At 29.6% G+C, this 144,179-nt stretch overlaps 4 protein-coding genes, 3 long non-coding RNA genes and 2 pseudogenes across 11 annotated transcripts; 3 read left to right on the forward strand and 6 right to left on the reverse strand.

The window, feature by feature from the left end:
* Positions 1 to 263: 263 nt before the first annotated feature.
* LOC107172174 (uncharacterized) lies at positions 264 to 8,120 on the reverse strand. The gene is made up of 4 exons (XM_089215956.1): positions 7,184 to 8,120; positions 4,116 to 4,295; positions 2,988 to 3,302; positions 264 to 1,057 (listed from the first exon to the last, which is right to left on the reverse strand). Exons 1-4 carry the CDS (start codon positions 7,649 to 7,651, stop codon positions 788 to 790), a joined length of 1,233 nt encoding a protein of 410 aa, XP_089072082.1. The 5' UTR covers positions 7,652 to 8,120; the 3' UTR covers positions 264 to 787.
* A 7,513-nt stretch (positions 8,121 to 15,633) lies between these two features.
* On the reverse strand, positions 15,634 to 28,012 carry LOC149061258 (uncharacterized). Its single transcript, XR_016189394.1, has 3 exons — positions 27,774 to 28,012; positions 27,507 to 27,712; positions 15,634 to 15,937 (listed from the first exon to the last, which is right to left on the reverse strand). It is a non-coding gene; the product is annotated as an uncharacterized LOC149061258 (long non-coding RNA).
* On the forward strand, positions 16,728 to 18,000 carry LOC149061259 (uncharacterized; annotated as a pseudogene).
* Positions 28,013 to 33,991: 5,979 nt separating the features above from the next.
* LOC107166636 (uncharacterized) lies at positions 33,992 to 52,928 on the forward strand. 2 transcript variants are annotated; one of them, XM_089217341.1, is made up of 6 exons: positions 33,992 to 34,428; positions 39,204 to 39,304; positions 39,390 to 39,493; positions 40,415 to 41,317; positions 51,471 to 51,705; positions 52,212 to 52,928. In XM_089217341.1, the coding sequence occupies exons 2-6, from the start codon at positions 39,245 to 39,247 to the stop codon at positions 52,296 to 52,298; spliced, it is 1,389 nt and encodes a 462-aa protein (XP_089073467.1). In that variant the 5' UTR covers positions 33,992 to 34,428; positions 39,204 to 39,244; the 3' UTR covers positions 52,299 to 52,928. The 2 variants fall into 2 exon arrangements, with proteins under 2 accessions (XP_089073467.1, XP_089073463.1); XM_089217337.1 differs by having other exon boundaries at positions 33,993 to 34,519.
* Positions 52,929 to 54,984: 2,056 nt separating this feature from the next.
* Rok (Rho associated coiled-coil containing protein kinase) lies at positions 54,985 to 75,013 on the reverse strand. Of its 4 annotated transcripts, none has more exons than XR_016189729.1 (29): positions 74,377 to 75,013; positions 73,794 to 73,903; positions 69,039 to 69,120; positions 68,220 to 68,320; positions 67,034 to 67,093; positions 66,804 to 66,939; positions 66,525 to 66,642; positions 66,374 to 66,458; positions 66,006 to 66,304; positions 65,851 to 65,942; positions 65,629 to 65,788; positions 65,496 to 65,541; positions 62,909 to 63,100; positions 62,598 to 62,756; positions 62,302 to 62,539; positions 61,191 to 61,427; positions 60,583 to 60,606; positions 60,347 to 60,507; positions 60,031 to 60,285; positions 59,694 to 59,963; positions 59,534 to 59,627; positions 59,230 to 59,435; positions 58,277 to 58,499; positions 58,037 to 58,196; positions 57,890 to 57,968; positions 56,651 to 56,876; positions 56,367 to 56,583; positions 56,139 to 56,277; positions 54,985 to 55,965 (listed from the first exon to the last, which is right to left on the reverse strand). XR_016189729.1 is itself a non-coding variant. In XM_089217315.1 (28 exons), exons 2-28 carry the CDS (start codon positions 73,899 to 73,901, stop codon positions 56,190 to 56,192), a joined length of 4,116 nt encoding a protein of 1,371 aa, XP_089073441.1. In that variant the 5' UTR covers positions 73,902 to 73,903; positions 74,377 to 75,012; the 3' UTR covers positions 55,981 to 56,189. The 4 variants fall into 4 exon arrangements, 1 of the variants encoding a protein (XP_089073441.1); XR_016189727.1 differs by having other exon boundaries at positions 56,132 to 56,277; positions 74,377 to 75,012; XR_016189730.1 differs by lacking the exon at positions 60,583 to 60,606 and having other exon boundaries at positions 56,132 to 56,277; positions 74,377 to 75,010.
* A 16,200-nt stretch (positions 75,014 to 91,213) lies between these two features.
* LOC149061260 (uncharacterized) lies at positions 91,214 to 92,165 on the forward strand. Its single transcript, XR_016189637.1, has 3 exons — positions 91,214 to 91,321; positions 91,557 to 91,647; positions 92,019 to 92,165. It is a non-coding gene; the product is annotated as an uncharacterized LOC149061260 (long non-coding RNA).
* Positions 92,166 to 94,623: 2,458 nt separating this feature from the next.
* LOC149061261 (uncharacterized) lies at positions 94,624 to 96,446 on the reverse strand. The gene is made up of 3 exons (XR_016189787.1): positions 96,017 to 96,446; positions 95,099 to 95,381; positions 94,624 to 95,033 (listed from the first exon to the last, which is right to left on the reverse strand). It is a non-coding gene; the product is annotated as an uncharacterized LOC149061261 (long non-coding RNA).
* Positions 96,447 to 105,546: 9,100 nt separating this feature from the next.
* On the reverse strand, positions 105,547 to 105,893 carry LOC149061262 (THAP domain-containing protein 1-like; annotated as a pseudogene).
* A 24,476-nt stretch (positions 105,894 to 130,369) lies between these two features.
* On the reverse strand, positions 130,370 to 132,836 carry LOC149061263 (uncharacterized). Its single transcript, XM_089230902.1, has 3 exons — positions 131,763 to 132,836; positions 131,128 to 131,199; positions 130,370 to 130,516 (listed from the first exon to the last, which is right to left on the reverse strand). The coding sequence occupies exons 1-3, from the start codon at positions 132,834 to 132,836 to the stop codon at positions 130,370 to 130,372; spliced, it is 1,293 nt and encodes a 430-aa protein (XP_089087028.1).
* Positions 132,837 to 144,179: the final 11,343 nt, after the last annotated feature.

The following is a 144,179-nucleotide window of genomic DNA, read 5'->3' on the forward strand; positions in this document are numbered from 1 at the left end:
TGGTAAGACATAAAGATAAATTCGAATTTCGAACATGGTTTTATTTAAAACCAGATGACCAAGCTATGATTATGGTACATAACTACATAATTAAAAGAGTATATTATAATATAATACATGTATTATGTATGTTTAAATTTCAATCCTTATTTTTAAATATGTCGTATTAGGTGCTTATAATAGGTTGAAAATTACCTAAGAAATTTAAATAAAATACACTTAAAAATTTAAAATGTCAAATTTTTTTTTTAATACATGTGAACTAGAAACACATCATTTGTAGACGGAAAGCATCGTGTTAAGCATTCCAAAATAAAGATACAATAATGCATTTAAACCTATGCCCTGATTCAGTTATCAATAAGCGTCGGTGTTAACAATAAAACTATGATATATCACCCAAAAATTGACACTTGTCATATATTTGGTGATATAATATTTTAAGATTATCGATAATACGGGTTGCTGGATCTATAGGTATTATACAGTCCATAAATAACAAAGTACCTATAATACATGGCATAGAAAATGACCCATGTCGGGAGGGGGATATCTCTTATAACTAAAAATGTCTTAGAAAATATCCTTTTATAATTTCACTCATTTAAACGGTTTAAAAGTTAAAAATTTAAATTTTATTTCAGTGTATATTATATACAGTATGCAATTTAAAAGAAAGAACTGAAACAAACATGTAACTAAATATACCTATATAATAACTTTTGTTCCAATTAATATATTAATATTAATTTTTTAGTTTATAAGAACAAAAGTTATTACATGGTTATTACATTTGTGAATTGTTTCCGTTACATTCTGTGTATGATTGATTTAAGTTCAATTCTACGTCATAATCGTATGTCTGTATGGACACTGTCTTGCAAGTAGAAAATTGTCTGACTGCGCCCTTGTTCAATAACCATTCAAAGTCGGTCGTGTCAAGAGACGTTGGTTGTCCTTCGGTGGTTACGTATTGATTTGCCTTATCCACGATCGTTCTAATTTCGTCAATCAATTTCTTGAAATAACTGCACTTCCACTCTCGCGATTCATTTTCCTAGACGAAACAGACTTAATAATATTGACAATGATAGATAATCGTATACATCCATAATATACTAAAAAATATGCAGCAGCGGTAACAGCAAACTGGTACAACTCAATAATGCTTCCCATAAAACGATAAAACGATTACCGAGTATATCAGTATATTGGTTATTTACATGCAGGTAATGACAAAGCTGACTCAATATAGCTAACGAACCTATAGGGCTATAGACGGGTACATTTAAAACCATGTATGCATTGACACCACTTTACCATGACATGATTTCAAAAATAAATGACAAAACCAGTGGAACAGTTGATAGCAAAAAATTATATTATGATATTCTTGGATTAATAAAAATAATAGTTTTATCTAATTGAAAATGATATACCCCAGTTATACCGTGAGTCGTGGTCTCAAAAAAAAAAAAAAAATAGATTTTTATAATAACATTATTGATAATGGGTTAATAACAATAAAAAATCAAAATATTTATGACGTCAATTTAGATTCTGACGACTTTATTTTTGGTGAATTTTAAGTTTAAATTATGACAAAATTGGATTTTAAAGCGTAAATAATAATGACTCTTGTTATAATGTTACGATTTAAAAAGTATAAATTTTTTTGTCTAATATTGATAAAATTCATCAAAATCGCGAATTAATTTTTAGATAATAATGTATACAATTTTTAATGTTAACAGCATAGCTTAAGAGGACGTGATACCCGCATGTGTTGTCTTCGTCTTACAAATGCGTAACATGGTACATTTTTCGCTCAGCAGAACACGTGTAGCTCCGTTAACTTAAAAATTAGAGTGAACTGACCTCTTATAAAATTTAAAGGTAAGATTATTATCTAGACAACCTCATATGATTTTTATTTTATATCAAATTTAAAGCGAGTTATGAGTATTTTAAAATTGTAAATTTTTCTGTGCATCTTAAAATACTCATAACTTCCTTTAAATTTAAATATAATAAAAAGCATATGAGATTGACTAGATAACAATCATACCTTTAAATTTTATAAGAGGTCAATTCACTCTAATTTTTAAGCAAACGGAGCTACATGTGTTCTGCTGAATGTAAAATTTACTATATAATGCACTTGTAAGACAGAGACAACACATGCGGGTATCACGTCCTCTTAAGCTTGAGAATTTAATATAAGGCGCATCGTACGTAATTCTTATCCAAGAATTTAAAAAATATTAAAAATACATAATATACCAATTGTAAATTATAATGTTTTCAATGTACCCTATAATCCAGGGGCAACTAAACAATCGTTCACGTTTGAAGGATCGTTATCTTGAGCGTTTTCAAAGTTTTAGTGGGCCTCATGAAGCTTTGCTAGAATTTATTATTATACAGTTCCATGCAAATTTTGGATTAACCTGTTTGTGTGAAATGGCGTTTATCAAATGAAAATTATAAAAGCTGAATACTAATTTACAGTTTATAATGAATATTTAAAACACCGTCTTCGATTAGTAATCAACATTCAGCAATTGTCTCCCAGGGTCAAGATTATAATCATTTGCCAATGACCAACCATATGCAATGACGTGATTCAACTCCAACTATAGTATGATATGAGTTTATTTCGAGATTAAATGTGAAACATTTCATTTTAATATAACTTTACATTTTAGTGTTGTTATATTTATACAAACATCTTGATTATTAATATTATAGTTTTATAGACTATTAAATAATAATTTTGTCATCGGGTTACTCATCAATGGAAAAATATATCTTAGTAAAACGTATAGGTTAGAATAAAAAAAAATTTTACAACCCCAGCAGTAAAACTAGTTAAGCTAAATTAATTGAAAACAATTTATGTATATAATATTAACGTATGTATGCCAATGGGCTTAGTTGCTGAAGCCTTAACTCCTAAAAAGAAAACCGATTACTAATACACTTACTGTTATGCAATGTTGTGTAATATCTTCTAATTGTTTTCTTTTTAGTTCAATGACGGATTCCATTTGATCCAACTCCTCAGGTGGTTCATGTTTTGAATTTTCTATCAGTGAGACGATTTTATTATTGCTATGTTCTTGATGAAGATGAACGCTTTCAGATGGTTTCTCCAGCACGACATTTTCTTTTTTCAACATTTTTTCCCTCATTTGCTCCATTTTCAATTTTTCAACTATTTTGGCTTGTTGTTTGTACAATTTGGCCAATTTTTGATCATTCCTTGGCGAGATGTATTTTTTTCTGTATTCGTCGAATTGCTGCGCAGGTATAACCGTGTTTTAGTTAACACAATTATGAGGAAAAAAACACGAAATCAAAACAAATATTATCTTTTTTTATTATCAGGACATCAGGTACCTAACTAAATATTAGGTAGTTTTTATGTTGCTTATATATTATATATACATATATTTAACGCAACACACTGAAATTGTCTATCGGCCGGTAAAGCGAATAATATCATCAGAAGTCAACGAAAAAATGTTTCAAATAAGCACAAGTGACAGGACTATAGACATGTAAAATATGTAACTATATGGCTCATTCTAAGTGTCTACAAACGATGGCAGTATGACACTGTTATAAACTATTTGAATGCGATGTTAAAATTCATTAATATGCGCGTAGGTACTAACGTTGAATAAACATCTATATAATTTAGTATAAATGTATTATATTATATATGATAGGTATACCGACAAAGTCTAAAATCCAGGTACCTAGTTATATTACTGGTTGAAAGTAGGATAAACTTACCGAACTCTGTTAAAAGTTTAAAATAATGTTGAATTTTGTTTTATTCGACTTTATTATGAGATTTTATTTGTGATTAAGTTTTACTATTATATTCATTAATAATTGTTAAATTTTTCTGACTGCATTATTCTTTTTCTGTTAAACTTTTACTGATGAGTATTACCTACGATTAGTAAATTTTAGCATCAACTACAATAAAACCTAAGACTTTACCTATAGTGATCGGGGTTTGTCAGTATATAGATCCAAATATTACTTAATGCGTATAATTTTATTATTTATAATTTCTAAAAGTATTGCATTCGAGTACATACCTCGACTAAGCTGTGGTATTCGTTTATGTTTTGTATCGTTTGCTGTTTGAGTTTATCAGATCTACCAATTAAAACTGTTTCGAAAAAGTTGCCAATATATCTCTCCAACTCTTCGGTGTATTTGTGCATCGAGCAAGCCAATATCTGCCTGTTGGCGTACATGCCTTCTTGTTGTTTTTGCTACAAAACCATCGTACAACATTATAGTTTATAATTATTATAAATATCACTATTTTAAATACACTATAGGTCACGGAGCGCAGAATTAAATATTAATTAGTGTAATATGTAGTGACAAACATTATTAGGTCCTTTGAAATAAAAAATTAGACCCATTCCTAAAAAAAAAATCTCTATTTACAATCATTAAGACGATGCTACCTGTAATGCGTTTATTTTCTCGGTCTTAAAAACGTAAGACATGGCAATTTTTCGTTCAATATTTTTAACAGTGCAGTGTTGTTTGTTTTGATATTATAGAGTAAATTAAGCTATTATTTAAGGACATTATCTGTGCTTAAACGTCGGTTTTTTGATTTCGAAGCAAGATACAGGCATTTTTAACTTTTGACATTTCATATACCACAAATCTTGTTTGAAAATGAAAATATCAAAATGTCGCATACACTTAAGCACATATAATATTCTTACCTAAAAGTTTGATAATAAGTCAATTCACCGTAATATAAAAAATAAAAGCACACAACTTAAACTACCTAGTGAAAGAATGTTGTACGTGTGTATAAGACGGAGACAACAAAGACAATAGTATAACGTCCTTTTAAAATATAAAATGTGGCTGTAGCCCATAAGCGCAAAATATGACCCAAACACAACCCCAAAAGCGCAAAAATAAATATCCCATGAGCGCAAAAAAAATTACCTTTTTAATAACCCATAAGCGCAAATTAATTTTATAAAAAAAAGTGTATTTTATTAAAATCATATAGTCAAAAACATATAATTAAAATCATACAGTTATTAATACTATGATATTCGTGATTATAAAATGTGTATTTAAAATTTAAATATAAAAATATATAAATAATTATAAAAATTGTATTTAATTTAATAGCAACAACTAATAGATGTTTTGTTTAAGATCAATGAAAAAATAAATAAATAGAAGTACCTTAATATTAAATTTGAAATTTGAAGCCCACTGTTTTTAAGTAATTCAATCTTGAAATATTTTTTATCGTAATTTGTTACGATGAAATTCGATAATACTAAATAAATTAAAATGAAATAATATTACAGCTATAATAATTTTAAAATGAAACCTCTAGTGTAACGGGTACAATATTGTATCAGGTAATACAATTTATTTTTGCGCTTTTATACCACTACTAAAGCACAGAAGTGCAAATTCGTTTTGCGCTTTTGGTTTATCGAAAAAAATTGATCTTTTGCGCTTTTGGGCTTCACCGTAAAATGTGTAAGTGACTTTTTGTGTAAAAAAAAAATTATTATTAACGAAAGATCCTAATATAATGTATAATAGTCGCTAGTTGTACTGGAGTTTCTATTTCGTCTATAATTTATAAGTCCTTCAGTACAAAAGTATATATCTATTATAATGCCATTTTTGAAAACGAGATTCTAAATTTATTAATATTGAGTGTTTTAAGAATAAGATCAAGAAGGCAATAATGGGCCTTTTACTGTCGTTAAAAAATTATGCAGGGTCGCCCTGTACGCACTCACACCAATGTAAAATTGAATTACAAATTTGATGATTTTTTTTATAGATATTATAAAAATTATTTATAAAAATAAAAAATAAAATATAAAGCGATTTATTCTAAGCATATTTACCCCCATTATTCCTAAAGTTGTGAATTTGTTGGATTTCTGATAAGTATTTGTACAACCAAATTTTGAAATACTTTGGTTTTACATAATTAATGGAGGACCATGGACGATATAAAAATTGTTTAACCACTTCTTTGTCCTGTAAATTATTAAACAGCTGATTGCTTAGAATATTTCAATCTTTTATACTTATTAGTCATTAGTTATTATACTTACACAGTTTTTTCAAATTATACCAAATTATTATAAAATTTGATAATAAGTTAATATTATTAATGCCAATAATTTCCAAATAATTATAATATCTTCTAAACCAGTTATCATGGACCTATAAATAATTAGTAAACAAAGTTAAATAACTAAAAATACTCGTTTGAATTTCCATTTACATAAATAGTTTTTTTTAAATTTGTCTGCTTAATAATTGACAGAAAAACGATTAGTTATTATTTAAAAAAGAAGAAAATTATAATTATTTCAAAATATGGACTTTAATTATACTTGAAAATGATAGAAATCATAATTTGAAAAATTCATTATTGAAAGAAAATGAGGACGAGTATGATCGGTGAATCATCTTTTTAGGTAAAGTATAACGACTCTTGGTAAATCGAAATATACATTTTTACAACAACGAAAATAACACTATTTTAGAAACGTGAATGTATTATATTAAGTAATAATTATATCAATATATTCAAAATTATAATTATAATTAAAACACAGGTCGATATTAGGGAAATAATACTGTTAAACGTTTATTCGACTGTCGTGAACCCACATAATGTGTTTTATCGACAGTGTATTATTCGTCGAAGCCATATTTTTCGATATTTTTTTAATTGATAGATATTTAAGTAATTAACAAATTATTTAAAACTTTAATTTGAATTATTAATTTTACACTTAAATACTATTATTATTATTATTTTTTTTTTGAACATTCTATGGCAACCAGCTAGTTATGTAATAATGCAACTTTTCACTGTTGAAAAATGTTTAATTTTATATATTTAAAAAAAAGCTCTGTTGAACTCTCTTCGGCGTTTTTAGTACGCTGCATGATTATATGATAATATTTTTGGGTGCGTAAAATACATGTGTGATATGAACGAAATTTTCAAAATATGAAATATAATGTCCGTCATTATTAATAGTATAGACTAATTATATAAGCGCCGAACCCGTCATTATTGCGATAGTTCTATAACTTATAAATCATATAAGTCGTCGAGTTGCGTACTGTCACCCACCTTGAGATTGCGAGCATTCTCCAACGCCCGAGTGATCTTGTCCAACATGTTGGTCTTGTTCTCTATCCTCTGTGTCGCGGTATCGAACCTGGTCCTGACGAAGTCCGCGTCCATCTTCAGTCGCGTCAACATCCGCTCGAACTGGTCCAGCCTGCTCTCGTACCGCGCGTCCACGACGGACCAGTGTCTGTTCACCTCGGCCGCCAGTCGCTGTTTCTCGGCCACCAGCCTGTCCATGGACTTCTGGCGTTCGGAGATCAGGCGGACGTTCTCGACGAGCACCATCTCGCGCCGTTCCCGGGTGCCGACGTAGTCAGCCTCGCATTCGTCCAGCGCATCCCTGGCCCGGCGGTGCTGGGTCCTGGCATCAGCCAACCGCCTGTTCAGTTGTACCAACTTGACGTCGTAATCTTCGCGGTATTCGACCGGCGCCTGCTCCGGCTTGGCCGCCCCCGGGGCCGATTTCATAATATTATCACTGTTGGATTGTAACGGGGGCGCGTGACACGAGAATTTAAGTTTTGTTTTTTTTCTTAGTTTTAAATTTTAGCTCGAAATATTTGATTGTTTACAGTTATCATAATAACATAATATGCGATGTTATATTTTGTACTAAACTTCGGTCTCCACGCAAAATCGCTGGTTCGCCTTTGGTTTGGGTCAGAATTGGACATATTTTTGTTCTGATGTTGTCAATCTCATATAGCTGCCTCCGTGTATAATATGTGGTAAAAGAGGTCACATTTTATAATTTTGTTTTTCGACTCTGAGCGGAGCGATGATAACAATATGTATTGATTTTACAACGATGGTGTGCGTGTGTTTTTGTTTTGTTTCTGGAAACAGTTTTTCTGGATGAAAAAATTCTTTGATTATCAAATTTGATAGAGGTCATCCCTGCAGGTGGCGAATCGGGTTTATACTTTAGTCAAAATTAAAAATTCTCAATAATTTTTGAAATAACCTGCGAGAATCAAAAAAACAACAAAATTTGTTGAAATGTTAAAATAAATGTTGGTAACATTGGTTACCAAAAATTTAGGCAATTTTCCCTTGGACCAATTTTAATTTTTATTGTATAAATGTCGATAAAAAAATTATCAAAATGTCAAAAATCTTAAAAATTTAATACAGAATTATTTCATAAGAAATTAAAATGTTCTTAAATAATTCGTCAAAATCATAAAAATTTATAAGATTTTTAATTTTTATATTGCTAGATCTTGAATATTTATTACAAGAGGTTCCTCATAAGTGGTTCATACTGAAATTTAAAAATCTAAAAATTATTATTTCCATGGTCGCTCATATCGTATACATGTATATAATGTATATACATATCAGACAAAGTAATATATGAAATCACATAAATTTAGACGAGAATTTTATAAATGCACAAGAAAGGTCTTATAAATAATGAATAATAAATGTTAAATACATCAAACTTTCTATAGAGGGACGTAACAATTTTATATTTTTGCAACAAACCACGCGTTTAATATTACAGATAAGACATCTCGCACACGTTCGTGGACATAACAATGATATGTAAATATTAGCACGAAACAACCAAATTGAAAAAAAAAACATCATAAACTGCGATCGTGTTTGGCAAGTAGCTCATTATAATCCTAACATAAAAAATAATTTAAAATACGGATGGTACTCTGTACCAACATCGAATCACTCACCAAGGCGCTGAGATGAATACGTATTATACTTTAATATTAGGCCATGTTATTATGTAAAATATGAAACGAATTTGATGGCTGTTATAGCCTGCTCTTTCACTAGTTTTTTTTATCATCGTTTTAAAACGTTTTTGTGAAAAAAAATTATATCGTGACTAACAGTTCCATAAAAATGTATTTATATAGTATGATAAAATTTGTAGTAAATAGATTTCGATAAATTACACTTACAATTTATCATGAATGTGATGAACCACCTCGTGTTTTAATAGTCTTGAAACCAAAAATGTTATCAAAAAAGCGATCTAAAAAACAAATATTAATAATATTGTCACGATTCATGAAACTACAAGTATACCCTACTTCGAATCCAATTTATATATATATTATATATATATATATAGTCAATAGTTAATATGATGTTCATTTTATCATAATAAACTGTTAATGTACTTAAGTAAAAAAAAAAATGTGGTTAGCTTATCAGGTAAGAAACATTACAATATTATAGAATTTTCAGAATAATGTACGAGTATAGGTTAAATACGATGGCGTTTAATCAAAACTGAAAATTAAATGTCATAATTTCACAACTAAAACTTCGAATCTCATTCGAAAATCTCGTCATTGAACTCTATTAATCATAATATTATAATATATTCGCATAATTTTAAAATGTATTATGTTAATAAAGTACCTTCATCACTACATCATACTACATAGATATTATGTCAGACAAGATAAAACATATGCTCTACTGCTCCAGTATAACAAACAGTTAAAATTATCATATTTTTAAATATTGTCTGGCGGAAAATATTATTAATGTATAATTTCGGAAAATAGAATTCGGCGGAGTTAAAATTCAGTTAAAACTAGGTTTTTGTACACACGCCTTTCTTAAAAATAAGATTTAAAGTCTTCAAACACGTCGTATATATATTACTGGGCCCCAGTGAGAAAACTTTTGAGTGATGGGCCGAGAAGTTCTTATTAGAAAATAGATTAAAATATAATAACAATAATAATTTATAATGGGATGATCTTCCCACTTATTTTGCCACTATTGGTACAGAGACATTGTGCCATCCATTTCTCCTCTGCCTTGGTTTGATAAATCTTAACTATCTCGCAAGAATATTTCCTCTTTCTCTCGCATCCGCTTCGGACACAACTTACTACCTTCGCACTCATTTAAGCTCGGCCAAAATGATTCCCCCCTTTGCACCCGCCATTTCACCCCCGCCACTTGCAATATCACTCACATCCTTTTTAACTGCCCATATATCTTCTTTCAACGCAAAAGCTTTCTCTCCTTAATTAATTTCCTAAATATTCTAGCTAATCCTCAATCTATCCTAATGGTTCTCACTAAGTTTCTTAAAAAAAATTTATAATTTAAGTCTTGGCTAAAATATTAATCAATTTACGTTTATGAAGTTGATTACTCAGATAGTAATAAGATATAACAAAAATACAATAATTCAAACAATAAGTAAGAAGAAAAAAAACATATAATTAATAAATATATACGATAACAGTAATAAAAGTATCAGAAAAAAGGAACTGAAAATATAGAAGTAAAGAAATAGAACCACAAATTGATATCTATAAAGTTTGTCGATTTATCATTATTCACTTTATCACTTTAGACTTCAATACTTTATATCATGCCGTTTAAGCCTATAACAACCAAAATGAAAACTTTTTTTGAATAATTAAAGTGAAAAATGCATAATACCAGTAGGTATTTTATTAATAAGGAAATGACATGTATCTAATTTAGAAATTTTTATGTAAAAAAAGTGAAACCTAAAATTAATAAAACAAGACGAAAATATAAGAGTTATTTTAGTTAAAATGTATTACTGTAAGTCAAATCATTTTTTAAACAGAAAAATTGTATTATTTAAATTTGAAGGCTAATAAAACAATAAGCTACAAAAATTTTAAAATTGACCTAGAATGTATAGGTACTAATTAGTATGCTCATAGGAAAGCCAGTATTACATGCAAGTACGTCTTCGGTCGATCGACAAATACATTCGTTTGATGTTTACCGATTTTTTTTGTCGATCGACGAAACGTGTCGACTGACCGATGTCCACCTAATGCTAATTAAAGGTCATCATCCGACTGAAATATTTCGCTTTGCTGTGAAACACTCTGCAGCAGTGACAAACTCGCACTGCTAAATATAATATTATACTTGGTAATAGTTATTAATCACGAGTATAAAAATAAAATTCAAAATCGTGCTATACAACGCCGGGCTGGGTGACTGAGTCATTAACGACGCTGCAACAGGTATCAAACATTCATGCCGGACTGCCGGAATTCCAAAGTGAAAGTAAATATTATTATTATAATTTATCATCGTATCGGACACCGCGGTTGGGATTTTCCTGTACTGCAAAATTGTTTAAAGGCCGACTGCAATATCGTTGCCAATAAATTATGAACACCATGAATTTACCAACACGTGTTGACGTCCGGTCAGCAATCATTTTACCTTCATAAAAAGATATTTTGCATAACAAAATAAATGTGTACGTACGCGTGGTGTCTAAAATCAGTAAAATCGGTCATCTCGATTTTTGGCGGGAGAGTGTTGTAAGCGAATCCATTTAAATCATAGCCATAGGCGTCAACCATAAAATTCGATTTGCATTAAATAATTAATTCACACAAATACCTAATATTTTAGTATTATTATATAATGATATACTGGTAAAACGAATTTTTTTTTCTTAGTAATCGATAAGAAATTAACAAGACTTATTTTAATATCGAACTCGCTATTAAAATGCTTTATATAAAGTATTTTAAAACAATATTATTAATAATAATAATTCCGCTCAGGATTTGTTGACTTTTATAAAAATGAATAACCTAATATTGAACTTTATCCATATGTAGACATAGCTCTAGGATGCTATTATGTACTCCATCTAGCAATTGTTCTGCAGAGAGATCATTTTCTGCTCTTAAAAGAGTCAAAAATTATCTACGGTCTACAATTGGAATAGAACGGTTAAACTTCTTAGCCATGCTCAATATAGAATCCAAGTTGACAAATGAGCTCCAATATGATGACATTATTGATGAATTTGCCAACCAACAGGCAAGAAAAAAATTGTAATTAAACTGTTTAATAAAATAAATAAAAATTGACTTATGTCGTTAAGTATTTGGTATGATTTTTTCATTGAATAAACCTTTTGAAACTGTATACTGTTAAATCCTATGGTAGGTCTGAGGTTGTAATGAGTAGCGACCAGAAGGGGGGGGGGCAATAAAATAATTTCGCCCCGGGGCGCTTATATTCTAAATGCGCCACATGATTATTATATGGATGCTTTTTATACAGAGAACGGTGATTGTATCACATGTGTTTAGAATAGTATCGAAAGGTATAAAAATATTCAACATTTTGTATTAACTAAAAATTATGTATTTCATTAAATAATGCAAAATAATGCTATTCACCTGAAACATTTTTGTCATGTATTTATTTTGTAAAAATAATAAAACAAATTTAACAAATTTAATTTAATTTAATTTTAGGAGTATAAATTTGATGTCTATACACCCGTGTAAAACAAAAAAAAGTTTTCAAAGATGTTAATTGACGGAATTTAATTAAAAATACCGGAAAATGAAAGTATGACCTTTGTGATAAAAAAAAAATGACTTAAAAAATGTAAAATATCAGTTTCATAAATGGATTTATTGTTAGTAGTTACATAATTCAAATCATGTAATTAAAACGCTACGTTTCACAATCACTAAAAAAATTTACTTTCTTAAAATTCACATCCCTGGTCCTTAGCAATAGTATAGGCCAGTAGACAGTAATAGATATGAATCTATCATATCAGTCTCAAATCCTAACACAACTATTACAATGACATATTCGACAACTATACGAACTGTATCTACAGCAGAACGGTAAGAGACGTACTCTTACTTGGCCGCCCAATATGAATTTTCAACTGGTTTGGTATTTTAAAACGTGATCAAGTATATAATTAAAAAATTCCAGAAATCAAAATTTTAAAAAAAAAAACAGGGCGGTTCATGATGAGTGAATTAATTGTGGGGGGGCTTAAAACCCCGCACAAAAACCGTTGCAACTCGTTTGCGCACATTTAAAATTTTTTACCAGAAAATCGAGAACTCGGTTCACATTCACACTCAAGTATATAGGTGTATTGCTACAGATTGTAATAAAAACTATTAAATATATCATTTCGGATTTTTCAAACCTAACTACCTTCAGTACAGTTTCAGTAGTTATGATTCAGTATAATATCGATAATTATAAATTTAAGTAAATGTCGTGTTTTAATGAGTAGATATTCAAATTTTAAATGTACTAATAAAAAACGTCCTGCGAGTGTTATTGTTAATAAATTAAACAAAATTATAAAAGTAACCGACACTCGTAATCATGAAGAAGTAGTAAGTAATATAAGATGAAAGTACAACAAATTTAGAACATAAATGATGTAAAATTGTTACGAAAATCAATGCATGAATCTAGAAAAAACATTATCAGCATTATCCTAAGTCTGTTAAAGTGAGAAGGAAAATGTATGTGTGCGCAAATGAGTTGTCGAGTTATGATACTAGGGATTTTCGTCACAGGTAGGTAGTCAAATTATACTATGTGCGCAATCGAGTTGTGTTTTTTTGCACAAATGAGTTGTAAAAAAGGCAAATGTGCGCAAACGGGTCGTAGCCCAAAAAAAATGTTGAAGTCACACCAAATATTTCCTAACTTAACTTCATGTGTATAATAATAGATTATATTAATACATATATCGAAACACGTGGATTTCAACCATTTTTTTTCTCTATGGTGGTTGCATGATTGGTGATAATAATATTCTATAAATATAGTTAATATCATATAAAACGCGCAGTGGCGAGCCGAGCTATTTAAACACAAGGAGCAAAGATTTTAGTCTATAGGTACCCACCCACCCACCCACCCAATATTTTATCAAACACACCAAAAATCAGATTATCTTGTTGCTTATTTATATTATAGGTAGTAGGACGTAGGTACATCATTACTACTAGTATATGCGTATATATGATCAATTGTAATACCCACCCGCCCAAAATTTGGAGGAGCAGCCGTTCCTTTAGACCCCCTTCACCACGCCACTGAAAATGCGTATGTCCAGTTATATAACACTTATCGTATACAATATGATGTTATATAATATAGCTCATTTGTTTAGCTGTTTTCGTACACGAACATTAATTTTTATGTCATGGGACATGGACATCCATAGGACATGTTAGAGGTGGGTACCTCCTATCATGATATCTAAATAACATCCATATTAGATCCCATTTGTTTTGTTGTGTGAGTGTGTCATTCATAATAAAATAATAATATTGTTCATGGCAAGTGCGTCATAGCTATAACAATAATAATATTATTATTATCGCATACACTCTACACAGTAGACTCACTAGACTACTCATTTGAACAGCGCCAGGAAAACTGTTCAAATAAAATATTAATATAATGAACATATTGCAGCTGCTGAGCACAAGCCCGCATTCATCTCGCTTGCGGACACTTAAAACGAACGCGTGTCTGCATTATTATTATTTATTATTTACTATTATAGTATTTGACCGGATAAAAAAAGAGCCTATTTAAAACGATTCGAAAACGGTTTCGTTTAGTAGGTACGACGACAATAATAGATACGCATAATATAGTATAATATTATTTTGTCATTGCGGTCATATAGGCTTGCTCAGGCTTAAATTTCAGATGCAACGTACAAAATAAAGCGGATAATTTTTTACAATTTAAAAATACAATAAACAATAAATAAATGATGAACAGTAGGTAGAACATATAATATATTTTATAATTTTGAGTATAGATACCTATTTGTTGTAAGTTATTTAATTTTAGTTATATTTTATCAATTATTATCTAATAAAAAAATGGTTCGGATCTAAAAAATTAATTGAACTGGACCACTAAATTTTTCCGGCCATGTGCCCAAAATATGTTGCAGATCCATGTACCTTTTGCAGCACTTATGACCAGTTTGTTGTATCCAGAACATTTTTCAGGGATGGTCTCAGTTTTTTCATTAGTCGTTCATTTCAGTATTATGAATTATATTTTTAAGTTATATTAGTTTGTTATTACAAATTACAATTAAGAAATTTCAAAAATAATTGCAAAACTAATTTTATTTAACGCGATTAGATAAGCACTATTAATAGGTAATCGTAAATATACTATTATACGTTTAATAATTATATTTTTTTGACAGTTCAACAGTTGTATTCGTCAGTGGGCCTAATAAAATTTGAGGGGGTGGTATAATTTGCGGTCCTGAAGTATACGCGCCTGGTCACTTGGATTCAGCACTGCCCGTGCACATACACGCCTATGATTTTGATCTAAACTGACAAATCAAAACATACGTTTTGATGCATAATATTGAGTGTGTTTAAGTATTCGCCACTAGGACACTCAGTTTTGGATTATAGGACTGTGGTCTGTGATAGATGGGGAGATTACTGAATAAGTCGAAATTGACATCAGGTTAATGATTTTCTAACCAGTCGTAACTCGTACAACATATGATTTGAACACGACCATTACTCAAGCGTAGAGTGATTCGTTCATCAGGTAGGTAATGTACAATAATATAAATTATCATTAAAAAAAAAAAAATTCAAGGATGAGCGAATAGCTAGTGTAATCCAGAATACATAAATAACATATAGAAATCTACGATTGTAGAATATTTTTGATTAATAAAAAAATAAATAATATTGTAATAGTTGCTGAAATTCATACATTAACCAATAACCGGCAGTAGTTGTCAGTTGGATAAACCTAGGACTTACCGGTAAATCCTAGGTGTCGCCGGTATTCGTACTTTTACCTTAACAACTGTATGAGAGTCTACTGCATGTCCTCTTACCTTCTCTTGTTGCCATCAATAATGTAATAAGGAACCTTTTCGCCTCCCTCCCATAACTTAAATGTCTATATGCATGTGCTGTAGTCCTAAAAAAAAAGCAGAGGGTATACTATATGAGTTATAATATTAAACATTTATATTATCATTAGGTATCATTTTGGTAGAGGGTAAAAAACACAACACACATACATTAATTGTACAAATTAAAATAAAAACTAAACATTTTTTTCTAAATAAATTTATTGAAAAATATTTCATAAATGTCGTCTGGATTCCGATTTTGTTAAATTATTTCTTTTCAATATTAATAATAATCTAATGGCTTTTATCTTTATATTATTTGGTAATTTCACTACAACAGAGAGTATACGACCTTAATCAGAAGGATGTCGCGTCAAAATGTCACGGTAAAAATGTCGTGGTAAAAATATCGCAGCAAAAACGTTGCGTTAAAAATGTCGCAGGTAGTAATATATATCGCCGTAGTCGCCGATGTGTGGCTCACAGTTCCGGGTTTCATTCGGTCGTAGGTATGATTAGATTAGATTAAAGTGCCATAGGTACAGTTCAGTATACATATTAGTGTGTAATTTGCAACCATAACAGAAACTCTATAATATAATATAATATAATATATATATTCTATACATTATGGCATTTGAGTATATAATAAACCAAAAAAATGGAAAATTACTCAAGTTTAATTCTTTTTTGTACAAAAAAGAAAGAGAAAACGAAAATAAAATTATTTGGAAGTGCGTTGAGTATAATACAAAGAAATTTCGCGGTCGATTACATTCATCTGGGCAAAGTGTAGTTCTTATTACTGAACATAGCCATGTTGCCGATATTAAAAAAGTTGAAGCTAAAGAAGCAATGGCAAGACTTAAAAATATTGCAAAAACTACTCAACTTAGTACCTATTCTGTTTTAGGAACACTGACATCACAGGTATATATAGTTAATAATAATACATAAAATAACATAAAATAAAATTTTCAAATAATTATTTTTAGTTTATTATTTTAGACCACTTCAAACATAGCTGGACAATTTCCGAGTACAACAGGATTAAAACGAACAATTCAACGAGTTAGAAAAATAGAAAGATCAGCTCCTCGTGATCCAAAATCAGTAACCGAACTCAAAATACCTGCAGATAATTACACAAAAACTTCAACCGGTGAGCTTTTTTTAAAATATGATAGCATTGATTACAAAATAACTTAGACCGGTTTTTAACTTTTACTACCGACAACAATTTACAATTGATGGAACAATGTGAAACATTGGTTATGTGATGGTACATTTTCTTGCGTACATTTTCCCACCAACTCTATACTATTCATGGAATAAATTATTCAAAAGTTGTACCAGCTGTTTATATACTTCTTCCTAATAAAAAAGAAGATACTTACAAACGTATGTTTTTAGCATTAAAATGTTTAAAACCACAGCTTAATCCAAAATCAATGATGTTCGATTTTGAAAAAGCTGCTATATGAACGCTTCAAAATATGTTTTTTCGTCAATTAACATTAAAGGGTGTTTTTTTTCCATTTAACTCAATCTATTTGGCGGCATGTACAATCAAACAGGCTACAAGTTAGGTATACAAACGATTCAAATTTTGCACTCGAATTAAGAAAACTAGCAGCCTTAGCTTATGTACCTGAAAATAATATAATTTCAGCATTTGAATCTCTGTTGGATTCCAAATTTTATAGAGTAAATGAAGAGAGTCTATCAGGTATAATCAACTATTTTGAAGACACATGGATTGGGAGACCCTGCCGGAGAGCGAGAAGAGCCCCTTTTATTTTCTATAAATGTATGGAATTGTTATGCATTATTAAAGTATGATATTCCACGAACTAACAATTCGGTTGAGGGTTGGCATAATTGTTTTAGTTCAATGTTAAGTTCTCGTCATCCTTCTATTTGGATTTTTATCGATTCACCAAAAAAAGAAGAAAGCTTAAACCGTCTAAAAGTTGAACAGTATATTGCTGGCATTAAACCTCCGAAAAAGAAAAAATACAAAGATTCTGCGATTCGACTTAAAGCCATATGTGATGATTATGAAAATCAATCAATTAATGACTACCTGCGCGGAATTTCGTATAACTTCCAATATCAATTAACATAAAAATACAGTTTATTATTTCATTTATTATAATATTTTTTATTATCGCATTATTTTTATTTATTAAGTATGACTGTATACTCTGTACATTATAAAATTGTTCGATGTATAGATATATTTATTTTTTGACACAATTTTATCGGCTGAAATACCAGATATCTTATCATTGTAACTAATTTTAAAATATTAATATAAAATATAAATGCTATAATGAACACTGCGAGTTGCGACTAGCAGTAATTATACTATGGTTCGTTGTGCGTGTTTGTAATCTGTGTTCGTTTTATGTATAATATGTGTAGTACTACTCTGTAGTCTATAAAATCAATAATTTATTGGCTTTTTTAATAATTCAATAATATTTTGAGTTTTTTACTATATGTATATTTATTTACATATTTTGGCAACATAAATACATAATATAAATCCGGGCCTTAATTATAATATATAGGTATTATATTTTTCATATTTTTGACATCGCGATATTTTTGTATTCGCGATATATTTTTATTAGCGACATTTTTGTGTTCATGACATTAACCGCGATATTTTTACAGCGACATTATGACGTGTATCCAATCAGAAGGTTAGGTTACTTAGGTAAATAACCAGAAAGTATACCGCCGTATACCCTCCAATATACAGCACTGCTGCCTCTATGGTTGAGTAGTCACGCATATGTACTCACGTAGTCACGTCCATAAAACACTTTAATTATGTTTAAAATTGTCCACATATAATTAATGCATAATAATATGCAGTTACAAATTGCAACAAATAAAGATCCTCCATTAAAACGTATACTCGATGAATTTGTAATCACCTAACTTCTGTACACTAATTTGTGCCATATTCGTGATATAAATGGAATAAATCACTGCAGATTTATGATGAGTGTAGGTTTTTGTAAATATTTTAAAAAAATAAATAAAGTTGTGTTTAATTTAAAACGAAGATTGGCTGAATAAATTATTATATAGTGTGATTATTTAATTTTCTGTTTACTATATATTATTGATATTTTGATATCGTATCATTGCTTATTTATTGTTTGGATATAAGAACTAATTTAGTACTGGATGATCAATCTGGATGTGCTTAATACTTTTTTATCCTTTAATAGTTATAATTTATTTAAATTCTGATTTTTTAAAATCCAAGGGACCTACTTGTAGGCCATAACTTCAGATATTTATACTTTTTATATAATTATAATAAAGAAATGATCCGTGTGCCACTGACGATACAAACTTCTTGTCATCAATTATCAATGTAGCTTGCAATGTATGTATTAAATTTAAATTCAACGATGAATCATTGTCTGATCATAAGATACTAATTATTTTGTTTAAAATGCTTAAAATAATGTAACAAATGTATTGTATTAAATGTATAATATTAACTGTAAATTGGACCCAAACCCGTGTTGTATTATAAATTATAAAATATAAAATATATTGTATGAGAAAGGTATTATTATATTGCTATTTAAGTAGACAATTTATATTACCATTAGTAATATACAGTGAGTTAAATTCATGCCGAAAACATTACATTTGAAAATGTTATTGTGTTTAAAGTTTCATGTACCCTGTACGAATAATATATTTATACTACAACATGCAGAATAACTAAAAACTAACCCCAAAAGTTAATAATTAAAGAATTTTTGTTGTTGTTAAGGACAACGATAGACACAAAAAAAAGTACATCGTTGTAAAATCAATTACACATTCATCGTTCGGTTCAGAATCTAAAATCATAATATTATATTATATTCAACGTTTTTCGGTAAAGTGATACAGAACCCGTAAAGTCTGAGTGCTAAATATAGTAGTTTCTTATTACTACGCCATACTAGATTATGTCACAGTAATAATGAAAGAAATAATTTAGAATTCAATGATAAATCATTGCGTATGACAAACGATTCTGAACGGAAACGGTGTGTCAGCTTCTATTTCTAATCATTTTTTATGGTATTTTTTTTTTTTTGTCTGAGTATTAGTAATTTATTTTTCTATTAGTAATACGTACCTAGTACCTACTTACTTATGTTGAACTACTTTTTGAAAGAAACATAGTAAATTTCATATCATATATTATTGTTATTAACTTATAATATGTCAATATAGACATTCGACATTAATACCATTGAATAGGTTGGTGATTGAAAATAATTTAAAAAAGCTGATTTATTTTGAAAGTTATTCCATGTGTGTTGTATGTAGCAAACGATATATAATAATATATAACGTATATTTTGTGAAATTGTCTACGGTTTTGCATTTTTATTTTGTATTACCAGTAAGAAAAAAAAAATATTTTTTCGACAATAACAGGTGTTACTGCGAAAATGTACCATACGGTAAAAACTAAAAGTCCACTAAATATTATTAGTTATTAGTTTATTACAATTAAAAATAATATGTTTGATCTAAGTATTTACTAAGTTATTCTTTCTCTTATATATAGATCATATATCAAGAAGTTTAAAATGTACCTAACACTACATATCAATTATCAATATTTTATATTAACTCAACTGAATAAATTAAAATCATAATTTGTAAATAAAGGCTATATAATAAAGCGTATTATATAATATTCATCTAGGTATATATTTTATCTTCGCCAAGGATATTTAGATGGTCAGTCTCACCGGAAAAATTTATCTTTGGTAAAATTTATCTGGGACCTGTGTAAAAATAAAATATATGGTTCTAGTCGGTGATTCTGAAATATTCCTGTTTTTTTTTTCCAATTATTTGAAAAGCACTCTTTGTCTTTGACTTTACTTTACACCCTCCAAGTATCAACTATCAACCACAGATCCTATTGGAAGTTTTAATGGTTAACTGCGTTAATTTTATTGTTATGTATTTTTACCATAGACATATTTATATGTCTATGATTTTTACTGCTCCGAAAGGTGACGAGAGGCGTAAATAACAAATGTATATACACACATAAAAACAGCACATTCATCATTCCGTGGCTTGAACATTAACATTGGCCGAGCTGTCAGCAGTGAATCATTCTGCGTATATTAATAAATTAGATATTCTATCACCAAATACAAATAATAGTTAAATACCTTTAAATTCGATTTTGTGAGGTTGGGGATGTGCATTTTTTTTTCGTTTTATTTTTCAAAATATTATTGCCTTAGCCCTTCATATAATTGGTAATATTGGTGTTGGTTCAAATTGGTTTCTGATCATAGACACGTTGTGTACCTAGTTTTTTATATTTATTTATTATTTATGTAATGTATTTGAGTAAATAAGTACCTAAGTTAAAATATTAAATATACTATTAAAATATCATGCTATAACTGAAAATATGTTTAAATATTGTGTATACTATAAAATTCAGACTTATAGTTGTCAACATAGTAAGTAATTATTAAAGTACTTACAATTTTGTTTTTCAGACATCGTCTAACGGTTCGTAATACAATTTTATCACCTAAGCCTAAGATCTTAATTTTTTAACTAGTTGGTTAGTTATTTTTTTAAACAACTTAAGAATGTTATTAATTATAGCTCATGGGTGGCCACTAACTTTAATTTTTGGAGCCGCAAATTTATGAAGCTATTTCAAAATGAGCCACATTGTTAAGATAGGTAAGTATATGTTTTTAAAATAAAAACACATTTTTAATGTTATAACAAATAAACTATAAAGGAATATTCATTTTTTACACTATAGGTACATAATATTATTGTTTAGGTATACATTAAGTAATTGGATTTTACTTTTGAGAAGGGCTTTTTATATTATTTGAATTAATTTTATTCTAAGCTTGGTGCAAGTGCCACACGAGATTCACTCGAGCCTCGTTGTCACCCCTGCGTTATAGTTCATGTAACTGCTGAAATAATGTAGCTTTTTGATTGATTTAAAAATAATTCATCGAATCAATATACATTTTTTTATTTTTTAGAATTTTAATGATTTTACAAATTAATATTACCTACTGAATTATATTTTACTATAACAATTATAGTCTTAATTTAGAATATAATTTAATTTTAAGTTTTAATTTGTATACGTGGTTTTAGTTAAAAAGAAATTAATACCTATACTATATTTTCATAATTTAAAATTGTTGTATATAGATAGGTGCAGAATACTTTTTCAAGTAAATCAGCACACTCATTTAAAATTTAAATATTTACTTAAACTTAGATAAGTTACATCTTAACTTTATAATTAGCAAGTTCAATAAATGTATAATTTATTAATAAATTATTAACTTGTAGCATAACGATTCTCTGTTCAATTAACATAACTTGGATCAATTTTCATTAACTTGCATCTTTGAGAGTAACATACCTGAACAGTACAAATTAACTAATAAAGTCTTGGCATAAAACTAAAATTTTCAAATTTAGTAATTTTATTATTTTGTGTGTATTATATTATTATCATTATCATTCTCTAATCGTACTGGATGAAAAAAAAATTCTAAAACGGCAAATGTCACAAGCTCCTTATAGCCTTTATATATTATAGTTATATAGTTACACAATTATTATTTGTTGTACCTATAAATATAGTTAGAGCATTTAATGATAACTAAATTATTTTAAGAGGCACAGTTATAGATAAAATTTACCCACTGCCACATATCATCATCACTTCTATAATTTATTAATTACATTAGGTCATAAAAGGTACATAGTAATAAAAATGTATAACCAATATAATATTTACTTTACGAATTAATACATACCTACCTATGCATATTGTGTTTAAAAAGTTATAAATAGGTACGATCAAACAAACAATAAAAAGCACTATATGGTCCAAACGCATTTTAAAATTAACCAAATTCAAATAGTGTTGATAACTGACCACCTACGAGTTCGAGATTAATCATAAATTCATAAATTCAATAATTTTAATTGCCTAACAAAGTTTAATGTGTTCAAATTCAAAAATATATGAAATAATTACATTGCAATAAAAAATTGTTAATAAACATCAGTTAAAAAAATACGTGCAATAAATACCCACTAAAATGTGAATTAATAAATATTATTATTAGATATAAATTAGATTATTTCTGAGATACTAGTAGGTATAGTATATATTAAAGTAATAATGTACGAAATGATATTCGTATCTCGTATGCGTATTGCAATGTACTATTATAATAGGATATAGGTTATAGGTATATAGTTGCACGAAAGAGAAGTAAAATAATTAATCAATTTAATATCGATAAAACTAAATATTAAATTATAGTATGAAACAATATTGCATCTATCTTGCTATGTGCATGTATACACTATTGTGTAAGAACTAAAATATTCTATTTCTACTTCCTAATCTTGAACATAGGTAGAACATACGGAGTGGATTTTTATGCTCTAATAAATCAAAATATATGTATGTACTTATATGTAATAGAAATATACATCAGTATAAATAAATAAATTAGGAATACATTAATTTAAGCTTTATTTTATTTATTAAAAATTTAAAAATTAAACTTTGTTATAAGGTTAACTATCACAGTTAGTTTATCTAAAAATAAGATTCATGTATATGTTAGAAAATGACTAAGGTATAAAATATTTTACGTAATATTAACTTAAAACAATAAATATGCACTAAAAAAATAATGACAAAAAGAGATCAATTAAGTAAAAATCAAACAAATATGAAAACTATATTCAAAATTGAATTGTTTACTTGAATTATTTAAGTAATGAAACTAATTTCTATGTTACGTATCTATACATATATTATAATATACCATTAAATATATATAAATATATACCAATATATCATTAAAAATTACTTTTGCTAATTTAAAAACGACTACTGGTGTGTTAAGTGTTTTTTGAAATTGTAGTGGTATGTTTATTATATGTCACCTTAATAATCTATTGGTTGTTCTTTGTTAGCTCTATATGATGTCGGACAATGATCGGACGACGGTCCCAAAGAGAAGGAAGAAAATGTAGGCAGGCACTAATATTTTTTAACTACTTGTTTATTAATTGATCTAAAATAGTTTGGACTTTTGATTTTCACGAGTTTCAATCAATGTATAAGCAGTATGCACCCATTGATCATATATAGTTTACACAGCTAAGAGCTAAATGTGCACAATTTTTCTGATTTCCTGATTTTCTATTGATTGACAGCAGTGGCGGCTCGTCAAGGGAGGCAAGTGAGGCTCAGCCTCACCAAAGTATTGTAAAAAAAAGGGGGGACATATTATATTATTATTGTTATTTCCAATCGAATTCAAGAATATTAAAATACTCAATAATATATCATACATTTTAAAATACAAAATCTTTTTGTTATTAATGTTATTATACATTATTATAATGACAAAAAAATATGTATTTTATCGTGTATAATATTATTATGATAATACGTCATACCTCGTCACTGTTATCAAAAATCACGTCGAAGATGTTCGTTGAACGATAGAACGATCTCGACGAAAACCGAAGAGTGCCGAGAGGCTAGTAATATTTTGCCTCAGACGAGTACGATTATAAAATATATCATGGTAGAGGGGGAAGTCGGAATTTTACTATGAAATGAGGCAGAATGATTCGGGCCTCAGAGTTTGTCAACATTATCCATTAGTCATTTGTCGAAGCGACGTAACTTCCACTCATAGAAATAGGAACTGGTAGGTTGTCGTAATGTTGTCTATATAGTGTAAATGACAAGTGTATACCTACCTATAATACTTTTATCACAAACTAAAGATATCGGTTCTTATCTGTATAGTGTCTAGTGTCTTGTAATTTGTACTACAATTTAGTAGATCTCTGAGAGTAATAAACTAATAAATAAAAAAATAATTGACAAATTTGCATTACTCAAAGACAGAAGAATAGATTTAATTTATAAAACATAATATAAAATGAAATTTTCATTGTTTTAGTAAATGAGATTTATGTAATAAGTATTATTTTTTTTTTTAAGTTGACTTTATTCTGATATTTCAGATAATATTAAGTATGGTTTATTATTTATATATTTTTAAAGGTTAATATTAAATATTAAATTTAATTATATTAAAAGTTAATTTAAAACTCATTTTTATATACCCCCCCTCCCCCCCAAAAAAAAATAATAATAATAATAATAATAATAAATATATTTAAAATTGTGTAGTAAATAGCTAAATAGAGATTTAATAATAATAATAAAAATATATATATATATATAAATATATAATATACAATAAAATTATCTATGTTTAGTGATATATTGACATTTGTTTTGATGCACTCTACCGATGAATTATTATAACAGAAGCTTTAAGATTTTAATTTTTTTGGTGGGAAATTATTTCCCATTGCCCTATGGTGTGTTTAGATTTTGAAAATATCTGCCTCACCCATCATACGGTTCACGAGCCACTGATAGGCAGACATTTTGAATCTCACTCCAATAGTTACCACATGCGTGGGTCTTGGGTTAAGTATAATAATAATAATAATTACAAACTGCAACTTTTATGTGCGACAAAATAGTATTCGATTACCTATAGCTTTTTTGAAAATGATTTGACATGTATTACTACTGTTCTATAAGAATCGTCGGTAAAGATACGATTTTGTCCTTCTTCGAAAACGACACAACACCCCATGAAAGGCTAGTCACTGAGTAGTATAGCGCCCGTCCCGAAATTAGGGAAAATAAAACGTCCGATGAACAATATGTTTGTATACAATAATACGTTTTATGGGCATACTTAACCAGACTCCACCAACTGTCGTATTACAGCTTTCCCCATTCCTAACTATTAAGACTATCCTGCATATTATTATATTATGAGTAAATCGGAGTGAAGTGAAACACATGTGCCCAACACCCAGTCACTGTTACCATCAGTCATCCCCAGTGTAAGGTACCTATTTTTTTTTTTTTTACACGTATTGTGCGTTGTTAGTGTTATATTGTATCTTTTTTTAATGCCACGGCTATCGTGTCTGGGTGGGCCAACTATATACAATAGTATAATATATTGTGTCCGATATGTTTAAGGTCGGTTTTTGTGCACATAAATCCCATCCCCGTAGACGCCACCGCTGTTTACAATACTTAATAAATATAATAATATAATACTAATATACGCTATACTTCACTAGATTTTAATATGTTATAATGATTTAAAATGCTCAGCTTCAGACAATGATTAATGTTTACATCATAAGAACATTTACAATGTAAAATGTTACATTATACGTATACGTATATACGTGTTTGCAAAAAAAAACATATTACACATGAACACACAGATTTTAAACGAATAAACGACAATAATTTTATCCTAAGGTTTTGTATTTTAAATACTGATAAAAATCGAGGGGTTGCATGGCTCGAACGTTTTAAAATTCTTTCAAAATAATAGTTATATATATTTTTTTTTTATAAACAATGTTCTCAGAAATAAATGAAATATACAATTTTCTCGGTAACTAGTTAATATTATATTTATCATTTTAAAATCTCATTTTCACGAACTGCTTGCGTGAATGACATCTGTCCGGACGTCCGGTATTTTATCAAAAGCAAATTATTAAAATGTTTTGTTCATACACTTGAATAGAATATTTAGGCTACCTAGGATAATTTTGAATATTAAAATTCACAACTAAAGCTCTGATGATGTTTATGAGACAGCATATTTTTTTCGCGCAACCAAAATTATACCCGAGCATGATATAAATTCGATCTATGAAGTCTGTAAATTACTAACTATTTTATGATAATTTTAAGTTAAAGTTCAGACGATGTTATACATATTAAACCAAGAATAACGATTTTAGATATTTTTTTGTAATTTAAAAATATTACTTGTGAGTACTTGAAACTTTTAAAGTATATTATATTATATTTTACACACACAAATACATTTATAAATGAATTTTTTTCGGCTATAATCAAATAAACTTAGTATTATTATAAGGCTAATAGACCATCGTTTTGTGCAGAATTGTTTTTCGTAAACATAAAAGATATCTTTATATTATTGAATTCAAATTTCAAACTAAACACATCTATTACAGTGCCTCTTTAGACAGCTAATCTTCAGCAGAGCGTTATGATAATATGAAAAAGAGAGCAACTAAAAAATGCCCTCTCGAAGGGGTATCAATAACCAATTCATGTTAAAACTATTAATATCTCACACAATTTAAGATATATAAATTTTAAAAATAATAAATTTCAGAATACTTAATATTTTTATTTTTGTTTATGGTTAAACTTCCAATGATTATTTTACAAATCAATTTTGTAAAATTAAAAATCAGAATTGTACATTAAAATTAAGCTATTGAAACTTAATCTCCTCTATTATTCAGAACTCCACATAAGTGTTAATAATAAATAAATACAAATGAATAATATAGGGGGAATATGTCTATTATACCTTAATATTTTATTAAATATTTTTAACTAATTTCAAAATATTAAAAAGAATGAAGTTAGATAAATAAATAAATATAAATATGTACCTCTTATTGATAGCATACACTGCGAAGATTCTGTAGACAATATCTTCATTAAATTCTCCGGTGAAAAAATTTTTCTCGACACTGCTATCCTCATTTAGGGAATATAATTCGATGTCAACTGTCAGTATTGGCTGCTTTTGGTACAATACAAAAAAAAACCCTTGTAATATTATGTTAGGCCATTCTATTCTATTTTCATTGTGAACCTAAAATCTGAGTAGTTTTAATATATTACATATTTAATATTCATCATACTATTTAACATACTTTAAGCTTGAAGATGATTAAGTTACTTTGTGATTAGTTACAGGTAATTTGAATAATTAATTACATAAAACGTTAAAAAATTCTTAACCCTGATCGCTCATTTCAGTTTTTGGACAGCCATGTCGACAAATTATTTCATTATAAATAAAATGAACTACATAAGTTGCTGTTTTTTATCAGACAATGTCTGATTTTCTTGCTCCATAGGCGCCGCCAGGAATTTTGTCAGGGGGTTGCATCGTGCATAGTATATACTTTGATTTCTAAATAATGTTTAAATTATTTTAGTTAAATACGTAGAAATATTTTTCAAATTATATAACCATACAAAGTTATTTTTGTTTTTTCGTCGGATACAAAGTTTTTAATAGATAATTATGCACAAAAATTTTTTTCAATACCATAAAATTTTTTTTTTTTAAGCCAAAGGGGGTGCGATTGCACCCCCTTGCACCCCCCTCACGACGCCCTTGTCTTGCTCAACTAAAAATCTTTAACAACAAATTTGTAACTTGAATAACTGTTTTCGCAAAAATTATATCGAAAATAAAAATGATATTTCATAGACAAAGATGTTTTTTTAAACTTTCGTTTCCTTCCCAGACAACAGCCCGAGTGGTTCAACTTGAAACTTCCAAAGTTCCAACCAAAGTCGATCGTAAAATTCGATAATGTTAACAAGACCATTTATTGTAATATTAACAAAAGCTACAATTTTGGAGAGAATCTAAAAATATGTTAATTAGTGACAATACTCGATTGGAGATACCATAAAAAAGTTATAAAATCCACTGTTTTAGAAGCGACCATTTGAATTTACAATAAGAATTTTGACACATTGGTTACACAATCTTCCAAATTCCGAATGCTACGATGACACAATTATATATTAATATTAAGAAATTTATATTACATTCAGTTAAGTATTGGAAAATGATACTGTCTAAAGAATTTAATATAACATTGGTTTTCAGTGTAAAGGTGCGTCCCTAGGTGTGAGTGGGTCTTAGCCGGGTCGCCTGGCAGCTTGGCTTTAGCCGCTCGGCCTACCCGTCCACACTATAATCGGATTTTTACCAGCAACAAAATATAATCAATATAAATCAGTATTAGTTTATTTAGTTTTGATTAAAATGTCGTGCGACGCATTATTGGCTGGCGCGGCGTTCATAGACATCATTGCGAATAAAATAATTTAAAAAAAAAGCGAAACCACGAAGATCCTGGGTACGGCCTAGTCTTCAAAGTCGTGAAATCTACACCACAACTCATCTTTTATCCGATTTAATATCAGATTATTCTGATATATTAAATATAGAATATATTAGATGCAATCCAAGTTTCAGAAACTTTTTTAGGATGTCACGTCTCAATTTAATGAATTACTAAACATGGTAATTCCTAGTATCACGAAAAATGACACTAATTTTAGAAAAGCAATACATTATACACTATAATATATATTATACCTTTCGCGAAATGTCCATTATTATTTCATAATTCATTATTGAGAAAAACATTTAGGTATGATTAATCATAAATTACAGTAACTCGTTTTGTATAATTTCAAGTTCCAACAAAAATAATCTAAAATATATATAAATACAATCATTTTAAAAATTTACGTATTTGTACCATATGCTTGTGATTGTAATAATAATTGTACTTTCCAGTTCATCCAGTCAGTCTAAGTACCTACGACTCGAAAAAAAAACCAGTAAGTGGGTATCGCTCTGCTGTACATTAGGGGGTGGGGTGGACCTCAGACTAGAGTAGGTTAAATTTGAATGCAATGATAGGTATCATTGTATACGAAAAACGATTCTGAACGGAGACGGTTTATCTGTCTAGGATATATTATAGATTATTAAAAATTTTCAAATCTTAGATTTAAAAACAACATTTTTTATGAATTACTAGGATAAAATAATTTACGAATTTTCGTGATTTTTACGTATGTTGTCAAAATTCAAACTTTGAATGCTTTAAAAAAAAATTATGCATATATATTTATTTTATTTTTCAACTGCTATTGTAAAAATATAATAGGAGCCTTGTATTAAATTTTCAAACCTTAAATCTAAAAAGAGAAACTTATGAATTTCCTATGACCTAACCTATGAATTTCTATCTAAGATAATTTGAACATTGCCGTAATTTTTACATATTAAGTCAATATTTGAACTTAAAATGCTAATAAAAAAAAAATGTACCTATGTATTCTTATAATTTTTTAATCACTATAAGGATAACTTATGAGAAACTTTGTATTAAATTTTCAAGTACTTTGATAGGGCCAAAAAAATTTATCGACATTTCCAAAAAAAATTTTCAGAAAAATTGAAAATTTCAGTTGTCTATAAATACCTCAAAAATAGTCAGAATATTTTGAAAATTAAATCATGTAAAGAAAATGTCAATCTAAATAACTGGTAAAATTTTCAAGCATCTACGACTTATACTTTTTGTTATCGTTAGGTACGCTATTTCGTAAAAATTTAAAATTCAAACGCACTTAAAATTTTCCTATAATGATGTTTCAAGTTTTCTCTATAGCTACTTGAAGGAAAACTAATGGAATACTTAGTGTTGTAATTTTAATCCTTAGTTATAAACAAAAAAAATTTTATGATTTTTCAACTTCAAAATTACTTGCAAATTTTTGCGTTTTCAACAGATTTCGTAAAAATTTGAACTATAAATGCTTATAAAAAAAAATTGTGCTATTCTTATAATTTTTTAATCACTATAAGGATAACTTATGAGAAACTTTGTATTAAATTTTCAAGTATTTTGATGGGGCCAAAAATATTTTATCGACACTTCAAAAAAAATTTTTCAGAAAAATCGAAAATTTCAGTGGTCTATAAATAACTCAAAAAAGTAAAAAATTTTTGAAAATTAAACTGTATACAGGTGAACATAAACATTTGGTAAAAATTTCAAGTATTTATAGTGATTAGTTTTTGAATTACAACCATATAAAAAAATCGATTTGGTCGAAAACTGGTTTTGCGTAAAAATTCCCGTTTTTCTATCATTTTTTTTTGTTTTTCTCTTTTTTTTTTTGAAAACTGTTGGAAAATGTTTACTTTTGACCTCTATAATGCACCAAGGATATTCACTTTTACATCGGAAACCACCCCCAAAGTTTGAAATTGAAGCATTATTTCGACTAGTTATGCTCTACACAGACACAAAAAAAAAAACACATCATTGTAAAAACAATACATTCATCACTTCGTACAGAATCTAAAACTATTTTTCAAACTATGTACATTGTATAAAACCAAAAATGTTAGTTTAAAAACATTGAAATATATGCAAAACACGTACCTACATAGATTTCCAAACAAATTATATTATTCTAATAATTATGTATATTTAAAAAAAATCAGTTTTTAATAATTAGGGAATATCATCTTAAGTGACTTAAATTAATTATAATAGCACTTTGCATAAAAATCATCATTTGGCCGATCGGCCAACGTCCCCACTAAATATGCCACGCGGCTTTCTTTGATGTTAACCGAAAACCATCGGGAACCTGCGGCTTCGGCCGATCAGCTACAAAAACCGCGCGCCAGTGGGGACGCACCTTAAAATAGTGTGAAATATTTCAAGTGAATTATAATTTATAATATATTAATATAATTTGTTATTATGATAAGTAAATCAATAGCAATAAAAGCAATAAAAATTAAAAATATTTTGTCATTATTTCTGCGTTCTACCACGAGTGTCTATCAAAAAACAAGTTGGGAGAAAATACATAGTTGATGCACTAGGTAGTTAATTCTGTGGAAAAACAAATTATTATTAGTTACATTAATTATTAAATTATCAAGTAGATGGGCTAAAAGTAGTAGTAATGCACACACCAATATTAATACATTATTTCTGAGTATTATCTAATATCTTATTAAGACTTGCGAGCGGTAATGAAATATTATATAACTAGAAATGATTGTAATCAATTAAACACCGATACCAGGAATTGTTAAAACCTAATATTGGTTTCCAAGTAATTTGACATATTTATACACACCACCCCGGATAAAAGCAAAAAATACAACACTATAGGATACATAAGGCGACCGAGTGACTAAAACTTTAATTTTAGATAGGTGAATATATGATACATGAATGCAACTTCACGCACTCCCAACAGAAAATCATTTTTTAGATTAAAGTTAATGTTTTTGATGTGTTAGGAACTATCATTGTTGACTGTAATTTTAGGTTTTTACATATATTTTTCTATGTATTTTGTATCCATTTATTGGTCTTAACTCTTGACACGATCTTAAATGACATATTAGGTATTCGCCGAGCACTTTTCACATCTAAAATAATTTCGTTTTCAATATCACATGTCCTAGTTAAATGTCACTGTAAATTTGTCGGGAATTTATGTTGTATGTTTCGTACCACGGATATTATCACTATTATCAACAGAATTTTTCAGTGACAACAACAACTGAATAACTGGATTAGGTATTCCATAACATTATATGTAATTGCACCTTATATCGTTGATTTTACTAAAACTGTCTATGAGGATTTTACCAAACATTATTCTTAAAATAGCCAACGGGTAAATATCAAACTTATACTTACATAATGTTCATACCTTTTTTATCTGCAATATAAATTGTATAATGATTAGAACATAGAATATAAACATAATAAATTTTATAAACATACATTTACGAGGTATAATAATAATAATAATAAAAATATTGCAAAAGCATCAATTTAACATGGTTCGATAATAAACAATATATATGCCAAAAGTTGCAACTCATAAGCAAATAAGCTTGAATGCGGATGAGTTGTGTTCTATTAAGGTATAACAAAAAGTGTAGTTAATAAGTTACAAATTAATTATTCCAATTATACAAAAACAATAATTCTAAGATAGAACACTAATTACATGATTTTTAGATTACCTGATATATTGGTTAAAATTAAAAAAAAATGTATATTATATATTCGTAATAATAAAACACCTTTAATAATAATGCTTTGATTTCTAAAATTAGTTTTATTCTGGGGAGCATTTAGGTTGTTATTATATTTGAGTCTTGTAGGTATAGTAAAAATGCAATGGTTGATGATTGATGATTCTTAATTAGGTTTTTAATTTTATATATATATTAAAATTTGATGCTCTATACTATGATATAAAAGGTTGAACATAAAGAATTGTATACCTATATTAAATTAGAATAAAAAATGATATATATTATATAAGTGACAAGGTGAAGACTTTCATGGCGAGTGTCAGCTGTAGGTATACGTCTAAACCAGTAGGTATGTTAATATGCATTTTAATTTTTTCGATATTAATCATATAACGTGAGTTGATAGTTAAAATAAATGCTATATTTAGTAATTTTTAGTAATTTTCTACGTACTTTCATAATTGCATGGATATATTATTATATTTTATATTTTTTTAAATTTTAGTTTATTTTCGACAATAAATATATATATATATATATATGTTCGGAATTTAAACAGTGCCTATATATTAAATACTATTTGATATTAATTAAGGTTAATTAGACTTTAATTAATGCTTTACATTAATTAAAGTCTAATAGGTTTTTAAAGGAGTTTTTACTAACCAAACCGTCGCGCAACGCTCAATAACATTTCATGGATAATTGACCAACACAAATACAGTTACATAATACCGACACGCGACAGAAATGTAAAAACAACAAATATCACAGAAAAATGAATCAGGCAACAATCGTTGTCGGGTGGTATTTCCCCTAATCGTCGTCGTCGGTCTTTTATTCTACTACATCCCTATTGTGCATAATTATTATCAATTTAATTAATTCATTTTTATGATTTTATTTCGATATATTAAAAATCTAATAGTATTTTATTCGGTCGTCAAAAAAACCTCGCTCCAATATTTTTAGCGTAAAAAAAAAAAAAATTAAATACCTCTATTTTGGCGGTGTAGTTACTCTCGTGGTAAATGATGGGAACACCGCCGATTATGGAATGTCCGGATGTTGCATATTGTAATACGATAGTATTGGACTGATATGGTTCGTATACAATAATATACTATTTATTATTTTTATTATCAATCCGCCGTCGTCGGTGACGCTTTGTCGCTAAGCGAATTCTTTTATCTCTGGGACCGACCGTGGGTCCTGACAATATATTATTATTATAATCGTCGACGGTCTGGTAACAGTAATCAATAGGTACCTATTATATAATTGCATCGGCTCCGTTTTACTTTAGTGCCTACAACACACGACAACGACAATACGATAATTTATATAATGTACGAGCCGATGATAAGCCGATAAACGGTTGTTACTGATTGGTTGTACGTCGACCGGCGTTGTATTTTATTCTCGTGTTTATTTTTCCTCTCGGCATTTCGGTCGCTATTAACCTACCTACGAGTTACAGCAGCGTCGATAATAATAATGTCGAAATCGAATATTCTTAGACCGATAGTGTTACGAACAAAAAAGTGTTTGCAAGCGTGAAGTGTGCGTCGTTGATCGCACAAACAGTTCTATATACATCTCGCATAAAACGAAATTGATTGAGAGTGGCGAAGAACACGCCGACGGTGAAATAAAATATCCACTCGCTACGTCGGTGTTGCAACGAGGTGAGTACGAAAACGACTGTCTCGTCCAACACGAAATGACGCCCAAACCGCACAATCAGATTTGTATTGTCGTTTTAGTCTGAATATTTGAGTGAGTTATCACACAGCATATTAATCTTAATAATCGTAAATATTGTCTAGATCGTTTCACGGGCTTTTATTGATATTTTCATTTATATGCATTCAAAGTTAAGACTCAATAAGTGAGTAGGTATAACCATAGGCGTGCGCAGACTTCAATGTCCGGTCGAGCCTGGAACAATGAGTGCCCCAATGCATGGACAGTACTCCTATTTTTTTTTTTAACACATCAGCATACATTCCAATTGTAAATTAATAAGTTTGTAATATTTATACGTATATAAGTGTATAATTATAATCAAGTTGCATGTGCACACAACATAAATGTGCAAATTTCTAGAAATATTATATTAAATAATATAAATAACAATTATATATAAAAAGAAGAAAAAACATTAGGTACCTACTCAAAATTAAAAAAAAAATAGTTCGCTTTAAAAAACAAAAATGGTATATACATATTATAATATAATGAAAATTGAATTGCAATATTCCCCAAAAAAAATTTAGTAATATGTTAATAACATCAGAAATATCATAACTAATATTCCTTCAATAAAATATCATAAATTAAATAATTGATATAAGTTCAGAATAACATCAGAAATGAAATAACGAAATGAAATCGAACAATTTTGAAAAAAAATAAATTGAAATACAAATGCAAAATAAAACTATCATTCAATTACATAAAAATATCATAAATGCCCATAACGCTCACCCGAATAAGGTGAGCGTCAAAAAATAGAAATGAAATAGAAATGCAAAATAAATCTAACATATTCCCTACCCCAGTCTCGACTACCATATACAATATTATTTTCGTACAATTTTGCTTTAGGATTTAAGAGCTATACAATTTTTTAAATATTTCATAGAGATTCTGTTTCTGCTGAGCTGTTGAACTAATGTCATAGATTTCAGAGTTGAGTTGTTGAGCTGTCGATTTCTGTTGAGCTGTTGAAAAAATGTTGAGTTGTTTGAAAGTGTTTGAGCTGTAGAAAATATGGCATATCAGAAATAAAACACAAAATGTTATTTAACATAAAAAGATCAGTAAAATAACTTTAAACACATATAGATCACAAAATAACTTTAAACACAAATAGTTCAATAAAATTAATTTAACACAAAAAAATCACAAAATAATTTTTATCAGAATAAGATCACAAAATCTAAATAGTATATTCAATAGCAATATTCTCCAAAATATTTTTCATAATACTAAATGCCATTAATAATATAAAATATTTTTCAAAACTATTTGCATTAATAATATAAAATTGAAATGATATAATAATTAAAATATTTTTCATAAAACTTATGTTATTAATAATTAAAAATTTAAATGCTATATTCCCCAAAACATTTTTTAATAGAACAATTTTTAAAAACAGAGATTTAAATTATGTGTGTTGAGGTGTTTCAAATGTTGAGTTGCTGAGCCAATGAAATAGATTTTGTGAGATGTCGTGAAAGTTGAGTTGCTGAGCCAATGGAAAAAATGTTGAGTTGTCGTGAATGTTGAGCTGTTGAACTAATGCCATAGATTTTATGTCGAGGTGTTTGAAAGTGTTTGAGTTGTAGAAACATAGATTTTACTATTTGATCTTAATATCTCAGAAGTTAGGATTGCTGGAAAACCTGAACATTGCTTGTAAAATATATTAGTGATCATTAACATGTTCCTATGCAAAATATATGTTATATTAGTTTTTTTCAAAATTTATCGATTTCATTTCGATATTTCATTTCTGATGTTATTCTGAACTTATATCAATTATTTAATTTATGATATTTTACTGAAGGAATATTAGTTATGATATTTCTGATGTTATTAACATATTACTAAATTTTTTTTGGGGAATATTGCAATTCAATTTTCAATTATTTATATCATAAGTTCTATGAAAAATATTTTAATTATTATTGTATTTCAATTTTAATTATTAATAAGTAGTATTATGAAAAATATTTTGCGATTGTATATTGCATTTCAATTGTCTGATCTTTTTGCACATTGTTTTCTTTGTGATCTTTTACTGATGGATTTAAGGAGTGTGCCAGGAATGGTACATCTATACTACCTACTAGCGGTGACCAATTTTCGGCTCGTATCATAATCGTATGCGCCTATGTGGTAAGCGTCTTATTAAAAAAAAAACCAATATTTCTTATTAATGATAAAATTATAAAAATTAACGATGTACCTAAATTATGTATAATAATTTAATAAGTCAGTTACTAGAATACTAGGTTATTTATTATTAGGTGTTAAGGTCTTAAATCATAGTACATATTTTGTACACAAATATACAATGTTTTTATTACACGAATAAAATTAATGTAGTGGTATTTTACTCTCACTACAAATAAAATTTTCAAACATACTCGTATTATTATTTATAGTAAATATATAAATACCTACATACATTTTACTATGCCCTTAAAAATATTCCGGTCGAGCCCGGGCTCGAATGGCTCGCCCCGTGCGCACGCCTATGGGTATAACGTGGGATGATATTGTCAAGTGTTGCGGTTAAATAAATTGTAACGTTTTGACCAAATAATGTCCATAATTCGTTAAGAAATTAAATTAAAATATCAATAAAAGCTGACGAGGGACTCTTTAGATATCTAATCTGATAATTGCTTACTGTTTCCTTATTAATATCCCTCCAAGTATGATAATATTACGTCAATTCGCATTCCGATCTTAAATTTTAGTTAATAACACACAATTTATCGATTGCACGTTAGTAAGACGACGATTTGTCTAAATATTGTCTCTGGGCAATTTAAACATCATTTGATTTTACAAATTTTATTTATTTTATTTTGAAAGCCGAGTATAAAGTCAAATAATAATAAAATATAAAAAACCGATGTGTCATACCATCAAAAATATCATCTTCTATATTTTTAATAATAGGTGATTTTATTCTAAGAATACTCAAAATTCATAAAACAACTGTTTTAGGTGAACACGTTTTATCCATACCGTGCGTGGGTTTAGGGAGAAAAAATATTGTGCTGACGCCTGACATACCCTTAAAAACAACGATATTCATTAATAATATTTTTCTTTCGATAAAATCATATAATTAATTATCCGTATAATACTTGAATGCCAATTACCTGAATCGCAATGGTCTTAGGTATATATGTATTGCTTGATTTGTTCCTGTTTACTATATTTGTATTGCACTTATTTTTTCACTTCAATCATCAAAATCGATGGAATCACTTATGTTGTCTGTTTGTTTTGAATTAGACTGGCTTCTGGTGTTTCCACAATCGTACAGATTTGTTTAATTTTCACTACCTATTACTATAATGTTATATACCTCCATCCACGCGATCTTCGGTGACGATCGTTAAATTAACGAATTTTTTTTGACGTTCATCGAATTGCTCTTATATTTCATTTACTTTTTTTTTTACAAATTCGTAAATGTTTAATTTTCGATATATATTTTATCACGTAGCGCCGTGGACGGCGAACTCATTTTGAACGACAATCGACAGACGAAGTCAGTCACATATATTTCCTAACAAGTACCTAACCTATAAGTAGGTTATACATTATAATACCTTAATTTCAACAATAAATTTAATGACAATAAGTGAAATAGGAATTAGTTTATCTATATTTTATTTACATATTGTTCAACATGAAAAAAAAATTATTCTGGCTTGCTCTCACATCTCAAGTCTTAATAGTTACCTATTACTAGGGATAGGATTTAGATGCATATACAATAGCCAATAGGAAAATTTACATTTCATTTTGTTGAAATATTCTAAATATTCTAAAACATACAGAAATTATGTAAATAAAATATAGGTATATATTGCTACGTTTATAGAAATAATATGGTAATACGCTTTTATTGTCTACAATTCTACATCTTACAAGCGAACGACATGGCAAATTGTTATTCACCATTTTCAAATTTCAATAGTCTGCTGTAATTTTTGTATATGTTTTGATATTAGAGTGAATTATTGACCAATTGTCTTACATTTAGTTAAGAAAACATTATTCTGCGTTTAAGTGTCAATTATTTTTGATATTTTAATTTTCAAGCAAGTTATGCAATAAAAAATTGTAGGTGGTATATTTTGGTTCTATACTGATGGATATTAAAATGCAGTTAATTACAAAAAATAAAAATAAAAAATACACTGGACAATTAATTAGGTATCAATATAACCATATATAGGTAGGTATACAAGTTTAAATAATAATGTTACTTAATTAATTTTTCTTCTTTCTGAATAACAAACAATGTCAAACAAATCTTATAAACATTTTTTAAATGACTGTTTAGGATAATGTGGCCATGACTTGAACAATCCAATTTGACCATTAGTGAAGGTTAAAAAATGAACGAAATGATTTTAAAAATTATCTTTAGACATTGAATTTTACATTTTAACCTTGGGGACCAAGCTTGCACAACATTTTATTCTAATTTCTCTCGGTCCATAGGAGTTAGTTAAGTTTTATTGTTACAACATTTGCAATAATGATTCATGAGAACATGGAAGACACGTAGAGTTGAATAAAACTCAAATTTCCGTAGACACATATTTTTATAAAATTGCATTGTTATATTATATATTTATTCTAAAAATGTTGTCATAAATTTGAAAAAAAATGTGTCTCATACGAAAATTATATTTTACAGTCGAGAACGTGTGATAATTTCAAACCAAAAACACGACTAAGATGTCAAAACAATTGTGTCACATTACATTTGGGCAATCCGACGCCAACTCAATTTGTGCTGTAAGACAACAAACCCGAAAAAATGAAAACTTTAATTCGTTTTTGTGTTTAGAAACATTTATATTTACCTGGGTTTTTTGTTTAGACGAACAACAAGAGGAAGAAGCTGAGGTTGTCGAAGGAGCTGTTAAGAGACATCGCGGAATTTAAGCGTATGCTCATCACACGGAAGGAAAATTACGAAATCAGGTAAAATTCATATAATATTGTTTGGTTTCTTTAAAATCATAAAATGGCATCAAGAGTAAGATATGTCGTCTTATAATACGTTCGTCTTCGACTATACGGTTATTTCTCTAGTTTAGGCATTAGGATTTTTACTAATTATCCACAACAACCTATATACAAAAATAAAACTTTTATTTAAAATAGTGTGCGGGCTGCGATTTGCTTTAAGTAAACCGGGGGTTGAACCACCCTGACCTATATGATGAAATTTAAAGGTAAGATCACATTGCCTGTGGCAATGTTACCTATCGTTAGTCTTAGTTTATAATTAATACATTAAAAAACATAATAACACTAATTCCATGTGACCTATTCATAGAAAACGTTATTTTTTCAAAGACTAGTATTTATTAATTTTTTTTTAAATATTTTAGGAATTACTTATCAAATTAGTACATTAATATAAATTAGGCATCAAACTGTTTTAATGGTTGGAAATAATTCTAAGGAAATTACGTAACATGTTACCCAACACTGCTAATCGAGTACGCCATAATATGATTCAATATTACTTAAAAATCTTATTATATAAGTATAATAAATTATTATTCAAATGAGTCAAATGTATATTTCATTACATAAAAGGTACCTGTAAGTAGGTAGTAAAAACAATATGTAAAAATCGGAAGGATTGAAATTCGAACATTACTTTTTTCTACCACATGACCGATATTCGACATATATAAGACATAAGTGTTTTACCCTGATTTACCCCCGTACTGAAAATGGCTAAACAATTTGGCTCAAACGGCTTATAGCTTATGGTAATAATTTTAGGATAAAAAAAAAAAGTTTCGCTCTATAGCAAACGGCCGACTCTTATTATGGGCACACACGATGACTTAATTATTAATAATCGAAGGGCTCTTCTGCGTTTTTCAGTTTTCTCGATCCCGTCAATGGCGAACAGCTGAAACTCATGTGCACCGACACCGTGTGCACCGGACGAGTATTGCACGCTGGAGTGCGGACGCTGCAGTCGGCCATCGTCCGGGAACGGTCGAACCGACGGGAATACGTGGACGGCCTGGTGCGTTACATGCGCGAGCTCCACAAGCTGGACGAGTCCAAGGAGGAGTTGCTGGAAGGCCTGGAGCGGATGCGGGCCGGCGTGGACGGCACCGTGGACGCTCTCCGGGTGGACGTGGAACGGGCCCACGGCGAGTACGAGGAACGCAAGAAACGGTTCTTCCGGTTTTCCGGCGCCGGCGTGGACGGATCCGAACCGCAAGAGCTGGCCGTCACAGCCGCCGACCACAATTTCCAGTCGCTGTGCTTGGACGTGACTGCCTTTACTGACTCGTCGTCACCCGACCGTGGCACCCGTTGGCCCGGTGACATCGACGACGACGACAATGACATCGAAGCCGACGATGACGCCAACGCCGCCATTACGATCTTCCGACGGCTCCGGCGAGACGCCGAGGCTCGCGATGGCGACGGCTGTCGGTCGAGAACTGACGAACTGCTGACGCTCTGGCGCGCCATCAGATCCGTGTCCGAGTACAACCGGACGCTCGAGACGGCCGCGCGCGAGCTCGACGAACAGACGAATTCGCTGCAGACCAGCTTGAGTTGCGCGACGGCCGTGTGCACGGCGCTAGACGCAGATCAGTCGGACAAAAAGTGCCGGGCTGCCGTGCTGGACGACTTCTGTGCGGTCACCGAACAGATCACGGCGCAGCAGATGAGGAACTTGGAATTCGGCCGCATGCTGGCCGTCGACGAAAGGCAGATCGACGAGGAACTGCACAAGATCGAACAGCTGAAGGCCAAGGTTGCCAGGTAGGCTGCAACACATACTGATTATAATATAATCCTCCACAGACCCAAACAATTTTGTTGTTGTTATATTGCATTTTTTGTGTGGCCCAAGACGAGTCAATTTTTGATATTCGTTTTTCTCATTCTGAGCTAAGAAATAAAAAAACACAGAAATCTGTATGTTAAACCTGAAAATTATTGTGCATGTAAATAAATACATGTCGTTTCAATCAGAAAAAATCGGAAAAAAATTTTATTCTTCCCACCATAAAGCACGTGGTGCTAATAACGTAACTTTGTCCTCAAGAATACTATGTACGGTAACTGCAATGATCCTATTCTGTAAAATCGACCCAATTTGATTATTTTTTTTTTTTGTATACATATATATTCATAAATAGAGTCCAATATTTTACTGTAGTATACTGTCCATAGCGAACTCGGTTTTTCAATATTTTATTCACCAACTTTATAATAGACCTATGGAAAAAGATAATTATTTTTTTAAAGAACTTTACATTATTCTTTGAAATAAAATAAAAAATCGGAGGTTAACGCGGGCTGTAGAAAGTATTCTTCCTGTCTGATAAAAATGGCTGATACCTTAGGTATCAAAATTCAACAATTCCGCGAGACCTGATAATTTTTTGTCAATAATATAATACCTATCGTGCTAACCCAAAATATTTTATACATCTGGGTACTGGATTCAATTCGTACACAATTTAAAATTGTAATTGTTTTTGGACACAATTCTGATGCAGGCTACATCTTTCAGTGCCATGAATATAATTTTGAATAAATGCTTGAAATAGTATGCTATTCATAACATTATCATAATATGATAATAAATATTACCTAACCTACCTAAGATTTTTAACGTCGAACTTTTGGATAATGTCATAGAATTGTATGCAATGACGAAAACTTTCCGAATAAAATGAATTTATTTATTTGTTTATAAGCTGTTCTCATTTTGACATTTTATAACATACGTTTATACGATATAGGTATTAATTTTTAAACAATAGTGCAAATGTACGATCATCAACATTTGACAAACTGATGAGGTGAGATTTTTCATTTATTGTATACTATTATTATTGCACCTTCGAAACAAAACGACTAAAAGAAACTCTGGATGCAGCTTTTACCTTAAATTAGGTATATATATGACTTACAAGTTAAAATACTTGTTTAAGAATTACTACTCTTTCAATTAAAATACTTTGATTGTTTCATATAATAAAATAGGTACTAATGTACTTATTTGTTTAATAAAACAACAAAATTAGATGAACATTTTTAAAAATCAACAACAAAAAGTGGGTAAGTGGATGTCGCTCTAATATATAGTAGTTTAAAAGTGGGTTACTGTAACGGGTGGTATCAAATTTGAATTCAATGATATAATATCATTGAAGAATGTAGGAAAAAACAGCCAAGAAAAAAAATCCAGGGAAAAAAAGCCACGGGAAAAATAATCCACAGAAAAAAAAGCCATGGGAATAATAAGCCACGGAAAAAAGCCAAATTACAATAATTAAATATATAACCATCAAAATGAAAGTATTAAATTAGGTATTATTTAAAAATTTTTTACACATTATTGGTCATATTGTATATATATATATAATTATTAATACCCAGGTTATATGTTATTATTTATTATTCATAGTATTATTTAAATATATTTTAGATTCTAAACAGCAATGAATGTATTATGGATGTAAATATATATAAATTACTTTATTTCAAGATAACATGTATTTTATACTGCAACACGTACATTTAAAAAAGAATCACCCTGTACAAAGTAAATACATTATACTTATACATATCTAGGGTGTAAGACATAAATCAATTGATTTCAAGATAATATCCACAAAATATTATATTATTTTTATTCAATGTTTATTGTAATATTAACAATTTTATTTTTATATATGAATGACAATAGGTACAGTATATGATCAACTGTGTTAAAAATTTTAAATTATTTAATATATAACCTGTGTATTAATAGTTTTATATATATGTATACAATATGACCGACTACGTTTAACAATTTTGAATAATACTTTAAATATTATTTTTTTGTATAATATGTAATTATAATTATTTTTTATATATTTGACCAATAATGTGTAAACAATTTTTAAATAATACCTAATTTAATACTTTATTTAATATAGGTATATTTCCCGTTCCCGGTTTTTTGAACGGAAAAAAAAAAGGTATATTTAATTATTGAAATTTGACTCTTTTCCTTGGATTTTTTTCCCTGGCTATTTTTTCTGACTACCATCATTGAATACGAAAAACGATTCTGAGCGGAGACGGTTTGTCAGTCTAGGATATTTTATAATTTATTAATTATACTGTTATTTTTTCATTAAAAAAATGTAGGTACCTATAGGTATTATAAAATAAATTCCAAATTAATCAAATCAAATTCATTATGTACCCGACTTTAAGTCATTAAAGAAATTAACTATTAAAATCAGAATATAAAATTTACTCTAGAAATGTTAAGTACCAACGAATAATATTTTTAAATCACAACAATATAACTATAAAAAAAAACTGTGTGTGTATAGTTTTTAGATATTTTTGTTACAAAATTAACTATTTACGGCGGAGAACCTTGTTTTAAATTTTCAAGATTTTTTACCCAATAAATAATTTAAAAATTGTTGAAATATTTAAAAAATTTTATCAAGTATAGAAATTAATAAAATAAACTTACCATGGTATAAATTTCAAGTTTCTATAGTAATTCGTTTTTAAATAAAAATAAAATAATAATATCGGTACAAGAGAAATTTAGTGAATATCCAATGTTGTAATTCAAATCCTCATAAAAATTTAATTTGACTTTCAAGTAGACATTTTTTATTTTATAAAAATAGACAAACTCATGAAGAATATTGTTTTGAATGTTCAAATCTTAGATTTTTACGTATTTTGTCAAAATTCAAGTTTTCAATCAGGTGCGGACAGGGAGGGTACCGACCTACTATTCTAGGAAAGCAGGCGGCCCACAATGTATTATTTCGGGAATTTTTAAATGTATTTGTTTCACAAAATTGATATTTGGTAGGATTTAAAGTGGTTAGAGGGAGGCGCTTTCTTATAACCTTTATATTCAACAACCATGATTAGTTATGGGATGTTATCCATAATCCATGTCCCATGATTACTATACAAAATACATTTTTCTTTTTACTATAAAGTATACGCTTTAAAATAATACACAAAGAATTAGTGGAGTTTAATAAAAATAGCATATTATTTTTTGTGAATTAATTTATTTTATTTCAAAATAATAATTAAAAATATCTTTTTTTAAAAGGTTTATAACAAATATTAAACGTACCTACATTAAATATTAAAAAATTATTGAAAATATACTAATAATTATTTATTGTATATTTAGTATAGTAATAATAAAAAAGAGATAATAATCATTTTATGTATACTTAAGATAATAATTTAGACATAATTGAGGATGAAGATTTTAAATATTCTATAATATCTTCCAATAATATTTGATCTAATATTTCTTTTTCAACTGACATAAGAATGAAAGCCTCTAAATTATCATTCGAATTATTATTTCAAACACTTGTTTGATAACATGGACTCTTTCCATAACTTATTTTTTTCTGATGTTCATCATATCCCTACTTACTACAAATTCTATGTTATTTTGGTTTATTGCTAATAAATATGCTTCGACAGCTAATGAGTGACCTTTACTATTTTCATGAGATCAATAGCAGAATATATATTTTTGAAATTAGTGCAACCACCGTTAAAATTACTAAGTACGGAGGATGTATTAAATGCTATGCATATAGTACAATATATATACAGCCTTCACCTCATTTTCATTTTTATTGATTTATATTTAATAACATTTTTTTAATTACTTTAATATTGGTGACAATTCGTTCAAAAATGAAATTGCTCTAAATCTTGAACATACTATATAAAAAATACTACATCAAATACTGGCTTGAAAATCTGGTGTGGTCAATAAAGTCTATAGTTACCAAATAGATTTACGAAAAAACAAATAAATATTAAATAAATTGTGTACAAATAGAAGTAGTCTGCCATCACTCCGACCAAAAAATGAATAAGAAAAATTATCCATGCAATATCTGTAACAAATCATTCAGCCAATGTAGCAACTTGACAGTACATCGACGTACACACACTGGAGATAAACCGTATTTGTGCGATGTGTGTGGCAAATCATTTAGCACATGTAGTGAATTGACAATACATCGCCGTGCACACACTGGCGAAAAACCGTATTTGTGCGATGTGTGTGGAAAATCATTCAGCCATTGTAGCAGCTTAGCAGTACATCGACACTGGCGAAAAACCGTATTTGTGCGATGTGTGTGGAAAATCATTCAGCCATTGTAGCAGCTTAGCAGTACATCGACACTGGCGAAAAACCGTATTTGTGCGATGTGTGTGGAAAATCATTCAGCCATTGTAGCAACTTAGTAGTACATCGACGTACACACACTGGCGAATAACACACTTGTATACTTTATATTTTATAATGAATATATTATTTAACATTTTGTTTATTTATTATTTGTTCTTTATTTAATTACATAAATATAATTCATACAAGTTATTCTTATATAATATATAACTTAATATCTTAATACATAATATTAATCTACATATCGAGCATAACTGTAAAGGTAACCCCGAGTATCGAATGTACTTATTATTGCTCATTTAAAAAATTATATGTATAATAAATGTTGTTCTGTGAATTTTTTTGATCACATAGAGTTATTAATTAACTCATTGATACTTCTATATGACAGTAATGTATCATTTGGTAATCATAATTTTTTTCTATTTTTAGATTCTGATCGGAGTTAGGAATGTATTGATTTTATGATTTTACCATGACGTGTGTGTGTGTGTGTGTGTTTTTTTTTATAATAATACCTAATATATAAGTAAAAGTTAATCTTAGCTTTTTTGTTTTAAAATATATTATTTTTATTGATTTTTAATGATGTAAATATTATAATAAAATATAACGAATTAACTTATATTTATTGCTTCGCTCAGAATCTAAAATAGTTATCAGTTTCATCACCTACGGGATTCAAAACACGATGCATTTGTATATTTTTAAGGTTATTCATAAGAATGAATCGTAACCTTGGAGTGAATGCATTGGTCTATTTCTAAAATATAACGTATATAATATATGTGTGTAATGTGTATGCATATAATACAGAGTTCTCTCTGTAGCTCTCTTAAACAGCTGATTATAACAATTTTAATTTTTCGTTTTGTGAGCACCTACAGCTGTTTAAATTATTTATTTATTATCATTAAATTGAAATATAAAGCGTGACATTTAATATCTATATATACATCAGATCCTATATAGGTAGATTCTATATTTGTGGTTTGAATATCGAAATATATGATCATTATGTATTTTATATTTTAAATGTATTGCTGTAAAAAGTAAAACGTATATACAATGATTACTCTCAACGATGCATTAAATAATAATATACCTGTCGACTGATAATGTTTGGTGCAATTTTTTACATAATTTAACGTATTTTTTAGATTAGTATCAAAGTATATTTTAGTAAATTCTGACTGATTTCACGAAATACGTGATTAAAAAGAAAACTATAAGTAATTAAAATTAATTAATACCTATCAGCTGATCCCGTGCACTTCGTTGCCTGTTAAATGTACTAAATTTATATTACTCAAACTTTGTTTAATTCGTTATTTAATAATAGGTGTATGGTGTTCAAAACTTATCTTAACTTTTCAGTTACCTGGAATAAAAATTCTTATATGCAGAAGTATCATATTATCAGGTATATGTGTTATACCATTATTGGATATAAAATTTATATAATTATAATATAAAATTTTATGGCGTTATGTAATTTGTCACGAATTTTTTATTAAAATTATTAAAACTTATCTTAACTTTACCGTTACCTGGAATTATTAGTATATATTAATATATAGCTGAATTACCCGGCGTTTTTTTTTTAAATTAATTTATTTTGGTTTATTGCTAATAAATATGCTTCGACAGCTAATGATGAGTGACCTTTTCTATTTTCATGAGATTCAATAGCAGAATTTATATATTTTTGAAATTAGTGCAACCATTGTTAAAATTACCAAGTAAAGAGGATGTATTAAATGCTATGCATATAGTACAATATACAGCCTTCGCCTCATTTTCATTTATACACTCAACTGTAATCCATTCACAAAAAGTTGATTCAGACTAGATTTCAGTACAATATAATTTATAATACCTATATATAGGATTTTCTATAATCGTGCATTGAGAACATTTAAAAATATAATTAGGTAGGTACCAAGGTGCTATAAACAGATAATCTGGTCACTACTCTGTAATCTCAGTAAAGATTTTTTTTTCATCGCCGCGGCCTACTGTGCTATAGCACAGTAGCACAGTGGGCCAGTCCGGCCCTGTTTTCAATGTTTATTTAAAAAAATTGTGACTATATATATTTAATATTTTATAACTACCATTGTGATAATATTATATACGGAGTCTTATATTACATTTTGAAGCTTTCCTACCTGCAAAGGAATAACATTTTATTGTCATTTATAAAAAAATAAACGAAAAAGATTAAAATTTTCAAATGTCTATCAATAACTTAAAAAGATTTAAAAGATTTTGAAAATTTTATCAAGTATAAAACATGCCAGTATAAAGATTTAATGAAAATGTCATGTGTCTACGGTAATTTGTTTTAGAGTTACACCAATATCTAAAATCGATTTTGAGTAAAAATTCCCGTTTTCCTTTAATTTTGTTTCATTTTTCCCGGTGCTTTTGAAAACTACTGAAAATTTCAAAATTTGACCACCCTGATGCATCAACTAGGTTCACTTTCTAACCGGAAAAACTACTGAAGTTGAACATTGAAGCATTATTTCGATATCTTATCGTATAAACAGACACACAAAAAAAAACTAAATAAAAAACAAACATCATTGTAAAATCATTACATTCATTGCTCCGCTCAGAATCTGATAATAGTACTTTTAGAATTAATTGTACATAAATTTAATGAAATAAAACGAACAAATATTTCTATGCATTTCAAATGAAAAAAAGAAAGTTGATACTTAAACTAAAGATAACGATTTAAGTAATTTTATTAATTTAAAATATTGTTTGTGTAAAACTAGGTATCTACTTGAAACCATTAAAGTATATTATGTATTATACACATAATGACATTTTAAAATGCAAAATTCTATACTTTCAGCTAAGTTTAACAATTTGTTCTGATCTATCTTGTTTTATGATAATTAGAGCCCGGAATTATCTATATTCTTTTGCATATTTTTTATGAGTCTAAGCAGTCAGACGGGGGTTCGAAATCTTTACGAATCATGAAACAGGTGTAATAATGGCAAACGTTTTTTTTGCATATTTGAGAATATTTCAAGATAAAAGAATGTTTCGTATAATAAAGAATATTAGAGAATATATCGATTAATTTGTATAGATGTTCGGTATTTTTGGTTGCAGTGACGTAAATAATATAAATTATAATATGTCCGATAATAGTGATAATTACATGATATTGAAAATATACTTATATATTTATATACCATCGTCCATCGTATATACGATTATTATACCCTACGTAGTAATGTGCTGCAATCCACTGTAGTATATAAGATATGTGACTTACTGACTTATCTAAGATAACAATGCCCGACAAAAAATGGAATTACTACACAAAAATAGCTAGCTCCAAGCAAAAAGCATGTTTTTGGCATTTTTAATAATGATTTTTAAAGAATATTGGAAGAATATTTTAACTTTTTAAAAGAATATTAGCATCTTATCTTGGCTATTTTTAAAGAATATAATTCCGGGCCTATGATAATACATTAACTGCAAATATTTCAAAATTAAATGTGGTATTAGGAATACCTAACATAACTATTCAATTTACAATATTGAGTCAACATTTATAGTGTTAACGTTTGTTTTTTGATAAGGACTTGAAATTAAAGATCAAATATATTATAGCATTTAAGAATGACGACCTATTAATGGGAACTATGTTATGTATTCTTTGAAGTTTAAAATATTGTAGTATTTCTCCAATACTTAGGAATATAAGACCCTAAGAATTATGTATAGTCTTAATTTAATAAATTTTTACGTGTATGGTATATTAATTTGAGGTTATACTAATAATATACTCATATTAAATTAACAATTAATTTAAATTTAAACTAATTGTTAAAGTTCACATATTTAATTAAGCTTTTTGAATAGGTTACATACATTTTTTTCTTAGTAGCGACCTGACCAACCTTGTCAAACCTAGGATGAAATCTTCTTAAATTAATATTATTAATTTTCAATATTTATCTTACGCTGTTCTCACTAGCGTACGCAGGGTATTTCAATGAGGGAAGGGGGCTTGAAAATAAATAATTACAGACTGTCAACACCCGTTAAATTTATAACCGATGGGGGCTGGAGCCTGGGGTGGAAGTAATGTGAAAACAGTTCCCGCTCCGGTCCTCGATTCCATGGAAAAAAAAAAGGTTTAATAGGTTTAACTCGGGCATTGGTATAACGATGCTAGGAGCTAGGATAGACGGATAGTGTTGCTACATCAGTTCAATTGTTATCATAGATTATAGATTTATATGGATTGTGGCAGTGGCATCATGACTACTGACTATGAAATGTATAAAAATATTATCTATGAACCTTAGGAGTTTAGTCAGTTTAGGACAATAAGGTTTGCATTGTTTGCAATAAATAGGTAAACATATGATGGGCATGTACCGTTTCCGCCAAAATTTGAAATGACCGATTCCGCCATCGCCCGTTTCCGCCAATTTACCTGCTATGGTAAAATTATTGTAATATATTCCATATTTTTGGTAAAAATATGTTTTAATTAATTTGAATTGACTGAAACTACGTTCATATGATACAGTACAAGGCAATGTTAGATACAAACGATCGATCCCCGATAAAATTATTATAATATATTCCGTATTCATTGGAGTATTATTCCTATTATTTTAAGGTGTATTTAAGTTTTAACTAGAAATGATTGTAGGTACATGGTTTATAATATGATAATTGATAACATTAAATATTGAAAAATATATAAATAACTAATAAATCAAATAATAAATACATAATATTTTGTCATAGTTTTGATAAATATAATAAAGTAAAAATCACTTATTCATAATTAATATACATAATATTTTGTCATAGTTTTAATAAATATAATAATAAAGTAAAAATCACTTATTCATAATTAATATACACAATATTTTGTCATAGTTTTAATAAATATAATAATAATAAAAAGTGATATTTTCATAAATACATATAATATTTTGATATTTTGTCAAACCTAATTTTAAAAAATACAGTAATTGAAATAATTAAAAAGTCATAATATTTCGTTAATTTATTTAATATAATTAAATGCAACACTCTTTACATACGAATAACGCGATATTAGTTTATTTTTAAAATCAGTTATAGCCTAATTAGTCCTATCACATTTTAACAAAGTGGATTTATTTTTTGGAGTATTCGGGATATTTAAATTTGCGCTGTTTATTTTAATGTAAGTGTCCGTCTGGACAAATATTGTGTATATTAATTATGAATAAGTGATTTTTACTTTATTATTATATTTATTAAAACTATGACAAAATGTTGTGTATATTATTAATTATGAATAAGTGAATAGCAGGTAAATTGGCGGAAACGGGAATCGAACCTTTTTTTAAATTGGCGGAAACGGGCGATGGCGGAATCGGTCATTTCAAATTTTGGCGGAAACGGGTAATTCCCCACATGATTTCTTAAATCTAACTATATTAAATCGGGGTAAATATAAAAACAAAAAACAATAATACAGGCAATGGGGGAGGGGGGGCCTCAGCCCGTTAGCACCTCCCTCCACCTTGAGGACGCCACTGGCTGTTTCCAATATCATATTTTAAGATCTATACTAAAATATATGACCCAAATATCTTATACCAGCTCAAATAGTTTATAATATAGGATTACATAATAATTGTTATTGTTTGACCATTTTTATAGGAAAAAGGAGAAAAAGCAAAAGCTTCTTGAGCAAACAGACAGTGTGAAAAGTCAACTAGAAGTATACAAAATTCGTTACGAAGACTTGAAGAGGAAAAGAGCTCTTCTTGAAGACAATCTAAACATGACAAAATGTTCACCTAGTAAATTGGTGAATCAAACAGAGCAACAAGGTTTTGGACAGAGAGTGAAACATTTGGAACAACTCAAAAACCAATACAACAAACTGGCTAATGTAAATTCGTTATATATTTGATACAATTTTTAGGTTTATAATTCTATTTAATAAACAATGACAAGCATTGTTTTTTTTCTATGTTAAGACATAGGTAATGTAGACGAATGGTGACAAACGCACCATTAATTGTAACGTTTTACACATTTGTAATTTATTTAATTGAACCTAACCTGTTGAAATACTTTATACAGCCTACCTTTAAATTTAATTATTGCGCAACAGTGTCAATACTCATAAGTTAATATTTATACAAGATTTTTATAATTTGTCACCACAACAGTTAACTAAATATTTTGAGAAATTATATTTAACTAATTATCCTATCAATTACAGTATATTTATATTGAAACACTTATTTCCTCGTATTTAAAATCATGTCAAAATCAACAACTTTTCATCCGCCCATCTATAAAATGAATATTGTTATTATTAATTTGTTATAATGTAATCATCACGGTAACATTAATGTAATAAATTACTAATGAGCTGACATGATTTTTCAGAAAAGAGATGCGTTAAAACTGAAAATTCAGAGTCAACAACAGGTGGTCAAGACACCTCGTCGAATAAATACATTTTGCAATACTTAGCTACACTATTTGCATAGTTTGCTACAATAATGTATAGATTTCACAAATATTCTTGTATATTTATAAGTCTTAAAAGCTTTCTTTTCTACTGAAATCAAGCTCAAAATTTAATTAGAATTTTAAGCATTAACATAATATAATTTGCTTTATTTTTTATTTATATCATAACATTCTATTTAATTTACTGTCCAAAGAAATTATTTTACTTTTTCCAAAATTAAAAAACTTTAGATTATTATTATTATATGAGCATAATGGTTAACAAAAAAACTTATACATTGAAGCAAAAAATGTTTATTTTAAGTTTATTTTGATAATAATACTAATACATAAACATATATGTTTGCTTTTTGTTCCATTGTCCATAAACTTTTGTTATTATCATGATTATTTTATAATATTATTATTAATGTATGCTCAAGCACATAACATATGCTAAATATACTTATAATTATTACAAATTGTATAATAGTTTAAATTTATATTATAATTAATGTCTAATATATGTAGTTAACATATTATGTAAACACAACAAATGAAGATCTTAAAATACTTAAAATTATTATTAAAAGCGCATCAAGTGCATTATACGCAAATAACAATATTGTATAAAATAATGTTTAGTTAAAATTTTGTTTCAATTATTACAAAACAGTATAAGTCTTCTACTTAAAATGCTACAGTTTAAATACTAAGAAAAAAAATAAATATATATATATATAATACAATTTAGACTAAAAAAAAATTGTGTAAAACGTTTAATAATACAATCACAGAGTAAACAATGTATTCCATAGCCATTGGTATATTATTTTAATAGGGATACTCAAAAATTATCGTAAGAATACCTCCATTTGTTATAGTATATAATATATCAATGTTATTTTTGCTAAATACATTTCAGGTTTAACAATTGCAATGCTAATAATATAACTAATATATAAATCAATTGTTGGTATAATAAATACATATTTTATTTGTCAAATTTAAATATAAATTAATTGATGTTGTACACATATAATAAAGTTATTTTGTTACTGTTTTAATGTAAGCAACAAATCTCAAAGTTATATGTATATTAATTTAAAACAAATCAACCAATTGTTAAAATTATTTCAAACTATTTCACATGCACCAAAAATTAAAAAGAAATAAACTTTCAAATTCATTTTTTTTTCATTTTACACAAAGGGCACATTAATTGCATTTACTTTTAACATTTTTAATAATAATAAACGTAAATGCTTATATAGTACAATAATAATTAATAACAATTTGTATTTTTTTAAATCTAATTTTTTCAAGCTAATGATTATATATTTATTGAGCTTATTAAAATAACAGCTAATAATATAAACCACTTGATTTTAGAGAAATAACTTTAGTTTTTCTATTTTATTAAAATTATAGCAATGCAAAATACACTATTAGGACATTTACTCCCAGTATCAGTTGTTTTAACCTTATTTTGTATTTATTTGTACTTAGTTAGAATATATATGAATATATATATTTACTTATAATTATTTGAATTGAATACTTAAGGTAAGTTAGTATTTAAGTTAATGATAATCGCTGAATCTCAAAATTAAAATACATTCATAATTATTAATATATTAATTTAAATTAAATGTTATGTGTGGTTGGCTGATAAGTGGGTAGGAAGAAGTGAAATGTATTATTGTGGGTTATTGGATGAGAGCAAAAAGTCCTAAATTCAGATTTTTTTTTTGTAAAATATGATAAAATTGGTATGATAAGAAATTTAATATTTAAAAATAAAGCTTAAAGATTTTGTGTGTTTTGTACTATGTATAGAATAGTTTAGGAACAGTGTGAAATATATTAGCTATTAGGATTTACTTGATAAATGGAAATAACATAATATATTGTTTTCACTTGTTGGAAGAAAATATTAGTTTTACTTGTAACTGATTTTTATAACCAAATATTTTTTCATATCACAACATTAAAATATTTGGTCAAATATAGCATACATCATACAAACGGTTTTGCAAAAACTAAAAAAAAGAAACAGTAGAAAAGTTTTCTAGCGTATTTTACGATTACCACCCAAGGAGTTTATCACAACTATAGTAAAATATAATTTCAAATCGTATAAATAATTTAGTGTAGTATTTGATTGAGCAATTAATTTACCATTTCGTTGTTTAATATAAATACAAAAAAAAAACTATATACTCAAATATAAAACATATTATGATACATTACAAAAATGTATTGCTTTAATTTACTCATATTTCTAATATGAAAGAAAAGCCAACACACAATTTTAGAAAAAAATAAAACAATAAAATATTAAGTGTTAAAATATTAATTTGGAATATCAACTGGATGATTTTAGCATTACAATATTTTCAACACAATTATTTTTAAACTAGACGTGTAAATAATTTTGCAAACCTTTCATCAATCAATTACATTCAAAATACTTAAATAATAAATTAAACTGATAAAATTAATACATTCAACACTCATAAACATTATTTTTTTATAACCAATTGTTTGAGAGTTACCTAATTGCAAAGATTAGGTATGGAGGTATATAGCAAGAGAATCTGTGATATTTATCAGTTTCCATATTACAGCTAACACGGTAAATCAGCATGGCCCACAATTATGTATAACATAATATTTTGTTGGACTTCAGTTGATCTTTATGGTATTTTATTTTTGTAATTTCAGTATAAATATAATATATTAAAATACAAAATCATTAAAAATATAATGACAACAAAATAAATATTGTTAAATATTATGCCAATAAAATAAATTACATAATACACATTATATATAATAATACTTAAGATACTTCACGCAATGGGTAACATATGATATAATGGTGACAAACAACTAAAAGTTTAAGAAAAAAAAGGAATTCCTAAATAAAAACTTTGGCAATCACATACAAACAATGATTTGATTCTGAGAAAATCGATTGTTTGAAATGTTAAAAATTTAAAAAAAAACATTTAGCAGTCTGTCATGCGTCTTTATATTTAAAAAATGAACGCTTACTTCTACATGATACATATAAAACGTTTACTTTACGTTATTTTAATGGTTATATTTTTAGATTTAAACTTTAACAAATACACCATTAAAAAATAATAATTATTGAACAACGAGCCCAATGATCGTTAATATAAAAACTAATATACAGAAAGCCATTAAAAAATGTAGAAATTAAATTTTATCAATAAAAAAAAAAAATTCAAATTCAAATTCAAAATTCATGAGTATGCGATAATTATGTATATGTGTTATTACATAATACAAATTCTGATTCTTAAATATAACTAAACAACAAATTTTCTCAGCTATCAAAATTATTAAATGTAAAATACAGAGGTTTTTATATATACATAATCATTAATCAGTCATTGCGAGTAACATATTGAAAATAATAATACACTTACAACCTACAAAAATCAATAAAAAACAGTTGATGGAAACCCACATTTAAAAAATGGTTCTCAAACTGTGAACTAATTGGTGTTCAATAAACCTAACTGTGATTATGTGAAACATTTTCGTTGTAATTATTTATGTTCATATGTTTATAATATTATATATATATATATAATACCTTGTAATCCATCAATCTCTTTTTCATATGTACATGGTGCTTGATAGGAGATTGAACCTTAATAAGACAATTTAAATTTAATTCATTTGTAAATATGTATAGATAATTTTAAGAAGAAATAACATTTAAAAAAATAAAAATGGAAATAAAACACATTTCGTCAAATTAAATTTTTTCTGTTGCTGTTTGAATAACAGTTGACTTAAAAATATTAAACACTCACTACTAACTGTTGCATAGACAATTTAACATCTGTAGTTATTATTTTTAGATTGGTACATTTATTTGGAAATGTTTGATGGTAGCGTTGCAGATCTTTGATGTACAGAACTCCCAGAATAAAGTTTTAATGTAGATCGAGTTGATTCCCTGTAAAGTAATTAAATATGCTTATTTTACAATAACTTTATTCGCGATACCAAATGACCTAATATGAATAAATAAACAATTTAATAAACCTTGGCGATATTTTGGAACCATCTAGATTAGTATTAGCTTTGTATCCACATTTTTGGATTTTTTTACTCAGTCTCTGCACCCACAATTTTTGATCATCTCGACTAGGTGCTAGTATTAAAAGCTCCTTAGCTGATGTCGGATCATTATGCAGTTTACATGGTGCAATTGCGTCTTCTTTGCGCTCAAGATGTTCTTTGTGAACTTTAATTCTGCAGCCTATCGTAAAGTAAAATGTATTAAGTCACAATGTTGTAGCTGATATATTTTAAGTGGTTCAACATACTTCTACACTCTAGCGCTGGTGGAGGTCTAAAAACATTTGACAATGGTTTAGGACATACTTCGCAATTAGTTGGCATGTGAAACGATATTTGAACAAATTCATGCCCTTTTAGTGTGATTGTACCAGGCTTCTCATCCACAGTGCTTGTAACACTTGTACTCCTTGATAGATGTTCAGGACCAGATTCATTAGGTCTTCTAGCCTCACCTTCGCCTGCATACAAAAGCTAAAAACAAAATAAAAAATACAACTTAAACATTAAAACAGTTATAAATGGAACAGTGGAAACTGGAAACAAAGGTTATATTGTATGTATAATGAAATAATATACTGTTACCACAGTTATAGAGCATTACATGGATAATTATCTTTATTAAAATCTTTTAAAAACAGTCAGTATCAATTGATCAGATGATTATAACAATACATATTAGTGTCTAATAAGTTTGTGGCGGTAAATAACTGAATTAATAACAAAAATATTTTCACTAAATTTGTCTGTTGCCTAACAAAACAGTCTATTAGATCTAGATCCTAGAATTGAATCATTGGTTTCTAATTCCTAGAATTGGAAGGAATCATTGGTGTCTAATTTCCCGAGTACTGTGTGAAGGTTACTGTTAAGCCCGTATTTCAACACCTCAACATTTACTTTCAATTATACTGGTCATAATTAAAAATTAAAATTAACCAAACCCTTAACCACTCCTAATTCAACTGACTAAGGACTGCCCATTATATGTTATCAATCAACTGTTTATTACTCTACCAATGTTCCTTAAAATACAATCATATCCCTAAGTAATATCACATTCCTATATCTCCAATGACGAAATATATGTAAGTATGATTATAATTGTTCCCTTTACTTGCTGGCCTGCTTATTGGAAACTAATTTTATTATTATTATCATTAAAATTATTACACTAAAAATTAATACCACTTATACATATAGGTATAAATATTGTTTCATATTTACAATTTCACTAGTTATATTTAAAATGATTCAAGTATTGTTCTACATAGAAACTCTGCAATCATTTGTAAGCTAAGGAATGAAATTTATATAATATTTCTAAGTAACAATCAATCTTACACATTTTAATAAACTTAATTTAATGTAAAGCAACATAATATACCAGTATTAGTTTTTTTATAATGATAATTTTCCAATGTAAATAGAAGGATAGAGTAAAAACAGTTTTAATTAAATATATACTATTATTCAATTATACATACTTGGAATATTCTAGGGATGTCTTTAGCATCTGCTCGAATAACATCACCTTGAGTTACGGACCGCACGTGAAACACTTTACTAGAATATAAAATTTGATAAACAATAGAATATATTTTAAAACAAGTTCATAAAATAGGAGAACTTACTTTAAATTTATAATTAATATGGGATCAGTGTTTTGTTTATCACTTTCAGAATTATAGAAAAATATTTTCTTTGATGATACTACAACATATTGCTTCTTCCAACCATGTCGTCTTATGTTTTGTTTGTTTGGAACTGATAACCAGCCTTCTAATCTGGATTCTACAAAATAAGTCATTAATTCAAGATCAAGCAATTTTAGTTTTAAATGAAAAGTTAATAAAATCATCTGTAATACAAACCTTGAGTATATATGTCAGTGTCATCATTGTCAGCACTACTAAGTGAAGCAGTCTCGCTACCTAAGTTGGTTAATTTTCCTTGAAGTTGTTCGATTTCTGAATCTTTTGAATCAAGTTCCATTTGAAGTCTTAATTTGCTAGCATTCTCGTCTACTACTTGTGATTGAAGTTCTTGTAGTTCTTTCTGCCACTTTGTAACTTCTTGATTATATTTCTCTCGTTCCTGATTAATACAATTAATCTTATTAATACATATATACTTATATAATTATAATTAGTAATTATGTTTCTAGCACCAATAAATATCAATTGATAATTGAATGAAAAGAATAAAATAGAATTCAATTAATTCAAAAGATGTGATTAATTCATAAAGGTACTTATGAAATGTGAGAACATTTGATTAAATGGCACAAAAAGTCAACATTGGAATTCGGTAAACTTTATATAAATTATTAGGTTGCATTTGAATTCTTAAGATTCAATGGTTAATAATTTCATTATCTATTACAGTTACCATTTGTTAGATACACCAATATATTATACACAATAATGGAGTCTTTCCAGTTTTATTAGGAGATACAAGTGTGTTTCAAATTCAAATCGTATTTGCCGAGGGAAAAACATCAAACACATAAACATATAGATTGTGAAATTTCTAGTAGTAACTGGAATATGTATAATGCTTAATTTATATTATCAGTACATTAGAAAATTGAATATATAGGGTTTAATTATTGAGAAATATTAGTAGTAGTTAACAAGATATTTTTACATTAAAATAACTACTATATTTGTATAAATTTAATACTTTTTGTAACTTGTTAGTGCTGAATTATATTAACATCAAAATTCTTTATAGTATTTACACCAATAATTTAGATTAATTCATTTGCGTAATAATCAATAACTATGTAAAATATAAGATATTAATAGATTATGCTTGTTAATACCTGTGTCAATTCTTGTTGTAATTTTCGACATTCTTTCTCTTTTCTACGTAAATCAGCAGATGAAACTTTACTCTTTCCTTTGGTTGTATTATCTTTACGATTCATGATTTCAGCTAGTTTATTAACAGCTTGAGCTTTCAATAATTGCTCTTGTTTAAGTTGTTTTCGAAGCTTCTCAAGTTCTTCAATAAAATTCTTTTTACTTTCTACAAATTATAATGTATGTTTATGGTTTAATATTATATAAAACAATGTATGTTAATATAAACATAATAATATATCAATATTTAACAATATATCTTACCTTCTTGAATTATAGTTAACTGGTTTTTCAACTCTTCATTATCTTTAATCAATTGCTCCATTTTTTTCTTCAATTCATTTTCTACTTCTCTCAACTATACAATAAAAAGTAAATTAATTTAAATAGTAAAATTTTATAAGTTATATTTTTTACAACACACATTATTAAGAGCAAATTCTTTTGATTCCAAGTCATTGCGATGCCGATTTTGACTGTCCCTAAGTTCTAGTTCTCTCATTGTCTTTTCCTTATCAAGATCTATGATAGTTTCCTCAGCTATAGATCTAGCAAGTGCTTCACTATCAGCTCTAGCTAATGCGATTTGTAATTGATGAGCAAGTGAACCACGTTCTTCTTCCAACTCAGCAGCCCCTTTTCCTCTATCCTCCACTTCTTCACGAAGTTCAGCGGCCTGAGTCTTGTACAATGTCTGTGAAATATTAACAAGTATTGATGTTAGTCACTTTTTATTTTACACTCAACATATACAATATTACTGAAAAGTATTGTTCTGCTTCTAATTGATCTTGTAATTCTTTCATCTGTAAATCAGTAACTGAGTGTTCTGTTTTTAACTTATGCAGTTCTTCTTCAATAGCTCGTTTATTTTCTCTCAATAAAGTGACTTCTCGCAATAATTGTGCTTCTCTAGCACGTAATTGTGTCGCTTCTGATATATGTACACCCAATTCAGATTGCAAAGCAGATTTCTTTGATAATTCTTGTTCGATTTGAGCATGTAATGTTTTGCTCTAAAATGACCAACAAATTATATAAAAACAATAAAAATGAAATTTTCATTCATTAGCATACTTTTTCCACTTCTTGCCGATGTTCACCTTCAAGTTTTTGAAGTCGCTGTTGTATTTGGCGATAATCAACAGATAGCATTGATATCTGCCGTTCCTTTTCTTGAGTAAGAGAGTCAGCTTTTTGTCTGGCACTTTTTTCTTCACTTAGTTTAGTTTGAAGTGCTGAAACAATAAATAATTTTTATATAAATTAAAAAAAAAATTACCTGTCAATATATTTACATGCATAAATTTTACCTTTGAATATATAATCCATTTTAACTATAGCATGAAAATAAAATAAATAGATTTGGCTAATATTAATATTTTTTCAACAAAATTCTATATTACACAATCTGTTATAATTATTGAACAATTTACTTAAGAGATAAAAAAGAACAAAACAGACAAAAGAAACAGAGTAAAGAGGCCTAGCATTGAAGGTACATCAACAAATATTAATAACAACTTTACATTTATTTATAGGTATTCCCGTTTAAATATATACCCATATAGTTTAAGTGATACAAAATAAACATAATATTATTTTCAATAAGCAAACAAATTAATTAACAGATAATAAAATATTTTTATAGTTTTTAATTATTCTCAAATTTATTATTAAGTACTAATATAACAATAAATTGATAAATAAATTTTATAAAAATTTAATATTGATTTATCTTGGACAATCTATTCAATTTTAAACAGAATTCAAATAAAAATACAAAATAGTATTTAAGTAACTTTTTGTTCAATAGATATACATCACTGTATAAAATATGATTATCTAGTATATTTTCAAACAAAATACTAAGTTTTAAATGAATTTAATTTAATTAAAAAAAAAAAAAAACCACACATACCTTTTACTATTTCAAGATTAGCCTGTTCATTATTTACTAATCGGCTTTTTTCTGTTTCTTCGTGAGCCCTCACTTCTTGTTGATATCTATTTTGAGCAGTTTTTAATTCCAACACTAAAGATGCACATTCCTTTTCCAATAATGATGTCCTTTCTCCAAGTTGCCTATTGTCTTCACTTAACTTTTGTTCTCTCAATTTTGAGCGCACAAGATCAGCTTGACAGGCTTGCAAACGACCTAAAAAAAAAACCTGTTAGATAATCAAAACCAAAACCCATATACATAATTAAATAATTCATACAGATACATCAAGTACTATACTAGGGAATTTGAGATAAAGTTATTCAATGCAAATGTGTAGCAATTTTAATTTAAATTAAATACTTATGTGAAGGAACACATTTTTTGCTAATTCATAACATAGATAGAAGAAGTGATTACTTAAAATATAAGTATTTAATTAACATTTATCATCAGAAGTTAAGAGATATACAGATTTTATTACCACAATATTAAAAATTAACTGGGTAAAATTTGTAGACCTTTTTATAAATAAAGATTATGCCACCCCCATCCACTCCATTTATAAAAACCACTGGATAAATCATATAACTTACTACATGATTCTAAACAAATTCACGATATAACTTAAGTCCTCCTACTACCAACCATAAATTAAGAATTGGACACTTCTTCATACATAAATATAAAAATGTATAGTTAAGAAATTAATGTATTTTCATATTTATTCACACTATGGAATATATTATATTTTAACAGAAATGCTAATTGAAAATAGAAATAAAAACTTATTAGAAAGTCTATAAGCAATAATTGGCATAGATATATAATCAACAAGCAAGAAGTTGAGGTACTTCTTAAAAAAATCTAAAGTATTAAATTAATTAATTATTACTTATAAATAATAATAATATACAATCTTGTTTATTATATATACTACAGATATCAATGCTACTATAGTTTTGAACAATACTCAAATGTAAATAAATATAATTGTAACATAAACTACATTTTTTTCTTTTGATTACATTAAAAAAACATCAATTTTACATAACTTTATATCATCATTAGATTATCTTAAATATTTCACCTTCTAGTTCTAATTGTAAATCTCGCAGAGAGCTTTTTTCTTGGGACAATTGTCCTTGTAATGTTGCTAATTCTTCATGCAATGTATCCCGGTTTAGTTGCAAAGTAGTAAGCATTGTTTGCAGTTCAACAGCCATGCGCTCATTAGCTGCTTTGGCAACACCCAACTCTGCCGCTTGCTTACGAAGTTTAGTACAAGTATCTGTTTCCACTTTTAGTTTTTCATGCAACTCAGTCATCTAAAAATATAAATAATTATCAACTAAAAATATATACAATTAATGATGATGAATTTACCTGCTTTTCAAGCGAATTTATTTTATCGTTATGCTGCTGATTATTGTTCATCTCTTTTGTTCTTTTATTTTGTTCCTCATCAAGTTTTCTTTTCAATTCTTGTAATAAAGCTTCAGTCTTTCTGCGCATTTCACATTCATTATCAGCTTTTCTCTGTGCCTAAAAATATTATCAAAAATTATTAAAATAATAAATAAATTTTATGTATTTAAAAAAATAAGTTAATAATAGTTTAAAAAAAAAATGTATTTTAAGTAATAGAGTTATCTTCTTATAAACTCATAATTGTCGATAAATTTAAATTTAATTACATCTTTTAAGTCCTTGTGGAGATTTGCAATAGAAGTATTTAAGGCTAATGATTTTTGTTTGAGGAGTGATTCTCGATCAGCTCCATCTTGTAACTGCACCAATAGTTTACTATTCTGGTCACGTACAACTAATAATTCTTTTCGTTCATTATCCAATTCTCTTTTAAGAACAATAATATTGGAAGTTTCTTTCTATAAAAATAAAATAAATACAATACATTGTAAGTTCAAATAATAAATTTATAGTATAGTTTTAAAAATCAAATTCATAAGTTTGATACTTATTCATTTTGACAAAGCAGTATTTAAATTTAAAATATTATAAAATAGTTTTGTAAAGCTGAACTTAAATTTAAAAAAAATTATGATCCAAAATAGAATAGAATTAATTAAATTAATCAAAGCATAACTGTTATAATTAAAATTAAAATTTACTTACGCAATCCACCTTTTTATAGCACCGCACATGAAAAATAATAAAATAGATATCTTAATATTAAAGTCAAGCATTTACAAAAATTACTATAGTAAGGTAAGGTATTTAGTTGTGCATTAGTGATGGGCAAAAGTGACTAATTACTACCGACTTAGTCGGTAGTACCATATGACTAATTTAGTTACTCGAACATTTTTAATATTCGACTAATTATTATTATTCGACTTATTTTTATTATTCGACTAATTATTATTATTCGACTTATTTTTATTATTCGACTAATTATTATTATTCGACTTATTTTTATTATTCGACTAATTATTATTATTCGACTTATTTTTATTACTCGACTAATTATTATTATTTGATTAATTTTTATTATTTAACTTATTATCATTATTTAATTCGACTTATTTTTATTATTCAACTGATTTTTATTGGACTGATTGCAAACTAGCATGAAATATGAATTACTTTAATTCAACAATATAACAAAAATAATAATAATATAACAAAAAACATAAACCTTACAAGAAAAATAAATACAAATTTACAACTGTTTTAAATTTTTGTTTAAAAATATTAACATATCTAAATTTTTTGGATGTGTTCTATTTCTTTTTGCTGACATGATTTCACCTGCTTTTGAAAAAATTCTCTCTGAAGGTACTGAGGTAGCAGGGATCACTAAATACTTCAATGCTAAGTTGAATATTTTTAGTGAAATAGCACCACACGTTTGATGAATTTTTTTTACTCAACATTTATAGGAGTTTATGTATAACAGTTTAAACTTAATAGCTGAAGAGAAGACGTTACAGCCTATAGTCTATCTCTATAGTCTATACCGCGTATGACTGTCGAATGATAACTAACTACTAAGGTACTTTGGGTATTAAAAATATTTATCTAAATAAAATCAATGCAGAACAATAGACCTTACAATTTCTTAGAATTACCCATTTGTAAAAACCTAGCGGCTAACACAATATTATGGTCTCCTATGTAAACCTTTGTAGTGTGTGCGACGTGCGCCGTGCGTGTCATTATCGGTATTTTTGTTTTGACTAGTTTTAAATAGAATTACGACTAAAATTTAAATTTCTTAGAATTACCGATTTATCAGTTATTTTAATCGAATAATTAGTCGACTAATTTCATTTATTCATATTAGTTGGTTGGTAAAAAGTAGTCGAATAATTAGTCGACTAATTTCATTTATTCATATTAGTTGGTTGAAAAAAAGTAGTCGACTAATTATTCGACTAATTTCTATGATTTGTATACAGCTGGTCGTGCAAATTATTAGTCGAATAATAGTCGGTAGTACGTGATGAAAACCGACTAATAGTCGGTAGTATCAAATAGTCGTTTCTGCCCATCACTATTGTGCATGGTATGGCATTTTAATATAAATTTATAACATATTTATCTACATTACAAGTTGACAACAATTAGTAGTTAAAGCAGAGAAAAGTGGTTTTTATTTAATTGATGGTTAAAATAATGTAAGTATTTTATAATTTGTTAAAAGAAACACACTAAAATTGTATGCTAAAACTATTGAAGTGGGATAAATAAGTATAATATTTGTTATTAGTTGTAACATCATTCCATTTCTATCCCACCACCACTACTGGGATATATTACATTTTAGCTTCAACAAAATGTATTACAAAATCACCACTGCATAGATAAATAATACTCTTGTTAAATAATAATACAAAAAAAAAAAAAAATGAATTGTAAAAACAATAACTTTGTATATTTAAATATTATTTCTGCAAAAACTACAGACGTCTCAGAAGGGATTTGTTATAAAAAAATCTGCATCCTAACAGTAATTTGTCACAAACATCAAATGTGTAACATTAGAATCGGGAGGTTAAACCAGATTATTTATAACATACTTAGCGGTATTTGCTATTTTAAAATAATTAAGAGTAATGCAAATTTGACTGTCAACAATTTTACGCTAAATAAGTTCATACAAGATAAATAAAATTATTTAATAGTATATTTTAATTTTTTTTAAATGAAAAGAATTTAAAAATGTATTAGCAGATATTGTATCAATTATTATTAATTCATAAAGAAAACTCTTAGAATTGGATTCAATATTATAAGTAAATTTGTTTGACTTAAACTTACAGTATCAGGTATACATTCTCCATTTGTTATATTGTTTCCCAATAATCTGAAAATAAATAAAGTAAACATTATAATTCAATCAAAATTACTAAAATAGTTTAGAATAAATTTTATTAGAATAAAATTAACTGACTGATAATCTCTAGAATAAGTGAATCCGACAAATGGTAAATGATTTCCAGCAAATGCTTTAGGAACTGGGAAATTTTCCTCGGGACCATCATCTTTTTCAACATCGTCAAAATTACTTGTGTCGTCATCGCCATTTAGCTCTGGGACAACAGGAGGAACGCCTAAATTTTTAACTTATGTTATAGACTTAATAACAGGCACATTGATTTTATTAATTTCTTACAATCCCTTAAATTATCAAAAGTCCACTGATCGTTTTGAAAAAAAGGATGATCTTTGATTTCACCGATTCCATTTCTTCCAAGACGTTTTTTTCTGAAAAATATATGATGGTAAAAAAATAATTATCACACTAACTTTAAGTGTTATAAAATTTACCTATTGGTGAGGAATGCATAAATCAAAGATTTAGCATTTTGGGATATTTCAATATCAGAAGGAAAATTTAGAGAATTTTTATGGTCCATTATTTTGCTGTAGGTTCCAACAAGTGAATCTGCATAGAATGGTGTGTCTCCAATGAGCATTTCATATACAAAAACACCAACAGACCACCAATCGCACTCTCTACCATAAACACCATGATCTCCTGTCCCTGTTCCTCCTTGAGATTCTAATACTTCTGGTGAAATATAATCAGGTGTTCCAACAGCAGTGTCAGATCTAACCATCCCATCCTTAATATTTACAAAAGAATTATAAATAACAGAATAAACAAATAAATATATTTATTGTATATTAATTACCGATCCCATTCTCATACATGTTCCAAAATCAGCTAATTTTAAATGACCATATTTATCTAACAGCATATTATCAGGCTTGACATCCCTGAAAAAAAAAATTGGTTATTTGATTTATTTTGTTCATAATTAAAACATTTAAAACATTAAGTACCTATGCACAAATCCCATTGAGTGAATTGCATCCAACGCTAACACTACTTCAGCACAATAAAACTTTGCCCATTTTTCAGGAACATCATAATTAGACATTAAATTAACAAGATCACCACCTATAAATAAATATTAGTTTAAAAAAGTGATGTTGGACTCTGAAAACTAGGTTATATCTAAAAATATGACTTAATTTTGTGTGTTAATAAAACATATTTCTGTATGATAATTGTAATTTAATCAGTTACCAAAAATAAAATAAAATATAATAATTGTATACCTGGCATATAATCCATAACCATATATAAATATTTATGATCTTGAAAAGCAAAGTGAAGTTGAACAATCCATTCTGAATTTGCATGTGCCATGATATCACGTTCTTCCCAGAAGAATGCCGAGTCTGATCGCTTTATCTTTATTATTAATGGATAAAAAAATTATATTAATGTGAAATAAGTATTATATAATAAATAATTATTTAAAGACTTTAGAAAAATAAAAACATACCATTTCAAATTTACTTAACAGTTTCATGGCGTACACTTTGTTATTTGATTTATGACGTACCTATAAAATAAAAATTTAATCACATTTAATTTTACGAGTATGGAATACATAACATTTATTAATAATAAATGGTAACAATTTAAATTATAACTATGATAGTATGTTGTTTATTTATTTGTGAATAACTTTAATATGATTATTAATAGTGTATTACAAACTTACATCAAAGATTAAATATATAGTTAATCTATGCTTATTAAGTAATAAAAATATGATAAAAAAAATAAGTGAAAGAATAAAATTATTGAACAGTTTATTCAAATAGAATATTTTTTAAGAGGAAAATCAAGGGAATAGATTAAAAACCAATTTATTTATGAGAAATGTATCGCATATTTTTAAATTGAAAAAATTGTGTACACCTCAGTTGTTTTACCTTTGTTTTACATACACGGAACATAACAAATTTAGGTATCTAATTTTACTACTGTCTACTAGACCAAATTTATTTATAAACAAATTATTAGAAGAGAGTATAAATAAGCTCAAGCGGTGTGTTATTACTTTTTAACTAAAATACATAAATAGGCGCAACTTTGAACGGGTTGTTATGGCACACTCTTGTTTAGAAAATATAAAATGAATAATTGAGTGAAGTATATTTTCCTCATACTAAAACAAATGTTATGATAATTATTAATTGATATTAAATGTAGAACTATAATATGCACATTGTACATCAAATTTTTTTTTTTAAATTACCTACTACCAGTACTACCTAAATAATTAAAATAGTATACTCACAAGTTATAATACTGTAAAAATATGTCAAGGTTTAAGGAACAATGACATGTGGTGAAACTAGAATAGAATTTCTGGAACTGGAAAAAGTTGTTTTGGATTTGATGGCTATAATGAAGGAATATTCAGAGGTATATTGAGTTCAGCAATGACTTGAATTTTAAAATAGTATATTATAGTCTGTAATAGGAAAGAGAGTTCAATTGTATGTTATTCAACCTGAGGATATTTTAAATACAATTTTTTGAAGAAAAAGTCTGAGAAAATGGCACTTTCATTGAGTAATTTTTTAATTAGCTATTATGTTGTGCAGTACCTATATTATGCAATATCTACATCAATTGTCATAAGAATCAACAACTAAATAACTCATCATGATACTTACTAATTGAACTTCACCAAAAGCTCCTCTTCCAATAACTTTAATAAGATTGAAATCATCTGGTTTCATACGCAATTGACAAATTTCAGTCGCAAATTTATCATCTATAAAATATCAGGTAATAATTTTATTAAAGATTATAAATACCCCCCCAAAAAAAACAATCAATATATTTATAAATTAAGAATATTTTATATAACTATCAGAAGTGATAAAACATCTAACTCAAAACAATATCTTCTGATTAGTTATTAAAGCAGTTTTTTTGGTAATTAGATATTATATAGGTGAACAAAAGTTTAAATACTAAAAAATATGTGCAAGACAAAGTAATCTCTAATAATATACTTACTATAATAATGCATTATTCTAATTAGTAATCATTTATATAAAAATATAATATAGAAAGTTAAATAGGCAAGGTAATAGGTTTGATAGATTATATTATCAATACAATTATTAAATATTAAATTTTGGTCATAAAATAAAATTGATGTGCATTTTCTACATGGTATGTATGTATACTAATTTTTATTAACAAGAAAATAACTTCATTTTAAAAATACCTGTTAATATAACATAAGATTATATTAATTAGGAATTTCCAAAACAAAAATTAGGTATCACAATATTCACATAATACAAAACTATTTTTTGAGCCCTCAAAGATAATATGTAGGTGTATATTTTCTATTCATCTAAAAATATAGAAAATTAATGGAAAAATGTTCATTAAAAATTTTTGACAGGTTTTCAATTCATCTTTCATTTTGTACCAGTGATTCTATACAATGCACCTAGGTATCTAATTTTATTACTTACATCTATGCATAAATGCTTCGACATTTTTCATTCGTTTAACTGCAGGGTTTTCACAATCAGCTACTAATGCTTGTACAGTGTCCTGTAAATAATATAAAAAATTACAAATTATAAAATGAGCGATTCTTATAACATTTTAAATTTTAACTGTTAATATAGGTGTATTTTAATGTTTATTAGTTTTAAAATTATTAGGATGTACATATTATACTATTAATTATTATACTTATTCAAAAAAAAAAAAAAATAATATACAATAACTATTAATTACACACTATAGAGAGTCTTCAACCAACAGACTTAACCTTTAAATAATGGATATTTTTTTTAAGAATAATCTACAAACTTTTTAAAAAACTGAAGACTCATAGAAGTTAAACGTATTAGTTTATACACTCTGATGGGTGACCAGCATATAATGGCATCGCTCAATATGGTTATACGCATAATACAGTTAACCACAGTGAAAATTTTGTTGATCCACTTACACAAGAGCACACACAACAATCGAAAGTTTAGGTATACCATTACGCTTAAAAGTAGTTAAAAATATGTGTGGTACAAGTCCTGACCTCCTTCCAAGGTAAAATTATTATAATTAGTTAAGTACAGTACATTTAAGATTTAACATAATACATAATATGATAGAATGATACATATTGCAGGTATATCATGGAAACATGGCGGGGGGGGGAATAAATAAATCGGATTTATTTAATGCGTTTTTGAGAGATATGGCAGAAGTTTTTGTAATTTGAATATAAAACAACACAATATTTGTAATTCTTGACAAAAATTGTTTTTGAAAAACAAATTTTTTAATCATTAACTTTTTTTAAATTACTTAAAATAATGCAAAATATTTATCATTCTTGACAACAATTATTATACTATAATATAATGGTATAATTTTTAGTTTATTTATTTGCCTACCGAATACTATATATACGAAAATCGGCGGTAGACCGCATACTTTATAACAGCCTAAAATAATTTTATAGAGCTTTATAAAGACATAAAATTGTATACGCATAACACACTAAAATATGAAAACAAACATGAAATAGGTATTCTAAAAAATAATGCATAAATATGCAACACTTGAAAAAAAACTTTAAGTATAAAAGTTAGGTAATCAAAATATTTTTTTTTATTAATTATATATAGGTATAGTATTGAGAAGATAGTTGGTAAATAATTAAATATCCAAGTGAAAATACACACATTTTATAATTTAAGTATGAAGAGTTTTTCCAAAGATCATAATAGTTCTTTTTACTGTGAAAATACCTTTAAGTAAAGTTGAACATATTATACTGTCTCAAAATTTCAAAATTTCTTAATTTTAAATAACAAATGGAAAATATATGTTAAATTTAGTTTAAAGTTTTAAGTGAAATTCATTCTAAGTACCTAGCTATTTTGATTCTTTAACTGTTGAACAGTTATTCTTTATGGCAACTATGCATATTAGAATAATCAATATAATGCACAATGATTGAAAACATTTTTAACAATATCTTTTTGATTCTAAGCTCTTTAAAAATCAAAAAAATAGGTATAAGATTATCTCCCAAGATATTTCTACATATACTAGCTATTTATTTTATATCATTCTATAAAATTATACCTAGGTATAATTTATATTTTATTGCATCATAACACTTAATTTTAATCTTTGTAAATTCCATTAATGTCATAGGTGAGAAGATATCAATATAATATAAAATTGTGTGATGAATGACTGTCTAAAAGGCATTATGTTTAGTGACTTAATTCTAATCCAAGAACTGATATATTATAAGGTCAATGTTACACAATTAAATACACAGATTTGTGTAAAAGTATAAAGTAAATATCTATCTATGCATTACAGTGATTGCAGATGTATGAATATAAATCACTTTATATTATAGTAATCACTAATATGAATAAATATTTTATTTCTAATTTAATTATATTATCTAATTTAAAATGCTACCCAAATGTATATTTTATTGGTTTATTCACACAAAATGATTATTTATGAGAATTTTATAAAATGGTGATTGCTTTTAAGCAAAATTTTTATATATATAGTTTACTATAAAAAATATATTGCCAATCTAGATGATTAAACAATAATATATATACAAATAAATAATTGTTCTTTGTTAGGTAATTACAATGTTAGAATAAAATAAATAGATAGGTAGAATTTTAAAAATTAGAAATATTTCTTGATAAAAATTAATTTTGATTAAATATTGTTTAGAACTTAAAATAGTTGTTTGCTAAATGAAAATGTTTGAAATTGATACATAATAAAATAATATACTTGGTAATATAACTAATATTTAATAAAACTAATAAAATAAAAAATTAGGGAATTTTTATGTTGAAAAATGTAGGTATCAATCAAATATAAATCTTGATAACAATATAAAAAACCACCAACATTTAATTGTTGAGAAGTGCATAGAATTTTCTTTTATCTAAAAATTGTTGTTGTTATCTCTTATCACATTTCATACAATTTTATTTTGAATAGATAGGTATTATTAGTTTGTTCTATTAATATTATAAAAAAACTCCTTCATATTAATTTTTTTATTTTTATTAATCGTTTTTATTATAGATTTTATAGTTTCAGCAGATACTAAAGTATATTTTTGTTCAGTGCAGTTATAAATAATTTTATGGATTTTTTTTAAATGTTGAGCACTTGCTCTAAAAATTGTTTAATTTTTATCTTCAATACATTTTGTTTGGTACGTGGAGAGGGGTAGGAAAGTCAAATTTACAAATCCCCATTACATTCCTTAAAAATTAGGAAACAAAAACAATCATTGAATAATGAAAATTTATATTTTATACACAATATCTACAATTTCTAATAAAGAAATTTAATTTCTTTTAATGCAATTCAAAAATGTTAACCGTAGAAGATTGAAACATTTTGCTGTTATTTAAAAATCATTTTATATTTTTTATGTTTTTAAAATATTTAGACAAATTTTAAGGTAATAATAAGTAAGTTATAAGCATTTACACTTTTTTAAATATTATAATCAACTTTTTATGATCAGTCTAAAAGCTTAAAAATATACTACAAGATTCCCCATAAGTTACTCAGATAACAATTTTCTTTCATGAGCGTATGGAATTAAATTTTTTTCATTATCTCTCAAATTAACAAAATATTTTTGGTTAAGAAATTTAAAAAGATAAATTATGATAGCCAAGGCTTAAAAATTGAATACACAGTTCTAGGTAAAATTAACACTATTTCTCAGACATTTGAAATTTAAATTTTGAAAAAAAAACATCTAAAGATGTAGTTTTTTTATTAGAATTTAAAAATATCTGTGGGATTTGAGATGCACATTATTATATTGAACTATAGGTATGTAATGATGTTTACAAAATATTCAGATTCGTTTTAAACTAATGCCTTTTTATATTAGTGTTGGGAAAATCCAGATTTACCGAAGTTTGGAAATCCAGATTTCAGAATTCAAATTCGGATTTTGAAACATTGAATTAATATTTTTTTATGGATTCCTTATAGGTATTAAAGCCTTGATAAATACACATTTTTTTTTTTGTATTGAATTAATATAGTTACAGGAAATCTTTTAAGGCAAAAATATACCAACAACTGTACATATCAGATATTTTATTTTCATTTTTTTATTTTCTATAATATAACAGTCGAACCAAATTTACAAATGTATAATGTATACTGGGTAGTGAATATTTACTATTTAGTATTATTCATTTCAATTGTACTTAGCCTACAAAAAATCTAAGCTAGGGCTGTAAAACAGATAATAACATCATTGAACGATTTTTAAAAGTTAAAAAAAGAAACTTAGTAGGTATTATTGCTATATTTTTTAGATAAACAGTTCATTTTTGTTATTGTGAAACAAACAATTAAAAAAAAAAATGATTTAAATATTAGGTAAATACATATTATGTTAATCAAAATGTTATATAGATTTAAAATACAACTAAGTAAATTCTTGAGCCTCAATAATTTGCCTCCCCCTTGGTGAGTGATAAAACCCACCTCTGACATATCAAGTATATAATAAAACATGATAAATAACAATAACATTATCATTTTACTGTGAAATTTAACAGCATAATTTTTCAATAACTAAAATGCATAAAATAGAAAACTACCTAGGTATAGAAATATATTTAAAATAATAGTAAGTATCCAAATCTTAATCTTATAAATAGACCTATATAAATTTAAAAAAGATTACATCACAAAAAGTCATTTGATATAATGTCCAAGAAATAGTTATCAAATTTTAATTTTTTTTATTTATTCTCAAATTATTTCTTTTAATATCTAGCATAGATATTATTTATTTTGACAGATACAGAAATTAAATACTTTAGATGGGTCGTGGAAGTATATATTATTAGCTTTAAATTAACTTGAAGGTATCTACAATTCAATTATTAATTAAAAAATATAGGTAATTGGCTGTTTACAAAGATTATATTTTCACACACCACTATGGATATTAAATTACTTATAATTTTGTGAAGGTAATAAAAATGTTATCCTTATTGTCAAAACTTATTTGGCACTAAATTCTAATTTAATAAATATCTAAATAGTATATATTGAACATATTATAATATAGTATCATCCTTTTTATTAAAATAAATATAAATCTTCATAAATATTTTTAACATTGGAACCTACGAAAAATTATTTTCAATGTAAAATAAAAACGTTATGGGCATTCTTACCAACAAAGAATCAACATTTGAAACATTTCTTGGGTCACGTATCTTCTTCTCAAGGATTTGCAATCTCCGTAACCTATCTTCTTCCTTTATGGTCTCCATTTCTTTCATACCTAAATGAATTTAAAGAAATTAATAAAAATGAAATAAAATGGATAATATACTAATAAAATAAAAAATGCTTTTATCAATGGATAATAGAAATAAAATGTTTAGTTCAATCACAATAAATTAGTGTATTGACAGGTGTTTGTTTTGACAGGTGTTTGTTTTGACAGGTGTGTATTTAGTGTGTCTAAGATATTTTAAGTATAAAAATTACTTTTGAGAACTTAATAAAAATAATGTAATAAGGTATATTTAAAAAAATCAAAAACACAATGCATGCTATGTGCTTGGGTTCAAAACGTAAAACAAATAAGTGCTTAAAGGTGGGTTTAGAGCTAGGTATTTGAGTTTGGCACAATCAGATCAAAGTGACTTGTCCGTACAAAACACAGTGTAAATATGCATAGATACACCACACACAAATAAGTGATAGACATATGGGGTGCCACAAGAGACAAAGCAAACAAATGTACAAAACCTGCGGTGTGGCCGTCTTCGGAGCTGATAGACTCTGGACACAGGCTCGAGCAATGTCGATACAATCGGTCGCCGTTGGACACGACAATATCAAAAGCCGAAGTCAGCTGTGCGGCACGTACGCTTTGTGGAACGCATCATAGTGTTGCCTTTTCAGACGCAATCGAGATTTTACGAGCACCATATATGGCATCTCACTGGGTCGGGTCCGCGGCAGAAGAAAACAGTCCGCGTTGCCGAGCACTACTGCGCGTGAAGTCGGACATTGGAATTTCGCGGCACGGACCAGAAGACGGTAAACGGACTACCTACTCGGTGGACGGCGGACGGTACACGGACGATGACGAATACGAGCGTGTTTGGTGTATATGTATATCGACGAGGGAGACGGTATGGTAATTGTATTAAAAATAACTGCGATTGTCGTCGGCTCAAAATCGCAATACGCGGCGGCGGCGGCAGCGGTGGCAACGACGACGATATTTTGCACAGACGCGCGTTCGTAATCGCCCAAAGGGACAACTGCGAGCCGTATTGAACTGACGAAAAGTCGAAAGCGGCGTGATAAGGACCGATGCCGTGATAAGGACCGTGCGGGCAAATACGCGTTTACCACCTCCGGTGGTTGGGATTTGTCCGGCGAACGTTCGGGAAAGAATCAAAGAATGCACGCACGCACGCACACACTCACTATTAACACGCACCGATGCACCACGATCACAACGGCACAACACGGGAGCGCGCGCACGCGCACCCGCTTGAACAAGGACGCCGATACACCGCACCGGCACCGCATCGTCGTCGTCAGAATATGTTGGTGCCCGCGACGGCGCGGCGTCGGTGGTGTCTGACTTCTTTGACGACCGGGCGGCGGCTATTCCGGCAAACGGTAGCATTATTAGGTATTTAATAGTATTTATCTAATGGTAAAGCGGTTGTTTATTGCAGTCTGACCGACATGTATAGATCCGTGGTTCGATATTTTGACGTCAGTTGTGTTTGTATCGATCGTTAGGTGTCTCATCCATCTATATATTCTACAACGCTCTGTTAACATGATTTAATGTAGCCCGGTAACTCTAAACAGCTGTTTAAGTCGAAATTATATAATTATTTTAATTTATAAAGCCCAACGTAGGTGAAGGTGTACATTGGCCATGATGGTAGTGATTAGATTTTTGAAGATCACAACTATAATAAATATTTATTATTTTGTAAATTGTAATATTACAAAAAAAAAAAAAACACCAAAATATTGTCACGAATTAGCAGGTTAATAAAATGGGTAATTAACACTTGTTAATTATTTAATTTATTATATTAATTATAGTCGTCAAGAATAATTTTCAAATAATTTCGTGATTTCGTGATTACTGTGTTATCGTCCTTTTCAACTTTATAATTAATAATATGGCAATCTTTCAATTAGTTCTGTACTTGAAAGGTCGATTCTTTTGTTCACTAAAAATACTATTTTTATTTGTTTTGTATTTTGTATAGCTACTAAGTATTGTTAGGGTTTCCTTTATGATAGATAAAAAAAAATTAAATAGTTTGTTTAAGATAGTATATAATATAGTTATTTTTATTTGGTAGCTGGTGCCTATATTACAAAAACTAATAGGGAATTAACAATATAAACATGAGTATTTTTCTCTGTAAAGTCGATAGTCTATCCAAAAGCCCAAAGGTCTAGTTGCGCCAATCAGACAAAAAAAGATTCATATTTCTCGTTTATTTGTTAATATCTACTCAAATATTTATTGTACAGTATGTAAATATTATATGAAAAAGTGAATGATGCATACAATATTGCGGACAATTTATCTATGCAGTTTGTATACATTTTTTTTAAAACTGATAATTTGGTTTACATTTTATATGAGTAGATTACAAAATATGTTTATTTTGTCTCAGGTTTTTTTTTAAACTCTTGACCATTTTTATAATATTATCTATAATAAAAGTCACTCCGAGTGCTCCAAGTCCAAACTAATAATTATGTATAATATAATAGTCCGGACCTTAGAGTAATAAAACTATACCTCTACCAATGTCTGAACTATATCTAGACTCCAGAGTGTATAGGTAGTTGGAAAATGGAAAGATTAAAATAGCATACAGGATATACAGCATTCGGCCTATCCTACTTAGGCTACTTATATTACGCGAATAACGGAATAATTAACTTTTAACGTAATGGTCGTAATGTACAATTTAACTGCAAGTGTATTTTAATAGGTATACGCATTTACTAGAGCAATTAGCATTTGATAACGTAATTGTCGTAACTATTGGGCTGGACCGTTAAACAATACGCAAGATGTATTATGATTATGATAATGAGTTGATGACGATTACCATCGACATTTTACACATAAATTACATACTATAATTAATATTCATTATATTGTCTATTACGATCACCATCAATATCAATAGGTACCTACTAATAGGAAATTCGGAACAAATTGGTTCAGACTATAATTTATTTATTTTTGCGTTTTGCGTTTTACACTTTAACTAATTACTCAAAATATTGTCTAAGCGTTTGAAATCGTATAACTCCAGACTTTCAGAGTTTAAGATTCATGAAACAACGCATCACGAAGTAAATTTTTTTTGATCGATGCTGGTATAATTAAGAGATAGGTACGTATAGTTACGTGCGTATACGATAGGTATGCGTATAGTTACAAGTTTATTAGTTTATAGCTTATAATTCTTACACTTATCATCACAGAAATAATTGTCGCTATTAATGTTATATTATCCATTTTATTTTATTATTTTTTACCATTTTTTGTTCTTACTTTTGAGTAATTTAGACTTTTGTAATACAAACATTAGTTTATAGGTACTGTAAACAATATCTAAATATCTAATGTCAATATTTTCTTACCATTTTTACAGTGAATTTGTTATCAGCGTATACCTTTTTTTATATTATGATATTACCTATCTATATTGTATGAATCTAGTCGAATACAAAATACGACGGAACTCTGAATACTTTATAAAAATCATGTTAGTAGGTACCTCTATTTTAATTTTAATATTATATTTAAGAGACCGACAGCAGAAATATGACTACTGTAAAAAATGTTTTTGTATTTCTAATAGTAGATTAGAAGGTATAGTAACTTATTACTATGTAGGCCTCACTGGTTGTAGAAACATTGTTTTGGTACTAAAATAAACATCAACATTTTTGAAATGTATTATTTTATTTATTTTCAAACTGATTTTATTTGCATTTAAAGTTTGTAAAAAAATTTCCGTTTTTTTATTTATAAAATTCGATATACCTAATTCCTGTCATTTTTAATTGGCGATGCAATTAGCTCGGTACCCGAAAGGGATGAAACGACTACGTCAATGACTCCGTCAGAGTGTTGGAGAAGAGTTACTCTATATTCGCAACTATTATGGCCTCCATATATAGCGCCTAGCTGGAGTACAGAGTATCTAGGTCAACTACAGGAACGTCTCATTCTAGGGGATCTAATTTAAAGGTAGGTTCTGTGGTGTTAATATGAGACACAAATTTGACTCCTTTGCAGTGGCGTCTCTGTTGAGTCCTCCAAATCCATGCGGGAAGTGACGGGATAAGTCGGTCAGCGTCCATAAAAACAAACTTTGAGGAAATTACCTTGCCCGTCTCATTTTTGACCACTACCATACGACGTCAATTAAGGTTAAAAAACAAAGAAAAAAGTTTTTTTTATATGTTTGTTTATTTGATAACACTAATAATTATATATATATATATATATATTTAAATTATTACAGTATCAGCCTGTTGTTATCGATTGATTTATTATTATATTTTGTTTATTCTTTTCTTACAAATTATTTGCCATATATAGGTATTATATTCTATTATCGATTTGTATTATTATTATTCAATTTGTTGAAATATTATTTATATTTCAAGGTGGGTGGCTATGTTGCGTACGCGAGATAATTTTTACCTATTTAATTAGGAAAAATTGAAAAATGATCTGTATATTGTATACAGGGTGATTGATTTATCAAACAACAGTCATTATTAAAAAAAGTATTGACTTTTTCTAAAAAATTTTTTACATGGTTTCAAGTTGTTAAAAAACCAACGATTTTATTAAAAAAATATATTTTTAAACATTTTTTATCCTTATAATTTTTTAAGTTTTTACTTTTTTGAATGACAACATAGAGTTTTAATTTCAAATTCCAAAGCATAAAATATTTTGGAAAAAGTCGATACTTTTTTAGGTTCAGTAGCAGTAAAATCGTGTCTAAGTAACGTGTGTAGCGTCGTAGCCGTTTGATAGGTGAAATAAAATAGCGAATGAAAGTAAAAATAATATTAATTAAGTCTCAAAGTCTCATTATTTTATTATAATTCAAAGCCTGAGCTACCGTTTATAGTATTTAAAGTGCACATTTATTTAAAAGCATACATTTTAGATATTGTAATACTATTACATATAAGTATATAATTATTAAATTATTAAATATGCGCCTATTTTTCAATAAATCATGAAATATAATAATATAAATATAAAACAATTAGATGATTTGACAGCGTTTAGGTATAATATTGTTTAATTAAATCATGTAATAATATTAGGTATTACTATATTCTATAATTATAATAAATAGGACATACAGTGGTCGCCGCTTATAGTGATCACATTTGTTTAAGAGTACTTTGATTACTTTAACAAGAAATCTGTAATCACTATAAACGGCGACTCGAAAAACAGGTAGAAAATAACGTAAAAATATTTAAATAATGAAATTATATTTATGCAGTATTATTATTTTTATACTATACATCCAGTATACTAACGATAGACGAAAACAAACTGCGTACAAAGTGTAAAATATAGGTGCTTGTGAGAACAAAAACGGTTTCAAAGTTCAAACATGTACGAATGTACGATATTATGATGTATCGCTCATTACGTGGGTTACATTAGATAAGATTAGCTCGATTAAACTTCACGATTAAGATAATTGTCATTCGTAATCGTTTTCCCTGTACATAAAAGGAGGTGATATTATTTGTAAATTATATTTTATATTTCTGATCGCAAATAACAATAACCGTAAACCTGAACACTGTATGCGACGAAAAATGCAACGGCTGCTTGTTTCGTTCATGGTATTTTTAATCACTATAAGCAGTTGATTCTTATAACCAGTGAACATCACTATAAGCGGCGACCACTGTAGTTAGGTACATAATAATAATACACATTACGATTTATGGTCTAGGTATCGACTTATAACTTATACAGGGTGATTCGTCAAGCATGTTCGCCTCCTTTTATTATTTAATAAAGAAATTATTCAAAATCCGGCTTTTGGAATTTTTAAACATAGGTACTCAAAGACCATATTTTCAGACTCTTGAGATTTTTTGTACTTCTTACGAAGTATCCTATATTCCTATGGTGATACAAAATTTTGTTTTTCAAATGAGAACCCTCTTTTTACTGTTAACTATATAGTGGATCATTTTTTTGCGAATTTTTATGTCTCGAAATCAAAATTCGAACGAGTAGCTTTCTCATTATTAAAAGGTTTGTAGTTTGTACTAACTACTAAGGATAATAATCATTAAAAATTGTTTTACTTAAGTATAGGTAATACTTATACGTATTCTTGGAACTAATATTTATGGTACATGTTCGTTTTTACAAATTATTTATGTTGATAGATTAATAATATTAATGACTAATATTTTCAAATCCACCATAGACCACATATCTTATAAATCTAAACCATAGACTTTTTATCCATAGAACACAAAGTTAAATAACTCAAAAACTACTCATTAGAATTTGGATTTCAATAGGTACATCAAAATTCTCAAAAAAATTATCTGCTAAATAATTTACAGTAAAAATTGGGATTCTCATTTGAAAAACCAAAGTTTGTATCGCCACAGGTCACTCCCTAAGTGGTACTAAAAATCTCAAGAATTTGAAAATTTAGTCTTTGAGTATATTTAAAGATTCCAAAAATCAGATTTTGAATAACTTAATTATTAAATAATAAAGGGGGATGGGATTGCTTGGTTAATTACTCTGTATATAAATTCAGTCGCACCCTGCAGGCAGGTTAGCAAGTAATATAACTGCATGTGTTCTTAAAGGGTGTATAGGTATTAGTGCAGGTGTCATATAAATTTATAACATAAACTATAGTCAATAATAATTAATTTCTTTGAACTACAGTGATCAATAAGTAAAATAATTTTTTATAAATAAGAGTGGGTGACTAACTTTTTTTAACTGCATGTGCTCTTAAAATACTTTTGCACGCCACTGTATAAGTTATAGAACTTAGAAGTTAAAAACAATATTATATAAGATTATACTAATTAGTAATGAAAAACATTTAAATTATATTAATTATGATCTAAATATTGCATTGATATATAATTTTTATATTTTAAAAATAAGTCTCACCTTACTATACAAATTAATAATTACTGTGACAATAAATAATGATAATAATGATAACTCAGATAAGTATAGTAGGTACATATTGTGGTATTGTTTATACTTTAATTAGTTTTATCTTCAGCATTTTCTGATTTATACTTTTATTATTTGTATAAGTATATAATATAATACAAATATTCATCATATATTATAATATAATATGTAACGTTTATTTCATATTATATCGATTTTGTTTAATTGATTTATACGATTAGTCGATTAGACGCACATCAAAATACGACTGTATTATATTATATTACAACAAGTGAAAAATATTGAGAAGTGTGCAAATAATTAAGAGCACGTTACACCCGAAAATTTATCTCCATCTTACTTACACATAATATGAAAAATTGAACTTAAAGACGGCACATGCGAATATTATACTTAACGTTATCTTAAGAGCATGTCAGCGCACTTATTATTTTATCTCTCTGACACACGCTCATCTTTTACAAAACGCATTCATAAAAAATCATTTTTGAGTTATCTTAGAGTAAAATCACCAATCGCAAGAATTATAAAGAACAATATTTATGAGGTTGTGACACACCAAATTGTGTCAACTTTGATTTTAAAATTTAATATCCATTTAAATTTAAAATATTTACTTTTAAATTCGAATATAATGTCAAACAAAAATAAAATATAAAACCGATATGTCAAACCCTCGAAAATATTAATATATTTTTATAGTTTTTGTAATAGGTGATTAGTAGGTAATTTTACTCAAAGATTATTCAAAAATCTTAAAAAACGGTTTTACATGAATTCGTTTTATTTATGTTGCACATAGATTAGAGAGAGAAAACAGTTATTGCTTAGATATTCTCAAGGTATTTGACTGAAGTACAATTATTTAAATTAGTAAAACATTTGTTAGTATTTTAAGGAGGGATTCAGGCTCATTGAATGTCTTGGCTATGATGTGCTTATATAACAATAAATCAAAAAATAACAAAATTTGGATCTGCCAATGGTATAATGTACTATGTAGCTACAGCACTAATATATGATTAATAAAATAACATAATATAACATAGCACAATATAATTCACTAAAAGTAAAATATATTATGTTAATAAAAATCCTTACACTTCAAGTTTATTTTTAAAATCATAGTTTAAACCTATATACAAAATATTGGCATTTAGATATTTTAATTTGGCATCCCTATACAGTTAAGTACCTAGCAACTATATCAAGATAAATTTATGTATTATTTCAAACAGAAAACCGAGACTCACGAGTATGATAATATAAGACAAGTGACGACTAATTGAATATAGATTAAGTTATCTAGAAAAGTCTGCTGTTTTTATTTTAATGTTTATAAACATTATTAAATTGCGTAAAGCAAATTCACAATAATATATAAAAAAAAAAATACAGTTATTATTGGTATTTGTCTAAGATAAAGATTACATTTCTTTGTGAACCAGATGTAAATTATCTACTATAGAATACCTGCAGGCTGCAGTATCTATCTATTGATTCTGGGTTCATAAATATCATACTGGACTCTTGGATTCATTGGTTTATGTTGGATTATCGTATTCCATGTAAATCATTCTTTGATTATAGAAAATTATAGAAAACATTAGATTTGTCCAATGCTTTTATAAATATGATGAATAATAGTGAAGATTTATAGCGCGTGGGTGTGATAAAATAAATACCAATAGATAATACGGTTGTTATCAATATAGGCATTAGAGATTAGAATATGAACAATGAACATGATTAATACCTATTGTTATTTTAAATATTTTTATTAATACCCATATCTACTTTGTAGAATTTAGATTAAATAAGTAAACACTTAAAACTTTAAAAGATGCCAAATTACTGTTTGTATATTTTAAGTGTACTGCGTACATTGTTATTGAGTAGATCATTGTAATGGATGAGTTAAGATTTTAAATTCAATGATAAATAATTGCAAAAAAAAAATGATTCTAACCATGGTGTGACACTTTTATTTCTAAGGATATTTTATAATTTATTTATATTACTATTGCTTGTTAGTATTTTGTTATTATTTAAATAAAGATTTTTTTTGGGGGTGAGGGGGGGGGGGTGGGTGGGAAGAAGCTTATGTTATATATTTTCATATTTATATTATCTAACCTAAAAATAAGATAACACAATTTGATTGAGCATCAAGTGAAAATGTAATTTATATTTACGTTAGGTTAGGATAGGTTAGGTTATCAAATATGTCAAAAACCTTCGAGCGCGCTGCTCATCTGGAGGTTGTGGCTGTGCAGTTAGCAGTGCCATAAAGGAGATGTTGGAAGCGGTCAGCGCCCTTCAGAAGGGTCGGGAGAGCGTAAACAAGGCGTTCAAAAACGTTCTTCTCTAAGTCTTACTCAGCCCTCTCGGCTCATAGGTCGACAAGGCCTGCGTGGGCTGCCAGACGGACCTTCCCACTCCACCAGTGGAGCCACGCGTGGTCTTAAAAGACGCGTCCACGGATACTCCACAATAATCACTGGGCACTGCTGAGTCAGGCCGGAGAAAGAAGAGGAAAAAGAAAAAGAAGAAAGGGCTGCAACAGCAGCAGCAGCAGCAGGGATCTTCATGGAGTGAGGTGGTCAGGAGAAATAGAGCACCTCCCACAACCTCTCCTTCCCTTTCTAAGAAACGGAACCCGGTCGAAGGAAAGATAACTCTGTTGCGGCGATGAGTACCCAAGACCTCGGCGCGGCGGTCACGATTGACCGCCCAGCCGAAGTTGGGTCGCTTATGGCCGTAATGCAGAAGGTGTCCGGGGCCATCAACCTCGATGCCCTCGGAATCAAGGTTGTCACCACGAGGCACACTAAGACAGGAGGTATCCTCCTGGAAGTGGAAGGTGAGGACAAGTCTAAAATCCTGGAACACAAGATCCAGGATGTTGTGGGAACCGCTGCCAGGATCCGCAGGCCCGCGGCCACATCGGCGGTCTTACGGCCACATCGGCGGTCGCTCTTTCTAGGCTCATGCCCAACATCAACGGGCCCGGGCAGTGGACGAGAAGACTCCTGGGTTCTGTCGTTGAGAGCCAGCTGCTCTACGCCACGCCAGTGTGGGCAGCGCCGGTCTGTGGCACAGCCAAATCCATCCGCAATCTCAGGAGACCACAGAGGGTGGCTGCCTTGAGGGCTATCAGGGCCTACAGAACGGTCTCCAACGAAGCCGCCTTCCTGTTGGCTGACATGCCACCAGCTGATCTTATCGCTCGGGAAAGGGCGACGATTAAAGATAGGTTCAACGAAGAACCGATCCCAGAAGATCCACCTATCTCCAGAAACAAGATCAAAAGGCAGGAGAGGAAGGTGACCATTGCAGAGTGGCAGATGAGGTGGTCCAGTTCAAGCAAGGCTGCCTGGACTTGCCGCCTCATCCCCGATCTAGTCAGGTGGTATAACAGGACGACTCCAATAGTCCCCTGGACATACCACATGACTCAGGTGCTCACTCAGGCGGTCCTCTATTCGAAGATCTTCCGGCAGATGGCCATCAAAGGGCGATTGTACTCTGCAACGCCGAAGAGACCCTTAGACTCTTCTGCATGATGGTAGAAAACATTCTTACCGTCAAGGAAGAAAAGGAGAGGGCTCGACAGGCCACATAAGCGGATCGATAATACAACAGTACGGGATTCTAATGCGGTTGGCTCAGTCCGGCTTGAGAAAATGTTAACAGAACGAAATGTCCTGGGTGGCGGACTTGGTCGGCCCGAGAAGACTATGATGAAAGAACAAATATATTATAATTGTATATAAATTGCTTTGAAATACAGCGGGTCCAACCCCGCTTATCCTTATCCATAGATATATAACTTTGTAAAGTCATAACAGGATAGGGGTATTCGCATATACACCTGAGGAAGGGGTATCTCTAAACTGTTATGACTAATTAGATGTGTAAATATTTATCTTTTATAAATAAACGATGCTGCATGGGGGCTAAGCAATGTGAAAACAGTTCGGCCTCCATGTAGTGATTTAACATGGGGAAAAAAAGGATCCACAGACCCCCGTCCTCCTGATGGACGTCCTGAAACGGAGGATGTGGTGAGCGGTCTCAGCCAGGCAGGGGTCGCCGTCGGCGTCACAGATGGAAACATTTCCATCAAGAAAGGCGGTGGTTAAAAGCCCAGGGCCTGCTACAATTGCGGTGCCTCAGACCACCTCGCCTGGGACTGTAGAGGCGGTAGTTCATCAACTCCGAAGAAGGATGGAGCGGCAAAGAGGATGGAGGTGCCAAAGATGCAACCGAGGACGGAGGGACCACCGCGAAGCCGTTCCACCTCTCCAGCGGCGTCAACGTCCGGTTCTTCGCTATGACAAACCTTAACCACTGCCGGGCAGCTCAGGACCTTCTAAGGGAGTACATAAGGACGGAGGACATCGCGGTGACGCTGGTCAGCAAATTTAATCATTACCAGTGCTTACTAAGGCGAATACCTTGTAATTGGTACTCTTCATAATTTTTATTTTTGAGTACTTATAGATATTATTAAAATTCTAAATGGAAAAATTTCATTTTTAGAAATTTCACTAGAATTTATCATGTAGCCTAAGAATGATAGCAAACACCAATTTTTATTTTGGCTACTACAGCTATCTAACCAAATTGTAATAGTATTCGCGTCACGATGATGAGTAAAAAAATTGAAAAAAGTGCTAATTAAATCTTCTTTCTTACGACCACTTATTCCTTCATGCCACACACAAGACACAAGTAAATGGCTAAATGACAGTAGATTTCTTTTTTTTCCTAGAGGTACAAAACTTTCGTGGTATACTACAAGTCACTTAATAAACAAAACTTTTTTAAATGTGTCTAACCTTGGTAGCATTATTGTTTTTTGCAAATCAACTGAAAAATAAATCGATTTATCTTCGTTGTTACTAATATTTTTGGTGTGTTCTTGATATAATGATCTGGCAGCATCAGCTTTTTTATGTGTATTACAGGTTGCACACACAATACAATCAGGTATCAATCGATCTTTAGAATGCTAGTGAATTTTGAGGCTCTCACAAACCTCACATTCTTCGTGTCCAAGCTGAGTAAATGAGATATATTTTTTTAACTTGATCTCTATATTACATAAACGAAACAAAAAATTTTAGCTCTGTGTATTTTTCAAAAAATCCTGATGCATGAAAGTTATTGTAACATCGCTCGGCAAGTAGCGTACATTAGGCGTGTGTTCACGGTGGTAATGGGAAATTATTGTATTGAACGATTCAATATGATTTGTTACTAAATCTAAATTTTTATATTTATTTATAGACAATTGTCTTCCACGAGCATCGATATTAGACTTAATTAGGTGTAAAACTAAGAACGTCTAACACCATATGTCCATATCATTGGTTTTTTTTAATCCTAATGTACGCGTAAAAAGGGGTTGTTCTATTTTCCTCCAAAAACGAGATACCGTTTTCCTCCACTGACCATTTTCCTCCACAAAAAAAAGGTTAGTTTCCATTTTCCTCCACACTATTTTTGACTAAATTTATGTCTATTTTCCTCCAATATTTTAGCAAATATTTTTGTTGTACTATTATGTTCCGTTTTATAAAAATAGAGTAAAGCTAGGATCACATTTTGCGCTTACCGGGCTATCTATATCAGCTATCGATTAGCTTTTAAAAAATATAATAATATATTCAATTCATTTTTATTTTTATTAACTATTTTATTATTTTTATTATTATTTTATTTATATTGAACATAATGACCTGACAAAAATTATTTATATAAACTATTTTATTTTGTATTAAACATAATACCTGATAATAATATAATAACCGGACAATTTTTTTTTTGTTATGCATAAATTATTTAAGTTACCTAATTTATTATTTATCGGAGGAAACTGGAAAGTGGAGGAGTAAAGACAGGGGCGTCATTTCAGGTTTTTTTTTCGGGTGTGCGAAGTTTCAAGCAGGCCATTTTGAAATTTCACCAGGCCATATAAAAATAGATATACATACGTATATGTATATTATCCTGCATTCAATTATTTCCATACATTATAGACCGGTTATTACAATTTGATTTTAATCATATAACTAATTGTGTATTCGTGGGTCGTGGCTCGTGCATTATTTTAGGCTTCAGCAAGGCGCAGGCCAATTGTAACATTCTAAAAGTAAGGGGTGCAACCGCACACCCTGCCACCCCACCAAATGACGCCCCCGAGTAAAAAGAATGGCATACACATGCACGGGTAACGACTGATATGCGCACCTCACTATCGGAGACCGGGCCGATCAAAACATAGATAATAAAGAATGGATAGGCCATAATCCCTTATCATATGTTCTCAAACAATTTATTAGAGTAGGTGCTTTTTTTCTAATCAATGAAATTTTGTATTTATTTCTAAAATATTTTTGAATATTTTATTTAAATTATAAAATATTTAAGAGTGAATAGTGCCCGAGTGCCATAGTGGATATAAAGTCCAATTCTCCAATTTAATTTATATAGTTTTCAGGTATTTGTTTATGTATATAAGTATAATATTATAGACAATATAAATTTGCATATATAAATATATTATAAAAGTAAGTGAAATTATAATAAAAATTAAAATAAACAAAAATAAAATAAATAAATAATAAATTATTCATGGTGAAAAAGAATCATTTTTATTAATTTTGCTTTCAAACGGCCAAATTTAATGTTTTGATCATTAATTTTCCTGATTTCATGAAATAAACGGATATCTAGATATTTTAAGGCAATCAATTTAATTAATTGATCCTGGTGTGAATCCAAAAATGATTCTTGTTCAGGGCACTGGGAAAACAAATTTGTATAACGCTTATACAAATTCACTTTAACTTTTGTAAATAAATAAAATAAGTAGCGGGTTAAAATATTAGATTTTTAATAAGTGATAACACAAGTCGAGATAACAGTCACCTTTGTGAGACAGAAGATATCTGCTCTCTCGGAACGCGGCAACCTAATGTTATAAGCATAGCCGTGGCCTATCCATTCTTTATTATCTATGGATCAAAATCCAACCAATTAATAGTTATGGGACTAAATGCGGAAGACAAGGCGTCATTTTTTGATACCTAACCATGATAGAGGCGTGCACGTCCCCACCTGGCGGTAAATCAACGGGCGACGAAACATCAAAATGCGGGTCGTCCAATGCCGAATTCTAATATCGATCTTTTATATCGAAAGATAGCGATTGTTTGGGCAGATGACCTGTTATAAAAGGTCATATTCAGGCGTGTAAAGATAAGACGGACTCGGACGAAAATCGCGGTTGTACAATGCAATCATCGCGACCAAGAACGTTAGATAAATGATCTTCAGATAAGCTACTGATCGGGGCGGTCCATTTCGAGTGCTTGAGACCGAGGCGTTTGACACATATGTCAGTAATCGCGCTAATTTGCGATGCGCAATTAACTAAAGAGCGCAGCGTATGCCATGAACCGGGGCGATCGTAAACATGTACCAGCGCGGTACCTAATAATAGAGACGGCTCAGGTGACCGTCGAACAGCAGCACTGACCTGCTCAGAAAAAGTGCCGTAACTCGAAAAAAAATGAATTAGTCACAGCATCTGATAAGTTAATCAGTTTCACACTATAAATGTTGATAAAATAGCCCTGAAATTACATTGAATAGGCATTAAAATCAATTATTTAGATTTAAAAACGCCGTAGATAACAAAAATAATTAGAAGTATTAATTAAGAACGCCGCATCTTACACTTACTCAGCATACACGCCGTAAATATGTTTATATATACGGCGTTTTCGCATAACATTTCCATGTTCTACCCGAGTTACGGCGTTATTATCTAATAATAATTTATAATATAACATTTTGACTTTTTTTTCTGAAATAACCGCAATATATTATATATAAATAGTTCCCGAATTGTTATCTTCATTATTATTTGGAAAATGTATGATTTTATTGTGGTTGCTTTATTTTATTAATATATTAAGAGGACGTGATATCCGCATCCGCATGTGCTGTCTCCGTCTTACAAGTGCAATATATGGTGAATTTTACGTTCAGCAGAACACGTGTAGCTCCGTTTGCTTAAAAATTAGAGTGAATTGACCTCTTATAAAATTTAAAGGTATGATTGTTATCTAGACAACCTCATATGCTTTTTATTATTTTTAAATTTTAAAGCAAGTTATGCGTATTTTAAGATGCACAAAAAATTTACAATTTTAAAATACTCATAACTCGCTTTAAATTTGATATATAATAAAAAGCACATGAGGTTGTCTAGATAATAATGATATCTTTAAATTTTATAAGAGGTCAGTTCACTCTAATTTTTAAGCAAACGGAGCTACACGTGTTCTGCTGAGCGAAGAATTTACTATATAATGCACTTGTAAGACGGAGACAACACATGCGGGTATCACGTCCTCTAAAATGAATTAATAATAGTAATGCGACTTATTATCTGATTATTATTTGCAGTTAGTAGGTATTATATGCGTATTTTTATTTTAAACAATTTAAAAATTAAAGTAATAACGGATTCACAAGTAGAGTTTATTTACGACCAGGAACGGAATGTGATTCCTTCCGGCTTCCACGCCTGTAAGAAAAAAATTTAAGGTGGTATTTGTGCAACGTCACCACTGTCTCGACGTACGTCGCGACGGGGGTCGTCGGTGTCGACCATTCACGAAATAAACTCCCACCCTCTCCCACCCCCTCTTACTATCCGTGATCTCGCTTGTGGCGCGCTTAGCGCTTCCACAGTGCGGGCTGTTGCAGTCAACCGACAACCGCGTCGTCAACCAGTTCTCGACACACCACGCACTTCTGTTCTTTACCGGTCGAGACTGCTGCGTACCCGCACTAACTTTTTTTGTCGTCGTTCCAGCGTCCGACCAGGTTTTTCCTATACGCCGTTTTAAAATACCGCTTTTGGTGCATTGTGCATTCCTAGTGCTCGGCCATTGTGAACCCGTGTGTGAGTCGTTTCGTTATCGTTATCGTTGTCGACTTCGAAATCACATTCACCGCTGTGCGTGTTTTGCGGTCACCTTGTACCGAACCGATCCACTGTTGACGGTCCGTGTCGTTCCATTGCTGAACGCGTCTGTGTGTTTTATAATATTTTCCTTTTACTGCGTTGTTGAGTGTGTACCCGTCTGCCAATTCTCCGCAGTTGTTGCTCATCGATTTCAAGCATCCACGTGGTTTCCCAACGTGGCTCTGCTGCTGTACGTGGGTGTGCCGTGAGTGACGCTTCAACCAGGGGTACCAATTTCGTTCCTGACGGTGCGCAGGCTGGTATTACATTCTATGCCCGTGGCTGTCAGTTAGCACCTGTCCTGCCCCATTCGCCGTCGTGTACAGAAATCTGTGACACCGCTATCACCGCCGACCAGATAAGGTTTTTTTGTTGTTGTTGTTGTTTACCGTTTTGCAGTAGTTGTATTTTTTTGTAAATCGCCATTCCCCGTAAATAATAGGTCGATGTCAAGATATGATCGCCCTATTCATAATATCACTGTTTTCATTGTGATGTCTGTACAATAATAAGTTTACTCCGTGCCCAAATAAAACACCTTTTACACTGTGTTATATTATTGTTCGCCTTATAATGCTTAAATACCTATTCCTATCACACACATAGGTCATTTCAGTGTAGAGACACACGTCGTGAGTATCGCGTGACCAGCTAGTGACATAAATTCAATAGCTTCGTGGCGGTGCGCAAACGGGGGGGGGAAATGAGATTTTAGTTAATTTACAAGGGGACGTAGAATGAAAAAGGTTGGCAATCACTGTTATAAAGTTTGTACAATAATGCAATAATCCATCGGCATAAAACAGAGGCATAAACGTACATTATTATTATTATTATTCATTGATGACATTTACAAAATAAAGACAAAATTTGAATGCAAATAGCTTTTTTAATTACTGACCGATAATTATGAATGGTACGTCAAAATTCTTTAAAAAATATATCCTATATGAATCATATTTCAAAAATATATGTTGCTATTTGAATTTTAAAAGTTACCTCTAAAATCTCTCTTTTTTTAATTGATAAAAAAAAAATGTATTATTATCAAATTAGTTTAGATTATATGATTTAAAGAGGTTTTCACATAGGTCATTTTTTCCTAATTTAAGTTGATCATGCTGAAATCTGGTGTCATATGAAATTTGGAACACCCAGTATATGTATTAGAATAAATGTATGCAACTGTAGAATATTAAAGCATTATTAACTGATATGTGTGTGTGATTTCTTCATACGACTGGTCTAAGAAATTTTCTGAATCAATCCTTTTGTACAGATGACCAGTTCATATGTGATAACGCACAAACACAGTAGGCAGTCTTTGGGTAGAGCTAAAAAAAACGTTAGCGTGCAAAAGGGTAACATCAGCGTTTCCAGTTAGTGATGAGCACTATCAAATAGTTAGTACTATCAAATACTCTTCAATTTAAACTCACTTTGGCCTTATAATAATATTTTAAAAATTACAATTATCCTTGTGGTTTAAGTGCACCATTTAACTAATTGTTTCTTTCCCGAGGCATACACCTAGTTTAACTGTAATTTTTAAGTTATTTTCAAGTGTTCTAATTATTTATCAGCTTATAATATTTTAAATATATATGTATAGCTATAAATGTTTAATTTTGATTTTAGGAACAATTTCTCTATCAGAAAACCACATAAAACGGCAGAGCAGTGATGAATGACAGTGCGTTTGCTGATTTTGGATTTTCTGAAACCGATTGTGAGTATTAAAAATATTTAGTTAATAATCTTACGCCAACGATACATATAAATAATATTTATAATCTGATAATAACTGATCGATATTTAATTTAATTATTAATTTTCAAGTGTATAAAAAATAAAATGCTTATAAAAAGAATTGTGACTATGTATTTTTAGTATTTTTCGACTGCTATTTTAACTATATGTCGGAAGCCTTGTATTAGATTTTCAAGATTTTCTACCCAACAAATAAATTTTTATCGATATTAATTTAAATAAAATCCAAATTTACAACCTGTTTGTCAGACGTTCTTGCCTTTTGAATTTGCTTCTTCATTTGTTAATCATACTTACTACATACACAATTTTTTATTTATATTTATTCAGAAGTTACTCTGTAGACCACAAGTCTCCATTACACACAGAAGATTTACAGACAATAACTGTAATTATATTTACTTAAGCTAGATTTAATTGTATATCATTATATCAATCATGACTTATAACGTTTATTGCGGCCAGCCCATTTATAATTGTAAATCTTATTTTGATGTAATTAAAAATAAATTAGGTTTAAACAGTAATGTAGAACGATGTAATTTTGATAAGTTATGCACATTTTGCCGCAAAAAAAAACATCAATTATGTCACAATTACCATTTAAATGAACATCAAAATAATTTATTTTTATCTTTAAAGTATTATTTTAAAAATGTCCCCGATCATATTATTTATTATATGCAATTTTACGGTTCCCCGCAGGTAGAGCGTGACATGCGTACATATTATGAACATTTGTACATCAAAAATATTGACGAAGGTCACAATTTTTTTAAAAATCATGTACTGGAAGACTCAAAACTTATAATTGAGTCTCAGAATGATGTAGCATTGTCAGGCCACAATTACTGGCGGCGGATATTGTATATGGTCATAATAAACAAATACACAAATATTGATGATTCATATAATGACTTAGACTATTTAAATTTAGCATCCATTAAATATAACATCGTGTATCACAATAATTCATCAATCTCGATGATTTAAAGTTAAATTGTATTAATTTAGATTTTAAAATATTTGTTCTTCTAACTGAGGCTCTTAAAAATGTACAACTTCTCGTATTGTTCCGATGGTATTTCTTACAGTTTGAAGCTTTGATGAATCATTTAAATTATGTCTCCATTACACATAGAAGATTTACAGACAATAACTGTGGTTATATTTACTTAAGCTAGATTTAATCGTATATCATTATATCAATCATGACTTATAACGTTTATTGCGGCCAGCCCATTTATAATTGTAAATCTTATTTTGATGTAATTAAAAATAAATTAGGTTTAAACAGTAATGTAGAACGATGTAATTTTGATAAGTTATGCAAATGTTGCTTCAAAAAAAAACATCAATTATGTCACAATTACCATTTAAATGGACATCAAAATAATTTATTTTTATCTTTAAAGTATTATTTTAAAAATGTCCCCGATCGTATTATTTATTATATACAATTTTACGGTTCCCCGTATATTGTCATAATAAACAAATACACAAATATTGATGATTCATATAATAACTTAGACTATTTAAGTTTAGCATCCATTAAATATAACAATCGGTATAGTGATCTGTACAATATGAACAATCGTAGAATCGGTATTAGAAAATATGATCGTAGGGACATTTTTGTTAACTACAGTAATTTTAATATTCATTTAGAAAATAATCATAATATTAGAACTTTTTTTATAGAATATATTATATTGTATGTTAGCCCTAAGTTTATAGAATTTAATAAAAAAGTAGAAAAATATGATTTAGATATACAGATAAGTGTTGACTTGTTGTACTTTTATTATGTGATTAACGCATTTTCAATAATTTTTAAGCTGTATAAAGTTCCTTTACTATATTTATTTTGTACTAATGAAAATGCTGTTGTATCTTTTTATCATGAAGATGAATCGAATGATAAATTTATATGTAATTTATATAGAGATGGCGATGGCGAAGATATTTTTGACTGTGATATGTGTATACCCAGTTTACATTTAAAAAAAAAGGAATGTTTTAATTAAAAGAGTTGAGTATTTAGATTTAGCGGCTGATGTCAGTGTAATTAGTGATAAGTGATAACTTTGAATTTAATTCATGGGATTATATTATGTATTAATAAATTTGTAATTATTAACTTTTGTAAATCGCCATATTTATAAATAATATTGTAAGTTATTAATAATAAGTTCATGTACAATGTAATAAATGTAATTTTACATAATTTTTTAGTTTTGTATTCATTTAAAATTTATAATTATAATATTGTTGTACTTGGAACGACAGTTGAATAAAAATAAAAATAGAATATTATACGCCTATTTCCTGGTAAATGAAAATTTATAAGCATTTAAAAAAATAAGCAAAAAAGTGATATGTTAACATATTGTAGCCCACACAGTACCTAGATTAATATTTTCAATATGTTTTAAAAATATTTTGTTCTAAATAATATACATCCTAAACATTTCTTTAGATCATGGAATTATATTTAACCTATGCCATAAAAATATTTTTTGGCCACCTTATAAGTCTTATAAAATAATTATAGGTTATTTTTAAAATATCTTGGTATATTTTCAATATATTTTAAATACATATATTAAAATATCTTATTTTATTATGACTTATTATAATAATAATATTATATTGTTAATATATTTTTAACATTATAAAGCTTATAAAATTAATATTTAACAGTTAAGATAATTTACCTTTATCAAGCTTTTTACCATGAAATTTGATATTATTTACATTAGTTTCTGAAATACAAAGAACCGTTAAGATATAATTTATCAATGTTTAACACACGTTACAACTTAAAAAATAATAATATACCAATATAATATTATAGTACCTACATTATACATATATCATAATTATATTAAATCAGCATATACATTCTACATTTCAACATATTATTTACCTTGGTTATTTTTATTAATTTGTGTAGTTTCTTTTTTGTCTGATTTTGAAAAGTTGTTTTTTGTACTTTAATAGTCATTATCATTGTACATATTATTATCTCCTACGACAAATTTTAATAATTGGATGCATTTTAAATAATTAATAAACTAATTTCAAATGAATGGATATTACCGAGGATATTACTTTTTTTTATATACATTATATTTAGGTGGAGAGTTGAGGGTTGATTGGTTCTTATCTATTTTAAGTGCAGATTTGCGATTTACTCCTCTTCTTTTTACAAGCTTTGTACTAGTAATTTGTTTATCACATTTCAATCTTCTAATATGTTTTTTTTACTGGTACTTTCTACATTTAACAGCTCAGAAGTTTCTTCTGTCTGTTTTTGTTTTTTATATGCTTCATTTAAATTAGCTAAAATATATTTTCAAATAAATAGTACATAATACAAATTGTATTGAATTCATAAAGATGCTTACTTATATCCCTTGCTAATGTCCGTGCATCATTATAATCAAACTCGATTGTATTAGGTGCTAAACGGCGCTCTACTGTTAATTGAGGTTTTATTTTGCAATCTTTATTTGGCCTCACATATCGTGAATTTTTCAACAAAAAATTAGTACACATTCAATGGTATTTTCATTGGTAAAACAAACTTTTGACCACGTGATTGAAATAACTAAAATCAATTTTTTTTTTTATGCTATACAAGCCATTAAGGCCATTTGCACGCTTCAACCAAACTTCTCCATATATATACTAAAATCAAATAAACAAATTTAATTTTAACACATTGATTATTCAAAAATACTAGAATATACATCACAGAGATAATATTATAATTATTAATAAAGTGTTTAATACCAGTCCAAATAATGTAACCTATATCACCAAAATTATATTATATTTTCATATTTATCATATGAATATTACATACAATTTTTCATAGTTCTAATGATATAAATATTATTATTATAAAAACATATTTTTACAGTACCTAGATATACTATACTTATAATATTTAGGTAAGAATAAGTTAAGTTATAAATAAACTACTATTATACTCATAGGCGCAACTAGGATTAAGATTCTGGGGGGTGGGGGGCCTACAGTTTTAACAAAACTATGAATATAAAACATACCATAAGGCCCATACGGGGCATCCCACCGCCTCTCTACATACAATCACAACACATTTTAGGTCCTGAACCAAGAGAAAAACATTTGGATATACAACAATTTGCTTTTTATGTATATGACACTATCATGAGTAATGTAAGTCAATCATAAAAATGGTATACTCCACTCAACATTTTATACACCAACTAATAGTATCTTACTAATCTTATAAAAATGTATTAATATTATAATATATAACTAATTTGTAGTATTACCTGTAATATAAGAGTAAGAAAAAAAAAACATGTCAACTTTATAGTCAATAGGTAACATTTTAATAAATTAATGGTATTTTACTATCATCAGCATTTGCAAAATTGTTTAAAAATTTTTCTGTATCAATATTGTTTGATATGTCTCTCTCAATATGAATTATGGATAAATTTGTAAAACGTTCTTGTATCATAGTTGAGCGTAGCCATGTTTTTACTCTCCTCATCGCAGAAAATGATCTTTTACAAGTTGCACTACTTATTGGCAAAGTATATGCGACACCAAGAAGCTTGTATACATTTAGAAAAGTAACCTCATTTATGATAGTTGCCATTTTCTCCAGATCACCTAATACCTGATTTTGATAAGTGACTTGAAAAGCATTTTTTGCAACAGTCATTTCTGCCATCAATGTTTCACTATCAATTTGAAACAGATCCTATAATATAGTAGTAAAAAAACATAAATCAAAGCACATAATCAATACCTATATTCATTGTAATTGAAAGATGATGTATTCTTACTTATAATGATTAATGAATAACTTGCTTTCTTTAAAATCAAGCAAAAAAAAATTGTCAACAGAATGAGCAAGTTTTAAACTTTGAATAGAAAAACGACGAATGAGATTTTCGATTACATAATCAAGCACAACAAAATATTTGATTCGCCAAAATGCTTCACTTGTTACTTGAGTGTTTTCTTGTTCAGTACTAGTTGAAGGTTAGTTAGAAGTTACATAAAAATTTGATAAACGAGTACTTTCAACTCTTTTTCTTTTCGATCCAAGACCTAGAAATTAGAATAAATATAATATATTACTAATCATAACATTGAAATTTTTACTATTGGGAAGTAATATGATAACCTATGAATATGATTGAAATTATTTATTATTTTCAATTTAAAATAACTTAATTTAACCTTTAGCTTGGGCCACATCTCTGTCATTATTATCTTCAATTTCTTCAGTAAGAACTTCAATTAAAGCAGGATAATTTTCCTTAACTATTTTACAATTATGAAAACGACAAGACCTCCGTGTATCACTAATTCGAGTTATACTTTTGTTCTTAATTTTAAGTTTCTTTTTAATTTCTAAAAATTTATGGTTGGTAGTAGGCATAGCAAAATGTACATATACTGCATCTAAAGTATTGAATAGACTTTTAGCTTCCTAGAAACAGATTAAAAATTAATTATAAACACTGTAAAATTGTAAACATAACAGAAATGTATTTACATTTCATATTTACATTAACTGATTTGCACATATCTATTACAACTAAATTTGTCCTGTGTGCCATACAACGAGTGTAGATAGCAAATGGATACTTTTCTTGAATTTTTTTTGAACACCACCATGTACTCCGGACATTACACTTGCTCCATCGTATGATTGAGCAATTAAGGGAACATTATGTAAGTTATATTTTTTGAGATAACAAACAATTGCTGATGTCAACGATTGTGCATTTTGATTTTCAGAAACATTGATGAAGCCCAAAAAACGTTCAAAGACTTGAAAATGATTGGTGTATCAAACGCATAATGCCATTTGTTCTTTTTTAAAACTTCTAAAAAGATTTATTTTATTAAATTATAAAAAATATGAACTAATATCATTAGGTAGTTAGTTAACTTAGGTATGGTCTATTACCTGGCTTCATCACACATTAAAGAGAAAAAACCACATTTCTTTATATATCAGTGCTTATGGTTGAAATTACATCATCTGCACAAAGTTGAACAATTTCATTTTGAATTGCCCAACTTGTATAATTAATAGGTGATTCATATCTTTTGAAAAAGTCTGTGTTGTGTTTAGAAATTAATTTACATGTTTCTAAAAAATTACCTGAAAATTACAAAATACAATTACCTATATTTTAGCAATATTATAATTGTTTAATTTGGTTAAATAATAATTCATAATAATTGTAATGCATATGTTTTTTAAATCTTTTATATATTTTTATTTATGTATACAGTGGCGTATATAGGAATTATTTTCACTATGGGCCAATTTATCACCAGCATGATATAATACATAGCTACAACTGGGACATTTTTTAGGTGGCCAAGTGGTTTTAATTATTACATAAATGATACAAATAGAGATATTTTAATTTATAAATACATATTTATTAATATTCACAGTCTTACAGATTTATTCAATAAAATTCATTTTTCTATTTTTTTTTATAAACATATTTACTATTTCTTCTACATTGATTGGAATGTTACGATGAATTGTCATCAATGCAAGGCCTTACAATCTAACGTTTCCTTGTTGATTCCTCAAAAACATTTTAAGTCGACCTAGTGTTGAAAAACTCCTTTCAACCGATGCAGTTGTAACAGGTATAGTGCATAATATTTTTAACAGAACATGCATTGTGGGAAATTCATTTCTGTTACTTTTTTTTAATGCTTCGATTTTCGATAGCATTTTTTGGAATGCTGTTCGATGAATCTAAAGAAAATAATTTCTATTTAATTTTCCATAGTCTCCATTCACCTTCAATAATTGATGAATTAAAGTTATCTTCAAAATCAGTTTGATAAAAGTTATCTTCAAAATCAGTTTGATAAAAGTTAATGGCATGTAATACATTAGTATAACTTGAATTAATCGTATAAAATGGTACAATATGTTGAAGACTTAAAAGAACTTCTTTATGTTTGGTAAATCTATTAAATAATGACATAGATATCTCATCAAGATATGGAATAAACAAACTAATTCTAAAATACACTTCTGGAGAATCAGTAGAATGATTTTGTTTATGTTTTTGTGTACCAACAATTCTTGGTATCAATTTTGTAACATTGAGGTTATTAGCTACATTAAGAGCAGATTTAAATACTTCATTAAATTCACTCTCGGCATTTGATCTCATCTCACTGATGACTGATTGAACATTTTCTACACTTTCAACAGCTGTACATAAATCAGTATTAGACTTTTGAAAATTAACAGATACTTGATATGTTAAAGCTAACAATTTGTTAACAGTAAATAGAGTAATAATAAACTCAAAATCACAGATTTTTTTGTGGAAAGAGCGACCCATTGAACCATCATCTTTATTGTCAGACATTATTTGTTCTAATGTTGCTATAATAGGCAAAATATTATCTTTGAACAATGCGATAGCTTCATGTCTCTCAACCCATCGTGTATCACAATAATTCATCAATCTCGATGATTTAAAGTTAAATTGTATTAATTTAGATTTTAAAATATTTGTTCTTCTAACTAAGGCTCTTAAAAATGTACTAACTTCTCGTATTGTTCCGATGGTATTTCTTACAGTTTGAAGCTTTGATGAATCATTTAACACAAGATTAAGAGAATGTGACAAACAATGTGTATAAATAGCTGATGGATACTCTTTTGATATTAATGCCTGGACTCCATTAAATGCACCACTCATAGCCGCAGATCCATCATAACCTTGTCCTCTTAGGTTCTTCAAATTAAGTCCAAAAGACAGGAGCTCTTTTTTTATTGTATCAGCTAAACCCTTTCCAGATACATCAGTTACAGGTACAAATTTTATAAAGTCTTCCATAATTTCATTTTGTTCATCATCCACATACTGGAGACATAGAGAAAACTGTTCAATACCTTGTACATCGGAGGTTTCGTCAGCAAGAACAGTAAAAAAAATATATTTTTTAACACTATCAATTATATAATTTTGAATAGTTGATCCAATTAATGCTATCATTTCATTTTGAATTAAGGGGCTATTGTACATTTGTTTACCTCCTGATTTTAAGATATGAGACTTGAGAATATCATCTCCACATCGTGCTCTAAAACGTAACAATGCTCTGAAGTTTCCATCATTATGTTCAGGTTCATTTAAATTTAAACGTCCATAATCTTTATGACCTCTATATGAAAGTTCTTGTCTACCACAAAATATTATTGTTTCAACAATTGCACACGATTTTTGTTTATTTTCAATGTTTTTTTTTTTTCATCTGTTTGTGTACTTGAAAATCAATGGTGTCTTTTTTACCATCAAATATTAAAAAAAAATTACTAGATTTGATCATTGCAAGCTTATGATATTGCAGATTACTATGAGTTAAGAAAACATTTTTAGCTAATTTCCAATTTTGAAACGGTAAGATAATAAGTTGCCCAACTTTAAGATTTGATCCTTTATCAATAGTACTTACTGGACCAAATACAACACAGTTCTTACAAAAAGCTCCATTCAAATATTTTGAATAAGCTATCCACTTAAACTCATCCAACCAAGATTTTTGAAAATGCCGTTTTTTATTTTTTGTTATCTGCACGTATAAGCTTTTCTTTGAGAACATCATCCATTTTAAAAGTCTGATTTTTTTTTTTGTCAAATACACTCCAATATCATAACTATTGTCTAAAATACTTTCATCAGTACACAGTATATTTTCACAAGTAGATTCCTAATAAAATAAAAAAGTATTAAAACAAACTAACTTACTAACTACTCAAGCTAATAAATATATTTACTTGATTCATATTATCATCAATTATACTATCTGTGTTACAAATCTGACCAACTAGACTTTTCTACGTTAAAGCCAATAATAGACTGTCACACAATATGGTTGAACAAGAAGATATCTAGTGAATAAATAATTTAATTAATTACTTATTCAAACAATACAACGAATATTTTCAATTTCTGTTAACAAAATATTTACTTGGTTTATATTGTCATCAATTATACTATCTGTGTTACAAATCTGACCAATAGACTTTTCTACGTTAAAACCAATATTAGACTGTCCACTGTCACATAATATGGTTGAACAAAAAGATATCTAGTGAATAAATAATTTAATTAATTAATAATTCAAACAAAAATATAATAAACAAAAAGAATATTAATAAACTATAAAATACATAAAATTATAATCAATGACAGTTCTAACGTGGCAGGGTGGATAGCTGACTGTACTAAAATGTTTGGTGTTGCTTATTATTGAAAAATTAAATTTGTATTCAAAAATAAAATTATAATAAATTAAATAAACAAATTATAAATGTACTATTGCCTGTACAAAAATTTTAGCCCAGAACCGCACCTGATTATAATGCATTATAATTATAAACTTATGTACCTAATGTCAATTAAAAATATCTATTAAGTAATAAATAACACTTGCTCACACTTGCAACAAATAGGTAACTATTAGCAAATAATAATATTTTCTATAATAATAAAATAGCTATAAATCAAAAAGTAACTTATAGGAAAGTACTTACTTCACTTGATTGACGGGGCACAAACAAAAACGTTTTTAATTTTTCTTTGAAATTCATGTTTTTAACAATTTTTATGAATATTAACAACAGTTTGCGCGTACAACGATCCGTTAGATTAGAAAGTGCTCAACGATCGACGAAACTCACGAAACAATTTCTAGTAATGCATGATAAATCGATAACATTTTGTAATAATACAACAGTAAAATGGAAAGCCATTTCTAAAAATAGAATGCACTATCGACGTCCATATAAACATAAACACGGGTTCATAGTAAGTTGTTGTAAGTTACATGATAGTGTGTGGTGATACGGTGCTATCACCAGCATAGCGCGCCCGTCGCGCGTTGACCGCGGTCACGGTTCTACCGTACTGTTTGTAGTTATATTGTACTTATTGTATTTATTGTAAACGTGTACCATTTATACCGTACCCATTTTTATTGTATCATGTTTTCACCCGTGCAATTATTTCACCCGTACCGCGCACCACCGCTCGCTGGCGTTTCGACAGTCGTGGACAAACCATAGAGTAATATAGAGAGGCCGTTGCATTTTATCATGAAGCGCAAGTAAACTTTGGGCAGGCCAGCCACTTTTAGAAGAAAAATATATTGTACTCATTTATTATTATTTATTGTACCTAATTAAGAACAATAATCTCTTTTCTCTACTAGAATCTACTAACCCATTTGGTACTTAAATTATTTATTTAATTTGGTGTTTCTATTAAAATACATGAATTAATATAAATAACAAATATTTTAAAAATCAATTTATTCCAATGAATATTATACATACAAATTATAAATTTATAAGTAGTATACAATAAACGCATTACATAATAATATAACCAAATAAACATATTTTAATATTTATATAGGTATAAGTAAATACTAAATAGTAATATACATAATAACAAATTATAATATTGTGCCTCAACTGTCAATATTGGACAGTTATTTTTATACGTGTCTAGATAGTAGATAATTAACAAAATAATATAATATGAAGTCATGATTCTTGTTTATATAAATAAAAATTCAAAATTACTGGTTCATGATAGAAGAATCTTCTTATAAATTATACATTACATTATTAGGTATTAAATTATTATAATTTAGCGAATATATTTGTTTTATAATGATGTATATGAATATAGGTATTTAACAAATTGAGTTATATCTTCTGTTTTAATTTTCTTGTATTATGTTCTAAAAAAACTATAATTATTTTTATTGAATAGGTAATTAAATTGTATATGTTTATAATGTTTTAAATAAATTTAATTAGTTATTATAGCAAAAGAAAAAAGCAATAAGAAGCTTAAGTTATCTATTAATTTATCACTGTCCTTTAAATAATGTTAATTTATTATACCACATGCGAAGGGAGGTTGTTTCATTGTGGGATTTAATGGAATATTTTATTTTCAAGCTCATATATGTTGATGATATTGATTTAATTAAATGTGTTAAATGGTCAGATAATGAACTATTGCTGTCTATACTATGGTTATTTAAAGAACTGAATATTGAATTATTATTCATGAAATGAGAAAGAACTTTTGTTTGAATAAATAATTTATTGATTGTTTTATTTTGGTAATCATAAGATTTTAAAATTGTTTCAGTTTGCAAGCATATTAAGATTACATCGTCGCTTGGATAAGTAAGACCCCCTTTATTACCTCCACGGGTTTTTAATGTAATAAGTGAATTGAGAAAATCCTGTTTATTGTAGGAAAATAGTGATGATACACATATTTCACATTTAATAATAGAGCTTAATTTATGTACAACAAAACCAGAAATATAAATAATAACTTCTTAAGAAAATTCGCTGAATTCATATGTGTTTTGGCCAACAATATAACTGTTATCATGAATAAAAGAATCAACGTCAGCTACATCTAGATCTGTGTTATTATCATACTCCGTACTGCAATTAATTACTTTAACAGGATCAGAACTACTGTAATGTAGAATATCAATATGTTCAAGAGGTATGCAATTGCCAGTATTGAAACTCTGTACATCGTTAGTCCTAATAACTGTTTTTCGGTATGCTGCGAGAAATTGTTTTGCAGTGGGGTTATTATTATGCCCCCCATGAGACCGAATAGTTCCAAAAAAGAATTCAAGGTGGTCCTGACTTAGTCTATATGTCCGAATGAACTTTAAATTATCTATGTACCGGTTATACAAATTTAATATAGAATTCAAAGTTATGATAAAGCCTATAAACCCTGTCTTTCTCTTTGACTGTAGAACAGGAATAAACGTATTATCATTAACATTGTCTTTTACTTTTAAGTCTTTAACATAATTAATAAATTTGTTAGTAAAATCTTTAACATAATTAAAATTGTGCTTACTAAGAGCCTTTTTATTTCCTATCGCATTAGAAGACCTAGAATTACAAATATCAAACGCTGTGTTAAATAGTTCTATAAATCTTATTGTAGCATCAGAATTTAAAAATGTTTTTAATTTAAGATTATTTTTACAAAATTTAAGTGCATCAGCAACAGACTGGCTTAAAAGCTGAGCTGCTAATTTAACTTTCATTTTTTGTTTGAAAAAAAATATATGTTGTTTTCTTGTTTTATTTCCTAAATGACAACCTTCTTTTTCTTGTAAAATAAAAAGCTTTTCTATGTAATCAAAATAAACTATTTTATTTTTAAAATCTAAAAATTGTTTTTTTTCCCCAAAAGCATTCCTAACTAACTTGAGCATATGTGCTATGTGCAGCATCTAATATAATTACTATGGGCATATTAATGTCCTTATTATTATACATAAATGTAGTTACTAAGTTTTCTGAATTTAAATTGCATCCTAAAAGCTTAGTTGCAGTTACATTGGTAGAGCAGCCATCAAATGTCAAACTCACTATCTTTACTCCAGTTTCATGTAGTAGAGATAGTGCATGAGTAATAAGTTCTGATTTTTGTGAACTATTTAAGCTAGCCGTTAAGAAATAAGCAATAGGTAACTTCCAATGTTCATTAATAGCAACAACTAAAAATACAAATGCTTCTTTAGCCATTTCCAAGCTGTCGCCATCTAATCCATTACCCAGATCAACACGGCCATAATATTTTCCATCGGAACTGTCAAATTCAATATTTTGCCGAATAGCCATTTCATCCATTATAAGTGAACAATAAATAGGAATTGTTGAATTTTTAACTTTTAAGGATAGTGATTTTAATGCTTCTTCTGTAAATCCTGGATCAGCATTAACATGGGAGTACCACTTACTTAAAGTTCTAGGGTGTGGTAATATAGTATTGAACTGTTTTCTTACATAAGTATACGTAAGCCTTAGCCGAAAAGAAATGTAGCGAAAGAGCAAATTGACGAACCTCTGGACTATACTTTTTAGGTACTTTTTGTCCCAAATTTTTTTTAGCCCAATTAGTTATGAGATGTTTATGCTTACCAAAATTATTTAGCAAAATTTCAGAAGCATCATCATTTAGTAAATTTTGGTTTTTCAGCTTATCAATGATGGCAGACATAGATAAAATTATTTTTTCCTGCCGTCTGACTCGTTGTTGAAGAACTTTCAATTTTTTATTTTTAGCAGCAAGTTCATATGATAATTGTTGGATACCATTTTTTAGGAAAATACGATTTGGTGTATCAGAGTCAGCACGAACACTTAATGCTTGATAGTTTGTTTTGTACTTTTTCTGAATAAAAATATATACTTTTTTTAGTTACCTAATCATACTAATCTATATATAAAGAAAATAGTATAATTTTTAATTGATACCTTAACTGCTGGATGGTTTATATTAAATTCATCAGATTTTAAAGGAGTTACATAGGACTTTTTTTTCTACCTTGTCATACTCAACATTACTTCTTAACAACTAAAAAAAAAAAAAAAAATACATAAATACATAACTTTAAGCGTTTTTTTTTCAAACTAGGTATGTACTTCAGCTGAAGGTGAATAAGATTTCAGAGATACAGAAGTACAAGTATCAAGAGTGTCGTTTAGCTTTTCTATACCTTCTAATGAAATATCACTATATAAATAATATCATAATAAATATGTGTAAAATGTTTAATTTATTTCCAATATCATTATTAATTAAGTACCTTAACGGATGATGAAGAGCAACTTAAATCAGCAGAGAAGCAAGGTTTTATCATTTCTGGGTAATCTATTTTTGCCTAAAATTGAGAGTTATAGTTAACTATATCAAAAAACTTATAGTTAGTTATAAAAAAATTATTAAATAGTTACATTTTTAACTATAGATATAATTAGACATGGAACTGCATTATGATTTAGTAATCTTCTGGATTTATAGCTAATAAAATTTGAAGAATCAAAATGGCAAGAACAAATTATACTATTTTTAGTCAAACTATTTGAACTAAGATTGTTTGCCACTAAAATCATTCCATTTCCCCATCAACTCAGGATTAGATAGAGGAAATCTGGAAAAATATCAAAAAAATGATACTTAAAATTTAAAATGTATTTAATATTTAAATCTTGTCTTACTTGTGAAAGGAAATATCATGAGACTTGCTCTTAGGGTTTTTTGATCTGCCACATATAAAACAACTCGGCATTATGATCACACTTTTTAAGGATTTGAAAACAATTAATAATTTTAAATATGTTAACTAATATATAACCAATTGTCCTAACTAGAATCCAGAGAAATCAAAAAGGACGACAATAAGAGTCAAGAGATCACAATTCACATTTTTTTCTTTGATTTATATAGATAGATATTAATATAACCTTAGATCATATACTACTGTATACTCGTATGATCTAAGAATATAACATTATTATTGTACTATGCGATCTAGTGGACAAGGAGAGCGCAGTTGGACTCTCGATAAGGGTCAACGACCGAACATTTGGCTTCACTACTAGAACACGGGGAATATATGCAACGGCCTCTCTATATTACTCTATGGGACAAACGCTCTGGTTCGTCTCGCGACAATCGCTCTCGACACAGTCTCCTACGGTTTACGCGCACGCTCACCGATCGCTACGCCGAACCTACTCACGCGACGCCGTACATTTAACCATCCGTTTGTTTGTTTATCTTATTATAAATATATCGGCGACACAACGCCTTTAAACAAATCTCGTGTCTGTTGTTGTTTATTTATTTTATATTTTCTTGTTCCTTCTGATAACAGCCGTAAAAGTTGGTCGTTAGTGCGAGACGGTTTTACCTTCACTAACGCGACATTGGTGACCTCGCAACAAACGACGCACGTGTCGAAACCGCCACCGAGTACAAACGCCTTGTGCCCCATCGTTTTTTGGCTCTCACCCGCGTTTCAACGTCGTGTCACGTGTTTCGTCCTCGCGAGTCTCACGCGCCATTCCGCATATTGGTGATCTCGCTACTCAACACGCGACAGCCGAACACGTGGTTCACGTCGGATTAATTATCCACGCGCATCCAGCAACCGTGCTTCGTAACCGACGCCATGAGCGCAAAAGATGACAACGCCGGTACAACCACCCCGTCGGTACCCGCAAACGCACCTTCCGCGACCGCCCCGAACGAGATGGCCGCAGTCGCACATGTTTGGCTCCCGGAATTCTGGAAGCATTCCCCCAAACAGTGGTTCATCCACGCCGACACTGTGTTCCGTGTGCTGTGTGGCCGACTCGTCGACCTCAATCAAAAAACGTCCATCCAAGCAGTCTCCGTCATCGACATCGCAGACACCACCGTATGTACAATTGCGCGAACATCCCAATGGACGTCGCTACTGCTGGACTACCCCGAGGTCACGCAAGAATCGCCGGTCCCGACCAAGTGTTGCAATGGCTACAAGGTCTGAGACCACACATATATTGTTTAGAAAGTATTCACAGGATGTACGTGTTGTACATGTACAAATGTATCACGTAATGAACACAAGGAAAAGTTAGTTTCTAAAAGTATATCGAAAAGCCCACTGCGAATACTCAAGTGGGACCTTGTAGAAAGACAATGCATTCTGACTGTTGTCTTTCCTATATAAAGACGCTCGTAGGGCGATCTCAACACACTATTTCTGCGTGACGACTAGTTGACAGTATTCATGCTAGAGATATTTGTCTTAAGTTGTACATTACTCTGAGTGTTTAGAATAAACTTGTTAAAAATACTAATCTGTCAATAAATCTATAATAATATTTAAATTGACTACTGTGTTAAATTCATTTGATTCGACCCTTGTCAACCGAGCTCCATAACTGGTTCGCAACAGAAAAAATTTGGTGCCGAAACCAGGGATCTTTACAAACATCGTATCAACACGACGAAGATTTCTACCCGAATCATTCAAGGGAAATCTGATCAACTTCTCAAGAATAAATTCAAAACATCTGCCGTGGACCAGCGAGTTCTAGAAGTGTCGACATCAATTCAATGAAAAATTCAGTAATGTACAATAGTTGGTAAGCGTAACTCATATGTCAGATAGTCCGAAAAAACGTAGTAGTTTAAATATAACGTTAGACGATAGTCCTACGAAAGTAGAATTATCCAAAGCACAGGTTTTTGAGATTGTGGTGGGTACTCCGACAAGTGAAAAAATGTTAGGAGACAATAGTAACGCTGGGACAACACTGTCCACAGACACCACACTATCAGCTTGCTCTATAGGGCTCGATAAAACCGTGGAGCATGTAACGCGTATGGTACCCGAATTTAGTGGGGGTATCGATGAAAAATTAATATTTTTTATAAATGCATGCGAGTTAGTATCGGAAATAACTCCGGTAGCTAATAAGGACATAATGTTGAGAACTATCTTAACTAGAATAAAAGGGCAAGCTTACGAGGTGATAAGATATGAGGAAATCACCAGCTGGGGAATGCTAAAAACTTTGTTAAAAAACACGTATGATAAACCTATAAACGCGGCATACTTACAGATAGAATTATTTAGCGCGAAACAACGTTATAAGGAATCGTTAATAGAGTATGCCACTAGAATACGTAATCTGGTACAAGCGGTATCAGAAGGTAGCACCCAGGGAAAGAGCACGAGTGATGCTCTCGCCGTTAAAACCAATATAAGGGAACAGGCGTTATTAGTATTTTTGGAAGGGATTAATGATAAAATAAAAGTAATGGTAAAAAGTAAAAATCCCTCCACATTAGAGCAGGCAATACAAATTGCAATAATTGAAGATAAAAATATAACCCCAAGCGAATTAAAAAATAATTTTAATAATAAGGCTAAAGGGGAAGCGCAAAAATACAATAAAGGTAATTGTCATGTATGCGGAAAATACGGGCATTATGCTAGAGATTGTAGGTTTAAAAAGGGAAGTCCTAAAAATGAGGGTGGTAAATTTAGTACAAATAAACCTACAGCAAATACATATTTAATATGCACATATTGCTCAAAAAAGGGGCACACTATAGATAAATGTTATAAAAAGAAAAATAAAGATAAACGTGATAAAGGAGAAAATTCCAATTCGGGAAACGAAACCCGACCGCAGGAATAGAAAGTCCCTCTGTGGTTGAGGATTTAAGGGAAATATATGATATAAAACAAATAACGGTAGCAATGGAAAATCAACATATTAAAAGTAGGTCCAAACATTTTATGAATAATCCGATAGAATTTTTAGTAGATACAGGTAGTAGCGTAAATATAATTCGATTATCCGAGTTAACATCGGACACAAAGTTAATACCAGGTGAAACAATTTCCTTAAGAGGTATAAGTAGTACGCTAGAAACTACCATAGGTATAGTCGAGATACCGATTGAAATAGGAACCGAAACTTTTAAGAAAGTAAAATTTTATATAGTAAAAAATGATATGCCACTTATTAAAGCAGGTATATTAGGTAGACCGTTCTTTCAATTGCAAAATACCACAATACATATGCCATACGGCTGTGGTACGCACACGTTAACACTAGGAAATCACATAAGAATACCTCCGCGGGTAGAATACATAATGGCGGTAGGTGTTGACGCCGGCACGGTTAAAGATAATGAAGTAATAACTATTCATCAGGAGGAGCTGCAAGAGCAAGTGTTCTTGGGCAACGTAATAAATACAGTGAAGAACGGGCTCGTGCTAGTAAACGTCATAAACATATCTGATGAGGAAAAAATAATACAACCGGTGTCGCTAAGTCAAATAAAATATGAAATTTATAGAGAGGAGTCAGTCATGTATATAAACACTAATAAAAACGAAAACTTGTCAAACTATTCAGAAAGGGTACAAAAATTAAAAAATGAATTACGTACTGAACATTTAAATTCAGAAGAGGCCCGTAGTGTTGAACAAGTGTGTATAGACTTTATGGACATATTTCATTTAGAAGGGGATAAGTTAACTTATACAACGTCCATAGAGCATGAGATAAGAACTCCGGGGGGAGAACCTCCCATATATCAGAGACAGTATAGGTTACCACATAGCCAAAGGGACGAAATAACAAAACAAATAAAACAAATGGAAAGCGACGGTATAATAGAACCAAGCAGTAGTCCATGGAAAAGTCCTATACTTTTAGTTCCGAAAAAAATAGACGTATCAGGAAAACCTAAATTTCGTTTAGTAGTGGATTTTCGAAAATTAAATAATATTACAGTAGGTGACAAAATGCCATTACCACAAATACAAGACGTATTAGATCGACTAGGTAGGTCTAAATACTTTTCTATACTCGACCTTGCTCAAGGTTTTCATCAAATTTCGTTAAATAAAGAGTCACGGGTTAAAACAGCCTTTAGTAGTGACATAGGGCATTGGCAATATACTAAGTTACCCATGGGATTAAAAAACAGTCCTCCCACATTTCAACGATTAATGAATAATGTACTTTGTAATTTAATCGGTTTAAAATGTTTAGTATATTTGGATGACATTATAATTTTTTCCGCTGATTTACGTGAGCATGACAAACGAATTAGAGAGGTGTTTTCTCGATTACGTACACATAATTTAAAATTACAACCTATAAAATGTGAATTTTTAAGAAAGGAAGTAATCTATTTGGGACATAAATTAACAGAAAAAGGTGTACAACCCGACGAACGAAAAATTAAAAGTGTTAAAACATTCCCTACACCCACAACGGTAAAAGAAATAAAATCGTTTCTCGGATTAACAGGTTACTATAGAAACTTTGTACCTGACTATGGAAAAATCGCTAAACCAATAACAAATCTATTAAGAAAGGGAATAGAATTTATATGGACACCGGAGTGTCAAGAGGCTTTTGAAAAATTAAAAAGTATACTATGTAACGAACCACTATTGCAATATCCGGATTTCGAAAAACCATTTATTATTACGTGCGACGCTAGTAATTACGCGGTAGGATGTGTTCTCAGCCAAGGTGTTATACCGGCCGACTTACCTATCGCTTACGCATCACGTACACTCAATAAAGCTGAAATAAATTATTCAACAACCGAAAAAGAACTAGTAGCTATTATGTTTGGTGTTAAACAATTCCGACCATACGTTTATGGACGAAAATTTACAATCATAACCGACCATAAGCCATTAACATGGTTATTTAGTGTCAAGGACCCGGGCAGTAGACTACTTCGATGGCGAATAAAGTTAGACGAGTTCGATTATGAAATTCAATATAAAAGTGGTAAAACTAATTTAAATGCGGATGCATTAAGTAGAATAAAAGAAATTAACTTAATTGAAACTACAACCACATACGATAAATTTTGGGAACAGTTTAATTCTAAAATAATTATAAATACTCGAATAAAAGAAATAAGTGGACAAATAGCAAATGCACCTAGGGATTCAATAGTAGTGATAGATATACCTAAGGATAAAATAATAACTAACGAATTAATCCAAACCATAACTAGAGAGGTTGACCTAACTAATATTAATACCATTATCGGGGATATAGCGTATATAGAAAAAGACAAATTAATTTGTTTAGTAACTAAGGAAAATGATAGCGACGTACCTACTTACGAAAATATATATAACACGTTAATAAAGCTAAGACAGTTTTGTGAAAGTAATCGGATAAATAAACTGACAATACTTAAAAATGAAATAAATTATACGAAAGATAAATTAAATTGGGCACAAGTAAGAGCCATGTATAGATACATATTTAAAAGTACACCTATAAACGTTTTAATATATTCTGAAACTGTAATGAGTAGCCAGGACAAAATAGATGTAATTAAGTTATATCACGATTCACTTCTGGGAGGTCATTTAGGTATGACAAAAACGTTAAAAAGAATACGAACACAAATACAATGGAAGGGAATGAGGAAGGACGTACGACAGTATATAGAAAAATGCGAATCATGTCAAAAGAATAAAAATTCTAAAAATATTAAATTACCAATGGCAATCACTACGACATCGACAAAACCTTTTCAAAAGATATTTCTAGACATAGTAGGTAAACTACCCACATCTTATAGGAATAACTCTTATATATTAACTATTCAAGATGACCTAACAAAATTCTTATTAACAATACCTTTAGAGGACCATACAGCTAACACAATGGCTAAGGCATTTGTTACTAATTTCGTATGTATTCATGGGATACCTATGAATATATTAACTGATAACGGTCCCGAATTTGTAGGTGAAATATTCACGGAAGTATGTAAAATTCTTAAGATTAATAAAATGATGTCTAGTGTATATCGACCACAAACAAACGGGGCTCTCGAACGGGCTCATAAGGTAATAAAAGAAATGCTTAGGCATACAATAGATAAGCACGCACAAAATTGGTGCGAGCACCTGCCATTTGTAACATTTGCATATAATTCAGCTGTACATGAAAGTACCAACTTCCAACCATACGAATTATTATATGGAAACCCCGTAGAATTACCATCACCCTTGCAAAGGCGAATCGAACCTTGTTATACATATGATAATTATGCATATGAAATGAAACAAAAAATGCAAGCAGCACATGAACTTGCAAGAGAACTGCTTATAAAGACGAAACATAAAACAAAAGAATACTATGATAAAGGACAGAATGAACAGAATATACATGTAGGAGATAGCGTATTAATACTTGACCATGCTAGAAAGCATAAGCTGACACCAATATGGGTGGGACCGTATCCGGTAATAAAAGTATTAGACTATAATGTAAAAATACAAAAGGAAAAACGAATAGCTACTCTGCATAAAAATCATGTTAAATTATTTAAAGAATAATAATAATTAGTTTACTGTACATTAATATAATTTAATTATAGGTTTATAATAGTGATAGGAGCTTTCCAAGCCGTTCAATCGCAAAATTCGTCATATAATGTTTCAACGATTCCGCACGAGAGTGGGATCTACTTCGAGAATCGAGGTTCACTAAGGTTAACCAATTCGGATTGGAAATTATTAATATATATTAATTTAGATAATTATAATAATAGGCATGTAGAAACCATTAATTTTTATAACAAAACAGTTAACATATGCGAAAATCTACAAAAGGAGCATCCTGAAATATTTAATACTACGTGCGGTAACTTTGCATTAACCTCCGCGTCATTGTTACAAGAAATTAATAGAAAAAGGTCCAACATGTTACAGTCCATAGACGTGGAAGAAATAAATAAACGCGAAAAAAGGGGACTAATTAATATGGTAGGACATATACAGAAAACGTTATTCGGAACGTTAGACGACGAGGATGGGGAAATGTATAATACGCAAATAAGGGAGCTTCAAAATAGTAGAGTAGGCATGTTAAAAATAGTTGATAAACAAACTAGCATATTAAAATTAACCAATAGTGCATTTAAAGACGCACAAGGAATGGAAATCCAAATAAAAAGCTTAAATATAACGTGTAACAATCTTGAAACCAGTTTAAGACGTGTATGGTATCAGGTAGATATGTTAGAAATACGGACGACAATAACGAATTTAATAACAACATTGTTATTGTTACTCCAACAATTAGTATTCGAAACGGACATGGTAGGTGAAATAATATCTGCAGCACAGAATGGTATAATACATTCAGGTATAATAACCACAAGAGAACTAAGGATGCAACTGCGGGACATACTAATAAGTCTGCCCGGGCAGTTAAAATTACCATTCGATGTAAACTCTATATCACTATATGAATTAAGTAAAACATCAAAATTGGCTATAGTGTATATGAACGGAACTCTCGTATTCGAGTTAATAATTCCATTACTAAATCCAGTAGAGCTGACACTATACCACATAATACCACTACCAGTACGAAGGGAAAAACTATATATGCATCTCACACCCGAATTCGAATACATGGCCATTTCAAAAACACACGAATACTATCTAACGATTTCCGTAACACATTTAATGAAATGTAAAGAACTAGCAAGCATAACTATGTGTCCCGAAACCCAACCATTACGTATAGGATCCGCGGGACTACCTTGTGAAATTGAATTATTCATGAAACCAACGGTGGTACCGTCAACCTGTGCAATAAAATACTTAGAATTATCGCGTAGCGTCTACCATAAGTTAAAATATCATAATAAGTGGATTTATATAATAAACACGTTAGACAATGTAGCTGTCACTTGCGATCGGTGGGATAACGCTAAGAATATACAATTAAGGGGTGTGGGTATAATAACTTTAGACGAACATTGCAAGGCACACACACCGCAGGTAGTATTAACACCTAACCGGCATCTGAAGTCTATTCAGTATCTCGACTTCATTCCTCCGGTGAACATACCAACTAGTGCTAAAATTCCGTTACTACCCAGTGCTAAGCTCGACAGTTTACTTACCCACCAACATCCAGTAGTCAAGTTAAACGACATTAGCGATTTCTCCAAGACAATCGAGGAGTTGGAAAGCGCAGTCCAAGAGGAAAAAGATAGGAACATATTAGAAACGACGAGTGGTATGCATACAAAAATAATCATTATATTAAGTATAATATTAGGTTTAATAATAACTTACAAGTTATTTAAAATATATAATAATCGTAGATATCATAGTCATAGGATAATAGTGCCTAGAGTAGAGGTAACCAGCTTATAAAAAAGGAATTTTATTATAGTGTAGTATAATATACCTTACCATTCTAGAGAAACACACAAAAACAATGAGCAGCACGATAGTCATTAACAGAGCATTACTAGAGCAGTTCGTAGAGCAACTAAAGTTCACATTAAACCAAGAATATCATGTAGTGCCAACAGACCCGTACCGATACCGAAACCCGTCCTGTTTAAGGGGACACATAAGCACCACCAACAGAGATCTAGGGGATCCTTTTACTGAGGATCAAATCGATTTAATTAACGCACACCTGTGCAGTTTCATACATTTTTCAAAATTAAGGAGCATGGCTGATAAAGCACCATGTATGCTATTGTATGGGTTTCTAGGGTTAAGGGATGTGGTAATCAATAGATTGATGGCTATGCTGACAGTAGGAATACGCTAACTTACTATTTTAATACATGTAATATTAAAAAAAAATTTTTTGTAATATTTATTAATAATGAATTTCGCTGTACGAATATATATATGTAATTGTAAAAAAAAAAAAAAAAAAAAAAAAAAAATGATAATACTATACTAACATAGCATAAGAAATAATTGTACCACCAGAGTAATAAAAAAAAAATATTTGTACAGTATGGATACCGAATATTAGTCGTAAGACAACAGTTAGAGGTCTTATTTAGCATAAGCCCTCGTTTTGTGGGGGAGGTGTTGCAATGGCTACAAGGTCTGAGACCACACATATATTGTTTAGAAAGTATTCACAGGATGTACGTGTTGTACATGTACAAATGTATCACGTAATGAACACAAGGAAAAGTTAGTTTCTAAAAGTATATCGAAAAGCCCACTGCGAATACTCAAGTGGGACCTTGTAGAAAGACAATGCATTCTGACTGTTGTCTTTCCTATATAAAGACGCTCGTAGGGCGATCTCAACACACTATTTCTGCGTGACGACTAGTTGACAGTATTCATGCTAGAGATATTTGTCTTAAGTTGTACATTACTCTGAGTGTTTAGAATAAACTTGTTAAAAATACTAATCTGTCAATAAATCTATAATAATATTTAAATTGACTACTGTGTTAAATTCATTTGATTCGACCCTTGTCAACCGAGCTCCATAACTGGTTCGCAACACAAGTTCCTACACGATGTCGTACACGAGCTTCACACGACCGGCCTGCCACTTTTTTCACGTCCTCGTCGTCTACCCCCCGACCGTCTTCAAGTGGCACGCGCCGAATTCGAATTCATGCGACAGAAAGGTATCTGTCGGCCATCGTCGAGCGCGTGGGCCAGCCCGTTGTTGCTGGTCGCCAAAAAAGACGTGCCGTCTTGAACGCCTGAGCTACGTTGGGAAAGACGCCAGTGGAGTACTGTTTGTTTTCGAGAGATTGTGCAATTATGTCGATTATTTTGTGGACTTGATGGAGTGACGAATGTTTATTTTTAAAACCAAATTGAGTGTGGGGGATTGTATTATGGCTTGCTAATATAGGGTTTAATCGCTGTAGTTTAATCTTTTCTAGAATTTTTGAGAATGAAGGTAAGAGGCTGATAGGACGATATGAAGAAGGCAGGTCAGGAGGTTTATTAGGTTTTGGAATTAGAATAATTATGGAGTGTTTCCATGAATGAGGAATGTGGGAGAGACGAAGAATTGAGGTGAAGATGAAGGTTAAGAGAAGAATGGCTTTCTTGGGCAAATGTTTTATAATTCGATTTGTTATGAGGTCGTGACCTGGGGATTTTTTGTTTGATAATTTACTGATAATAAATTGAATTTCGCTGGGGGAGGTATGTTTTGTAGGTAAGGACATAGGAAGGCAATTGGTTAGAGATTTTTCAACAAAGGATGTGTGATCGATGTTGTTAACGTCGGGGTGAGGAGAGAAATTATTTTCTAGAAGAGAGGCAACCAGGTTTGATTTTTCTAAGTTGGTCTTAGCGAAGGATCTGTCAGGATATCTAATTGGTGGTATTACATTTTTTTTATTTAGGATTTTTTTAGTAGCTTTCCAAATATAATTGTTTGAGTTAGATAGAGAGTTTAAGTATCGTTGGTATGTTTCTGTGTTGTGAATGCGTAGAAGGTTTTTAAGGGAGCACGCAATGTTGTTATAGCGACTTTTGTCACTGGGGAGGTGGGTGTGGTGCCATCGGTTTCTAGCTCGTCGTTTTTCAACAAGCAGTTTTGAGAGGTGTTCAGGGAGAACATTTTTATTGCGTTTGGTGGGCAAGGAAGTTGATGAGTCAAGGGCGGCGGTTTTTATCAACGTGGTGAAGGTCGAGACAGCAGAGTCTATCTTTTCAGTAGATTTTAAAGAAATGTTTAGAGATATATTGTTTTCAATGATGTGGGAGAATTTTTTCCAATCGGTTATCCCTGGGGTGAGAGTGGGGAATTTTTCAGTGAGACCGATTGATTATTTAAAGTTAATAAGATAGGAGTGTGATCAGACGAGAGGTCTGCGAGATTTGCAATATTATAGTTGATGTTATTAGGAAGAGTATGAATGAAAAAGTCAAGAATGTCGGGGACTCTGTTAGAATGTGATGGCCAATAGGTTGGGTGAGGAGGAGATAGGTATTTTAGGTTGTTAGAAAGTAGTAATCTGTGTATTGAAAGGCCTCTAGTATTGGATACTCTAGATCCCCATAAATTATGTTTGGAATTGAAGTCACCCCGGATAAAAATGTGTTACCGAGGGATTTGAAGTACTGAGTGAAGTCATTGTCGGTTATTTTATTAGCGTGTCCCGGTGGGCAGTAAACAGAGGAGATTGTAGTGGGTACATGGTTTAGTGAAATTGCTATATTGGTAGCTTGAATGGATGGAGTTTGGAATTGTGGAAGTACAGCGTGACTAATGTTAGTTTTTATTATTAGTGCAGAACCAGCATGCGCAGTACCATCAGGGTGATCGCAGTGGTATGTTGAGTAACAGGGAATATGAAAATTTGGCTGTGGGTGAGTTGCGGCCCGGCGTGTCGTTTCCGGTGTTGGAGACCGGTGAATTCCGGCCCGATGATATTTTAGCCGTAGGTTAGTTGCGGCCCGAGTAATTATCATTACCTATGTACCTATTGGTAGTAACTATATGTACAATGTACCTGTCAGATGCGGTGTTGGCTATATACACATAGTGATAGTGTTCGATACGTATGGCAAGTTATATATTTATATAATATAATAAAGATAATAATATAGATCGTTTTAATGTATTATCTGCCATATGACTTGCATTAACTACGATTATCAGATAAAATCAGATGGCAAAATGAAAATTGTCAAATCGTGTTTAGTCCGAAATCAATCTTTGATCGTATAAGTGTATAATATATTAAACGTATATTTTGAATATTTCATCATGGAATTTGTATACAGTGAAAAATCGAAGCCACTTATTATCTACGATGGCTACAAATTCCGTTTTCATAAGACACTACAAGATGATGTACAGCGGTGGCCTTGCTGTTTCAAAAATTGTAAGTGCTTTATTAAATTATCACCTTCAAATATAATAGTTGAGAGTAACGCCAATCACGAACACAGTAAACCTGACAAAAAAGTCCTAAGCAGGCAAATTATGAGTAATTCTCTGAAAAGAAAAGCTTTAGTTGACATTTCTTGCAAACGGTCAAAACTTATTCGCTCGGAATTGAAAGAAGGTGATATACCAACTTTGACTAACAATGATTTATTATTAATTCGTCATAATATTCATCGTGCCCGTTTATCTGTACACCCCCCTCTGCCGAGCTGCATTGAAGAGTTACATGCTGCTTTGGGGTCCATGGAAATTAAAACCAACATTGGTGAACAATTTTTGTTTGTAAACGATATAGTAAATTCAATAGTTTGGTTTTTTACGCAACAAAATATAAAAGTGCTATGTGACGTAAAGAAAATATACGTCGATGGGACGTTCAAGAGCTGCCCAAAGAACTTTACACAACTTTTTACCATACATGGCCTTAAAAATGGTGTGTATTTACCTCTTGTGTTTTTTTTACTACCCAACAAGTTAAATTCTACGTAGTGTGCATTTGAACATGTAATTCGTCACTCCATATCCGTAGTTGGTATATCATGCTTTCCTACTGAAATTTTTATAGATTTTGAATCAGCAATACATAGTGCTGTAGCGGACGTCTTCCCTAATGCACAAATAAGAGGTTGTCGATTTCATTTGGGGCAAAGTTGGTGGAGGAAAATCCAAAGTTTAGGACTTACTAAACTATACAATGATAACACAGACGATAGTCATTATTTAAAATATTTTTTTGGATTGCCATTTTTGGAGCCTGAAAACGTCATTGACTGCTCTTTACTGACGACTTTTTAGCAATACAACCTGCTGAAAATGACCGGATTGTGATATTTACAGACTACATTTTTGAAAACTATATTTCACCAGACGCTATGTTCCCCCCAAATATTTGGGCGCAATTTACTGCTAGCTGCAACCGTACTACTAACAGCTGTGAAAGTTTTCATTCAAAACTAAATACGTCGTTCTACACTAGCCATCCTAACATTTATAACTTCGTTGATGTGTTACTAGAAGTTCAATCTGAAACATATATAAAATTCAGAAGTAACAGTGTAAGAACAAAGAAAATGTGTGAAAAAGAAGCTTTCATCAGAGAACATATGACAAAACTCGAGCTAAAAGAAATAGATAATTTTGAATTAGTTAAATCATTGAGTTTTAAGTTTTTGCCAAAACAATAGAATATTTTTATTTTTTTGTAATTTATTTTTTTATTAATTTACGAATATTAATTTTTAATTTTTTTTATTATTATTATCATATATATTCTAGAAACGCAAAATATTATTATATTTATTACATTGTATTTTAACAAAAACAATAGCTAAAAAATGAAATGACTATACGGTATTATTAATTTACGAATATTAATTTTTAATTTTTTTTATTATTATTATCATATATATTCTAGAAACGCAAAATATTATTATATTTATTACATTGTATTAATATATTATTATTATAGTATATAGTATTATTAATTTACGATAATTTTTTTTTATATATAGTATATATTATATATGTAATCTATAGATTATTGTACGGCCGCAATTCGTACGTACCTCTCATAAACCCGGGCCGCAACTCGTACGTACCTCTCATAAACACGGGCCGCAACTCGTACGTTATTTAGGGATTGGGCCGCAACTAACCAACACCGGAAAATTTGAGTGTGTGGTAAGGTGGGATTCACTTATTAGAAGTATATCTATATTATTTACAGTAAGAAATGCTTTTAATTCATTTTTTTGTTGCAATAGGCCGTTTGCATTCCAAAGAAGGATGGATATCGGATGGAGAATAGTTTCATGATTATTTATCATCTTTGGAAACTATAAGTTTATTGATAACAGTGGTTAATAGAGAGATTAGAGGACAGATTAGGTTTTTTAGTTCTTCGAGAAAAGATGAAAGTTTGAGGGATATGTCTGAATTGGGGGGAGTAAGATTGGTTGGATTGTTTGCGTTATTGGTGGTGGCTTGGGCGTATGTTTTGGGGAAGTTTGAGGCTGAAATTGAAGTAGCGTTTACAGATGTTGGGTGAACATGATTTGATTGAGGGTTAGAGTTTTTTTTTTTATTGTAGAGTAGATTGAAATTCCTTATGGACTGGGCATCCTCGGTAGTTTGCAGGGTCGTCACCACTGCAGAGAGCACATTTTGCTTGAAGACTCTGGGATTTTTGGCATGAGGTGGACAGGTGGTTGGCTCCGCAACGGACGCATTTTGGGGGATGGTTGCAATAGGATTTGGTGTGTCCAAACGCTTGGCAATGGAGGCATTGGATTGGTTGGTTGTTTGGTCTGGGCTCTTCAATTTTTATCTTAGTATAGTAAAGGTGGTCAATTTTAAAGACATCTTTGTTGTTGAAATCAGGCTCCAAATCAACGAAAAAGAGCGGGAGAGGTTTTTTCGTGATTCTATGTAAAACATTTGTGACGTTACGAGGCATGTGACCGAGAGCTGAGAGTTCTTTCTCTATTTCATTAATTGGTGTAGAGTGGTGAAGATTTCTAATAACTATTCTGAAGGCTCTGTCTTGTTTTAGTTGATAAGTGTGAAAATCAGCTTTATTAGATTGTAGATATTTAATGACAGAACGATACGAATCAGGAGAGCTTGTAGAGAGTTTTATGCCATTTATAGAACTTTTACATACGAAAGGTTCACCATTCGTAAGTTGCTTAATGTTGTCACAGAAAACCTTGTAATCAGTAACCACGCGAATAAAAATAGGTGGTGGGGGTTTGGAAGAGTTTTCTAAGTGCTCAGGTTCATGCTCCATTTTTTCGGGTTCTGGATTATTATCGGATGCGTCGATCGTATCCGAAAATAAGGAAAATCGATTTTGAGTAACAAATACTTTTTTTGTTGCTTGCGGTCTTGAGGTTGGGGTAGATGGAGAAGTAATTGTGCGTTTTTCTGAAGTGGGGGTGATCCAGCCATCGTTGGGATCAGAATTTGAAGATTGATTAGGCGATCTATTTGGCACGCTCTGTATACGTGCTTTAGAAATGATAAGTGGAGATACGACGATTTTGGATTTTTGTGATGGCATGGTGGTTTATCGCTTATTGAGAGCGTTGCGCAATCGAACGTCGATTTACGGGACGGACGGCCGAGTGCGTCCGCCGTAGATAACGATTACAATTAAATAGAGGTACCTAATTAATTTTGCTAAAGTTACCAGAGCTAGTAGCCGGAACTGCTTCGGTTGGATGATGTTGCGCTTGAGTTGGTTGTAGATCACTTTTAACGAGAAACGCGTTTTTGAATGATAAAAATCAGAGTAGAATTGTTTGAGTAAATTAGAATTTACGGAACAGTATAGTGTCGAACAATGATTCATGGTCAACGGTCGCCACGAGAGTTGAGTATTCCTATATTATAAGCGTTTTTATTAATCAATATCATGGAATTGTCCCTTATACCACTTAATATTTTTTTTTTTGTATGTTGCCAGTTTTATTTAACTATGGGGAAGTGCAATTATCGCGAAAACTGGTTAAATCAAGTAGATAAAAATAATTACAAAGTGAAGGAATGGGGGAAGAAATATTCGGATGAAGAAATGTTTTGTATGGTTTGTTCTAAGAAGTTTAGTATTGTTAAAGGGTTTGCAGCGGTAAATCAGCATGCAAATACAGAAAAACACAAGATAGAATGTAATCAAAAACTAGCCTCAAGTCAATTGAAACTTCAGGTTGTACGTCCTAATTCAAGCCAGACGGACGGCGAAGTGTCTCAAAGTTTAAATGAACAGTCAAATAGCATAAAGTTAGTCAGTTCTAGGGACACTGCCATTGTAGCTGAACTTATTTGGGTTATGAAATGTGTAAAATCCAATTATTCTTTCAACTCCAACAACGACATTGAAGAAACATTCAGGAGTATGTTTCCATCAAATGGTGTCATTCCAGAAACATTTTCATTGAAACCTACAAAAGTCACTTATCTTTCAACTGAAGCATTAGCACCACATTTTGTAATTCAGTTAATCAAGGATGTAAATAACAGTTACTATACTATAAAGTTTGACGAAACTACTAATAATGCTGGAAAGAAGGAACTTGAAATAGCCATTCGTTATTGGTCTGAATCACAGTCTAGAGTTGTAACATCTACAAACTTATTTCATCGGAAAGGCCAGAGCGAAAGATTTGCTTTTAAAATTATATTTAGCAATCAATGATGTTGAATTTTCTCAAAAAAAAATAATGCTTTGTAGTGATGGACCCTATGTTAACAAATTAATTTTAAAAATGATAAACCAAGATTTCATAGAATCTGGTCATAAGCCATTAATTGATTTGGGTACCTGCAATATACATATTCTTCACAATGCCTATTTGAAAGGTCTAGACAAGTTTGGAGAAGACATTTCAGACTTTTTAACTTTGGTTCATGCATTTTTCAACAAATGGCCAGCAAGGTGGGCAGATTTTGAAGATATTTTAGAAGAAAGAAATATTCCTAAACTTCATTTTATTACCCATGTGTCTTCTAGATGGTTAACATTAGAAGCATCTGCAGAACGGGCATGTAGACTTCTGAAACCTCTCACCTATTATGTACTAAAGTTTATTCCTCAACAAAGGCCATTGCTTGTTAAAGCTTCATCTTATCAACGCCTTGTCAATTATTAGAAAAATCCATTGATTAATGCTGAGTTACGTTTTGTAATTTGTAGTGCTCGACTCTTTACCAAATTTACAAGACTTTTTCAACGCGATGAACCTCTTGTACATGTCATGTTCTCTGAACTTGAGACCTTAGTCGTGAATTTAATCGGACGTATTTGTAAAAAAGGTTCTTTTGAAAAAATTGGAATATGTGACCTCATATTAGAAAATCAACATCTAGTTCCTGTAGCAAGTGTGAAATGTGGTGATGACGTTGAAACAGAACTTAAAGCTTCTAAGGCTTCTGATAAGGATAAAATGATATTTCGTCAGCAGGTACGAGAACACTTTCTTGCAGCGACAAAACATTTGTTACACAAATCTTCTTTAAAAATTAAGCCGGTTTTAAAGAGTCTCAAATGTTTACATCCGGAATTTAGAAAAAATTCTACTACTGTGGCTGACATTATTTTTGTTGCTAAATCCCTTCCGGTCGATGTAAATATAGATTTTTTCCATGATGAGTGGTTAATGCTACAGTCAGAAAATGATAAAATAGTGTATACTGAAAGTATACGTATTGATGAATACTGGGCTCAATTTTTTAATATGAAATACCCAAATGTGTCAATTGTTGTTAAAGCTGCTTTATCTTTGCCACATGGGAATGCTTTTGTTGAGAGGATCTTTTCAGATTCTGGGCGCACTAACAGGTGATCGCATTTCCATGTCTGAAAAAACTCTAAACGCAGCAATCACAGTTAAACGGACACTTCAACTGTATGGAAATAATCCTTCTCTAGTTCCTATTACAATCGAACTAAAAATTTTATCACGTTGTGCCAATAGCAAATATCAAGCATACTTTGAAACCATTAAGAAAGAAAAAGAACAAAATTTAAAAAAAGAAGAAGAAGAAAAAGCACAAAAAAAACATGAAGAGGAACTAAGACAAAAACTTGATTTGGATAAGAAATATATAAATGAAGATGAAGAAAAATTAAAAAAATTAGAGATTGAAGAAAAAGAAAAACGAACGATTGCTGATAAAATCTATAATGAGGCAAGTGAAAGGCTAAAGAGTGCAATAGAAAAAAAATGGTTAAGATAAGTATGGCTCAACTTATGTTGGATACTGCTAGTAATGCCAAAAAATATGCAGATAAAAAATAAGATGAAATTAAGAAATTACAGAGATCAGAAGAAAAAAGAAAAACTACTATAATTTCAAATATTTCTTCAAAAAAACCAAAAACATAATTTTAGTTATTTAGTACCTTATTTGTTTATTACTATTATTATTATTATTTCTTAAGTATAAACAGTGTTTTATATGATTTGTGTGACTGTTATAAAGTTCTTGAATAATGATTAATTTTAAATTTGGAGTTTTTATCTATAATTTGTTGAATTTAATTAAGTTGCTTATTGTTTTGTTTTTTATGTTTTAAAAAATTTAAATTTGAAGGTTTTATATAATTTGATTGACTGATATGATATTTATAAGGTGTTTAAAAATATTTAATATAGTATTATAATATTATACATTTTAGAATTTGGTTGTTGATTCCTGCATTTGTTGAATTTAATTAAATTGTTTATTGTTTTTTTTTTATGGTTTATTAAAATGTTACATTTTTCACGCGAACATTGCCAACACGTGCGCACCGTGTTCGATCGACTGCAAAAGTACGGCATTGCAATCAATCCGGCAAAGTGCGTTTTCGCGACGAATAGTGTGCTGTTTCTCGGGCACGTCATCGACAAGGACTCGTGCCGACCCAACGCGGAACGCATTGCCGCTATACACGAGTGGCCGAGACCGTACACGAAAAAGGAGCTTCGACGGTTCTTAGGGTCATTGAACTTCTATCATCGCTTCATTCCTAACGCCGCCGAAGCCCAAGCACCGCTGTACGACCTCGCCGCCGAAATTAAAAAACGCGACGGAATACTCCAGTGGACGGTCGCGACCCGCGCCTGTTTTGAGACATGTCGACAAGCGCTCGCAGACACCGCGCGGCTCGCGCATCTACTTCCGAATGCGCCTCTACGTCTTAGCACGGACGCGTCAAACGCGGCCGCCGGAGCCGTGCTCGAACAAAAATCCGGCGACCAGTGGCATCCGCTCGGGTTTTTCTCTAAAAAATTGTCTCCCGCCGAACGTAGATACAGCACATATGACAGAGAATTACTCGCCGCGTATCTGGCCACACGGCAATTCATGCACACAATCGAGGGACGAAGTACGACGGATCACAAGCCGCTCACGTACATGTTCACGCTCAAGACTGAAAAAATTATTGATCGACAGGTACGTCAAATTTCATTTCTTTCGAAATTCCTGAACGCCGTCGAACATGTACATGGCGACGAAAACGTCGTCCCCGACGCGCTGTCGAGGCCCGAGATCGCCGAAACGACCGAATTGCCGTCGTTACAGCAGTGGTCACGTGATCAGGCCGACGACCCGCAACTGCAACACCTGATCACGGACAGTTCAACGACCTCGCTCCGGTTGCAGGCACGAGATACTCGCGACGGAGTGCTTTATTCCGACTACTCTACGGGCAACGCGCGTTTATACGTGCCGGACAAACATCGTCGACTCGTTTTCAGCGCCATACACGGACAAGCGCACGGCGGATGTCGCGCAACGTTACGACTCATCAAGTCACGTCACTGCTGGCCGGACATGAACCGTCAGATCACGCAGTGGACTCGTTGTTGTGAACCATGTCAACGTGCAAAGGTAAACAAACATATTTCGTCTACTGTCACGCCTTTCGCGCCGCCCGAACGACGTTTCGGTCATGTACACGTCGATTTAGTCGGGCCCCTCCCGCCGTCCAACGGTTTTAAGTAGCTACTGACCGTCGTCGACCGATTCACACGATGGCCCGAAGCTTGGCCGATCGACAACATTTCCGCGCACGCCGTCGCGCGTCTACTCGTCACGAACTGGATAGCGCGTTTTGGCGTTCCCGTCGTTATCACCACTGATCAAGGCAGGCAGTTCGAATCGGACTTGTTCACATCCCTTTTGATCACTTTCGGCATTCAACACATACGGACGTCGCCGTATCACCCGCAGTCCAATGGCATGGTCGAGCGTTTCCATCGCACGCTTAAATCCGCGCTTACCGCGCACGAAACGCCGCAGTGGTCGGTCAAGCTACCGATCGTGTTACTCGCGTTACGCAGCACAGTCAAAACAGGCGCGGATCACACTCCGGCCGAGTTGGTATACGGCACCACGCTACGACTACCTGGCGAGTACTTTCATCACGCGTCACCCGAGCGACAACCGCCTGAGCTGGTAGCCGCCCTGCGTCAATCGATGAGTCAACTGCGTTTCACGCCCGGTACGAACCACAACACTCGGCGCATCACCTTTGCCTGATGACCTCAACCGTACGAGCCACGTCTTCATCAGGATCGACGCTGTCAAGCCGCCGCTCCAGCCACGTTACGAGGGACCGTTCGCAGTTTTGGAACGCCGCGAAAAAATATGCAAGGTACAACGCGGGGAATCAACGACCTGGATTTCCATCGACCGTCTCAAACCAGCATTCGTCCTACGCGAGGACCCGATCGCCGACCATTCCTACGCGCGTAATTCCGTATAAAAAACAACGCTCGGTTGTTTTTCTTTTCGCCGAGGGGGAGTAATGTGGTGATACGGTGCTATCACCAGCATAGCGCGCCCGTCGCGCGTTGACCGCGGTCACGGTTCCACCGTACTGTTTGTATTTATATTGTATTTATATTTGTATTTATTGTATTTATTGTAAACGTGTACCATTTATACCGTACCCATTTTTATTGTATCATGTTTTCACCCGTGCAATTATTTCGCGCGTACCGCGCCCCACCGCTCGCGCGCGTTTCGACGGCCGTGGACAAACGCTCTCGACACAGTCTTTTTCCTACGGTTTACGCGCACGCTCACCGACCGCACGCTACGCCGAACCTACTCACGCAATATAAATATATCGGCGACACAACGCCTTTAAACACATCTCGTGTCCGTTGTTGTTTATTTATTTTATATTCTCTTGTTCCTTCTGATAACAGCCGTAAAAGTTGGTCGTTAGTGCCAGACGGTTTTACCTTCACTAACGCCACAATATTATAGCATAGACATAATACCCCGTCAATGCATGATAATAATCTTCGACCATATAAGCTTATAGAAGTGGCATACGGTAAATATCTTGACACCAACATCATGTAGTGTGTGACGTCACGTTTGGGCCATAACGCCGGCCGCGGCCGGACTATAGATAGTAATCTAGCTATCCCAATAAAATATGATTGATTAATGGCTTACTTACAAATTGTAATTCTTAATTTCTTATTTCCTTACTATAACACTAATCACTATTTATCTATCTATCTGTGTATCTCGGTTTTCTCTTATTATACGAGTTATTTATTAATTAAAATATAATTATTAAATTAAATTTACCAAAATGATATATTTAGAACTAGTATATTGTTAGGTGCCTCATTGTAAACTCTCAGATTAATATACACTTGAAATCATAAAATAGCAAGGCTGGGCAAGTTAACTATTTATTTTTTTAACTTGTTAAGTCAAGTTAATATAGAAAAAAGTAAGTTAAGTTTAAAGTTAATAGTTACCTCTATTTTTTTTAACTTGCAAAAATTACAAGTTAATTAGAAAATAAAAGTAACTTAACTTAGTTAACAATAAGTTACTTTTTTATTACTGTATAGTATACGAGTAGATGTGTTAATTATCAAATGTTATTATATATACTATTATTGGTATTGTTATTATATATTGTAAATTGGACTTGGTCCGTATAAATAAATAAATAAATAAATAAATAATATGATGCTAATGCATATATCAATGTAGTCGTATTATTAAATGATAATTATAATTTATAATGATTTTATAAAACTATATTATTAAAGCATTTTACAAATAAATGTTTTTTAAATGTGTCTTATAAAAATGTATCACTAACTACATTTAATTGTAGTTATAAAAATATTGCTACAAAAATATTTCAAAAATAATGTTTTTAAACATTTAAAAAATATTATTATTGCAATTAATTACAATAGCAATATTGTAATGTTTTAAATATATTTCTAAAACATTTCTTTGCTGCTTGGGTAATATCGGTTGTTTCATCAACAAGTATTGAGAAATATTTTGATTCTTTAATAGCATTTACAATTTTACCAAGAATTACAGCAATAGATCAAATCGTTTTGTGTAGTTTTAGTAATATAACTAGCATTTTTCGAACAATTTTGAAGATGGTTTTTCAAAACATCATCACCTGAATCTATACGAAATTTAAAAAGCTCTCTAAAATTTCCTTCATTATTTACACTATTTTGAAACAAATCTCCATCATCACGATGACGACGTAAAGGAAGTTTTGACGACTACAAAGAAAAATTGTATTGATGATCGGGATAAGTTTTTTCGATTTTCTTCAATTTACTTTTGAATATTTAAATTAAATTTAACAGCTACAGACTTCTCAGTAAATTCTACAACATTTTTAAAATCATCCGCTTTGATAATTGAAAATTTATGATAATCGTTATTTGAATGTTTTTTAAACAGTTCGAGAGCTTTTTTGTACTTATTTAATGGCTTAGTGCATAATTGACCCGCATTTTCTTTACTTTTTCCTACTACATCACGAGAAAATAACACACATGTTCTACAATAAACTCCTTCGTGTTTTTGACTATAAGATAACCACGGAAAATCGTTAAGCCATTTTAATTGAAATTTTCTTGAATCTTTATCTTTGGGAAAATTATATAAAATATCCGGTCTCCATATTTTTGTCAATGCAAGATATTTTTTATCATTGCTTAATTTTAAACTTTGACTGTCAATAAAGTTACCAATATCTAATTCAACAAAAATATTTTTTTGTACATGATTGTCAACATCGGTTTGTAAATCTTTAGAACTACTATCATGTTCAGGTGCAGAAATAACATTATTAGTACTTTCATTTTCTGCATTATTTACTTTAGATCGATCTTGCACTTCATCTGGACGAATTTTCTTTGCAAAAAAAACATTAATGTTCTCTGAGCACTGACAGAACGATCACGTTTACTAAGAGATTCACAGTCATTTCTAGAATCCGACATAGTAAAATAATTATTATATATTTAAAGCAGGGTATAATAAAAACTGTGTTTTACTAAATATCATATAATATTATATTTGACAGGCAGTCACGAGCCAACTAACTGAGACTCATAAACAAAATAATGATATGGCAATATTATTGATAGCGAATGCCGAATAATAATAATTATAGCGATCTAATAATAATAATTATCTGTGCTTTCTGCTGTCGCACGTCGTCATTACAATGTATGGGTATTATACGAGATACGACGATAGAAACATTAGAAACTAACAAATAAGAATAGCTGTTGTTATCGTGGTATGAGACATTGAGACGACAGCGGCAGAAAACACCGATAATATAATTCTTATTTTTAAAAATAACACAAATGAGTAATGACATTATGTAATTTTAAATGTGTAAATGTATTTTGTTAGTGGCTTAACGAACGACAGGGGGTGCCCGAGTACCCATAGCCTTCCCTCCCCCTGAATCCGCGCCTGTAATTTTTACCGTAAAAGTCATCCTAATTGTTGAATGTCTTTACTTTTGTCTGTTAGACAAAAATTAATAAACATTATTTTATTTAATAATATGTAATTTCAATACTTACTGTATAATGTTTAAAACCAGACATGTTTGCAATTTGTAAATAACATTTGACATTTATTAATTTAAGTAAATAAAAGTAATTATACAGTTTACCATGTATAGTCCATACTCCCATACCTACTATACGTACTATTATTATAGAAGCCGCATACTATTATTGAGACTGTTTCTTGCCGTACAGTGGAGGGGATGCCAGCTGTTGCGATCTGACCTTTTTTTTTTTGGTTGCTAATATAGGGAGTACCATAGAGTAATATAGAGAGGCCAATACGTATTACGCCTGTATACAATATTGAAGCCGAGAAAGGTCTATAAACACAGTGTTACCACTTAATCATTTGGACATTATTGTAAAGTTGTGTACAAAACAGCCGCGGTTCATAAGACATTTCAATTTAATTTACTGTATATAGGTTGCATCCTATATTATATATTGTTTATTGTTTGTTATTATATATATTTTGTTTTGTTTTTGATCATTATTCAATTATATTTATATATAATATTAATGTGTAATAATTGATACTTGATAGTTTGATAGTTAGTTAGTAATTACTTAATTAAACTATTAACTGTTACTATTAATGAAGCAGTTTATTAATCTCAATTATTATTCTACGTTTATTTAACTACTATTATTATGCCAAGCTGTATAATATGTGGAAGAACAAAAAATCAGACTTTTAAAGCTGTCAATGGGTTGTTCCACATGTAAGATTATAGTCACAATTTGGGGGGGGGGGGGGGTGCTTTTTGGTAATATTTATAAAAAAGATTTAAAATTATGTGAAGATATCAAATTATTATTTCATTAGTAAAGAAAACAAAAGTTTATTAAACATTTGTTACTATTCCAGTTACTATAGTTAAACATTTTCAAAATTGAGTTTGATCGAAACAAAGTTACCTTTAGATATTAATTATTTTTATTATCCTTTCGAGTATTAATTTATTGCATATATAAATGATTTCATTTTGGATTTTTGGCCTTTAGTATTGTGTATTGCGTTTACAACGTTCTCTTATAAGCTGTATATCAGAATTACTTAACGATACCATTTTTAGTCTATATCTTAATACAGTCCTAAAATTACCATCGTTTTCAATAGGTTCTTCTTCAATTGACTAAGGTCCAGAATCCTTATGCCCTCTTAATGCTAGTCCTTGTAGTCCACATACAAGTATACTTTCAATAACAAGTCTTATTAATTTCCTATTATCAATCATTTCAGCAACGGTTACTTTATCCAACTGAGTATTAACTGGGAAATACTATTTTTGGGACATTATTTTATAATTTTTAATGCATGCTTTGTGACAACAAGTTTCTTCATGATTCTTGATCTTCTCAATAGCATTTTTCCAATTTGAAAATTCTTAGGTGCATAAGATTCCTAAATTTTGTTTTCCAATCCCTCCTTCTTTTTGAGAGAATATAACACAAAAATTGCAAAATGCTCCATTCAAAATTTTTGAGTAAGTAAGCCATTTCCATTTTTGTCACCAATTAGTTTAAAACTTAAGATTTTTACTCCAAAAGATTTTAATGAAAAATTATACTTAGAACCAGTTACCTAAATTTTATTCATAAATTCAAGTTTTCTTGTATCTAAACTTAAATCAATATTATTAACAAGTAAAGAAATGTATTTTGCACTTGAAGTATCATTTAGTTTTTGAACGTTTAACTCATTATTGCCAATACTTAAATTACTTACATCATTATTTCTTGAGCACTATAAATAAAATATTATATAAATTTAAAAAATACTCCTAAAACAATTTAAATTAAAATATATATGTATTACATAATAATATCCAATTGTCAGAATTGTATACCTAACAAAATTGTAATATCTAATGATAATTCTAAATTCACTAACCTGAGGATTATGAACATTTTCATGAGCTAAATCTGAATGGACTACAGCTTCATTACGTTCTTTACTTTTGTTCTTAAAATAATCCAAAATTTTTGATTTTTTTAAAAAGTTTTTTGCGTTGTCACCAACAGTATTTTTTTAAAGTAAGCAGTAAACAATATTAAACATCAATAACAATTAACTATTTTACTATTCAATAAATATTTTAATAATATAAAATACCTAACTAAGCAGTTCATCATTTTTTCAGTGGTTATTTTTTTTGCTCTACCATTATATTAGATTACATTATTAGGTAGAAGTATCCAATAGATAATAATTATTAACTTAGTTAAACTTACCTTCATCAATCTAGATAAAAAACTAGTTTCCGGTTCTGGCTCTTGACGTTTTAGAGTATATATGTTTTTTTTTTAAATTTGTTTATTGCACTCATTTTTATAATTACATAATAAAATTGTATAAAATACATCAAAATTCGCTTTAAAAATATACCTACTAAATATTTATAACAACAATCTCAAATGTTAGGGTTATTATAAAAATTACTGTTGCGAAAATTTAACTACCTATACGATTACAATAATTCTGTGATAACACACTTCGCGCAGTATTCGAGGTTAATTATGCTATACTTTGGTCTCATTCTTTGACAACAACATTATTTTCATACGAAATCTCCTTTCCATGTTTCTCATTGTTTTGTTATGGTACTCGTAGTAGTTATCAAGATTAAGTTTGATTTTACGATTTTCTTCTTCTAACAAATCTTTTTCACTCGTTGTATGTTTTAATTGCGCTTTGATACTCTGTAATTCTTTATTAAAACTATTTAATTGTCGTTTACAATTATTGTAACATTTATTTTCCCTTTCTAAATATTCGTTTCTTTTTAAGAGTGATTGAGAAGAGTCATTAAGCAGTTTTGTTTTATTTTCAATTTTCGACTTACGTTTTTGTAAAAACTGATTATCTTCAGCAACATACTCCAGTTTATGTTGCAATGATTCAGACAATTCCAAAAATTGATCTAATTTTTCTTCAAATACATCTTTTAACTCTTCGATTTCTTTATTGTACGTATCCATCAATATACGTGTATTATCATTATGTAAAGACCTAACTGACCTTAACTCTAGAATATGTTTTTTTTGAACAAAGCGAATCGCGTATTTTTGTTCTTCATCTATTTCTGCTAAATAATGGGCTGCAGAACATTTTATCACATTCGCCCTATCATTTAAACGTTTAACGCTTCGTACTGCCAGATTTGTTTTTTCATTTGTGTGTTGTGCTCTTTGTTTTTTCAAATCATTTCGAAGCGAATGATTCAGTAAAAATAAATCATTGTTATGATTTTCCCACTTTAAATCTGTTGCTTTAGTGGCTAATTCATATTCCAAACGTCTGACGTCTATATTGTAAGTATTTTGATAAGTAAACTCTTCACGTTGCATACGTAATTGTTTTTCAAGACCCTGTATTAGAATTGCATCATCGATAGCTTTTTTTTCCATTTTAGTTATCTCTAATTGAAGCTTATTCACAGATTTCTGTGCAACTTTCATGGCTATATTTACCTGATTTCTATCAACTTGTAACAATATTATTTCTTTGTCTTTTTGTTTAAGCATAATAATACATTTTTTTGAGTACTCTAATAATTTACTGGGATTGAGTTCCGTTATATTAACTTCGTCCAATTTCATTTTTAAATTTTAAATAAAGAAGATTTTCAAAATGTTATAATTATTTAGTTTTGTATATTAATAAAATAATAAAATAATTTTAATTATTATAAAGCGACATAGTAACCATAATAACAAATTATTATTTTAATGTTCTTATCTTAATGTAATTTTTCTATTTTTTTAATAATTTATTTGGCCACATATGTCCACTGATGCGTATAATACATTCCAATTAATATTTATCAAGCATTTTACATAGGTAGGTACCTTTATACCTCCTCAATATTTTCTATTATGTTTTACATTTCGGTGTCCGCTATTTTAATTAAATAAATTTCAATGTAACTATACATTAAAATTAAAAAAATATTTTGATACAAAAATTGTACATAATATCAGTGATCTCGTCGTCTACAGGTGTCAGGATGGATTCATCATCCATAAGGTGATTTGAACAGTTGTTTAAATTATAATAGATGTACTTTTATTCATTCACACAATCGCAAAGTAAAATTATTTTATTCAAAACAGGAGGCTTATATAATTCGATCAATGAAAATAATATTCTGAATGCCTAGAAAATATTCGATTTAACTCGTTTATTTTCTAAATCCAAATTTTATTCTGCACGAATTATTCAAGTCCAAATTAATTAATCAGAAAACAAACTAGCGTGAAGGTGCACTAGTGCTCTTGGTAAAATCACGTCTGAATACAGGCCGTTCGGGGTCTCTTATATAATACTACTCTACTTCTCATAGTCAATGCGATATCATTTCTATTCCCACGGATGCTGACATGAGCGGATCTGAGGCATGATCTGACCGGCCCGGTAAAAATAGAATTTAGTGACCCACGTCACTATCATATTCATGATCTAACAAAATAATTTACTCAACTTTGAGAAAATCAACCCAGCATCCTCCCACCATTTTTTGGTAGGAATAATATGAATTTAATACTGCACTATTACAAGTTACAACTACATTTGTTATTTCATTATATCACTGTATTAAAGAGATATTATTATATTTTTTACCATACTACTTTTATACCATAAATATATTAAATTATATTATAGTAGTACTTATTGCACTAATTATAAATGTATAGCTGTACAAGGTAACTTGACATATTCACTTGTATTATACTGGTTGTGCTGGTGAAAAAAAAAGTAACTGACTCTTTAAATATGTATACATTTATCAATAAATAACTTGTAGGCATGTATAATATTAGTAAATTTTGGATGAAACTTTTAATGAATAATATAAATAAAGAAGTTTATAATATAATATAAATATTTATTTTGTTATTATAACATAAATTATAAATATAATATATAATTAGATAAATAATAACTTGAGTAGTATATTTTGAAATGAAAATTTTTCAATAAATTGTGTTGTTTTCTAGTTAGTTTAATATATCTTTTTCTGTGCATATGATCATAAGTTGTTCCAGGTGTGAAGATGATAGTCGCAGCCTGTTTTTGATATATTCGAGCTTAGAAAATGATTGGTCGCAAAAAACTTGTGATATGGACATAGTTAATATATACTTAAAAGCTAAGAATAGGCTGAACAATACAAAGAGTATCTCAACAAAATAATATAACAGCCAGGGTTGGACTAGGCCACCAGGGCATTGGGGCATACTGAAATAGTCTTAATTTTGAGTTCATTTTATTTAATTACATAAAATTAACAATTAATTAGATTAATATATTTATAGACACGCAAACACCTACTATTTTAAAAATAGCTGTATTATAATACAAAAAAGAGGGTAAGTCGTGGATGTTGCTCTGCTGTACAGTAGGTCATAAGTAGATTACTATAATGGATGTAATTAAATTTGAATCCAATGATATTATATCATTGTATACGAAAAACCATTCTGAGTGGAGATGGTTTATTTGTCTAGGATATATTATATTAAAAGTTTTCAAATTTTAGATTTAAAAAGAAATTTTTTTATGAATTTCTAGCTTAAAATAATTTGTGAATTTTCGTGATTTTTACGTATTTTGTCAAAATTCAAACTTTGAATGCTTATAAAACAGAATTGTGACTATGAATTTATTTTATTTTTCAACTGCTATTGTAACAATATGTTAAGAGCCTTGTATTAAATTTTCAAGCTTTTCTACCCAACAAATAAATTTTTATCGATATTAATTTAAAAAAAACTAATAATGATTGAAAATTTCATATACCTATAAATAGTTCAACTTAAGTCAAACATTTTTGAAAATTGAGTGACGAATAGAATATACTTATATAAACATTCGGTGAAAATTTCATGTATCAATGGTCATTTGTTTTAAAATTACATCAAAAACCAAAATCGATTTTGTCGAAAAATGAGTGTGCGTAAAATTTCCCGTTTTCTCCTTAATTTTTAGTTTGTTTATCCCGATTATTAAGAAAAATATTAAGAATTTTACTTTTGACCCCCCAAAGTACCAACTAGATTCACTTTATGATCGAACGAAGTACTGATTGGAAATTCAACCTACAGAAGATAAAGTACAGAGTTTTTAGATTACGTTTTTGAAACATATATTGATCCTTCTGGTTTATTTCCTCCTAATGTTTGGAATGAGTCCTGAGTTTAAGGCAACAACAACAAATAGAACAACAAATGTTTGCGTATCATTTCATTCAAGACTAAATGGAATGTTTAATTGTTTTCGTCCAAACATTTACAGTTTCATAATTCATTGATATACTTAAAGACATTCAAATAGATACATATATAAAAATACGTAGCAAAGAGGTCATTAAAACGAAAAAAATAAACGTAGAAAAAAATTGTTGAGACAATAAATGTTGAAATATGAAAATAAAAGTATTTCACGATTTTAATTCGTTAGGAGCATATCAAATAAATGTTTACCATGTACAACAATGTAATAACAATATATTAGTAAAAAAAAAATTGACTTGAATGTGTATATTAGACACATAATTAGTTATGATTTTTATGTATAACACTTTGTGAATTATTTTAGATATTAAAAACAAAAAAGCATCTTTTTAACCACGCCTGTTAACACAGACAGTGTAAGCCTGTACAAGTGAAAAGGAAAATGTAATTATAATCAGGGACTCAGTTTACCTTTTCAAACCCGGACTCAGTTTACCTATACACTTTTCAGACCCGGGACTCAGTTTACCACAAAAATCTAGATCTATCTAGATAAAAAATTACTTATCTATTATCTCATCTAGATAACTATTGAGCCTTTTATCTATTGGTTATCTTAGGTGACATATTTACTTATCTAGATAAATTTATCTAGGTAAATTAATTTAAATCATATCCATTTTTCATAAATAATATTCAATTACTTTTAATAAAATTACTCTAGGCACCTATCAGAAATTAAGAATAATAATGTAATAATATTAATATTTCATTTGTTTGGGCCCATAACCTGTTGAGATTTTAACTTGAAGAAACTTGTCACGTGCTTTATTAACAGAAACATATTGACAACGATAATTAATTAACACAGGTTGACAAACTCTGTTTATATAGCGTTGCCAACTTAATGGGAAGAACGTATTATTCTAACTACCAAAAATGACGTTGTTTGCAAAATCGATGAAAAATTCTAGATATGTTTGAAGCTTAACAAGAAACTTACCTCTTGATCGATTCGGTTGTTGACCATAATCATGCGACAAATTTTCCAATTGAATTTTTTTATTTATTGAATCCATCTGGACTGCCTCCCTACAAACTCACTCTGAAATTTGGTGCTCCTATTATTTTAATACGTAATTGAAATGCATCGAAACTGTGTAATGGCACAAGGGTACAAGTAAAATGTATAAAAAAAGAATGTTATGAAGGGGAAAATTCTGAATTTCAATAATTCCATTGATTACAAGTGAATATCTATCGGAATTCAAACGCTTTTAATTTCCCATCAAGCTCTGTTTCACGATGACCAATGTGCAAGGCCAAACATTAAAAATTACTGGCATCGATAATACAGATCCTTATTTCACAAATGGCCAATTTTATGTTGCACGTTCTCAAGTAAGCTCGGCAAAAAATATATATATATCCTTACCAAATAATGGATAATATAGTCTACCAAGAAATATTATAGTTTACTGGTATAAAATATAGTCTTTTATACATGTTGTAATAGAAAGATCTGAAAAAAAAACTTTGCTAATTAAACATATGACAAAATTGTTGATATTATATGAATATTAACTAAATAATTTAAGTAGTATACTCATGACAGCATATTTTTATATATATTTTTTTTAAAGTGGGCAAATGGGTATTGCTATGCTGCATAGTAGAGATGGGTAGTAGGTCACTATTGTAGTAATCGCTTCGCAGGACTCGACGATTTGTACCACAATAATTATTTGTAGCACGTTAGTAAACAAAACTACTCACGTTCGTTACAATCTTGAGACGTTGAGAAGAGATAGGTAATGAATAAATCAACACTTCGATTTATTATGTTTAATGCAATTAAATGTTTATTACTATAAGTGTTAATAAAGTCACAATACTAGCCACTAGGCGCACAGTCGTAAGCTCACAAGACTATCTCTCTATCTCTATCTCTCTAAAACTGTTAAGTGCTCTATCAGTATTTATATGGGTTCTATCAATTGCGTATGATCGCGTGATATGCCTATATTTTAATATTACTTCTTTTTACTGTCGAATTAGCATTCTTTAGTGAATAGGTAAAAACAACGTTTTGTTTTCACTTTTAATCTAGGCTTCTAGATTAGTTATAAATAATTACTTTATTCCCCAATTATGTTAAATCATAGATTATATTATATGCATAAATGCATAATTTTACATAACTTGACTATACTAGTGTTGGGTTTACTACACTATAATACATTAAATTTGAATGGAGTGACTGGTATCATTGTATACGAAAAACGATTCTAAACGGAAATAATTCGTCAGTCTAGTATATAATATATAATATATATATATTATATTACCTGTATAATACTTATAAAACTAATACTATAATTAAATGGGTTAGCGTTACTAAACATCCATACAGATATAAGTGTATTACCTGAAGAGGTTCTAAATCACTTGGTTAAATATTCTAATCGTAGATTAAATTTAAGACTGAATCTATAATTTATTATAAATAAATATAATTCATGAATATATTGTTCACTTATTTTATTATTTTGTTTATAGTATATAATATTTTAATATTTTATAAATACTAATTAATAATTATTATCTAATGTTTTATATCATTTTGATTAAATACATAAATAGGAATTTATTTTGAAAGAATTATTATGTGTTATGTAATGTTGGTTATATTTATTAGTTTAGCTATATAGTGGGGGGTGTGGGGGGCGAAGCCCCCCACGACTCACTGATCAACATATATTGAAAACCCTTACCGAACTAAAATCCTGCGTACGCCACTGCCTGTATTTAAATTATAATATGTATTATATGTATTATAATATGCCAAAATGTTTTCTATATTTACTCTGGATTTTTTTTTACAGTTATTTGAAGAAAAAGTTATGGAGAACCTTATGTTGGATTTTTAACCTTGGGTATAAATCACAACAATTTTATTTATTTTCAACTTCATAATTCCATGTGAATTTTGTGTTCTAAATGCACTTAGGTGTTCAGTCACAAATACATTTAGTCACAACACAAACTGAAAAGAATGTAGTTTAACTTTATTACAATTCTGAAATACGACCGATGCATTAGAACAGTGGCGTGCCTAGGAATTTAAAACGGTGGGTCAGAGACATTTTGTAGAGGCCATCCTTTTTTAGAGGTCACGCAACTTTTTTAAAAGCAAGTTATATTTATTTAAACAAAAATGTCCTCATACCTCTTTAACTCGAATCATGATTTAGTGCTTTAAATAAAAAATATGTTATACCTACTCATACATGTTTTTTTGTGAAAAACAATATAAATAAATGATACAAAAGGTTATCAATTTTAAAATGTAAATAATTCTACGTCTTCTATAATTCTAACTACCTTAAAATGGTAATTATTTAAAGACCTTCATAATAAATTATGAAATTTTTAAAACCATTAATAATATATTAAAGCATTAACTACTGGTAACACTTTTTTTTTTAAAGAAATAACAGTTGAACAAATAAATCGGTACCTTTATTTTCTTCTATAGAATACGTTTTTTACAAATTTTAATTCAGAGCATCTAAAAAGTTTTTCTTCTTTTCTTCATTTTGGCAAATGTTTCAATAACATTGTTGTTATCCATATCTTCAGCAACATTTCTTTCTATGCTTAAAACCGCCAAGTTAGACAACCTATCCTCAGCAATTGTAGAACGGAGGTATATTTTTATAAGCTTCAACCTAATAAATGACCTTTCTGCAGTTGCACTACTTATAGGCAGAGTATAATATATTTTATACAATGTTGATAAATTTGGATATGAAGAAATCATATCATTTTCTATCATGAATTTTAACATATTGTTGTCAAATACTTTTTTATTTTATTTTAGAAAATTGTATTAATTAAGTTTATAGAAACAAAAATTGTTTATGATAAGAAAAGGTTACAATAAGGGCTATAATAATTTTTTGCAATTAAGGTAAAATTATTAATTTTTAATAAATACTCCTACTTAAGTTTAAATTATTTTATCAATTATTATTTTAATATTTTAGAACAGAAATGTCTTATACTTATTTTGTTTTTAATAGTTTAAATTTATAAAAATTGAAGCAAAATAAAGTAAACATTTTTAATGCATTAAAATCCGCCCTTCAGTAATAAATGTATGCTGATTGCTGTGTATAATAAATTGCGTTTTTTCCAATTGATTTACAAATAAGTTACTCTACATACCTTTTTTAAAAGATAAGTGATTAGTAATATTTATATATTTTATAATGTGAATAATAGATAATTAATATTTATTGGTAGGTACTAAAACCTTAATTCTTACCTTGTAATATAGAAGGTGTATGTGTATTTATAAAAGATAAAATACTAGTATTTCCTTTAACCATCTTTTCTTTTTCTTTTATTATTCTTCGAGCTCCACCAGATAGCCGTTTTTTTTTCATGTCAGATTGGATGGGTTTCATAATTAAAATTTAAAAAAATTGCGAAAAAACACAGACAAAATAACAGAATTAACAACAATATACAACGATTTTATAAAATCAACGCTTATAATATGCTCAATGTAAATACGAAAATTTTATTAGCACCCATAGTTATTATTATTATTTATTATCACACAATATTGAATATTGTTAGTATCTGCTCACTGCTGAAAATCTATAAACGTAGACACTCTCGAGGAGTGTTGATGCACGACATGTAATGTAAATATAGGAATTCCCAATACATTGTGTTCGGTTATTTATTATTAGAGACGTTATCATTTCATAACAAAGCGTCTTATACGAAATACGAATTACCGATTACGGTGTGCCACTGTACCACAGTCCACAGACCACAATATTACTTAAAATAATATTATAATTTATATTTATACTATTATTATGCACTACATAATATTATTTACGAGTCGTAAAGCATAATATTATGACATTAATCCAGGAGGAATTAGATTACCTACTAGGTTTGGGATTTTTTAATTTTGAGAGGCCAGTCGATTACCTACTAATTCAAATGAGCGGAGGGTCAATTGACCTCCCAAACATCCTACTAAACACGCCACTGCATTAGAAGTTAATGCAATTAATATAAAATGTTCCGACACTTATGTGAGGTTCTGACAATTATAAGGCTTTGATTCTCAACCAAGACTGACTCGTTCCGTCTTGGTTGAAACAATTCCGTTTAGCTCGGCAGTCGGCGGTGCTTAACAATATTTCTACTAGGTACTGATACATACATTTTACATATAATGAGTAACCAGGGGTTCTTAGAATTCATAACACCCCTACCCCTAAATGGAACATAGGGGGTATTTAGTCCCCATCTTTCACACACAAAATAAACAATAGTATTCTAAAATAATAATTATAATAAAAAAAAAAAATATTAATACAATAAAGTAATATTAAAAAAAAAAAGTTATAATAGTTATCTTTTGTACTCATTTTGTTATAGCTCAGTCTCAGGGAGGTCTGGCTCATACAATTTTACATTCTTCTTTTTGATTTTAAACAAAACAAAAATACTTAACATAATGCAAAATATTATTAATAGGTACCTACATAAATTTCAATTATGTGTTCATCTAAAACTTTAATAAATGGAGGATCTGTAGGGTTTTTCATAAGATTTCCTAAATCTTGGAGGTTCTGAGAAAACTTGATTAATCTTCTACTATTTGCACATTACTTAGGTTTTGAGGTACTGTCAGATTTAACAAACCCTCAAGAGACTGTTTTATATTAAATTTTGGATTTTATGGAATTATATTTAAATATGTGTTTGATTTCGCATGATTTGAAAGTAATATAAAGATCTTTCCGTATGATGTAAACTCTATGAATGCTAAGAACCCCTGGTTACTACTTATATGTAAAATGTAGGTTAGGTTAGGACAAATATATATACAATCATTTCTTTCAAGTTTCTGTCGTATCTCTGCACACAGTTGAGAAGTACTGTTGTAAAGCTTTGATAGTGTCAAGTATTTGGTCGAATATTGATCTAGGTCAAGGTAGTTGATCAATTCCCACTCTAAATTAGATGTTTTCATAGTCCCCATGTATTGATAATATAGACCATCATGATTAATAAAATTTGTAATATTAGCTGCCTCTTCCACTGGAAATTTCTGTGGTTCTCAAACCAACGTTTGCAGAAAAGTCATCATTATTATCACATGCACTATGTCCATTGTAAGTTTCTGAAAAGTACGAAAAGGATTTAATTATTATTCATGAAACACTTTCAAAAGATTCTGATAGAATGTTTGCCTTCGTCCTCTCTTGTTTACTACAATGTTCCTCCGTACTGGGTCAACGCCTAGAACTTCAAATGGTCCTAGTCATTAAGGAGATAATTTACCTTTGGAAGTTTTATCTTGTATTAAAACTTAATTTCCAACTACTATGCTCTGACTTCTCAAAGTCTTGTCGTACCTCTCCTTGGATTTATAGACTTATAGACTTATAGCGATTACCTGTGATTCCTGCATATTTTTCTTTATTTCGTAGTGATAATCGTCGTAATTGTATCGAGGTTCTAGACCAGTGGTTCCCAACCTGGGGGCGTATACACATCGCTGGGGAGGCGCAAGCAGTCATCACAAAGTAAAATTTTTATTTATCAAATTTTATTATATTTAAAATGAAGAGAAAAAATGAAAAATTAATAAAGACTGGTTATCGTTATAGAATATAGATTATGGAATATAGGGTTGTTAAATTACAAGGGAGGAATACGAATATTATAACCGCCAAAGATTCTATCAACTTATTTCTAGAAAAGATACAGCTGTGGAAACGTCGGGTAAACAAAGAGATTCCTAATTTTTCGTCTTTCCGTCGATTGAACAAACTTATCTCTGATGAGGAAAAGCTATTTGTCTTGCTGGATTGAAAAGTATAGTGATTGAACATCTTGACTGTTTGACTGATGAATTCATGCGATATTTTCCAGATTTTTCTAATGAAAGTTGGAAATATACGCTAACAAGTTGTCCATTCAGTGCTAACGTAGACACATTGCCGGATACATTTCAAGAACAGGCAATCGAGCTGAAGAATGATTCATGCGCAAAAATTGATTTTAACAGTGGCAGCTCTTTGGAAGAGTTTTGGGTAAAATACCAACCCATTTAACCTGAAATTTTAACCTTTAATTTTAATTTAGAACCTGGGTTCTCCAGCTTGGCCATTATAAAAACCAAACATTGAAATCGCTTGGATGTCGAATCTGACTTGAGGTGTTCTTTATCAAACATCGAGCCGAACTTTAAAAAATTGTCTAAAGAAAAGTATTGTCAGCCTTCACATTAAATTTTAATTTTATTATACATTCTATTATTTATATTTTTTACTAATTTATTTAATTACTCACGTCAATTTATAATTTCACTATAATACTATATTATTTACAATTATTTATATTTTATAATTACTATCATCAATAAAAAAGTAGTCTTTCCAAATATTATATAGTTTATTTGTAAAATGTAAAATAAACAAAGAAATTATAATTTTTTCAATTTATATGTGGGGGGGGGGAAGAAATTTTTGAAAATCTACAAAGGGGGCGTAGAATAAATAAGGTTGGGAACCACTGTTCTAGACTGTTCAACAACGACGTTGGCACTACAAATAGGTGTTCATACACAATTTGATATGGTTGGAACTTTGTCGCTGAATGAATTGTCGAATTATGACAAAACATTGCGTATGGCACCTTAGTGACCCAGTTTAGTTGGTCCTTTTCTACAAGTTTCTCAAATATTAATCCAAGGTTCTGTGGCTTCTTTCCAGACTTCCATTACTTTGAGGGTGATATGGTGTTGCTGAGGTTTTCCGTATATTAAACAGTCTACATACCTCTTTAAATATTTTGCTGAGAAATTCTGTTCCACAATCTGTCACGAGACTTTGTGGTATCCCACGAAGACACACAAATTGCGTTACGAAATGGTGAGCTACGGTGTTTGCCTCATGATTTTCTATGGAGACGGCCCATGCAAATTTAGTGAGGTCATCTTGTAATGTAAGAATAAAATTATTTCTGTTGTTCGAACGTGGCAAGGGTCCTACCACATCTAGAAAAATTTTCTCAAATGCTCTGTTTGCTGTGGTGGTAATCACCATGGGTTCCTTCAATGTTCTGTTGTTCGTTTTATTATTCTGGCATGTCGAGCATTTCTGTATATATTCCTTAATTTGTCTTCTCATACCTTTCCAATAAAACTGAGTGTTGATTTTGTTTAAGGTTCTGGCGATTTCCTGATGGCCTCCTAAAGGATTTTCGTGCATTTCTCTAATTATCTGTTTTTTATTTTCTTCAGTTAACTCATCCTGACTATATACGTGAATATATGTGGGAGAATCACGAAAGCTATAACGCAACATATTTCGGACCACCTCCCACTTGAGTCCGTCTAAATCACAGCCAAGGCGAGAGCAAGAGAGTGAAGTGATCTTATGTTCCATGCACACTTCTTTAAGATTTTGAAGACTCTAGTAAAAAACTTCGTATGGCGGATTTTGCCAATAATATTATTTTATTATCAAATAAAAAATCATTCGTTTGTCCTGTCTAATATAAGTAATTTCAGTGAGTTTCATTTGTCGTCGTCGTAGTTGTGTAACTTGTCCAAACTTCTGCCGAAATCGCAAGGCAAGGCCTCTCAACATGTTGAAGTCGACAGAG

The sequence above is a fragment of the Diuraphis noxia genome, unplaced genomic scaffold, assembly GCF_037042655.1.
Source record: "Diuraphis noxia isolate RWA-SAM2 unplaced genomic scaffold, SU_Dnox_SAM2 contig0001, whole genome shotgun sequence".
NCBI lineage: Eukaryota > Metazoa > Arthropoda > Insecta > Hemiptera > Aphididae > Diuraphis > Diuraphis noxia.

Coding starts and splice junctions, on each gene's coding strand:
- LOC107172174 (XM_089215956.1), bottom strand. CDS start 7,651: ATGAAATCGGCCCCGGGGGCGGCCAAGCCGGAGCAGGCGCCGGTCGAA. Junction 4,296..7,183: donor AGAATGCTCGCAATCTCAAG/GTGGGTGACAGT, acceptor ATGGTTTTGTAG/CAAAAACAACAAGAAGGCAT. Junction 3,303..4,115: donor AATACCACAGCTTAGTCGAG/GTATGTACTCGA, acceptor ATACCTGCGCAG/CAATTCGACGAATACAGAAA.
- LOC107166636 (XM_089217341.1), top strand. CDS start 39,245: ATGTCAAAACAATTGTGTCACATTACATTTGGGCAATCCGACGCCAAC. Junction 41,318..51,470: donor CTGAAGGCCAAGGTTGCCAG/GTAGGCTGCAAC, acceptor CCATTTTTATAG/GAAAAAGGAGAAAAAGCAAA. Junction 51,706..52,211: donor AATACAACAAACTGGCTAAT/GTAAATTCGTTA, acceptor ATGATTTTTCAG/AAAAGAGATGCGTTAAAACT.
- Rok (XM_089217315.1), bottom strand. CDS start 73,901: ATGAAAGAAATGGAGACCATAAAGGAAGAAGATAGGTTACGGAGATTG. Junction 60,286..60,346: donor ATCGGCAAGAAGTGGAAAAA/GTATGCTAATGA, acceptor TGGTCATTTTAG/AGCAAAACATTACATGCTCA. Junction 58,197..58,276: donor CACTGACATATATACTCAAG/GTTTGTATTACA, acceptor CTTATTTTGTAG/AATCCAGATTAGAAGGCTGG.
- LOC149061263 (XM_089230902.1), bottom strand. CDS start 132,836: ATGAAATTGGACGAAGTTAATATAACGGAACTCAATCCCAGTAAATTA. Junction 131,200..131,762: donor TGTCAAAGAATGAGACCAAA/GTATAGCATAAT, acceptor GATTATTTTAAG/AACAAAAGTAAAGAACGTAA. Junction 130,517..131,127: donor AAAATGTTCATAATCCTCAG/GTTAGTGAATTT, acceptor TCCCAAAAATAG/TATTTCCCAGTTAATACTCA.